The sequence below is a fragment of the Rana temporaria genome, chromosome 2 (genome assembly GCF_905171775.1).
Source record: "Rana temporaria chromosome 2, aRanTem1.1, whole genome shotgun sequence".
NCBI lineage: Eukaryota > Metazoa > Chordata > Amphibia > Anura > Ranidae > Rana > Rana temporaria.
In genome coordinates, this window is record NC_053490.1 from 69,790,562 (window position 1) to 69,934,740 (window position 144,179).

The 144,179-nt window shown below is 44.7% G+C and overlaps 1 protein-coding gene across 2 annotated transcripts; it reads right to left on the minus strand.

Annotated features, from left to right (window-relative positions):
- Nucleotides 1–286: 286 nt before the first annotated feature.
- On the minus strand, nt 287–120,460 carry LOC120929118 (phosphatidylinositol 3,4,5-trisphosphate 3-phosphatase TPTE2-like). 2 transcript variants are annotated; one of them, XM_040340346.1, is made up of 20 exons: nt 120,239–120,460; nt 86,867–86,936; nt 67,767–67,841; nt 65,213–65,260; nt 57,605–57,766; nt 53,444–53,563; nt 46,200–46,299; nt 41,305–41,368; nt 38,089–38,153; nt 33,040–33,100; nt 29,729–29,810; nt 28,232–28,320; nt 28,039–28,100; nt 24,676–24,756; nt 19,692–19,797; nt 9,516–9,610; nt 6,406–6,507; nt 4,020–4,115; nt 3,670–3,740; nt 287–687 (listed from the first exon to the last, which is right to left on the minus strand). In XM_040340346.1, exons 2-20 carry the CDS (start codon nt 86,914–86,916, stop codon nt 588–590), a joined length of 1,629 nt encoding a protein of 542 aa, XP_040196280.1. In that variant the 5' UTR covers nt 86,917–86,936; nt 120,239–120,460; the 3' UTR covers nt 287–587. The 2 variants fall into 2 exon arrangements, with proteins under 2 accessions (XP_040196280.1, XP_040196281.1); XM_040340347.1 differs by lacking the exons at nt 9,516–9,610; nt 120,239–120,460 and adding an exon at nt 120,010–120,185 and having other exon boundaries at nt 6,406–6,503.
- Nucleotides 120,461–144,179: the final 23,719 nt, after the last annotated feature.

The window sequence follows — 144,179 nt, forward strand, 5'->3', positions numbered from 1 at the left end:
CTCGACGGGATCCTCGACAGTTTCCTCGTCGAAAAATGTACACGACATGTTTCTTCTGCAAAAAAAAAATCCCAGCAAGTTTCTTGCTGGTTTTTGCTGAGAAACTCGGTCGTGTGTACGAGGCGTGAGAGTTTTCAATTGTGTATACACCACTGTAACAACACCCATTCACTCCGTGCTCCTCCCAGAGATTACCATGTTATGGAGATGCTCCAACATGCTAACAAACACAGCAGTGATAGAAGTAAATCAATGGGGCACTTCACGGAGGGGGATTTTCACTGAGTGGTAAATGACCCTCAATATTAACCCTCTACCAAAATATAGTATGTTGTACATGAGTTATAAAAAATAGACATCTATAAAATGCTACATAGTCAAAGAATAGCTTTGTTTTGAACCAATTACTGCTGAAAAGAGGACAAGTAGCCTACATCTTTACAGCAGTGATAATATATACATATAAACACTAGTATAAAAGTAATATTACAGTATAAAATATGGCACATTGTGTGTTTTCAGGCTTTTCAGTTCATGTCACAGTGAAGATCAGATATATGAAATGTGCCTGAGGATCAGACATCGCATCATGACTCAAAGTTCAATTCCACTGCAAAGTTTTCACTGTAGATTTTTCCAGACTTCTCTTTGTGAGGATTATCCAACTCATTTTTTGATAAATAAATTCTAAAATAAATGTTAATACAAAAATCTTATTATTATTATGGTTTACATTGGAAAACAAAGTAGAAAACTGAATCTTTCAAAACTTTAAGGATACACGTACTTGTGCACACCTACGACCCATATGCACCACCACCAAGTCTATCCCTATCATAGGTAATAGCTGGTTTGTGCTGCCATGACTATGAGCAGTTTTGAATTTCTGGGTGGTCATGGAGTCTACTTAACTATGCATGCTCAGTGATCTAGTCATAGCGAGTAATGGAACACCTGTCTCTGTTCATAGTGCAGCGCTGACTGCAATTACAGGTGCAGTTATGTACAAATCACCAGAGAATCAAAACTACTCCTGACCACAGAAGAACAAAACACTTATATCCTTTATCAGAAGTATAATCATGTGGGAGGAGGGATATGATCTTCTGCAGTGCAAAATTGCAGTCGTCTTTAACCACTTGAGACCCGGACCTTTAGGCAGCTAAAGGACCTGGCCAGTTTTTGTGATTCGGCACTGCGTCGCTTTAACTGACAATTGCGCGGTCGTGCGACGTGGCTCCCAAACAAAATTGGCGTCCTTTTTATCCCACAAATAGAGCTTTCTTTTGGTGGTATTTGATCACCTCTGCGGTTTTTATTTTTTGCGCTATAAACAAAAATAGAGCGACAATTTTGAAAAAAAAATAATATTTTTTACTTTTTGCTGTAATAAATATCCCCCAAAAATATATAAAAAAAATGTTTTTCCTCAGTTTAGGCCGATACGTATTCTTCTACCTATTTTTGTTTAAAACAATCGCAATAGGCGCTTATCGATTGGTTTGCGCAAAATTTATAGCGTTTACAAAATAGGGGATAGTTTTATTGCATTTTTATAAAAATGTTTTTTTTACTACTAATGGCGGCGATCAGCGATTTTTTTTATGACTGCGACATTATGGCGGACACTTCGGACAATTTTGACACATTTTTGGGACCATTGTCATTTTCACAGCAAAAAATGCATTAAAAATGCATTGTTTACTGTGAAAATGACAATTGCAGTTTGGGAGTTAACCACAAGGGGGCGCTTATAGGGGTTAAGTGTGACCTCATTTGTGTTTCTAACTGTAGGGGGGTGTGGCTGTAGGTGTGACGTCATCGATTGTGTTTCCCTATAAAAGGGAACACACGATCAATGACAACGCCACAGTGAAGAACGGAGAAGCTGTGTTTACACACAGCTTTTCCCGTTCTTCACTCCGGGGACTGATCGCGGGACTCCAGCGGCAATGGGGTCTGCGTGTCCCGCGGTCACGGAGCTTCGGACCAGGTCGCGGGCGCGCGCCCACGACCCACGGCTGGGCACTTAAAGAGGACATACCTGTACGTGCTTGTGCCCAGCCGTGCCATTCTGCCGACGTATATGTGCAGGAGGCGGTCCTTAAGTGGTTAAATGGCGGTGGCTAAAGCAGTACATAGATGGTGCCATTTTCTTTCCTGCAACCACGGGTTACAGGAAAGGAAATCACTCAATTCTGACTGTGCTGATGGGGGATTCCCTTCCACTGATATTGATCTATTGTGTTCCGGTGGGGGGCTCGGGGAGCCCTCCCAGTTGGGAGAACACACAGTGATCATTGCTAGTGGCTATAGCCACTGGCAATAATCACACAAAATACGTCATGTTGGCTGTACCCAAGTTCATCGATCAACTTGGGTATAATCAGCCTGCCCATACATGGTTCGAATCTCAGCCGGTCCCTGCTGAATTGGCCGAGATTCGAATCGTCTATGGTTGGCTTTAGTCACTTGTAGATATTTGTCTACTATACTTGCTAACACATCGTATGGCATCTCCACCTAGTTGTGACTCTTCAGTCTCTAACAAAATATACGCTGGAACAATGCTAGAGGAGAGGAAATAGCTCTAAACTGTTCAGTGCAAGAGGGGTGACTGCAGCAGGGAAGATGAAAATGTTCATGGGGACAGAAGGTCCTCCTGTCCCTTTTAGGCCTTTTGGCAGTTACAAGCCCAATTGCTTTACCACTGGATTCAATCTGAGACCTTAGATCAGGGGTCTCAAACTGGTGGCCCTCCAGCTACTGCGAAACTACAAATCCCACGAGGCATTGCAAGGACAAGCATGACTCCCACAGGCAGAGGCATGATGGGACTTGTAGTTTCGCAACAGCTGGATGGCGGCCAGTTTGAGACCCCAGCCTTAGAACAAAATGATTTATGTAAGTGGTGAGTAGGGGTGTAGCAGAGAATAGAAAAAATGTTGGAAATTAAATTGTCTTTTTTTCAACACTTATGAAATGAATTCAACTGTGTCTGCTCATAAATTTGACCTATCAAGCTAATTTATTTGTAGATCTCCATACGTATTCCATTTTTAAATCTCTTTCTTAGGTATTGGTAATCAAAACCATAAAACAATTTTAAGGAGACCCTATCATGGGCAAACCCCCAAAACTGCAGTTATAGAGTACCTAAGGGTGCATGCATATAGGCGCAGCAAGCTATATAACCTTACTGTTTTTGCGTTCTTGGGTTCTTTCGACAGGCAATGCTCCAATAGTATTGGGTAGTTTCAGACTTTGCTGCTACCTCCTACGTCCTTACATTCCTATTGGCCCATCACAGTGGCAAATTGGAATGTTCAGGAAGGGGTGGGAAGAGTGGTGTTAAGGCTTCAGCTCTACTGGAAAGTTGCTAAAGTTGAGTCACTGATCCAGAATAAGTATGTTAATCAGGAAAGTCAGAGAAAATATTGTTCAGACAAATTGTTCTGGATCAGTGAGTTAGGAGGTATTGAACCAAAAGGATCAACAGTGGCAGGCTCATTTTTACTCACATGTCTGGCTTCTGGTAAGCTCTTGTAAAATTACTGAAATGGGTATTAGTGGGAGCCAAAAGTATTCACTGTCTGGTCCCCAAATGATCAGATGATCTTAACACAGACCAAGCACAACAACCTTCAACATACCAACTTAAAGACTTACCTATTATTTTCTACGAATGAAGTATTAAACCAGAAATAGAATGGACAGTCATCATAGCCCTTGGGTAGACCCTAAGTAAAAAAGATGACAGATAATCTGTAGTATATTGTATTAAAAATATGTCTACCGAAATACAGAACTAAAGTTGCAGGCTAAGTGTATTTAGGTTATAATAGCATGAACATGTTCTAACAGAGTGACTATAAATTGCTCAATCATTTATTGTACAGCATAATTACAGCATGGCAAAGCAGTATGTTAGTCAATAGCATTTATATATTCCCTTTAGTCATTACTCTTTAAAATATTTAAATCAAGGTGAAGCTAAAAACAAATATTAATTCACTTACAGCGCTAGATTCAAATCTTATCTTTACGTCCCCAGAGATAACCGGACAAACATCTAAACTGATGACTGCAGAATTATTCCCAGGATCATAAAACAGCTGTAAGAAAATATTATTATAAGGAAATATAATATAAGAATATAACATAACATAATATATATATATACTGTATAACATAATATAAGAATATAACAGAATATAGGACAGCAAGGGTCTACCACAGACTTAAGATACTTCCATCCCATTTTTATCTTTATGTTTTTGGCACTAGATTATCCTATGGATCGGCGGGTCTACTTAGGCACTCCTTGATATGAATGGGGGAATGAATGCATTATGTTTGTGTCTCAGCTTTGCCTGTTCACTGCTCCTCATCCTTCGGTTTCATCAGCTTGCAATAAAGCGCATGGTTTTTATCATTTACGTATACAGGCAGTCCCCAATTTACGAACGCATTAGGGACTGTAGGTTTGTTCATAAGTGCAATGTTTTCGCAAGTCGGAACACTGCTTGTAAGTGTAACTTTCGCCTGCGCAGGGATGTGGCATGTTCTGGCTCCGCCTGTGCAGGGATGTGGCATGTTCCGGCTCCGCCTGTGCAGGGATGTGGCATGTTCTGGCTCCAGCTGTGCAGGGATGTGGCATGTTTCGGCTCCACCTGTGCAGGGATGTGGCATGTTTCGGCTCCGCCTGTGCAGGGATGTGGCATGTTCCGGCTCCGCCTGTGCAGGGATGTGGCATGTTCCAGTTCCGCCTGTGCAGGGATGTGGCATGTTCCGGCTCCGCCTGTGCAGGGATGTGGCATGTTACGGCTCCTCCCTGTGCAGGGACGTGGCATGTTCTGGCTCCTGCCTGTGCAGGGATGTGGCATGTTCCGGCTCCTGCCTGTGCAGGGATGTGGCATGTTCCAGGTCCGCCAGTGCAGGGATGTGGCATGTTCCGGCTTCCGCCTGTGCAGTGATGTGGCATGTTCCAGGTCCGCCAGTGCAGGGATGTGGCATGTTCCGGCTTCCGCCTGTGCAGGGATGTGGCATGTTCCGGCTCCACCTGTGCAGGGATGTGGCATGTTCCAGGCTCCGCCTGTGCAGGGATGTGGCATGTTCCGGCTTCCGCTTGTGCAGGGATGTTGCATGTTCCGGCTCCGCCTGTGCTGGGATGTGGCATGTTTCGGCTCCACCTGTGCAGGGATGTGGCATGTTTCGACTCCGCCTGTGCACGGATGTGGCATGTTCCGGGAGCTTCTGGGGCTCTTCTGGCCATGCAGTACATGAAGTACTGCAGTGTGAAATGTGGCAAGATAGCTGCTCGGGAGTATCCAGGACCAGCATGGAGCAGAAGCAGAAGGGATTGAGGCCGTTCGTAAGTAGGAGTCGTTCGTAATACGCCTGTAATACGTATATTTTTGGGTGACATCTATAAAAGGGGAATTGTTTTTTACTTTTTTTTTAGGTTTTCTAGCAGAGTTTAGTTTGTTGTCACCCAGATAACAAGGATAACTTGCCAAAAATGTGTGGCAGTGTTAAATTGTAAGTCTTGTTAACTTGCTGCATATTTTCACTGGCAGGTTGTACACTTGCAGAGCATTTGAAGCACAAGTTCTAGTTGACACTTTTTCAATTTTTAGCAAGTTTGCATGGCAATTCTCTAGCAAGAGCAAAGTTGCAGTGGTGTGTCCACAGCAAGAGCCCTGCAAGTCTACAGCCTGACAATTCAGCCACAGTGACCCCTGTGGTCGGATGACTATTGCGCAACATAACTGAACAGAATGTATGCAAGAAAGTTAATCTGGAGTCATGCAATGCGGACTTGCTGCAATTGTGCAATTGTGCAACAAACTTGTGAAGCCTGGCAAGTCTAGCAATAGCTTAGGAAGTCATTTTCAAACTTGCATCACAATCTGGACACCTATTGCTGCCACAGATGATACCTCTACGGGGTAAGCTAAACAGGCCTATGCCTATGGTCTGAAATTAATAGGGATAGTAGCATCTGTTGTCTAAATTGAAGAGCTGTGTGTATACTTATTTGTATATTTCTTTCAAATCTGTGGAGTATTCCAGCAAGAAGCAACTCCTGCACCTTGCCTCTGTACTGGAGCTTCCTGTAATAAGGACCAGTTTGTTGGGGAATTTCTGTAATCCGGTTTTCTTAAGGGACACGTGCATGGACATGGTATTTCACATGCCTCGACCCACTGTTAGTGCTGACTGGTCTTTAGCTGTATCCTGTGCCATAAAGAATCATGTGCTCTGAAATACCCACATCCAATCAAAAATTTGAAAAAAAAAGCAGTCCATTTGGGTAAACAGTAAGGACAGAGGCGTCCCTAGTACCTGCAGTCTTCATGATGGCATACAACGTTTAGTTTAAACATAACTGCCATACTATACCTTACAATTTTCTTGAGTCTCACAGACACACTGGAATACCACTTGTTTGTTGATTATAATCTGTACCTTCAAGTCACTTCCATTGTTTCTTCCTACTCCTGTGTATTATTGAATATTCAACAAAAAATTATTATACTGTTGCAAATTCCTGATGATGGAACATCTATGCTTCTCTATGCACGAAATCACTGGAGATGGGTGTCAACTTTCTTGTTAAAAAAAAAAAATGTAAACCTCAACTGAATGACATTTAACTTGCTAAAGTACTTTTGTGTATCATAAACAACTGCCATTTTTTAAGATTTCTCAGCTGGGAATGGGAGAGTCGTTTTCCTAAAACAGATATTCATTTGATGAAACCAGTAGGTTTTAAAATATATAAAAAAATACTTTAGAAATCGCATTAACATGTTTTTGTTATAAGAGATTATATTTATTGGGTTTACATACAGCATCTCACAAAAGTGAGTACACCCCTCACATTTTTGTAAATATTTTATTATATCTTTTCTTGTGACAACACTGAAGAAATGACACTTTGCTACAATGTAAAGTCGTGAGTGTACAGCTTGTATAACAGTGTAAATTTGCTATCACTTCAAAATAACTCAACACAGCCATTATTGTGTAAACCGCTGGCAACAAAAGTGAGTACACCCCTAAGTGGAAATGTCCAAAATTGGGCCCAAAGTGTCAATATTTTGTGTGGTCACCATTATTTTACAGCACTGCCTTAACCCTCTTGGGCATGGAGTTCACCAGAGCTTCACAGGTTGCAGCTGGAGTCTTTTCCACTCCTCCATGACAACACCTGAGACCTTGTAACACCAACGAGTCGCATGAAACCGAGGAAGGAAATGGCTAATTGGGCCCAATTTGGACATTTTCACTTAGGGGTGTACTCACTTTTGTTGCCAGCAGTTTGGAAATAGTAATGGCTGTGTGTTGAGTTATTTTGAGGGGACAGAAAATGTATACTGTTATACAAGCTGTACACTCATTACTTTACATTGTAGCAAAGTTTAATTTCTTCAGTTGCCACGTAAAAAGATACAATAGAATATTTTCAAAATGTGAGGGGTGTACTCACTTTTGTGAGATACTGTATATTGTAAAGTGGCTGTACATAGTGTAAGGGAGACAGGCTTAAATGGGAGTGTCAGTGGTAAACCATGCATGAGCCAGGGACACCCAGAAACAGTTCAAGTGGGTTTGTGCTGCACTTTATTTTAGCATGGCCATACAAAAAATTTAATTTCATAAAGTGGCGCTTTGTACAGCAATCTATTGCATAAAAACATTCAAAATATCTGCTCATCTGAGCCACTATCTAAACATATGTCAGTTCCTGACTAATGGTGCCACCTAATGAGCTCCCCAATGCAAATAGGCAGCCCATGTCTCTTTTTAGAAAACTGTTGTTAGTCAGCCTTTTCACCCAGCAGCAGGCTCTCACAGTAGAGAAAGCAAAGGTAGATCTACTAAAGAAGAATTCCAGGTATGTATATTTTTGCATAGTTACATTGGTCCAGCTTGGACAAATGGAGCTATGCGCACACCATAGCTGTGGAATCCCTCAAGAAGCTGGAAATCATTGTAGTAGACACCTCTAGTCCAGTGATCTCAACTAGCTTCCAGGTCCTGTGCCGATAGGCTGCACTGCTGCATTCTAAACACAGAAGGTTGGCCGCTCAGCATGGGCCCATTCAGAGATCACCTTCCCTGACTGGACAAGGTTGAGAGGCAAGGCAATAGCGCCACGCTCTCCATGTCGCTCAGAGAATGCTTTGCATTCATTGAGAAGATGCAAAGCTTTCTCTGAATGGCGCAAGTGCCCAGTGCTAAAAAATGCAGCAGGGCAGCCACTTGGCAAGGAACCTCGAAGCTAGCGGAGATCACTGTAGTAGGGGTGCCTACTGCAACGATTTCCGGTTTCTAGAGAGATCCCACAGGTATGGTATATGCATAGCTACATTGGTCCAAGCTGGATTAATGTTACTAAGTAAAAATATCTATCACTGGAATTCCTCTTTAAAGCGGGGGTTCACCCGTACATAAAACTTTTTCCCCCTAGATGGATGCTCGTTTTGTCTAGGGGAATCGGCTAGTTGTTTTAAAATATGAGCTGTACTTACCGTTTACGAGATGCATCTTCTCCGCCGCTTCCGGGTATGGGCTGCGGGACTGGGCGTTCCTATTTTGATTGACAGTCTTCCGAGAGGCTTCCGACGGTCACATCCATCGCGTCACGATTTTCCGAAAGAAGCCGAACGTCGGTGCGCAGGTGCAGTATAGAGCCGCACCGACGTTCGGCTTCTTTCGGCTACTAGTGACGCGATGGATGCGACCGTCGGAAGCCTCTCGGAAGACTGTCAATCATGAAGGAACGCCCGCTCCCGAAGACCCATACCCGGAAGCGACGGAGAAGATGCATCTCGAAAACGGTAAGTACTGCTCATATTTTAAAACAACTAGTCGATTCCCCTAGACAAAACGAGCAGGAATCTAAGGGGAAAAGAGAAAAAAAAAACATCATTGGGTGAACTCCCGCTTTAAAGATCTGAGAAAATAACACATTTGTTTCCTCATAACAGACACAAACCCTGGAGCCCCTCACTATGTATAGGTGAGAAACCTAGGTAACATATATACTCCATCCGCAATCTTGCCAGCCAGTGTCTCGCAATAGGCACATGCCTCACCAAGAGAGACGTCTACCCAACCTTGACAGGGCTACATGCAATTAAGATTTTCCGTAATTTTCTTCTCACATTATCCAGGTGTTAGACACCCTATATAATGAAATTGTTGTACCTAATTATTATAGTCATCTATGAGTCCCAAAGATATCTCCCATTTTGTGTGATAATGAACAAAAACACTGGCACAGTCCTTCACTGACATTGGCTGGGTTGGCTGCCCAATTTATGTTGCATAATTCTAAGTACTGTATAAAGAAAATACAACCTCTACTACTGCCAGAGCATGACTTGAAGATTAGGGCTCCTTACAAATTGAATATTGCAGATCCTGTGTCATTCTTTTCTCCTATATTGGTGATTTTTAAAGCCCAACTTTTTTTAATAAAGAAGGAAAGGATTCAAACTTATCTCTAGATTATATTGTCGTCTGTGTCTCCACTGGGGCCATATCCCTCGCTTTTTTTTCTTGGGACTCCAGGGCAGCAAATGAGGGGAATGGGTCACTAAGACAGGAAGGCATAAACAGCAATAAAAACCTCACAGAAGATCTAAACTTTACTCACTCTACTAAAAATATTTTTTATTGCTACCTCTGTTCCCATTGAAAAGTTATCCCATTATGTTCTCTCCCTTTGACTTTCTGTTAGGCCTCGTACACACGACCGTTTTCCTCGACAGAATCCATCAAGAAACTTGGTGGCAGAGCTTTTTTGCCGAGGAAAAACAGTTGTGTGTTTTTCATCGAGAAAACTGTCGAGGAACTCGATGAGAAAAAAAGAGAACAAGTTCTCTTTTTCCTCGCCGGGAGTCTCAATTTCCTCATCGGGCTGATTTTCGACGAGAAACACTTGTGTGTATGCTTAGAAACCCGCGCATGCTCAGAATAAACTATGAGACGGGAGCGCACCTTCGGTAAAAGTAGCGTTTGTAATGGAGATAGCACATTTGTCTGAAAAGTGCAAATCGTCTCTCACCAAACTTTTACTTAACACGCAGTAACATAATATTAGCAAAAGCAGCCCCAAGGGTTGTGCCAGTGGAATCGAACTTCCCCTGCCGTCGTACGTGTTGAACGTCACCGCGTTTGAGAACAACGAGATTTGGTCTTGACCGTGTGTACGCAAAGAAAGCTTGTCAAGATTCTCGACAAGCCTAAAAAGGAACTCGTCGAGGAAAACGATGTTTCATTTACGACGAGTTCCTCGGTCGTGTGTACGAGGCCTTACTGTGAAAGGAAGTGATGAAATGTCTTCCCAGTGGGGGACAGGCAGTTATAACAACCAGACAGAGGTTCTATTCCTTCCTCTCTTTATCCAAAAGTACAATTTGGCTAAAGTTGGGCTATAACAACTGTCTGGTAGCAAAATTCACATGCAGATTCAAACTTTGAAGGATAAGTTTACCTAAAAACTAAAAATAAAATAAATGCACAACTTTGTTTAAGACTGCAAAGCATTGCACCTGTGATCAGCAGATTCTGGATGCAATGGTGGGTTCTTGAAGGCTGTGGGGCAGATCCTCAATTTTAAATTTCCCGCGTCGTATCTTTGTTTTGTATCCACAAAACAAGATACGACGGCATCTTAGATGCAATTTTTCGGCGGCCGCTAGGTGGCGTTTCCGTCGAAATCCGCGTCGAATATGCAAATTAGCTCTTTACGCCGATCCACGAACGTACGTCCGGCCGGCGCATTTTTTTACGTCGTTTGCATTCGGCTTTTTCCGGCATATAGTTAAAGCTGCTGTTATGAGGCGTACTCAGTGTTAAGTATGGCCGTCGTTCCCGCGTACAATTTTGAATTTTTTACGTAGTTTGCGTAAGTCGTTCGCGAATAGGAATTTGCGTAGAATGACGTCACCGTCGTAAGCATTGGCCTGTTCCGGTTAAATTTCGAGCATACGCACTGGGATACCCCCAGGGACGGCCTATGTGCAGTTAAAAAAAAATGTCGTTTACGTCGGGTCACGACGTATTTACATAAAACACGCCCCCATTACATCCATTTGAATTAGGCGCCATTACGCCGGCAAAGATACACTATGCCGCCGTAACTTACGGCGCGGATTCTTTCAGGATTTGAACAAAAAAAGTAAGTTACGGCGGCGTAGTGTATCTTAGATACGCTACGCCCGGCGCTTTTAAATGCACCGCTGTATGAGGATCTGCCCGCTTGCTGTCAAAACGGGGAAGGGGAGGGGCATCTGTAACATGTAACATTCTGAATATAAGTGTAACATGTTACATGTTAAAAAAGGTGAACTCAAGGCCAGAAAACGGATGGGCAGGAGGGAAGGCTGCCCTGGGCACTGTGGTATTATGTGCGGTGGGGGGCTGCTTGGAGGAAATTGGGGAGGGGAAATTTGTGTTGGGAGGGGGAATTTGGCAGGTGGCAGGTGGTAAGAGTTGATATAGGAGGGAAAATTTGTGCTAGAAGAGGTTATATGGTAGAGGGGGAAAAGGACTTGTACTAGAAGTGGAATCTTTTTTTGGGGGTGGGGGGGTATTTGTGCTGGGGGGATTTGGTGGGGGGGAATTTGTCCTAGGAGGGGAATGGGTGGTGAATTTATGCTTGGATGGGGATGGGATTTATGCTTGGAGGGGAAATTTGGAGTGGGAGGGAGAGGATGTGTACTCGGGGGTTCAATTTGAGGGGTAGAGGATTTGTGCTAGGAAGGGGAAAAAATGTGGGGGGTTATTTCAGCTTGGGGGAGATTTGGAGGGGGGATGTGTGCTTGGAGGGGGAATTTGGAGTGGGAGGGAGAGGATGTCTACTCGGAGGGTCAATTTGAGGGGTAGAGGATTTGTGCTAGGAGGGGAAATGTTTTGGGGGGCAATTGTGCTAGGGGGATTTGGGGGGGAGGAGATTTGTGCAGGGAGGGGGGATTTTTGCTGACATATAATGCTCATACATCTTTGGGGGGCACAGTTTGGCATGTTTTCCCTGGGCTCTAGGTGGCCTTGTCCTGGCACTGGGTGAACTTATCCTTTAATTCTAAAATTTAATTTACGGTATCTATATTTATTTTAAATACTGGGCTCCATTCACAAAACTGTATTTGTTTCTTTAGGATCTGAGATAAAATAGCTCATAGCGTTTTTCAAATTTTTTTTTGCAATTCACAAAAAAATGCTGCTAAAATAAGGCATGCATTATTCCATCGAAATGTGTGGTATTTTTGTCTTGCAATGTGTTATCCAGTCAGATAGATTCAGTGGAGAGGGATTAGAACATCTGTCAGTTTTTATTGCTGTCTGATTTACCCTCTCTATTGTTACTGTTTCTCCCTATCACTAAAAGTGAAAGAAAATAAATTCCCACATTTTGGGTTGATATTGAGCACTAATAGTGAGGAAATCTTCTCAATGGGACACAGATGGCAAACAAACTTACAGGGGTTCTAACCCTCTATTACTCTGTACAAAATGAAAAATATAGTTTTGTTTTTAGTTGCACTTTAAGCAGGTAAAGGACCTGGCCAGTTTTTGTGATTCGGCACTGCGTCGCTTTAACTGCCAATTGCGCGGTCGTGCGATGTGGCTCCCAAACAAAATTGGCGTTCTTTTTCCCCACAAATAGAGCTTTCTTTTGGTGGTATTTGATCACCTCTGCGGTTTTTATTTTTTGCGCTATAAACAAAAATAGAGCGACAATTTTGAAAAAAAAATTAGGGTGATTCAGTAAGAGTTAGGCCGGCGTATCAGTAGATACGCTGACCTAACTCGGAATCTGCGCCGTCCTTGCGCCGTCGTATCTTAGGGTGCAATATTTAGGCTGGCCGCTAGGTGGCGCTTCCATTGAGTTGGCGTAGAATATGTAAATCACTAGATACGCCTATTCACGAAGGTACGCAGTAAAGATATGCCATTTACGTAAGGCATTTTCAGGCGTAAAGTTATTCCATCAAATAGCTGGCCTAGTCAATGTTAAGTATGACTGTCATTCCCGCGTCAAAATTTCAAAATTTCACGTCGTTTGCGTAAGTCGTCCGTGAATAGGGCTGGACCTAATTTACGTCCACGTTAAAACCAATACGTCCTTGCGGCGTACTTTGCCGCAATGCACACTGGGATATGTACACGGACGGCGCATGCGCTGTTCTTAAAAAACGTCAATCACGTCGGGTCACAGTTAATCAACATAAAACACGCCCCCCCACATCCTCTTTTGAATTCGGCATAAGCCTATTCATGCTACACCGCTGTAACTTAGCAGGCAAGTACTTTGTGAATACAGTACTTGCCTGGCTAACTTACGGCAGCGTAGTGTGAATACGCTACGCCGCCGCAAAGATGCACGCCCCTACCTGAATCCAGCTAAATCTTTTTTACTTTTTGCTATAATAATTATCCCCAAAAAAGATATAAAAAACAATTTTTTTCCTCAGTTTAGGTCGATATGTATTCTTCCACCTATTTTTGGTCAAAAAAATCGCAATAAGCGTTTATTGATTGGTTTGGGCAAAATTTATAGCGTTTACAAAATAGGAGATATTTTTATTGCATTTTTATTAATATATATATTTTTACTACTAATGACGGCGATCAGCGATTTTTTCCATGACCGCGACATTATGGCGGACACATCAGACAATTTTGACACATTTTTGGGACCATTGTCAGTTCACAGCAAAAAATGCTATAAAAATGCATTGTTTACTGTGAAAATGACAATTGCAGCTTGTGAGTTAACCACTAGGGGGCGCTGAATGGGTTAAGTGCGACCTCATATGTGTTTCTAACTGTAGGGGGGCTGGGCTTGACGTGTGACGTCATTGATCGTGTTTCCCTAAAACAGGGAACACACGATCAATGACACTGCCACAACGAAGAACAGGGAAGGTTCTTCAGCTCCGGAGGACTGATCGCGGGACACCGGCGGCGATCAGGTCCGTCGTAGTCGATGACCTCACCGTATTCTTGCCATTGAAAAGAACGGCGGTTCTTTTGAATGGCCGTCTGTATGCACGGATTTTCAAGAAAAGCTTGCCAGGAATCCCGTCAGGATAAAACCCAAAATGTTTTTGGTTTTTGAGGTAAATCCCACATCAATGTACAATGACATTTTCAGCATCTGCCTTAGGCCCCTTTCACACTGGGGAGTTTTTCAGGCGGTACAGTGCTAAAAATAGCGCCTAAATACCGCCTGAAAAACTCCTGCCCAGCCTTCTCAATGTGAAAGCCCCACTGAGGCGATGCGCTGGCAGGAGAGAAAAAAATCTCCTGCAAGCAGCATCTTTGGAGCGGTATAAATACCGCTCCTTCCCATTTAAAACAATGGGAAGGCACATTGCAATGCAGAGGCACATTGCGGGCGGTATTAACCCTTTATCGGCCGCTAGCGCAGGTTAATACCACACCGCTAGCGGCCGAATCCCACGGCAATTCTGACGGTATAGCGCCGCTATTTTTAGCGGAGCTATACCGCCACCGCGCCTCCCGCCCCAGTGTGAAAGGGCCCTTAGGCTGGGTTCACACTATACTACACGACTTTCATCCTTCTTTGCTCTGCGACAATGCTCCTACACTGATACTACATTGGTCCTACATTTATCCTACATTGGTCCTACATCCATCCGACTTTCATGAACAGGATACTACTTTGATCCTACTTTGTCCTGGACTTGAAGTCCGACTTTCAATGAGCAGGGATCAGACTTGGATCCCTGCCAATATCAGGCAATGTGTTTTATATGAATCTTGAGGGGGAACTCCACGCCAAATTTTAACAAAAAAAACGGCATGGGTTCCCCTCCAAGAGCATACCAGGCCCATGGGTCTGGTGCAGATTTAAAGGGGAACCCCCTACACCGAAAAAACGGTGTGGGGGTCCCCCCAAAATCCATACCAGACCCGAATCCGAGCAGCAGCCTAGCCGGTCAGGAAAGGGGGTGGGGACGAGCGAGCGCCCCCCCCTCCTTAACCGTGCCAGGCCGCATGCCCTCAACATGGGGAGGTAGGTGCTATGGGGCAGGGGGGCGCACTGCTGCCCCCCCACCCCACAGCACCCTGCCCCCATGTTGATGAGGACAGGGCCTCTTCCCGACAACCCTGGCCGTTGGTTGTCGGGGTCTGCGGGCGGGGGGCTTATGGGAATCTGGGAGCCCACTATAACAAGGGGGCCCCCAGATACCGCCCCCCACCCTAGGTGAATGAGTATGCGGTACATCGTACCCCTACCCATTCACCTGGAAGTAAAGTGTTAAAAATAAATAAACACGCTACACAGGTTTTTAATATATTTTATTAGTCAGCTTCGGGGCCCCCCTCTCTTCTTTAGCTCTTTCACAAGGGGGGGCTTGCTTCTTCTGATGTCTTCTGGGGGGGGTCCCAGTCTTCACCGCCATCTGGTTCTCTTCCGCCGGGTGGGGGCCGCTTTCTTCTTTAGCTCTTTCACAGCGGCCCCCTCCCGATCTTCCTCCGATGTCTTCGGCAGGCGGGGGGGGGGGGGGGGGGGGGGGGGGGGTGGTGGTGTTGTGGTGCCCGGGCTTCTGTCGCCTTCTCCTTCTGCCTTCTCCTTCTGCCTTCTTCTTCGCTGTTGACACGTCGCTTCCTCACGCTGTAATGCTGTGTGCGGCAGGTCGCACCGACTTATATAGGTCTCTTATGACGTCACAGTCCCATCATGCTCCGTGCACCCGGAGCATGATGGGACTGTGACGTCAAAAGAGACCTATAAAAGTCGGTGCGAGCCGCCGCACACGGCATTACAGCGTGAGGAAGCAACGTTTTACCGAGAAGAAGAAGAAGGCAGAAGGAGAAGGCAGAAGGCGCCAGAAGACCGGGCACCACCACACCACCCCACACCCCCCTGCCTGCTAAAGACATCGGAGGAAGACCGGGAGGGGGCCGCTGTGAAAGAGCTAAAGAAGAAAGTGGCCCCCACCCGGTGGAAGAGAACCAGACAGCGGTGAAGACTGGGACCCCCCCAGAAGACGTCGGAAGAAGCAAGCCCCCCCTCGTGAAAGAGCTAAAGAAGAGAGGGGGGGCCCCGGAGCTGACTAATAAAATATTTTAAAAACCGGTGTAGCGTGTTTATTTATTTTTAACACTTTACTTCCAGGTGAATGGGTAGGGGTACCCCATACTCATTCACCTAGGGTGGGGGGCCAGTATCTGGGGGCCCCCTTGTTATAGGGGGCTCCCAGATTCCGATAAGCCCCCCGCAGACCCCGACAACCAACGGCCAGGGTTGTTGGCAAGAGGCCCTGTCCTCATCAACATGGGGGCAGGGTGGGGTGGGGGGGCCGCAGTGCGCCCCCCTGCCCCATAGCACCTACCTCCCCATGTTGAGGGCATGCGGCCTGGCACGGTTAAGGAGGGGGGCCGCTTGCTTGTCCCCACCCCCCTTTCCTGACCGGCCGGGCTGCTGCTCGGATATGGGTCTGGTTTGGATTTTGGGGCATAGGGGTGGTTCCCCTTTAAATCCGCACCAGACCCATGGGCCTGGTATGCTCTTGGAGGGGAACCCATGCCGATTTTTTTGTTAAAATTTGGTGTGGAGTTCCCCCTCAAGATCAGTAGAATACATGTCGCATGCCAAAGTCGGAGCGTGCAAGACTGCGTTCCGATTTTGATCCTACTTCAATGATGTTCAATGGAGTGAAGTAGGATCAAAGTCGGACCAAAGTAGTACAGGGAGCGTTTGCAAAGTCGGACCGACATGTGTCGGACCTGTTAAGACGGCTCCTATAGGGAAACATTGCTTTTCACACGTCATGCGACATGAGCTCCCAATGTCGGAGCGTATGTCGGACTAGTGTGAACCCAGCCTAAAACTAGACTAGAGAGTGGGAAATCTGGTGCAGCTGCATAGTAACCAATCAGCTTGTTCAATGAAGCTTTGACAAGAAAAACCTGGAAGTGGATCGGTTTCTATGCAGAGCTGCACCTGATTTTGTACTATCCTCTCCAGTTTTAGTACATTAACCCCACTGTTCTTAGGCAGTTTTATAACAAGAATAAATATGAAAATAGTACCATAGTGCCCAGAAAGCAATCAAATGTATTGCTCATTAATTTCTTTACTCCATCCTGCTAAACGTGAATTTTGAGTTGTTGCTATTAACCGCTTCTGGACCACCCTATGTACATTTACTGCAGCATGACGGCCCAGCTGCGCAAAATTACATACCTGTACAAGATTTTGTGCACACGGTTTAGGGGGGCGAGCGCTCCGAGCTCCCGCTGTGACTGGACAATGCGGGAGCCTATCAGCATGCCCGGCAGCCGTGATGGCCGCAGCAACCTGCCGATCGTTCACAGGAGAGACGGATCAGCCCTCTGCCTGTGTAAACAAGGCAAACAGCGGATCTGTCAGGAAGGGAAAGAGAGATCTTGCGATTCAGCCAAGCTGAATCACTGGACTCTCTTTTCCTTCAGTGTGAAACTGCCCCACACAGTTAGTAAGCACCTTCCTTGAGAACATTTAACCCTTTGATTGCCCCTGGTGTTACCCCCTTGCCTGCCAGTGCCATTTATACAGTAATCAGTGTATTTTTATAGCACTGATCACTGTATTGGTATCTCTGGTCCACAAAAAGTGTCAGATTTGTCCGCTGCAATGTCGCAGTCCCGATAAAAATCGCAAATTGCTGCCATTACCAGTAAAATAAATCTATTCCACAGTTTGTACACGCTATAACTTTTGCGCAAGCCAATCAATATATGCTTATTAAGTTTTTTTTTTTACCAAAAGATGAATACATATTGGCCTAAATTGATAAAGAAGAAATTCCTTTTTTTTTTACATTTTTGGGGGGGATATGGATTACAACAGAAAGTAAAAAATATTGTTTTTTTCCCCCCAAATTGTCGGTCTTTTTTTGTTTATAGAGCAAAAAATTAAAAGCGCAGAGGAGATCAAATACAACCAAAAGAAAGCTCTAATTGTGGGGAAAAAAGTCATCAATTTTATTTGGGTACACGACTGTGCAATTGTCAGTTAAAGTGACACAGTGCCGTATCACAAAAATAGCTTGGTCAGGAAGTGGGTACATTTTTGCTGATTCTTCTTTGCAAACAGTGTAAAATTTCAAGGGGTATGAATATTTTTTCGAGTCATTGTACTATTTTATTTCGTAGGAGCCTGAAAAGCATTGTGCCCGCAATCAGCAGATCGTGGGTGCCATTCAGGACCCCTAAAGTCAGTCAGTGTAAGCTGTTTGCCCATACATCCTACATCATACAGGCAGGAAGACTCTATGAACAATTTGAGCACTCAACAGCGCCCTGGTAGTTCATTGAGAACTACAAGCGCACAGCTGCAAAGGATCTTATTACTTGTAGTTCATGGATTCACAGGGATCTGTGAGTAAATGACACAGCTTTGTGGGCGGAGCTCTTTTCAGATAGTGACAGCAGGTACAGGGAGAAGATCCCTGGCCTGCTGTCACATGGAAGGGGGTATCGGGGAGCGGCTGCAGGATCAAGAACATGTTACAGGTTCCACCCTAAAAACAGATGAAACATGTCAGGCCCCGTACACACGACCGTGTTTCTCGGCAGAATTCAGACAGAAACTCGATCGGAGCCGTATTCTGCCGAGAAACCCGGTCGTGTGTACACTTTTGGCCGAGGAAACCGACGAGGATCTCGTCGGGTCAAATAGAGAACATGTTCTCTATTTCCTCGTTAGTCAATGAGGATACTTGGCTCGCCGAGATCCTCGGCGGCTTCACAAGGAACTCGACGAGCAAAACGATGTGTTTTGCTCGTCGAGTTTCTCGGACATGTGTACGGGGCCTCACATGTTCTCGAAGGTGAACTTATCCTTTAAGTAGTCATGCTGAATATTGTAGCCAATATTTTCTAGCCATTTCGAAGGCTTCAGCCATATTCCTCGGGCTGCTCATTTATAGCTAACTCTAGATTGGATGAAACCCAACTCCAGACAAAACCATTTTAAAACAGCTGTCGACTTTTTACTGCTGTATTTGGGGGAGGTGGGGCAGCAGTGAGGGGTAATTAACCAACTGATGATAGGCAGCACTAAAAACACACTTTCTAGCAGAGTTGATGAAGGTTTAGAACCTCTGCCATGATTTTATTGCTGTGTCCCCATCCAGACGTTTTACATTTACTCAAGTCATGTCAAGTTCAAGTCATGGTGTCAAATGGAATAAGAAGATAAAATCTCCTTGAGGCTAGGTTCACACTGCTGCGAATTCAAAATCGCGGTAAAATCGCGATTTTACCACGATTTCGCGGCTGCGATTTCGGCCGCGATTTAAGAGACATCAGGGTTCAATGTAAATCGTGGCCCGAAATCGCAAAAAGTAGTACAGGAACTACTTTTTGAAATCGGTGCAGTGCCGCAGATGCGGCGTCGCACCGATTAGGACAGTGCCATTGCTGACAATTGCCGATTTGAGATGCGATTTGACATGTGAAATCGCATCTCAAATCGTACCAAATCGTACCCAGTGTGAACCTGGGCTTATGGTTCTAACCATTCTCTGCTTTATTTAAACTGCCAAATACTGTTCCCGAGCAATGTTTGTCTTTGGGCTCTTGTCTTTAATGTATTATTAGAGAGTGTCCTAATAATGTTTTCATTCTTAGCATACAGTAAGTGCTAAAATTACCTTCGATTGAATGGATTCGTATACTTCGAATTCTGAACTTTTTCTCTGGAGGGAGCTGTAAAGCGTACTTGTTCTTCAGAATTTCATAGTAAGTCACATATCTACTCTGCAAGTAAACACATACACACATAACATTAGTATACTATTCCACAACTTTGCAGTGCTGGGAATCTGGGTCCAATAACCACCAGAAACCTGAGGGTCATTTCTAGATGCTCAGATCTCGAGACAAAAATATGCCAGTAGGCCATCAAGTGCTTATGCAGAAAGTGCGTTTGTCAAAGAAATATTCAACTTTTAGCTTTTTTTGTGGGCAAGGAATAATGTGATTGGTTTAGTGCCCTTTGTAGAGTCAATGGCCCAGATTCACAGAGAGCAAGGCGCACATTACGCCACCGTAGGGCAAACACTGTAAAAAAAAAAAAAATCATAAAAAAAAAAAAGGTAAAATAACTGTCACCAGTCAGTCTCCCTGATCACCACCATACTAGTCATATGACACGGTACTGTACTGGTGACAGTTTGTGAAAAAATATGCGATTCTTTTTTTTTCATTATTTCTTAATTTCCCCAAAAATTATGACAAAAAATTACAACTGCCATGTCTCTTACTAAATAACTTGGACTGTCTACTTTCTAAAAAGGGGTCATTAGGGGGATATCTGTACTGTCCTGACATTTTCAGGCCTCAAGAAATGGGATAGGCTGTCAGTACATCAGGATTGATACATTTACAGATATATACCATAGTCTGTGAACGCTATAATGTTCCTAAAGACTAAATGATATATACACTGATTTGGGATATTTTCACCAAAGAAATGTAGCAGAATGTTGGCCTAAGTTTATGAAGAACAATTATTTATTTGCAAAATTACATAACAGACACAAAGAAAAAACACATTTCGTTTTTTTTTTCAGTCTTTTTTTGTTTATTTAGCAAAAATGGAAAATCCCAGTGGTGAATAAATACCACCAAAAGAAAGCTCTAGTTGTGTGAACAAAATGATAAAAACTTAGTTTAAGTACAGTGTTGCATGACCGCACAATTGTCATTCAACTTGTGACAGCGCTAGCCTATATGCTGAATGCTGCTAGGGCATATATTCCAGATCTATGGAAGTCCACAACCATCCCATCTTTGAAACATTGGTTTTCTAGAATAGATGAAATTAGGATAATGGAAAATATGACAGCCCTATTCCATGGTAGAGAGGAGAAATGTATGGAAACCTGGCGGCCATGGATGACCTTTACTTGTACACTTCAATATGATTGCCTTTCTGCTTAGCATTCAATAATCTTATGTCTGTAAGGCCCCTTTCAGACGTCCGCTCCGCCTGTCCGTTATTACAAGTCCGTTAACGGACTTGTAATACATCCCTATGGGATCGCGTCTGTTAGCGGATGGAGCATCCGCTAGCGTCCGCGTCCGTCGGGATCCGGCTTTCGGACGGAAGAAAACCCTATTTTTCTTCCGTCTGGCGGAGCGGAACTGATGCAGACGGACAGACGGTCCGTCTGCATCAGGTTTCCCATAGGGCAGAGCGGAGCTGAGACAGGGCGGTCCCTGCACTGTGTGCGGGGACCGCCCTATCCGCCGACAGCTCAGCGGGGATCCCCGCTGAGCCGACGGAGACACACGGAGCGGACCCAGAAACGGTCCGCTCCGTGTGAAAGAGCCCTTAGGGGGGGGGTGTTCGTTTTAAGTAAGGTACTGTTTTTTTGTTTTTTGTTATGTTTTAATCAAGAGCCTGGCAGGTAAAATTTAGGAAGAATTTTGGCAGAAATAGGTAGGGAATGTACCTTAGGTTAACATTAGTGGTAATGGGCCTGATTCCCAAAAGAGATACGCAGGCGGAACTGCTGTTCAGTCTGTGCCTAACTTTGGAAACGATCCTCAAAAGGCTTTTTCCAAAGTTAGGCAGAAAATCTGACATGTGTAAGACACTTACACGGTCAGATCTTAGGATGCAGTACCGCATCCGCCACTGGGGGCATTTCTCATTGAAATGCAGCTTTGAGTATGCAAATGAGGACTTAAGCAGATCCACAACGCTTTTCATCAGCTTTTCATCCTTGTGATTTCTGCGTAAGTTCCGATTTGCTTGCGCAAAACTAGGGCTGGTTTTACAATGTGGAAAGTTAGTCACACCTTGTAAAGGCCCATTCAAGCGACGGCATTTGGTATGCATTCCTGAGGGAGAACTCCACGGCAATTTGTAAATTCAAAACCGGCATGGGTTCCCCCCCCAGGAGCATACCAGGCCCTTTGGTCTGGTATGGGTTGTAAGGAGACCCCCCCCCACACCGAAAAATCGACGTAGGGGGTCCCCCTACAATCCATACCAGACCCGTATCCAAAGCACGCTACCCGGCCGGTCAGGAATGGGAGTGGGGACGAGCGAGCGCCCCCCCCTCCTGAGCCGTGCCAGGCCGCATGCCCTCAACATGGGGGGGTTGGGTGCTCTGGGGCAGGGGGGCGCACTGCGGGCCCCCCCACCCCAGAGCACCCTGTCCCCATGTTGATGAGGACAGGACCTCTTCCCGACAACCCTTGCCGTTGGTTGTCGGGGTCTGCGGGCGGGGGCTTATCGGAATCTGGGAGTCCCCTTTAATAAGGGGGCCCCCAGATACCGGCCCCCACCCTAAGTGAATGGATATGGGGTACATCGTACCCCTACCCATTCACCTGGAGGCAAAAAGTTAAAGTTATTAAACACACAACACAAGGGTTTATAAAATAATTTATTATTCTGCTCCGGAGGCACCCCCCTGTCTTCTTTATTAGCTCTAATACCAGGGGGGGCTTCTTCTTCCGCTCTCCGGGGGTCTTCTCCGCTCTCCGGGGGGGGCTTCTTCTTCCGCTCTCCGGGGGGGGCTTCTCCGCTCTCCGGGGGTCTTCTTCTATCTTCGCCGCTCTCCGCTGTTGACTCGGCGAACCCCGGTTCTTCTGCAGCTGTCCGGTGCCTTCTTCTTCAGCGCTGGCTGCCTGCTATCTTCGTGTGTTAGCTCAATTACTAGCAGGCAGCCAACGCGGTCTTCTGTGACGTCAGGTTCTTCTTCTCCCCTCTTCCGATGTTGACTCGTCGCCTCTTGTCACTGCAATGATGGAAGCGCGCCTTGCATCCCATTTATATAGGCATCACCGTCCCATCATGCTCCGACAGGTACCCACGTGGTGGGTGCCTACCCACGTGCACCCACCACGTGGGTACCTACCGGAGCATGATGGGACGGTGATGCCTATATAAATGGGATGCAAGGCGCGCTTCCATCATTGCAGTGACAAGAGGCGACGAGTCAACATCGGAAGAGGGGAGAAGAAGAACCTGACGTCACAGAAGACCGCGTTGGCTGCCTGCTAGTAATTGAGCTAACACACGAAGATAGCAGGCAGCCAGCGCTGAAGAAGAAGGCACCGGACAGCTGCAGAAGAACCGGGGTTCGCCGAGTCAACAGCGGAGAGCGGCGAAGATAGAAGAAGACCCCCGGAGAGCGGAGAAGCCCCCCCCCCCGGAGAGTGGAAGAAGAAGCCCCCCCGGAGAGCGGAGAAGACCCCCGGAGAGCGGAAGAAGAAGCCCCCCCTGGTATTAGAGCTAATAAAGAAGACAGGGGGGTGCCTCCGGAGCAGAATAATACATTATTTTAAAAACCCTTGTGTTGTGTGTTTAATAACTTTAACTTTTTGCCTCCAGGTGAATGGGTAGGGGTACGATGTACCCCATATCCATTCACTTAGGGTGGGGGGCCGGTATCTGGGGGCCCCCTTATTAAAGGGGACTCCCAGATTCCGATAAGCCCCCGCCCGCAGACCCCGACAACCAACGGCAAGGGTTGTCGGGAAGAGGTCCTGTCCTCATCAACATGGGGACAGGGTGCTCTGGGGTGGGGGGGCCCGCAGTGCGCCCCCCTGCCCCAGAGCACCCAACCCCCCCATGTTGAGGGCATGCGGCCTGGCACGGCTCAGGAGGGGGGGGGGGCGCTCGCTCTTCCCCACTCCCATTCCTGACCGGCCGGGTAGCGTGCTATGGATACGGGTCTGGTATGGATTGTAGGGGGACCCCCTACGTCGAATTTTCGGCGTGGGGGGGGTCTCCTTACAACACATACCAGACCTAAGGGCCTGGTATGCTCCTGGGGGGGGAACCCATGCCGGTTTTTTCTTTGAAAATTGGCATGGAGTTCTCCCTCTCAGGAATGCATGCTGAGCGACGCTGTCATTTTTTTTTTATAATTATTTGTTTTCCCGGCGCGTATATTTTTTTTTCACCCGTCGCAACTTTAGTGTCCCGTCGCAATCCACAAAGCCCGGCGTCAATTACGTTCGCGCGCTGCACGTCGGGAAAATTACGTCACACGCATGCGCAGTACGGCCGGCGCGGGAGCACTTAAGTTACACGGCCTGAAATTTCTAGGTAAGTGCTTTGTGGATCAGGCACTTAGGTAGAAACTTTAAGTCAGTGTAACTTAACTGCTGAAAGTTAAGTTAGGCAGCTTTTTTGGGAATCAGGCCCAATATTTTTTACTAGGCACATTTCTTATTTCCCTTGTTTTTCGGGTATATATCCTTACATTTATGAAGTTTTATTTTGATATGTTGCAGGCTCTAATTACTGTTTTTATTTACTTTGGTCGGGTGGCTAGAATTGTTTCTGTATTGTTTTTTTTTATATCGTAACAGATATATTCCTTCTCTTGATACTGTCTATATTGTTTATATCTTTTGTTATAACTGGAAAAAAAAATTGAATAAAGAATTATTTAAAAAAAAAAGAAATTGTGACAGCGCTGATAGCTGAAAATTGTCCTGGGCGGGGAGGGGGTAAAAGTGCCCACTATTGAAGTAGTTAAAAGACAACAAATATTTTTTTTTTTGGGACGTAGCTATTAACAGAAATCTATTTAGTGACACATTACCTTTCCAAAAAGTCATGTGACTGCTCTTAACTTGAAGATGAATCATTTACAAGATAAGACTAACCTGTGAGGGTGTTTCTACCCCTTGAAACTTGGTGCTGACAGATGTATCTGTCCTGCGTTCACCAAAATAATCCAGACTTTCCTAAACAAAAAAGAAAAAAAAAATATATAAGACTCATTACTCCTTCATTTAACAAACTGTTCAGGTCCCGGGAATTGCATTGTCAGGTGCACCCAAGCTACATTACATTACAAGCTTACATTGTAGCAAACAGCTATTCTACACACATTAAATAAATAAATAAATATATATATATATATATATATATATATATATATAACTGCTTACTAACTAATCAGGTTTCAACTATCAATTAAGGGCTATCATCTTAGGTGGCACAATAGCTATTGATCTTGCATAGCTAGCACCATAACAGCAGGACGGGTAGGAAAAGACCAACAGGCAGTGCCGATCCTGACCTCCCTGGGGCCCTAAGCAAAATGACATGTCACATTAAAGTTGAGAAGTGGGGGGGCTGCCGACAGTGACATGTCACATTAAAGATTAAAGTTGAGAAGTGGGGGAGGGGGTGTTCTGCTGTTAGGAATGACATCTTACATTAAATTGAGAAGCAGGGGGTGCTGACTTCTTACCTCTTCTCCCATGCTACCAGCGAGTTGAGAAGCGGGGTGAGGAGCCGAAAATAACTTCTCACCAGGCGGGGCCTCTAATAATTTGGGGGGCCCTCCGCAGCTTTGCAGGGCCCTAAGCTGCTTGCATAGTGAGCCTATAGTGAGCCTATAGGGCGAATCGGCCCTGCCAATAGGTGGATAACAGGTGGATATTTGCCAGTACTCACAGGACCGATGAATCAATCAATTACTCAAAAAGGGGGCAGGGTGGGAATTTAATGGTACCAATGACCATAAAAAAATATTACGTTTATTGACAACGTTTTAAAGTAACCATACATCAATAAATAAGTAACAACGAAAGGCATCAATGGTTATCTGCATCATATATGTGTTCCATCCATCAAGATGTCTTTCAGATGGCAGCTTGAAAACTTCAACGCATTTCCACTCATAAAGAGTCTTCATCAGGAGGAAAGTTGTCACGTACCTGGTTATGGAGCTCAACGTGCAGGGAGCGGCCTCTCGTAAGCCTCCGACTCAGGACCTCCTGGTAGAATAGACAGAGGGTCAAGAGTCCGGAGGGGCACAAGTGCCTGATGGTAAAGCTGAGTAGCGGTCCGGAAGCGATAGCAGGCAGGTGTATGCTGGTCCAGGAGAAGCACCAAGCAGCAGGCAGAGGCGGTGGTATGGCACTTGCAGGTACAGGAATCAGGCAGGTGAGTAAGCTGGACGGAACACCGGTAAGTGGTTCAGGAATCAGGGTAAGTCCAGAGAGTAGTCGAAAGTCCGAGCCGGGTCGGTAACACAGGCGGGCAGAGACAGAGCCAGGGGTTAAGCAGGAGCCGTAGTCAGGTAAAGCCGGGGTCGTAGGCAGGTTGCAGGCAAGGAAGGTCACAGGAAGCCGGGTCAGGTAAACAGGAGATCAACAGGTAACAGGTGCAGATTCTTAGGTAAACGCTGTAGACTGGTCAGCAAGATGGAGAGGCACCAGGCAGTTTAAATAGCGTTTCTTGGCGCCAAACACCGTCACCACGCGTGCTCCCGCTGCGCGCACGCCACGCATGCCGCCGCACGCACCAGGCACATTGATGCGCTGATGCGCACATGCGCGCGCCAACGCGCATGCGTCGGGGCAAAACAGAACGTCTTTCGTGACAAAAGTGTTATATTCCAAAGTTGCATTGATAAAAACAAATAGATGGATGCAGGTCCCAAAAAAGAGGCCCCAGAGCTAAAACCAGGTAAGAAGCAAGAGAGAATAGCCCAGCCACCTCCTTAGATACTATGAAGGTAGGGGAGGTGACCTGGTACAAAATAACAGAATACAGGGCTCATGGGATCATCGCGATGTTACCAAAACAGACCCACAGAAGGGACAGCACAGTGCCATCTGAAAGACATCTTGATGGATGGAACACATATATGATGTAGGTGCAGATAACCATTGATGCATTTGGTTGATACATATTTCCTGATGTATGGTAACTTTTAAACTTTGCCTATAAAGTTCAAACATTTTTAGAACTTTCTTTCATGGTCATTGGTACCGTTTAAGTCCCCCCCTGTGCCCTATTTTAGTAATCTACACTTCAATAGGGATGAGGTACCATGTGTGACCTTGGTTGGGATGTGGCATCAAGTTTATCAGGTTTCAACTATCATTTATGCCAGGGGTGGCCAACCAGTGGCCTACAGAGTCCTCTGATGGGGCCCACGACCTCCTGCTCTGGAATGGCGGGTTGGCAAGCCCAGATCACAGGTTGCCAACCCGCCATACCACAGCATCAGTGTTGTGAATGAAGCTGGTGGTAGAGGAAGAAAGTGGCTGCGGAGCAGAGCCGTCATAAGCCGATGCATCCTCTACAGCGCCGGCTTTTACCACAGGCGGAGTCTATGGCGAAGTTCAGCTAACTCGCAGGATAGACACAGGTGCATTACTCTGAACCTCGGGTTTTACCACCGGGAAACCCGAGGGGAAAGCCGACAACCGGCTTGGTCAGTCTTTCCACCGTAAACACACGAGAGGTTTTCCCAACAGGAAAACTGCAATGGAGCTTTGGTCGGGAATCCCAGCCATGTGTATGCTCCATCGCAGTTTTTCCCATAGGAAAACTGCTAAAAAGCGCCGGGAAAAAGCCTGCTGGTTTTCTTTTTTTGTCCGGCGTTTTTTGGGCAGTTTTCCTGTCGGAAAAACTGCGAGGAGCGTACACACGGCCGGGATTCCCAAGCAAAAGCTCTCCTCGCAGTTTTCCTGTCAGGAAAACCGGACGTGTGTACGAAGCTTTAGGCCCTTTTCACACGATCAGCCAGAGCACATGGGAACCTCAATTCACCTCTACAGGGCGACAGATGTCTGTTTACACCCATCTACCTCCAATCCGAAAAACAGAAGGGAATTCCTCCCCTTCCATCTTGGCGGATCGGAAGGCCAATAGAGTAGCCGTGATCTGTCATCCGCCCGCTCATTGTGGCCCGTGACAGGTTACCAAGTTGCTTAAGTGGCCCTCGTTCTTCAAAAGGTTGGGCACCCCTGGTTTATGCAGTCCCAGTTTGAAAATAAAAAAGGTTTGGATTGGCCAAGGCACGTGTCAAAAGACGTGTTTACATTTCTGCCAAAGTATTAGCAATCTCTTTGCAAATCATTACTAAATAAGGCTGCAAGAGTCTTTTAGGTAGACGTTAGCTGCAAGTAAGCAATGGAGTATATCTGCAATTGTTATATTTTAGCTAAGGGTTATACTTTTATTAGTTCTTCATAAGTTCAATCATTTACACATAAGATCATTACCTCTGCACTCTCAAACTGGTCACAGTCAACAAGATAGGTGCAAACCATAGTTCCAGTTCTGCCTAAAGCACAAAACATATAAACAATTTAATTGTACAATATAATAAGGTGGTAGTCAATCATATTTGCTGTTGTTCCTTATTCCTTTTCCACATGTCCCATTGTAGTTAATTACAAAATCAAATATGAATACCTTTGCCCCCTTTACAGTGAATGGCAATCACATTTTTGGGATCTTCTGCCATCCAGGTACGTACACTCGCTGTAAACTTTAGCATGTCCCTAGGGAGTAAAAATGACATATTTATATGACATCACAATTTCATGAAATGTTTTACAATGAACACAGGACTAAATGCATCAATCTCTTTGCCATCTTAGCTTACATGTTACTGTCCATACTGCAGGTGTGCGCAGCCTATTGTATTAGGGTGTGCACCCAAAAGCTCAAACATACATGCGCAGTAGAGCAGTGTATGGTGTCAGTAGGGATGTGATTGGTGTCAGTATTCTTTTTTTTTTTAATAACTTTTTTTTTTTTATTACAATTTGTTAGAAACCCCATTGAGGGGCGTTGGTGAAATAGCAGCAAAAGGGGCTGAGAAAAGAGATTCCCCAGTCCCTTTATCTGTAGCCTCAGCTGCCATGGGGGTAGGGGCATTCAGCACGAGAAATCTGCATTGCACAGGGTGATCAGGGTGTGCCCAGGCACACCCAGTACACCCTGTGCGCACGCCTATGGCAGTCATACAGACCCTAGGGTAAATTTGATCCAAAACCACCAGTATGCTTTTGGATTGTAGAAGAATCCTAGCACTGTAAGGCAATTTTGAAGGTATTTGGATTAATACAATGGGCTAGATTCAGATAGCCCGCCGTATGTTTGTGCGGGCGTAGCGTATCTCAGATACGCTACGCTGCCATAACTTAGTGAGGCTGGGGCTGGATTCACAAAGAACCTGCGCCCTAAGTTACGGCGGTGTAGCGTAAATCTGCCAGCGTAAGCGCGCCAAAATTAAATTCTGAAGAGGTGGGCGTGTTTTATGTAAATAAAACATGACCCCACGTAAATGACGTCTCTAACGAATGGCGCATGCACCGTCCGTGAACGTATCCTAGTGCGCATGCTCCTAATCACGTCAATGCTTTCAACGCGAACGTAATTTACGCAAAGCCCTATTCGTGAACGACTTACGCAAACGACGTAAACGACGCAAAATTCGACGCTGTCCCGACGTACATACTTAACATTGGTTACTCCTCATATAGCAGGAGTAATCTTACGCCGGAAAAAACCTTACGTAAACGACGTAAAAAAATCCGCCGGGCGCACGTACGTTTCTGAATCGGCGTATCTAGCTCATTTGCATATTCTACGCCAAAATCAACGGGAGCGCCACCTAGCGGCCAGCGTAAATATGCACCCTAAGATACGGCGGCGTAGGAGACTTACGCCGCTCGTATCTTAGCCTAATTTAAGCGTATCTGGTTTCCAGAATACGCTTAAATTTACGACGGCGTAAATTCAGAGTTACGCCGGCGTATCTACTGATACGCCGGCGTAACTCTCTCTGAATCTAGCCCAAAGACTTTTTGAGAGGCTGTCATGAGCAATGCCAAAAGAAGATAAGAGCTTGAATCTTATGAGCCACTGGATGAGGAGCACTGCTAGAGAATAAAAAGTACTTACGCCAGAGCTGGGACATTGTGATCATCTATGAACACTCGCTCCACTCTGTAATGGAAGTATTTGGGATCATATCCCTTTTCACCTGTAAGGATTTACATTATTTTAGAAAAAATCCTCATAACTACTAGCAATTGTCACACCCAAACCATGCTATCTAACAGGACCACTTTACAGGAGGGAATATCATTTTTCAATAAGATAGCGTTCCCCTATACTTTATCAGTACCAAGAAATATACAATCTCCAAAAGTGAGTGCACCCCTCACATTTTTGTAAATATTTTATTATATCTTTTCATGTGACAACACTGAGGAAATTACACTTTGCTACAATGTAAAGTAGTGAGTGTACAGCTTGTATAACCGTGTCAATTTGCTGTCCCCTCAAAATAATTAAACACACAGCCATTCATGTCTAAACCACTGGCAACAAAAGTGAGTACACCCCTAAGTGAAAATTTCCAAATTGGGTCTAATTTGCCATCCCCCCCCCGGTTTCATGTGACTTGTTAGTGTTACAAGGTTTCAGGTGTGAATGGGGAGCAGGTGTGTTAAGTATGGTGTTATCGCTCTCACTCTCTCATACTGGTCATTTGAAGTTTAACATTGCACATCAAGGCAAAAAACTCTCTGAGGATCTGAAAAAAATAAGAAGATTGGCAAGACCCTGAAACTGAGCTGTAGCACGGTGGCCAAGACCGTACAGTGTATAAATTAAAAAGAAAGTGCTGCGCTGACTTATGTTAAAGCGGGGGTTCACCCTAAAAACAAAATTTTAACATTAGAGCCAGCATACTAAGGACATTTACTTTCAGCAGGTCATTTTTTTTTTCTCCGTACATACCTTTATATTCTGATTTTGTCCAGGGCTTCCGCGTTCTGATGACTCCGGGACTGGGCGTTCCTATCCCTGCCTCAGTGTTCCGATGACTGCGGGACTGGGCATTCCTATCCTTCGGTTCGATAATTGACGGCTTGCGTCCCCTGTCGCAAAACGCGCGTCACCAGATTTCCGGAAATAGCCGAGCTGTGATTTGGCACTATACGGCACCTGCGCCCGCCGTGTAGAGCTGACTGCACAGGCGCCGTATAGTGCCGACTCGCAGCTTGGCTATTTCCGGAAATCTGGTGACGCGCGTTGTGCGACAGGGGACCTGTTTCACAAGCCGTCAATCATCGAATTGAAGGATAGGAATGCCCAGTCCCGCAGTCATCGGAAACCGGAAGCCCTGGACAAAATCAGAATCTAAAGGTAGGTACGGAGAAAAAAAAAATGACCTGCCGAAAGTAAATGTCCTTAGTATGCTGGCTCTGCTAGATCTAATGTTAAAAACATATTTTTTTGGGTGAACCCCCGCTTTAAATAATTATTTCCGCTGTGTTTCCATATATGTACACTCTTCAGTGTTGTTATATGAAAAGATATAATAAAATATTTCCAAAAATTTGAGGTGTACTTACTTTTGTGAGATACTGTGTGTGCTACTGTCACAGCTACCTATACAGCGTCTGCATGCAGTTTAATGCATGTCCAATACGACACTCAAGTTGCCCATGTGACACAAAGTGGCAGTGTCTCTACAAAACAGTGTGGGGCAGATCCACAAAAGGATTACGCTGGCGTATCTACTGATACGCCGGCGTAATTTTAAATTTCCTGCGTCGTATCTTTGTTTTGGTATCCACAAAACAAGATACGACGGCATCTGGGCTCGATCCGACAGGCATACGTCTTAGTACGCAGTCGGATCTAAGCTGCAATTTTTCGTCGGCCGCTAGGTGGCGTTCCCGTCAAAATCCGCGTCGAGTATGCAAATTAGCTATTTACGGCGATCCACGAATGTACGTCGGCCCGGCACATTTTTTTCCGTCGTTTGCGTTCGGCTTTTTCCGGCGTATAGTTAAAGCTGCTATATGGTGGTGTACTCAATGTTAAGTATGGCCGTCGTTCCCGTGTACAATTTTCAATTTTTTACGTCGTTTGCGTAAGTCGTTCGCGAATAGGAATTTGCGTAGAATGACGTCATCGTCGTAAACATTGGCTTGTTTCGGTTTTATTTCGAACATGCGCACTGGGATACCCCCAGGGACGGCGCATGCGCAGTTAAAAAAAAACGTTGTTTACGTCGGGTCACAACGTATTTACATAAAACACGCCCCCATTACATCCATTTGAATTTCGCGCCCTTACGCCGCAAGAGATACACTACGCCGCCATAACTTACGGTGCAAATTCATTGAGGATTCAAAGCAAAGCAAAGTAAGCGGCGTAGTGTATCTTAGATACGCTACGCCCGGCACATTAATGCGCCGTTGTACGAGGATCTACCCCTATATGTCTCCCCTGGGACATTAAGAGACAGTAGCTCTAGTATAAAAATGTCACAAAGCTTTATTTAAAATCATTATTAAAACAAATTGAAAAAGACACAACAGGCTGGTATTGAGTACATGCTTGATACAAACGTTAGGTACACCCACAAACAGCCCCATCCCAGGAAGAAATGACAGTAGTATATCATGCATTTAAATTCTCAGATGAAGCAAACAGACACCCCAACGTGTTTCAAGGACAGCGTTTTTCCCTCTTCCTCAGGGATGTATATAGAATCTTAGGTAACCACTGTACCAAAACAAGCTTGACCAGCCAAAAATATATAAATAAAAACAGACAAGGACAGCACTGAAATATCCCACCATACAGAGAGTAGCATATGGAACCAACAATGTGTCAAACAAGAATTCACCAAGGCCACAAAAGAAGCCCAGACTGCCAGTTACATATATGTGATCCTTCACTAAGTGCTTGTGGTGTGTGAAAAAAATATCTTTGTCACACAAAATAAGCATGTGGTGAGGGATCTTATCTATATAAATGGCCCATCCCTCCCCTCAGCATACAGCAGGTGATAGACAGCTTTAGCTGGGCATGTTTCCCTATGAAACTATGTAGAGGAGTGTGTGTCCATTCCCTCCACTCAGGTCTCAGATTACACTGAGCTCTCCTCTCTATGCTGTGCAGTGTGTGATGACAGATCCCAGCATTCTACAGCTGAGAAAAAGCCCCTGATTTGTGTGTTTTAGGAGGCTGTAGAGGAGAGAGTGCCGCAGGTAAACAGGTACAACATACGTAGAAGGATTTGTTTTATCTCTGTGTATCATGAGGCTAGTCACTTCAGTGGTTATATGTGAGGGTTTACAACCACTATAAGGGAAACTATACTGCTGCCAAAAACAATTGTCGGGCAAGCATGCTAATATGAGAGAAATTTCTTTAAACACTTTTTAAGTCGCCTATTGAGAAATACTTACTGCACAGATTGTAGACCTTGTAGTGATCTTTATGCTTAGAATCCAAAAATCTCGCAACCTCCTTCAAATAAAGTAAGAAATAAAAATAACTAAAATCATAATATGAGGATAAAACACAAACATATTCATATGAGTGTCAGAAAGAAAGTAAGAAGGCATGGAAAAATGCATGTATTTATCTATAAAGTACAAAGTGCATCAGCACCATGATTGATAAACTGCATTGGCACTTCACCACTGACTGAGCAACTTAAAGTGGAGTTCCACCCATAAATATAACATTACATCAGTAGTTTTAAAAAAAAATTCATTAGTCCTTTAAGAAAATGTTTTTTTTTTAGATGCCTTCAAAGTGTTGTTGCTGGGCAGAATAGTTAATCTTCCCTCTTCCTGCACCTAGGTGCTTAAGCTTCCTAACCTACACCGCACAGACTCCTGGGAATGTAGTGGGTGTAACTTTCCAGGAGTCTGTGCACTCCCCAGTCTCGAAGAATCATGTGACTTGGACAGTACAGGTGCTGAAACCTATTACACTGCTTGTGCAGCACTGAGCATGTGCGAGATCTGCAAGGCTGAAATCCAGGAAGTCATACAGTCTGGCTTCATGATGCCCACACTTAAGATGGCCCCAGTCAATTTCTATTTTATAAAGTGTCTAAATGCTGTAACAACCTAACAAAACGGACCTTAGTTTACAGACTAACTTTACTAGAATACATTAAGCTTGTGTATTACAGGGGTATTTATATTTAAAAAGTGAAATTGTGGCCGGAACTCCGCTTTAAGTAAATATCATACAAAACTACTGAAATTATTGTAACCAACAAAATAGGCAGTACAGCCATCTGTTGGCTTTAATCTTAGGGGTGTTAAAATTCCATATACTAGCAAAATCAATAGGTATGATATGTTACAAGAAATGACGCTCTTCTTTCCTCTATACAGCTCAAGCAGATATGATGGCTCTTCCAGAAAGCAAGACTTTATACAGCAAGTATATATTTTTATATGATTGATGATATATTGACCACCTCAATACTGGGCACTTTCACCCCTTTCCTGCCCAGACCATTTTTCAGCTTTCAGCGCTGTCACAATTTGAATGACTATTGCGCGGTCATGCTACACTAAAACTATGTGAAATTTTCAAATAGAGCTTTCTTTTGGTGATATTTAATCAATGCTGGGTTTTTTATTTTTTACACAAAAAAAAAAAGACAAAAAACTTTGAAAAGAAAAAGTTTTTCTTATTTTCTGTCAGTAAATTTGTAAATACGTACATTTTCTTCTTCACTGATGCGCGTTGATGAGGCTGCACTGATGGGTACTGATAGGTGGCAATGATATGTGGCACTGCTGGGCACTGATTGGCGGCACTGGTGTGCACTGATTGGCGGCACTGCTGGGCACTGATTGGCGGCACTGCTGGGCACTGATTGGCGGCACTGCTGGGCACTGATAGGGGGCACGGATAGGTGGCACTAATGGGCATTGATGGACAGCACTAATGAGCATTGATGGGCAGCACTGATAGGTGGCACTGATAGGCGGCACTGACTGGCATCACTAATGTGCACTGATTGGTGGCAATGGTGGGCACTGATTTACACACACAGCTCCCGGTTCTCGCTCTGTAACGTGCGATCGCGGGTGCCCGGCGGTGATCGCGACCCCCAGGCACGCGCGTCGGCACCAGGGGCGGGCAGGGGTCGCATGCATGCAGCTCCCTAAATACATACCTGAACCCAAACTCGATCCAGTGATGTGCACAAGAGATTCCCTTGGGTCTCTCGCTCCTCATTGGCTCAGATACAGCCATTGGTTCCCACTGCTGTCAATTAGAGCCAGTGATGACAGAGCAGGGAGCTGAGTCTTACGAGCACGCAAAGCAAGTCTCAAGAGTGAGCACACATGAGTGCCCCTATAGCTAGCAGCTTTCTTTGGGAGCGCTCGTGAGGGGCGCCCAGAGTGCCAGCAGGGGGCTTGAGAAGAGGAGGATCGGGGCTGCTCTGTGCAAATCCATTGCACAGATTAGGTAAGTAGAACATGTTTGTTACATAGTTACATAGTAGGTGAGATTGAAAAAAGACACAAGTCCATCAAGTCTAACCTTGTTATCTTAAAACAAAAAACTCCAAACATTTAATATTACTTTAATGCAGCTCTGTATTCATTAATATAAAATGAAATGTATTTTCTTGTTAAAGAGGTTCTTTACCCTGTAAAAAAAAAAAATGTAAAAGTCAGCAGTAACAAATGCTAACTGTTGGAAAAGACACACTTACCTGTCCCAGGATCCAGTGATGTCCTCACCCGACCCGGCTCTTTGTGGGCAGCCATCTGTGATTCCCTTACGGCTTCATGGCTGACTGCCCGCCGTGCATGGCATAACAAATATTGAAGAGGGGGGAGGACAAGTGAAAGCTAAACAACCCCTTTTTGGGTGAAGTTCTATTTTAAAGGGGTTGTACAGGTTTGTTTTTTATTTTCTAAATAGGTTCCTTTAAGCTAGTGCATTGTTGGTTCACTTACCTTTTCCTTCCATTTCCCTTCTAAATGTTTTTTTTTCTTTGTCTGAATTTCTAACTTCCTGTTTCTCCTCAGTTAGCTTGCCCCCATCTTCCGAGCCATTCTGTGAAGCATCTCCCTGCAGGGATGTAGTCCCAAGCGAGGGGACGAGCACGCTGACTAACCCCCAGCCAGAACGACTCGGATGATGGGGGCAAGCTTACCGAGGAGGTACAGGGAGTGAGAAATTCAGACAAAGAAAACTAATTTTTTTAGAAGGGAAATAGAAGGAAAAGGTAAGTGAACCAACAATGCACTAGCTTAAAGGAACCTATTTAGAAAATAAAAAACAAACCTTTACAACCCCTTTAAGTGCAAGTTTAATATTGCAACCCCCTGCACAGCAGAGCTGTAAGGAAGAGACGGTAAGGGAGAAGCAGCACTCATGTACTAACAAGAGAAAACTTGGCAAAAGGAGAGAATAGACTAAGATGAGCTCAGCTGCTTTTCCTTTCACTGTCCAGTCACAGGCAGGGAGTGTGTCACTGAACTGCAGCAAAATAAGGTCTCCTCCCTTGCCAGACAGAGCTGGGCTCTGCAGTGCCGATTAAACCTCAGGACTGGATGGACAGAAATATAAATACAAATGTTTGGACAGCCAAAAAAGCTGTATTTTGTCTGAGCATTTAGCCTGGAGATCAGCTTCAAGTACTGTATAGAATTTACTCTTAAAGGGGTTGCAAAGGAATTTTTTTCCCCCCCTAAATAGCTTCCTTTACCTTAGTGCAGTTCTCCTTCACTTACCTCATCCTTCCATTTTGCTTTTAAATGTCCTTATTTCTTCTGAGAAATGCTCACTTCCTGTTCTTCTGTCTGTAACTCCACACAGTAATGTGAGGCTCTCTCAGGACACTCTCTACTTTGCAGATAGAGAAAGGAGCTGTGTGTTAGTGGGCGTCCTGACACTCCTGCTCGCCCCCTCAAGAGGCTTTCTCCCCACCAGGGAGAAAGCCTTGCATTACTGTGTGGAGTTAGGCCTCGTACACATGACCGAGGAACTCGTCGTAAAAGAAACATAGTTTTCCTCGACGAGTTTCTTGCCAGGCTTGTCGATAATCTTGTCAAGCTTTCTTTGCGTACACACTGTCAAGACAAAATCTCGTCGTTCTCAAACGCGGTGACGTACAACACGTACGACGGCACTATAAAGGGGAAGTTTGATTTCACTGGCACCACCCTTGGGGCTGCTTTTACTAATCTCATGTTACTGCGTGTTAAGTAAAAGTTTGGTGAGAGACGATTCGTGCTTTTCAGTCTGTTACAGCGCGACGAATGTGCTATCTCCATTACGAACGCTACTTTTACGACGCTCCCGTCTCATACTTTATTCTGAGCATGCGCGGGTTTCTAAGCACACACACAAACTTGCTTCTCGTCGTAAACCAGCCCGACGAGGAACACGACGAGGAAATTGAGACTCCCGACAAGAAAAAAGAGAACTTGTTCTCTTTTTTTCTCGTCGAGTTCCAAAAAACATACACACGACCGTTTTCCTCGGCAAAAAAGCTCTGCCACCAAGTTTCTTGATGGATTCTGTCGAGGAAAACGGTTGTGTGCACAAGGCCTTACAGACAGAAGAACAGGAAGTGAGGATTTCTCAGAAGAAATAAGGACATTTAAAAGCAAAATGGAAAGATGAGGTAAATGAAGGAGGACTGCACTAAGGTAAAGGAAGCTATTTAGGGGAAAAAATGTTTTCCTTTACAACCCCTTTAAGCTGTGTTCACAACAATGTACAGGTAATGTAATACAAATCTAAACAGATTTATATCATTCCCCATTTTGCCAATAAAAGGTACTTTTGCTGTTGATGTCATTGGAGGGATTCCACTCCCTTCCTATTCCAGTGGCCATATGGAAGAGAATCTCTTCAACTGAACAACTAACCAATAAAAGCATACAACATTTTAACCAAATTTTTGATCTAAAAAAAAAAATATGAGCCATATCAGTAACAACTATGATCAACAATGCTCCATAGAAGTCAATCAAACTCTCAAGCCTCGTACACATGACCGGTTTTCCCGGCAGGAAAACTGCCAGGAGAACTTTTGGGCGGGAAAACCAGACGTGTGTATACTTCCTCGCAGTTTTTCCATCAGGAAAACAGCTGTGAATTTGGCGGAAATATAGAGAACCTGCTCTCTATTTTCCCGTCGGGATTCCCAGCGTTTTTTTTTTCCCGCCAGATCTACTACTTACCTATGGGAAACACTGTGAGGCAGTGCCGATGGAAAATACACACGGCCGGGATTCCTGGCCAAAGCTCCATGGCAGTTTTCCTGCCGGGTTCTCGGCTTTCCCCTTCGGTTTTCTCTGAGGACTTTTTACCGCCGAGAAAACCAAGCATGTACAGGGCATCACAGTTAAGTGAATTTTTGACAAATACTTGAAGAATTCTTATTGGGTGCTACAAGGAAACAGTGGCTGTTATTTCAGAATTTGTGGAAAACTGGACATTGGACTTCCCACAGCACCTACCTCTATAGGATTCCTATAAAATGACTGCTTTCCAGAAGATGGGAATGACATGGCAATAATACGCTCTGTTAAAAATAAAATATACATGAATTTATTCATCATATTGGCAATAACTATGCCCAATACATAGGATTGGCACATTATATTAACTATAATAATTATAATATATACAGTGTATACTATATTGCCAAAAGTATTGGGACGCCTGCCTTTACACGCACAAGAATTTTAATGGCATCCCGGTCTTCGTCTGTAGGGTTATATATTGAGTTGGCCCACCCATTGCAGCTATAATAGCTTCAACTCTTCTGGGAAGGCTGTCCACAAGGTTTTGAAGTGTATCTATGGGAATGTTTGATCATTCTTCCGGAAGCGCATTTGTGATTTCAGGCACTGATGTTGGACTAGAAGGCCCGCCTTCCATTCTCCTTTCTGATTCATCCCAAATATGTTCTATCGGGTTGAGGTCAGGACTCTGTGCAGTCCAGTCAAGTACCTCCACCCCAGACTCGCTCATCCATGTCTTTAATGAACTTATTTTGTGCACTGGTGCGCAGTCATATTGGAACAGGAAGAGGCCATCCCCAAACTGTTACCACAAAGTTGGGAGCATGAAATTGTTCAAAATGTCTTGTTATGCTGACGCCTTAAGAGTTCCCTTCACTGGAACTAAGGGGCCAAGCCCAACCCCTGAAAAACAACCCCACACCATAATCCCCCTCCACCAAATGATTTGGACCAGTGTACAAAGCAAGACAAACACACTCCTAAACCTTGTGGACAGCCTTCCCAGAAGAGTTGAAGCTGGTATAGCTACAAAGGTGGGCCAACTCAATATATAACCCTACGGACTAAGACTGGGATGCCATAAAAGTTTATGTGCGTGTAAAGGCAGGCTTCCCAATACTTTTGATAATAAAGTGTATATGTACATATATGAAATACATTTTTCATTCAAAAGGTGGCAACTTTAACCACTTCAGCACCAGAAGGTTTACCCCCCTTCCTGACCAGGACATTTTTTGTGATACTGCACTGCTCTGCTTTAACTGACAATTGCGTGGTCATGCGACATTGCACTCAAATAAAATTGATGTCTTTTTTTCCCCCACAAATAGAGCTTTCTTTTGGTGGTATTTGATCACCTCTGCTTTTTTTCTTTTTTTACTTTTTGCTATAAAACACATCCAATAAAAAAAAAATGGAAAAAAAAAAAAATGTCTTCATCAGTTTAGGCCAATATGTATTATGCTACATGTTTTTGGTAAAATAAAATAAAATTCCAATAAGCGTATATTGATTGGTTTGCGCAAAAGTTATAGGCCTAGTACACACGAGAGGATTTATCCGCGGATACGGTCCAACGGACCGTTTCCGCGGATAAATCCTCTCGAGGATTTCCGCGGATTTGGATCCGATGGAGTGTACTCACCATAGGATCGAAATCCGCGCCGAAATCCCATCGCGATGACGTGTCGCGCCGTCGCCGCGATGATGACGCGGCGACGTGCGCGACGCTGTCATATAAGGAATTCCACGCATGCGTCGAATCATTACGACGCATGCAGGGGATCCATTCGGACGGATTGATCCGGTGAGTCTGTACAGACCAGCGGATCAATCCGTTGGGATGGATTCAAGCGGATAGATTTGAAAGCATGTCTTCAAATTTTTATCCGCTTGAAATCCATCCCAGGGGATAAAAATCCGCGGAAATAGATCCGCTGGATTGTACACACCAGGGGATCTATCCGCTGGAGCCGGTCCGCGGATCAATTCCAGCGGATGGATCCTCTCGTGTGTACGGGGCCATAGCGTCTACAAACTATGGGATAGATTTTTGGACTTTTTATTTTTTACTTATACTTTTTTTACTAGTAATGGCGGCGATCAGCAATTTTTAAGGGGACAGCAACATTGTGGCGGACATATCTGACACTAAGTGACACTTTTTTGGCATCACTGACACCAACATCAGTAGCGATCAAATGGTTAACTGTGTTCCCTGGGAGTGCTTTCTTACTGTGTGGGGGATGGTTTAACTGAAGAAAGACAGGGATCCGTGTTCATGCTTAGCAGAAACACAAGATCTCTGTCTTTCTTATTAACAGAAAGGCGATCTGCCTTGTTTACATAGGCAGACCACCTTTCTGCCTCTCTCAGAACGATCAGTGGACACGCTGATTGGCTCCCAATGTGTTGAATCATAGCGGGAGCAGGGCTCCGGCGGCACGTGTGTGAGCGAGCCCCAAAGCCATAAGAAGGAATCACATACAGGTACTTGATTTTGCACTTAAGGGCCGCCCTGCCGCAGTATATGTACAAGGGGTGGTGCTTAAGCAATTAAAGCTAACTCTAATGCCGCTTACACACAATCAGTTTTCTTGTCGGGAAAACTGTCATGTTTTCTCTTGGACGAGAAAACCGGCCATGTGTAGGCTCTCCAGCAGTTTTTCCGACAAGAAAACCGCAGAGAATCACGGCGAGAAAATTTAGAACATGTTCTAAATTTTCTTGTCGCGAATCGCGGCGTTTTTTTTCTCTGCAGTTTTCCCATAGGGAAACACTGCTAGGGAGCCTACACACGGACGGTTTTCTCGACCAAGAGAAAACCTGTCGGGAAAACGGGCCGTGTGTACACGGGGAAAAGGGACCAAGCCGGTCCTTGGTTTTCCCGAGGAACCGAGAAACCCGATCGTGTGTACGTGGCATAACTCTAACTTTTTATACTGTTTTGGATAGAGTGGAGAAGGGTTAGAGCCTCTGTAAAGTTTTTATTGCCGTCAGTGTCCCTTTGTGTAGAGTTGTACTCACTTCCTGTCAGGAAGACACAGGGGCACAGGAAAAACATGTAATATTGTTACAGTTGTTTACTCAACATATCTTGTAATAACAGATTGAAACACATTCGATTATTTCTTAATTTAGACAAGTTTTCAATCAAATATATTCTGTAGGCAAATTTTCAGATTTTACTCAATATAAGCAATGAGGATACATCAGATCTATAGTATATGTGGTATAAAATCGGGCAAATGTAACAAGACAATAGCAGCATCTATTATCATATGAATACAATAAGCTTTTGGCCACTGATTTCAGATCAGGTTATATAAGTAAAAGTTGGGCTCTACATTATTATTATATATGGTTTGAAGTATTTCAAGTATAATCTACCCAGGAGGAAGATCAGAAATTTTCCTCTGTAACACAAACCTGTAACGTAGGTGAGATCCAAGTCAAATCCATCTTTCTGATACCGCCGCTTGTTTTCAGAAACCTAGAAAAAGAGATTGTTTTCTTAGTTTACATGGATTAAACTTTATAAAAATCAACTAGATTCTGATTATTGAAAGGCAGAAGACAGAGGGCCAGATCCACGTAGGGCGGCGTAATTTTAGGCAGGCGTAGCGTATTGTAGTTATGCTACGCCGCCGCTACTTTGAGAGGCAAAGCACAAAGCACTTGCCTCTAAAGTTACGGCGGTGTATCGTAAATCTCCCGGCGTAAGGGCGCGGAATTCAAATGATGAACAGGGGGGCGTGTTTTATGTAAAATAAGCTTGACCCCACGTAAATGTGTATGCTCAGTATCACGTCGAATTTTTAAACTAAATTACGCCCGCTTAATGCCTAGACGACGTAAACGTAATTTACGCAGAGCCCTATTCGCAAACCTTTTACGCAAACGATGTACACAACAGAAAATTCTACGCTGGCCCGACGTCCATACTTAACATCGCGTACACCTCATAGAGCAGGGGTAACGTTACGCCGAAAAAAGCCTTACGTAAACGACATGCGGACGTACGTTTGTGGATTGGCGTATCTAGCTCATTTGCATACTCGACGCAGAAATCAACGGAAGCGCCACCTAGTGGCCAGCGTAAATATGCACCTTAGATCCGACGGCGTACTAAGACGCACATCAGTCGGATCTAGCCCAGCTTCAGGCATATCTTGTTTTGTGGATACAAAACAAAGATACGCCGGAGTATCCTAGAAGTTACGCGGCGTATCAATAGATACGCCAACGTAACTGCTTTGTGGATCTGGGCCAGAAAGTGCAGCTGTAAATGAGAAGTTAGGTTGGTGAAAGATCAGAGTTCCTTATCTCTTTACTTGTTTTTGGGTTAGTAACTCAAAAGCCCTGTACACACGATCAGTCCATCTGATGAGAACGGACCGATGGACCGTTTTCATCGGTTAATTGATGAGGCTGACTGATGGTCCGTCACGCCTACACACCATCGGTTAAAAAACCGAACGTGTCAGAACGCGGTGACGTAAAACACAACAACGTGCTGAAAAAAACGAAGTTCAATGCTTCCAAGCATGCGTCGACTTGATTCTGAGCATGCGTGGATTTTTAACCGATGCTTGTGCCTACTAATGATCGTTTTTTTCCCATCGGTTAGGAATCCATCGGTTAAATTTAAAACAAGTTGGCTTTTTTTTAACCTACACACGATCGGTTTGGACCGATGAAAACGGTCCATCTGACCATTCTCATTGGTTTAACCGATCGTGTGTACGCGGCCAAAGTAGAGGTGCACTGCCGAAAAATTTGTTCATTTTTGCTTCATTTGTTTTTTTTCCGTGTCCTTCGCTATGATCTCATTTCATACATTTGTAAATTTGAAAATCTGGAAATTCGTAAATTAGAAAATTCGTAAATTTGAAAATCCAAAAATAAGAATGAAAATAGAAAAGAATAACTAACTAAATAATAATAACTAACGATTAAATTATAGGTATTGGAAGTTAGGAGTTATCCAAAATAATGAATGCTGCATCTAAACAAATGGAATAGAACGATTTAATAATAAATAATAATAATAATACCTTTTTATTTTTATTATTATTTGTTATTAATTAGTTACGGTCCATTAGTTTAGATACCGTGTTCGTTATTTCGGATATTTCTTCAGATAAATTCTCGTTCGTTACGGCCACATTTTAAAAGAAATCCCAGTACCTATAATTTAATAGTTAGTCATAGTTATTAGTTAGTTATCATTTCCAATTTTTGCATTTTTGGGTTTTTGAATTTCAGAATGACCGAATTTATGAATTTTATGAATTTTTTAATATTTAAATTTACGAATATTCGAAAAAAAGGTGGGCTTGGAAAATAATGCAAAAGTGGGCAAAGCCTTTTTGTTAACTTACATGAGTTGATAAAAAATGACCCATGTTGGTAGAGTAACTTTTCCTTATTCTATAGTGACTCTTCTTCTTTTTCATTACAGGTGTATTGAGTTCTTATAAAAGAAGGGATGTAGGCTGAGCAATGTGCACAGATGAATGATTAGGTTTAACCGTATAAAGTAAATATACGGCGGCAAAGCGGCTCCCCTGGGCAGGATCACGTACCTGTACATGATCCTGCGCTTCCGGGTCTGGGGCTCCACCGGCAACCCGCTCCCGCTGTGATTGGACACAGCGGAAGGCAAACAGCGAGTCCTGCAGACGCAATGTCTGTCGGGACCCACCAATCATTCGGGACACAGGCAGAACGGCGGTCTGCTTATGTAAACAAGGCAGATCGCCGTTCTGTGAGAATGGAAGGCTGTATGCAATGCAGGAACGCAGATCTCTGCCTTCCCACAGTAAAAACACCTCCCTAGGCACAAATTTAACCCTTTGATCACCCCTGATGGTAAACCCTTCCCAGTCAGTGTCGTTAGTCCAGTGACAGTGCATATTTTTAGCACTGATCACTGTATTAGTGTCATTGGTCCCCAAAAAGTGTCACTTAGTGTCCGATTTGTCTGCCGCAGTCCCACTTTAAATCGCTGATCGCCACCATTACTAGTTAAAAAATCCATAACTCAATCCCATAGTTTGTAGCCGCTATAACTTTTGCGCTAACCAATCAATATACGCTTATTGGGAATTTACCAAAAACATGTAGCAGAATACATATTGGCCTAAACTGAGAAAGAAATTCGATTTTTAACCACTTCAGCCCCGAACCATTTTGCTGGTCAATGACTGGGCCACTTTTTGCGATTCGGCACTGCGTCGCTTTAACTGACAATTGCGCGGTCGTGCAACGTGGTTTTCCAACTGAGCTGTGTGTTTACTGTAACAAGCGGTCGTGGGTGCCCGGCGCGGCACCAGGGGCGAGCAGGGGGCGCCCCTAGTGGCTGAAATGCAAAATCACGTAATATTACGTGATTTGGCGCAGCCGAGCTGACCTGTTTTACGGTGGCTGGTCAGCAAGCGGTTAAAAAAAATGTATTGGGTATGTTTTATAGCAGATATAAGTAACATTTTTGTTTCCGAAATTGTCTGTCTTTTTTTGCTTATAACGCAAAAAATAAAAACCTCAGTGGTAATCAAATAACAGATAGAAAAGGCAATTTACCTTAATCCCATGAGTTTGTGTGATGCATTGGTGTGCACAAAAAAAAGGAGGATATGCACTACTTTTATGCAGCATGTAGTACACCGCACCACAAACCACTGGGGTGAAAAAATATGAAACAGATGTTACCTTGTGTCATAATGCTGCCACTGGTGTAAAGAGCCCTAAAACTGAAATGCAAACAACATAAAAAAAAATGCAAAATAAGGCTTTAGGCACTGTCAAGCAGAGCCGATCCTAGGCAGGGTGCACAGGGTGCTTTGCACCCAGGCACCTGCAGAGGTGGGGGCACCAAAGTGCCAGAGTTCTCCCCTCCCTCCTTCTTTCCTTGTTTATGTCCATCCAGAAGTAGTGTTCTGAGCATAGGTTTGTGTCCGTCCAGAACTGATGTGTGAGCATAGGGCAGCCGTCCAGTCTGGCAGTGCTCGGGGGAGGGGCCGCTCCTCTTCCTGACATGAGGGTTCTAGTTTTCAGTGGCTGCTGAGTGCTGATGTGCAGGAATGAATTCCTCACACTGGGAGTCTTGGATCCTGCACTGTCTCCACCAACTCCAGTTGGAATGCCTCCCCCTCCCATCTCTATCTCGGGCTGCACAGAGATAGAACCGAGGTGAGTCACAGTGTTCGGTGTGCTGTGTGCTGTGTGCAGGAGGATGGCATCCCCAGCATCCCTTTACATGTGCTCTGGGCTGCCCCTGCTCTAGATGTTTTATGGCATGATAGATTGCATATGATACACAGCCCCTGTCCCTTCCTGCGCCTCAGTAGTCCAGCTACAGATGTGATGTATAATGAGATGTACCAAGAGCCCTTTCACACTAACAGTGCTGGGGCGTTGGCGGTAAATGGGGAGGAGTTAGAAAAATTACCACTGTAATGTGGGGTGCCAGAAATATTTGCACCCAGGCGCATGTGACCCTAGGAAGAAAACTGTGTAATAAAATATTGTTGAGGGGGCAGTTTTTTTTAGAGGAAATAATATTAGTGGTGCACAGAAGTTACAGCATTTGTACTGATAGTTTCAGCTGATTATCAGGAGTGGATGAGGCGGTGACATCATTTATGCCCTCATACGCACGACCGTTTTCCTCGACAGAATCCATCAAGAAACTTGGTGGCAGAGCTTTTTTTGCCGGTGAAAACGGTCTTGTGTATGTTTTTCGTCGAGAAAACTGTCGTGCAACTCGACGAGAAAAAAAGAGAACAAGTTCTCTTTTTCCTCGTCGGGAGTCTCAATTTCCTCGTCGTGTTCCTCGTCCGGCTGGTTTACGACGAGAAACACGTTCATGTGTATGTTTAGAAACCCGCGCATGCTCAGAATAAAGTATGAGATGGGAGCGTGCCTTCGGTAAAAGTAGCGTTCGTAATGGAGATAGCACATTCGTCACGCTGTAACAGACTGAAAAGCGCGAATCGTCTCTAACCAAACTTTTACTTAACACGCAGTAACATGAGATTAGCAAAAGCAGCCCCAAGGGTGGCGCCAGTGGAATCGAACTTCCCCTTTTTAGTGCTGTCGTACGTGTTTAACGTCACCGCGTTTGAGAACGACGAGATTTTGTCTTAAAAGTGTGTACGCAAGGAAAGCTTGTCAAGATTCTCGACAAGCCTGACAAGGAACTCGTCGAGGAAAACGGTGTTTCATTTACGACGAGTTCCTCCGTCGTGTGTACAAGGCCTAATACTTTCATGATGTCAGTGTATCTGAGCCGAGGCTTTCTTCCCACTGGTCATTCTTACCATTCGGCGAGTAACCTTCTCCAGCTGTTTCTTCTGAGATGCCAGGCGAAATATTCTCACCAAAATGAGAATTCTCAAAGCTCGGAAAAAGTTTACCAGTCTAGGAGGAGAATTATTAATTGAATTAGTACATGTATATAATGTATGGTTGTGTGTATAATGCGCACATTTAAGGTCCCTGTTGATAAAATAAATGTGAATACTTTATTATCTATTTCCATAAAGAAAGTAAAGCCTTGTATACGTGATCGGATTTTCCGCAGACAAAGCGTCAGACTTTTGTCCAAAGGGCAAGTGATTTTTCTCTTCCTCCCCATTTTTCCCTTTTCTTCTCTTCTCCTTCCCCCCCCCCTCTTTTTCAGTTTTTCTATTCCCCTCACCCCCCCCCCCTCTTATCCCTAATATACCTTTTTTTCTCTTTTTTTTTCTTTTTTCTTTTTCCCCCCTTTCCTTCTTTCCCTCAGTCCCTCTCCATTATATACTCCCTTTTACCACACTTTTCCTTTTTCGTTTATTTGTTTGAGAGTACCCTTCCTCTCTTCTTTCCTCTACTCAAACCCCTTTCCCTTTCCCTCCTTCCTCTCCCTATCTTTCCTTCTGTCCCCCTACCCTTTCTCCCTCTGCACAATCCTTCCCATATCTCAGGCACTGCATGTTTGATCCCAACTCACATCCATCACCTGCAAGCACAGTTAACCCTCCTTTGACATATACCTCTATCAATAGGTCTTTTCTAGGATTTTCCTTCTGTGAACCCCCAATTGTTGGTCGCTCTAGGACTTTGCTGGGAGACCCGGATGCTGTGCCCATAGGTAGGCGACATGATCCTCAATCCCCTTGCTTACTATGTTTTGGCCTACAGAGATGGTCCACCCGACAAATCTCCACTGGCCACAGTTATAATTATATGTGTTTCTTGTTAATGATCTTTTTTCTCTGTACTCCATCTTGTAGACCGTCTCCTGACGAAGCGATTAATAAATCGCGAAACTAGTCGAGACCCGAGACTGTTTGTCTCATGGCGCTTCTGGTTCACCTGTACCCCCTCCTCATCTCTGAAGGCATTGCACATCTGGTGACCTAATCGCTGTATATGTACTGTATTTTAAATGTATTGTCTGTTCTTTTTAAATATATATTTTTTATGTATATTTTGTGAATAAATCTTTTTAAAAATTACTCTTTTGTATCACTCTGGTTGAGTATAAACACTTTACCCCGTACCGGTATAGTCCTCCCCGCCCACTCATTGTCTGTCGGCTTTCAGGGTTTCTGGGGAGTCCCTGAACCCGTCAACTTTATATTCGATACTAGGATGATGGTACACCCCTAACCCCTTTGTACTTTTTTCTTAACCTGAGAAGTTCAAATCTTATCAACATTTTTGTCTGCAGAAAATCCGACAGCAATTGACCGATGGAGCCTACAAACGGTCAGATTTTCAGCCAACAGTCTGTCAACACACAATTCCCATCTGAAAATCCGATCGCCTGTACGAGGCTTCAGATTACAGAATAAGGTCAAAGGTTGTTTCTTTTACCTTAGTGCAGTCCTCCTTCACTTGCCTCATCCTTCCATTTTACTTTTAAATGTTTTTATTTTTTCTGAGAAATCCTCACTTCCTGTTCTTCTGTCTGTAACTCCACACAGTAATGCAAGGCTTTCTCCCTGGTGTGGAGAAAGCCTCTTGAGGTGGGAGGGGGCGAGCAGGAGAGTCAGGACACTCTCTACTTTGCAGATAGAGAAAGGAGCTGTGTGTTAGTGAGCGTCCTGACACTCCTACTCGCCCCCTCAAGAGGCTTTCTCCACACCAGGGAGAAAGCCTTGCATTACTGTGTGGAGTTACAGACAGAAGAACAGGAAGTGAGGATTTCTCAGAAGAAATAAGGACATTTAAAAGCAAAATGGAAGGATGAGGTAAGTGAAGGAGGACTGCACTAAGGTAAAGGAAGCTATTTAGGGAAAACATTTTTGACCTTTACAACACCTTTAAGTGGTCAGCTCTTTTTGAAGGCTTGGGCATTCAAGTGCGAAGTCTATTCTGAGCATTCCAGAGAATCAGTAACTTGACTGAACTTGAAACTCTTAAAAAAGTATGATAGAACCGATCATGCAATTACCAAACTAATGCCCTGTACACACGATCGGAATTTCTGATGGGATAAAATCCGATGGAATTTTTCGTCGGAATTCCGTTCAAGCTGTCTTGCATACACACTGTCAGACTAAATTCCGACCGTCCAAAACGCGGTGACGTAAAACAATACGACGAGCCGAGAAAAATTTAATTCAATGCTTCCGAGCATGCGTCGACTTGATTCTGAGCATGCATGTTTTTCCCTCCGTCGGAGTTCCACACAGACGATCGTAATTTCCGATAGGATTTTTTTCCATCGGAAAAAAATAAAACATGTTCTATTTCTAAACTCCGATGGGGCCCACACACGATCGGAATTTCCGATGAAAAAACTCTGTCTGACTTTTTTCATCGGAAATTCCAATCATGTGTACAAGGCATTAGGGGTGTATTTGTAAAAATAAATCATAGCTATTCAACCAGTGAAACTGCTGGTACATTTTCTCTATGTGAATAGGGCAAAATCCAATGCCCCCCTTTTATTTTTCTACACTAGGGATGAGCTGGAAACACAGCTGGGTTTTCTTCTCAAAGATTTCAGCCAATCATATCAAAAGTTTGGATGCAAACTGTTTAATTCATACCCCTCCACAGTGATCTCTGCCAGGGATAAGCTTGTTCAAATGCGCTATTTATTACTATATTATACCCCACAATGTTTATTTTATATGCGCAAGATGAACTCGTCTTATTGGTTATTTAGTTTGGTCATTACAAGCTGTTCATACATTTTAATAACAGTCAACTGAACACTTTAATGTGTATTAACTGACCTACAGTATATGCAATCTAAACTTGTCTATTGGGTGAAAACAACTGTCAATTCAGTGACAACACATTTCATTTGGGTTATTGCTCTATGCCTGTAAATTAATGCATTTTTCATCAATGTTAACCTGCAAAGCTTTTTAAAAAAAAAAGAAAGAGGAACTCGTCTCTATGCCATAAATTTGCTAAAAAGAATGGTGACTTTCTGCATATGGCGTGGTACTGCGATAGAGTTATGCCGCGTACACACGGTAGTTTTTTGTCTTGTAAAAAAAACGTCGTTTTTTATCATAAAAAAAAAACAAAGTTTTTTAAACTTCATTTTAAAAAACGACGTTGCCCACACACCGTTGTTTTTTCAAAATGCTCTAGCAAAGCGCGGTTACGTACACCACGTACGACGGCACTCTGTTCCATTCAAGCTCCCGTCTCATAACTTGCTTCTGAGCATGCGCGGGTTTAAAACGTTGTTTTAGCCCACACACGATCATTTTTTATAACACAAAAAACGACATTTTGAAAAACGACATAAAAAAGCATGTTCGAATTTTTTTTTGGTCGTTTTTTTTAAGACAAAAAACGATGTGAAGCCCACACACGCTCATTTTAAATGACGTTTTTTAAAAAACGTTGTTTTATTTCATCACAAAAAACGACCGTGTGTACGCGGCATTAGACCGTTTTGGTCAAGTATTACAGCCTTTATAGTTGACACCAAATATCTGCAACCCTAGATGGTGTTTATTAGGCGTGTATGAGGACCTAGACATCTCTGCCACGTCCAAACAGTTCTTGAGGCTCATCTTATATTACACTAGGAAATGAATAGCCCTCCACTGGCTTTCCTCTGAACCTCTGCATATAAGCGAGTGCAAAAAAAGAATTAAGCAAACCTTGCCTCTGTACAAGCTGACATTTGAGGCTAGAGGGCGCCCAGGGAAATCTTATAACATTTGTGGACCCTGGCTAGATACATAGGATACGGTGGACTCTCTTCTTTTCTCGATAGTGGATGCTACACCTTATTTGTGTATTGCCATGATGGCCAAATCTAATGCCGCGTACACACCATCACTTTTTGTGATGTAAAAAAACGAAATCTTTAAAAACGTCATTTAACCACTTAAGCCCCGGACCTTTAGGCAGCTAAATGCCCAGGCCAGGTTTTGCGATTCGGCACTGCGTCGCTTTAACAGACAATTGCACGGTCGTGCGACGTGGCTCCCAAACAAAATTGGCGTCCTTTTTTCCCCACAAATAGAGCTTTCTTTTGGTGGTATTTGATCACCTCTGCGGTTTTTATTTTTTGCGCTATAAACAAAAATAAAGTGACAATTTTTAAAAAAATGCAATATTTTTTACTTTTTGTTATAATAAATATCCCCCAAAAACATATATAATTTTTTTTCCCTCAGTTTAGGCCGATACGTATTCTTCGACCTATTTTTTGTAAAAAAAATTGCAATAAGCGTATATCGATTGGTTTGCGCAAAATTTATAGCGTTTACAAAATAGGAGATAGTTTTATTGCATTTTTATAAAAAAAAAATTTTTACTACTAATGGCGGCGATCAGCGATTTTTTTCGTGACTGCGACATTATGGCGGACACTTCGGACAATTTTGACACATTTTTGGGACCATTGTCATTTTCACAGCAAAAAATGCATTTAAATTGCATTGTTTATTGTGAAAATGACAGTTGCAGTTTGGGAGTTAACCACAGGGGGCGCTGTAGGAGTTAGGGTTCACCTAGTGTGTGTTTACAACTGTAGGGGGGTGTGGCTGTAGGACTGACGTCATCGATCGAGTCTCCCTTATATAAGGGATCACTCGATCGATGCAGCGCCATAGTGAAGCACGGGGAAGCCGTGTTTACGTACGGCTCTCCCCGTTCTTCAGCTCCGGGGAGCGATCGCGACGGAGCGGCTATAAACGAATAGCCGGGCCGTCGTCCCGGATCGCTCCCTGAGGGAATCCGACCGCCGCATGTAGCGGGGGGGTCCCGATCGGACCCCCCACCCGCTAGAAGGCAAGGACGTACATGTACGCCCATTTGCCTGTACGTGCCATTCTGTGGACGTACATATACATGCGGCGGTCGGGAAGTGGTTAAAATGACAGTGTGTGGGGAAAACGTTGTTTTATGTCTTCTAAAAAACAACAAAAAAAAAAATTCAAACATGCTTCAATTTTTTGTGTCGTTTTTCAAAACGTTGTTTTTGGTGTCATTTAAAATGATAGTGTGTGGGCAAAACAAAGTTTAAAACAACGTTTTTAAACCTGCGCATGCTCAGAAGCAAGTTATGAAGCGAGCTTGAATGGAACAGAGTGCCGTCGTACGTGGTGTACGTAACCGCGCTTTGCTAGAGCATTTTGAAAAAACGATGGTGTGTATGCTCCGTCATTTTTTAAAATGAAGTTTCAAAAACGTAGTTTTTTTACATCACATAAAATGTCGTTTTTTTCTATCACAAAAAACGACCGTCTGTACGTGGCATAATATTTGGTCACTGCATGGTTTAATAAGAGCAGACAGGTTCTGATTGATGTTTTTTTTTCTGGTACAGGTCCTCCAATTTCATATGCCTAAGGCCTCGTACACACGGCCGAGGAACTCGACGTGCCAAACACATCGAGTTCCTCGGCCAGTTCAGCCCTGAAGCCGCCGAGGAGCTCGGCGGGGCGAGAGCTCCCATAGAACAACGAGGAAATAGAGAACATGTTCTCTATTTCCTCGTCGAGCTCCTCGTCGGCTTCCTCGGCCGAAAGTGTACACACGACCAGTTTCCTCGGCAGAATTCAGCCAGAAACTCGGTCGGAAGCTGAATTCTGCCGAGGAAACTGGTCGTGTGTACGGGGCCTCAGAACGTGGGTGAGCACAACAATTACCCTTTTTTTTCTAGAGGTCGAGCTACTGTATTATTTCCAGTTTGGTTGCGTGTTAACTGGCATTATGCTATCTGTTCCTTGCCAAGCTTCTGAAGGTATTCACTGTAGATGCATTTGATCCATGTACTTTATTATACTCAGGGGTCAAGTACTGGGGAAAAAAGTGTGGGAACTCCCTCCCAAGATCCACTTCCCAACCAAAAAAAAAAAAAAGATACACTCGTATGCATAATTACTAAACCGCATGTTTTTTTATTTTGTTTTTTTTTTTTCGATCCACTGCACCTTAGTAATCGTTTGTTTTTAAATCCCGACTCGGTTTGCGAGCGTTGTCTCGCAAGACGAGCAGGATTAAAGTCAATGAGGTGTGCAGTACTACATTTGGCCAGAGGTGCAGGGGTGCCAGTGACACGCAGAGACACTCTGACACACTCGGAGCCACTTGGAGACACGAAGGCCTCGTACACACAACCGTTTTCCTCGACAGAATCCATCAAGAAACTTGGTGGCAGAGCCTTTTTGCCGAGGAAAATGGTCGTGTGTATGTTTTTAGTTGAGAAAACTGACGTGGAACTCGACGGGAAAAAAAGAGAACAAGTCTCAATTTCCTCGTCGCGTTCCTCGTCGGGCTGGTTTACGACGAGAAACACGTTCGTGTGTATGCTTAGAAACCCGCGTATGCTCAGAATAAAGTATGAGACGGGAGCACACCTTCGGTAAAAGTAGCGTTCGTAATTGAGATAGCACATTCGTCACGCTGTAACAGACTGAAAAGCGCAAATCGTCTTTTACCAAACTTTTACTTAACACGTGGTAACATGAGATTAGCAAAAGCAGCCCCAAGGGTTGTGCCAGTGGAATCGAACTTCCCCTTTATAGTGCCGTCGTACGTGTTGTACGTCACCACGTTTGAGAACGACAAGATTTTGTCTTGTCAGTGTGTACGCAAAGAAAGCTTGACAAGATTCTCGACAAGCCTGACAAGGAACTTGTCGAGGAAAACGATGTTTCATTAACGACGAGTTCCTCGGTCGTGTGTACAAGGCCTCAGAAATACTTCATCCCGAGTGTCTCTGACTGTCTCCAAGCGGCCTCAAACGGTCTCCGAGTGTTTACGAGTGTCTCCTAACCCCCCCCCCCCCACCTCTTGCCACATGTGGTTCTGCATACAATAGCAGTCACTGTGGAACAAATTACCTGAGTTTTCATTGACTCCTATTGGAAAACTCGCTTTGATATACGGGTGCTTTGGATTACAAGCATTCTTCTGGAACGAATTGTGCTCGTAATCCGAGGTACTACTGTATAAGCATTATGAACAAAACACACAAAAGTAAGCCCTAGACTGAAAAGGTAAAGGACCAGCCACCATATTAACACGTGATACCTTAAAAAAAGTCCTGCCCACCAAGTATTATTAATAACTATCTGGAATGACTATGTCATACCTTGGAATATTGGTGGCTCCACTGAAATCTGTGAATGCGTAGACCACGGTAACAATCAGCGTGATAACAACAATAGCAGCATCACATATATACAACTTCGAACTAAAGTATTTCCGAAATCTGAAAGAGAAACATTGAAAACAGCAAAATGTTATGTTCAATTCATTTACAGAAATAAGATTCCCAAGTGAGATGAACAAAAGAGAAGTGGACAACAGACGTGCTGACATTCCACACAATACAAGACACGTCCTGATATGTGAGCATGGAGGAAATATGAGAAATGGAAAAGTTACTGTATCTGGGGCTCATCCTTTAAATAATTCAACAACCTTCTGTCTGCTCCCTGACAATAAATGAGGTTATCTCTAATTTCTATCTTTAAATACATGACTTATACTGGGAAAAAGTAGTACATTTATATGCAGAGTGAAACATAGTTTATATATGTGTGTACAGAAGTATATATATCTATATAGATATATATATATTTTATAATATATTTTTTATGCACACATAGCTATGAACATACTGTTCATCTATTAAAGCGGAGTTCCGGCCACAATTTCACTTTTTAAATATAAATACCCCTGTAATACACAAGCTTAATGTAAAGTTAGTCTGTAAACTAAGGTCCGTTTTGTTAGGTTGTTACAGCATTTAGACACTTTATAAAATAGAAATTGACTGGGGCCATCTTAAGTGTGGGCATCATGAAGCCAGGCTGTATGACTTCCTGGATTTCAGCCTTGCAGATCTCGCACATGCTCAGTGCTACACAAGCAGTGTCAGATCAGGTTTCAGCACCTGTGCTGTCCAAGTCACATGATTCTTTGAGACTGGGGAATGCACAGACTCCTGGAAAGTTACACCCACTACATTCCCAGGAGTCTGTGCGGTGTAGGTTAGGAAGCATTAAGCACCTAGGTTCAGGAAGTGGGAAGATTAACTATTCTGCCTAGCAACAACACTTTGAAGGCATCTAAAAAAAAAAAAAATTCGTAAAGGACTAATGACATTTTTTTAAAACTACTGATGTAATGTTATATTTATGGGTGGAACTCCACTTTAACATGCATGTCTTTTTGCATTATTGGCATCAGCTAGATGCTAGTACACTAGAGTTGTCACCTGCTCCCTATTAGCAGGACCATCTCCAGTGGTCATTAAAGTGAATCTATGCTAAAGAAAAATGTTATAAATGAAATGAAGAATAAAGTGGATAGCACAACTTGTCAGCACATCGCTCTAGTTGTGTTATGTGAGAGCATCACCCTCCTGATTTTGGCATTGCCACTATTTACAGAAACATACCCCATCTCCCATCCACAGTTATTGGCAGATTTCTAATGCCTCGTCCCCCCTAGCAGTTTTCCCGACGGGAAAACTGTCAGGCCCCGTACACACGTCCGAGGAACTCGACGTGCCAAACACATCGAGTTCCTCGTCGAGTTCAGTGTGGAAGCCGCCGAGATCTCGGCGGGCCGACTTTCCTCATTGAACAACGAGGAAATAGAGAACATGTTCTCTTTTCGGCCCGACGAGTTCCTCGTCGGCTTCCTCGCTGAAAAGTGTACACACGACCGAGTTTCTCGGCAGAATCCAGCTCCGACCGAGTTTCTGGCTGAATTCTGCGGAGAAACTTGGTCGTGTGTACGGGGCCTCATGTTTTCATTCTGTCTGGAAAACCGTCCGTGTGTCTGCTCCCTAGCAGTTTTCCCGACAGAAAATCTGTGGGGAAAAAATTAGAACATGTTCTATTTCCCGTTGCGAATCCTTGTGTTTTTTCCCCCGCAGTTTTCCTATGGGGAAACGCGGCTGTGGAGCATACACACGGCTGGTTTTCCCGACCACAGACAGTTTTCCTGTCGGGAAAACCGGCCGTGTGTACACGGGGAAAAGTGACCGAGCCGATTCTCGGTTTTTCCCTCGGGTTTCACGGCGGTCTTTTGACCACCGAGAAACCCGATCGTGTGTATAAGGCAGGGGCAGACAACATCGACCCTCCAGCTGTGGTGAAACTACAAGTTCCATGAGAAATTGCAAGACTCTGACAATCACAGTCATGACTCCAAGGCCCCATACTCACGAGCAAACATGTCTGCTGAAACTGGCCCGCAGGCCAGTTTCAGCAGACATGTTTGGTCGTGTGTGGGCGCGAGCGGGCCGAATTCCAGCAAACATTTGCCCGCCGGGCCTTTTCCCAGCAGACAAATATTCCTGGACTTGTTTTAAAACAGCCCGCTGGAATTCAGCCCGCTCGGACATGTACGGTCGTCAGTACAGACCTACCGTACATGTCCAGGCGCCCGCCGTCCCTCGCATGCGTCGAATGACTTCGACGCATGCGTGGAAGCATTTTAAAGGCGGGCCGCCCACGTCGCCGCGTCATTGTCGCGGCGACACCGCGTCATCGACGCGGCGACACCGCGGACACGCCCCGCGTATTGTTTACGCGCGGACTTCTGTACGATGGTGTGTACAACCATCGTACAGAAGCCCTCTGGCAGACATGTATGGTGAAAACGGTCCGACGGACCGCTTTCACCATACATGTTTGTCCGTGTGTACCCGGCCCTAGAGGCAGAGGAATGATGGGATTTGTAGTTTCACCACAGCTGGAGAGTCGCATGTAGTCGCACACCTGTTGGTCTTTCCTGTTGGTCTGTCCACCCACGCTTTTGTATTAGTTAGATTATCCAATTGCATGAATTATTAGAGGACAGTGACAGGTGTGTAGTGGTGCCCTCAGAGTGATAAGCCCCTCACATCTCTGGTAAGCCCGTTTTTCCAAAACAGCTATTTACCACTGTCAGGTAGGCAGACCCTGGGGCCCCAAGGCCTCATATTTACATGTGTCGGTATGGCAGCACCTGTCCCCTTTGTCTAGCACTGAGCATTATCTCCAGTCCCCCAGCGTATGATATCTTTGCAAGAACAACTGTGCTGCCACCTTGTTCAGAAGCATCTGACAGGTGAAATGTGTACTGTAGTTCAGCGTCACCTATGTATTACTACATACTGTAGTTCCATGAGTCTATGAAGGCCTGACAGAAAGCAATCAGGAAACCACAGCCTGGCAGGAGAGAGGCTGGGGTCCAATGGTTGAGAACCACTGAATAAAACTGCTAACGTTTACTTAGCCATCTCTGAGGCCCCGTACACACGACCGAGTTTCTCGGCAGAATTCAGCCAGAAACTCCATCAGAGCTGGATTCTGCCGAGAAACTCGGTCGTGTGTACACTTTTCAGCGAGGAAGCCGACGGGCCAAATAGAGAACATGTTCTCTATTTCCTCGTTGTTCAATGAGGAAAGTTGGCCCGCCGAGATCCTCGGCGGCTTCAACACAGAACTCGACGAGGAACTCAATGTGTTTGGCACGTCGAGTTCCACGGACGTGTGTACGGGGCCTGAGCCTTCTTGGAAGAGTTGTTTCTTGTTGGTGGCTTCTTCCAACTTGGTCCTTGTTGAGGGGAAGATCAGATGCAGGGTTCTGCAATCTGAGCTTTGCAGCCTTGAATATCCACTGCTTGAGATCCAACTCAATAGCAATAAGTAGGTAAAGTCCATATTGATAGATGAACTTCAAAGATGAAGCTGTGTGTACCCACGATAATCAAATGGCTTGAATAGATGCCAGTAGTTCTCCAAAGTTCTAACGTAAAAGCTGGGACATCCCACCCAAGTGCTGCTGCATACAGGGCTGCTGTTAGAAATCATGGGGCCCCGTAAAGCCTACCTGACAGGGCCCCCCAAAATATATCAAGACAATATGTGCCGTGGGGGCAGGACAGTGACAGGGGGCACAGAGGGGGGGATCAGAAGAAGGCAGAACAGGGAGGGGGATCGGTGCCAGGAAATAGTTCTGTAATTGCCCCTCCATCTGATCACAATGATTACCTCTGCTGCCTGGGCCCCCTACAGGAGGGCTGGTGGTCCCCCCTATCAGCGGCCCTGGCTGCATATACTACACTTGATCTTATTCAGAGGATGGAGAATCGATGAAATTTACTTACAAATACTGCTTTAGTTTACACTAAACTGTAACAGACAATCGGTCCTTTGCTTTCTTGATGTAGTGTACTCTACCTTGCAATAGTGTTTGCTCTGCTTTAGTGAGAATAGACATGCAATGCCTTGATGCCAGGCCTGTCACTTACCCTTCCACAAAGATGTGCAGCAGAACATCTATGAGAAAGAAGATGGAAATGCTTAAGGAAATTCCTGATATGATTTTTGATGTCTGAACACTTTTATCCATCACTGATAGATCCACGATGAGGAACACAAAATCCACCACGATGAGCAGAACCCCAAAGACTCTGAAACATAAATAAAAATACAGTCATAATAATCTCGCTTTTATTTTCAAACCTGCACAGGACAAATAACAGTTGGATGGTTTCTGGATGAATGGTTTCTCAGTTTACCAGGGTTGCTTTTATAAAAGAGTAAAGACTGTTCACTACACAAAGTGAAAGCGCATGGAGCTTAGTAAATAGGGGACGTTTTATTTTTATCAACCATCCAATCAGGTGCAAGCAAAAATAAAAAAAATGTTGTTTGTTTTATAATTTCCTTACTTACTAAGTTAAGAAAACATTCACTCTACTACTTTAGTAAACCAACCCCAGAGAACAATCCTCTAATGCCGCATACTCACGATCAGAAATTCCGACAAGAAAACCGTGGATTTCTTTCCGACTGAATTCTGGCTCAAACTTGTGTTGCATACACACGGTCAACACAAATGTTGTCTGAAATTCCAACAGTCAAGAACGCGGTGACGTACAACACTACAACAAGCCGAGAAAAATGAAGTTCCGAGCATGCGTCAAATTGATTCAGAGCATGCTTCGTTGTTTGTGTATCGGAATTGCATACAGACGATCGGCATTTCCGACAAGAACTTTTCCCGTCAGGAAATTTTTGCTTTGGGAAATTCCGACAGAAAAAGAAAGATGGGGCCTACACACGCTCGGAATTTCCGACCAAAAGCTCACATCGAACTATTCATGCCGGAAATTCCGACCGTGTGTGTGGGCAGCATAAGGCTTGCCTTAGACAAACAGATGTCTCCAAAAAGTGCAGTGTTTAAAGCGGAGTTCCACCCAAAAGTGAAAGCTCCGCTTATCTGCCTCCTCCCCACCTCTGGTGCCACATTTGGTACCTTTCGGGGTGGGGGGGGAGCGGGTACCTGTTTTTGCTGCTGCGCAGTAGGGAACCGGCTGTGAAGCCAAAAGACTTTCCTGACGGTTTCCCTTACCACAATATGGCGGTGGCAGCACCCTGGATTCCAGGACAGGTGAGTGAGTGGGTGAATGAGGAACTTATATAGCGCAGCACATGCAAACTGAATCGCCTCTGGGCGCTTAGTATCCATTCCCTATTGTATTTTTGCCTTCAGAATAGATGGGTTTTGAGTTCATTCCTGAAGGCCTGGTGATTCACTTCCAATCGGATGCTGGTTGGTAGTGCGTTCCACAGTCTAGGTCCTTAGACTGCAAATCTACGTTCTCCTTTGGACTTAAATCTGGCCTTGGGTATCTGGAGTAGTTTTTGGTTAGTGGAACGGAGAACGTGATGGGTGTTGTGGCATTTTAATTTTTCGCATAAATATTGGGGGGCACTTCCTTGAACACACTTATGTGTCAGACAAAGTGCCTTAAACATAATTCTGTCTTTTACTGGCAACCAGTGAAGGGATCTCAGGGAAGGCGAGATTGATCCCCAGGGTTTTTTGCCAGTCACAAGTCGAGCCGCCGTATTTTGAACGACTTGTAGACGAGCGATTTGGTACTTTGGGAGTCCGATGTAAAGGGCGTTTCCATAGTCGAGTCTGGAGTTGATTATTGGTCCCACCACGACTGCAGTGTCTGCTTTCGGGATGAAGGGAATGAGTCTACGTAGTAGACGTAGCAGATGGTGGGATCCGCTGACTACTGAACTTTTTTGTGCATCCATTGTCATGTTATGCCGCGTACAGACGGTCGTTTTTTGTGATGAAAAAAAACGACGTTTTAAAAAACGTCATTTAAAATGATCGTGTGTGGGAAAAACGTCGTTTTATGTCTTCAAAAAAACGACCAAATTTTTTTCGAACATGCTCGAATTTTTTGTGTCGTTTTTCAAAATGTCGTTTTTGTTTCACAGAAATTGACCGTGTGTAGCAAAAAACGACGTTTAAAACGACAATTTTAAACCCGCGCATGCCCAGAAGCTAGTTATGAAGTGAGCGTCAATGGAAAAAAGTGGTGAAACGTAACCTCGCTTTGCTAGAGCATTGTGAAAAAACGATGGTGTGTAGGCAACATCGTTTTTGAAAATGATGTTTCAAAAACGTTGTTTTATTTCATGATTTAAAACGTCGTTTTTTTTCATCACAAAAAACGACCGTCTGTATGCGGCATTAGAGTCAAAAGTGACTCCAAGACTTTTGACTTTGGTGCTGGGGGTGATGGTTTGTCCCAGAATGGGCGGGGGTGCCCATGTTGTTGCGGGAAGTCTCTTTCGGTTGGCGTTCTGTTCTGTTTTTGAGCCATTGAGTTTAAGGTAACTCTTCGTCATCCAATTTTCTATCAAAGTAAGGTATTTCTCTAGTCCGAGATAATGATCCTTTTTGTTGCTGATGCGAAAATAGAGTTGGGTGTCATCCCCGTAGGAGTGGTAGAGTAACTTCTGGTTACTGATGATTTCAAAAAGAGGGCGGAGATAGATATTGAATAGTACGGGCGACAAGGGGGATCCCTGAGGGACTCCGCATGACACCGTGCAAAATGTACATGCACTTTTACTGGATGAATTGCCTGTAGAAGAACACGTTTTTAATGCTTGTAAAACAATATTGATGTAGCTAATGGACCCGGACAGTTCAGCAATACATTTTCTGGAACACATGGGAGTGCCGTATTCACTTGTCTTTATTTCTCTTGAAGTTAAATAATGTTATATGTGAAATCAAGTGAAAGATCACTGGGCAACAACAATAAGAAATCACTTTCTTTGAAATGTTGTTCTCAAGCACTGCGGATGCAAGTCTACATCTGGTCTTGTTTTGTCAACTGAAATGTTTCCCACACTGGGGCAGTGTTGTCTGGTGCAGCCTGAACAGGATGAGCAAAATTAACTTCTTGGAATTTGTCTGATCTGAACTCACTGTCCTCAAAGTCTGCTGTAATTATTTAACATGTAAGCAGTCATTTTTATTAATTTTACATCAGCCAGACATAAATGTGTACATTTCTATTCTGGTGCAGTTATAGTGTTATCTTTAGCTATTTTTTTTCTGTTCAATATAGTTGTAATATAATTTCATCAAGGTCACATTCAGATAATAAAGAAATTGTAAATCTAGAATTAAACTGAAAGGGCCAAATCCACGAAGCAGTTACGCTGGCGTATCTATTGATACGCCGCGTAACTGCTAGGTTGCTCCGGCGTATCTTTGTTTTGTATCCACAAAACAAGATACGCCTGAAGCTGGGCTAGATCCGACTGGCGTACGTCTTAGTACGCTGTCGGATCTAAGGTGCATATTTATGCTGGCCGCCAGGTGGTGCTTCCGTCGATTTCCGCGTTGAGTATGCAAATTAGCTAGATACACCAATCCACAAACCTACGTCCGGCCGGCGCATTTTTTTTATGTCGTTTCCGTAAGGCTTTTTTCGGTGTAACGTTACCCCTGCTATATGAGGCGTAGCCAATGTTAAGTATGGATGTCGGCCAGTGTCGAATTTTCCGTTGTTTGCATAAAATGTTCGCGAATAGGGCTTTGCGTAGAATGACGTTCACGTCGAAAGCATTGGCTTGTTGCGGGTTAATTTGGAGCATGCGCACTGGGATACCCCCACGGATGGCGCATGCGCCGTTCAGAAAAAGCGTCATTTACGTTGGGTCAAGACGTATTATCATAAAACACGCCAACAACTTAGCCATTTAAATTGCACGCCCTTACGCCGACACATTTACACTACGCTGCCGTAACTTACGGCGCAAATTCTTTGTGGATATGGGAAATACGCTGTAAGTTACGGCGGCGTAGTGTATCTGAGATACGCTACGCCGGACGTAATAAAGCGCCTCGCTACGTGGATCTGGCCCAAAATATTTAGCTTTTTTTATTTTTATTTAATGTGTTATGGGAAAAATAAACATACCGTATATGATGCATTTTTTTGTTGTTGTTTTTTTTAGTCCTCCCTGTAGATTTGTTATGTTTACACTTCTTTTAACAGGGTGACAATCACATTAGCTGTGCCGTGACACCACACAGTTGTGTTGTGACCCAATGGATAGTCAATTTTGACCCAATGAATTGTGTTGTGACCTATGAAGTCTTAAGCTGGCCTTTGACAGATCAAAATTAATTCGGCTCAGCAGGGACCGGAAAAATGTAGATCTGTGTATGGCCGTCCCTGTTTGACACTCAATTGTGAGATCAACATATGTTGATTAGCAGTTGTGGCTGGTGCTGTAGGATTTTGGGGGGGGCGCAGGCGGGCCCCTCCAGGTCCGCACTGACTCTACGGGTGGAGCCCTTCAGCAATCATGGCTCCCCTGGTGCCCAGTGCTGCGGCTTCTGTGTTGACCCGTCTCAGCCTCCTGTCCTGATTGGCCGGGGGGAGAAGCCTGAAGCCAATTCGCTGGTATCTCAGGGTGGGAGGATAACATAAAATAGGCCAATTGGGCCCTCAGGCTGTGGTCACGTGCTTGTGAGGGGGGGGGGGTGGACCTAGTAGGAACCTGTTGATCCGGTGCCACGGACAGTGCACGGCCACACAGATGGTGCGGGTTGTGGGGGTTGAACAGAAAAGTTGGAAAACTTATGTCAATCAGCGGCTTCAGTTCCGCTGTCAGAATACAATGTTCCAGTGGTGGGATTTCTCCATTTGTGGATGGAGGAATCTGTTAATTGTATTTATTATTCCTTTCATTATTCTTTTAATTGTCTAACATTTTCATTATTCAGAGATTCTGATTTATCCAAATTTCTGAATCACAATAGTAATAAATTTCAACAAATCAAACAAATAATTAACCGATGGTGTGTAGGCGCGACGGACCATCAGTCAGCTTCATCGGTTAACCGATGACAGCGGTCCGTCGGACCGTTCTCATCGGATGGACTGATCGTGTGTACAAGGCCTTACTGTGAAGAAACCTTTCCATATTTGGAGATGAAATCTCTTTTCCTCTAGACGTAAATAGTGCCCCTTGTCTTTTGTGTTGACCATAAAGTGAATAACTCAACACCAAGTTCACTATATGGACCCCTTATATATTTGTACATGTTGATCATATACCCCCCTTATTCTCCTCTTCTCCAGAGAGAATAAATTCAGTTCCTCTAATCTTTCCTCATAGCTGAGCTCCTCCATGCCTCTTATCAGTTTGGTTGCCCTTCTCTGCACTTTCTCCAGTTCCCCGATATCCTTTTTGAGAACTGGAGCCCAAAACTGAACTGCATATTCCAGATGAGGTCTTACTAATGATTTGTACAGGGGCAAAATGATATCTCTGTCTCTGGAGTCCATACCTCTCTTAATACAAGAAAGGACTTTGCTCGCTTTGGAAACCGCAGCTTGGCATTGCATGCCATTATTGAGCTTATGATCAACTAAAACCCCCAGATCCTTCTCCACTACAGATCCCCCCAGTTGTACTCCCCCTAGTATGTATGATGCATGCATATTCTTAGCCCCTAAGTGCATAACTTTACATTTATCACATTTTACATTTGTTAAAACAGCAAGGGCAGAATATTTAATAGATGGAAAGTTGAAAAAATGATGGAAGGTCCGCTTTAAGGACAGAATAAAATGTGGTGTGTCATATTTTTCTGTGTTTTGGTAAAACGGTAAGCTGACTCAAAATAAACACATCGTGTGACAGTCATGACCAATGCTTATCACAAGTGCACATCTTCCTTTGACAATATATTATTTTAAACCTTTTTTTTTATTATTTGTTTTTATGTCTTGGATGTTGTTCTATAGCTGAAGCCATTGGCAGGAGCCAATTTATGTTATGGAGCCTGCAGGCATACAACACTTGTCTCCCCAAGCCAGTTTCTTCTAGCCTACTAGTCATCACCAAGAAATATGTCTGTATAAGCACTACTGGTTTACCCTTCTGCTGCAAGTGACTCTGCAGCTACCAAGGAAAAGTCCTAAAGAGCTTAACAGCACAATGTTATAAACTGATATTTCACAATATTATTTTACTGGATGGTAGGTATGGTTGGTGTCCGAAAAATGAGACAGATACTTGGGGTCTATTTATAAAGACTTTGGGGCAGATCCACAAAGATCTGCCCCGGCGCAGCGTATCTGAGATAAGCTACGCCGCCGTAACTTCCTTCAGTTTGCTTCGAATCCATAAAGAATTTGCGTCGTAAGTTACAGCGGCGTAGTCTATCTCTCGCGGCGTAATGGCGCGTAATTCAAATCGGCGAGTAGGGGGCGTGTTTCATTTAAATGAAGCGTGTCCCCGCGCCGAACGAACTGCGCATGCGCCGTCCCTAAAATTTCCCACCGTGCATTGCGCTAAATGACGTCGCCAGGACGTCATTGTTTTGACTTGGACGTCAATTACGTCCATCCCGATTCACAGACGACTTACGCAAACGAAATAAAAAATTTAAAATTATACGCGGGAACGACGGCCATACTTAACATTGAGTACGCCACCAAATAGCAGCTTTAACTATACGCCGAAAAAAGCCGACTAGAGACGACGTAAGAGAATGCGACGGCCGCTCGTACGTTCGTGGATCGTCGGAAATAGCTCATTTGCATACCCGACGCGGAAAACGACGCGAACTCCACCCAGCGGACGCCGAAGTATTGCGTCTACGATCCGAAGGCATACGAAGCCGTACGCCTGTCGGATCAAACCCAGACGCCGTCGTATCTTGGTTTGAGGATTCAAACTAAAGATACGACGCAGGAAATTTGAAAGTACGCCGGCGTATCAGTAGATACTCTCACTGTGGATCTGGCCCACGGGGTCTATTTATAAAGACTTTGTTGAGCGAACATCACAGACATTTACACAGTTGTCATAAAAAGCCCCCTAATTTTAATAAAATGTTTACTTCCTATGATCATCAGCGCCATCTAGTGTCCACAATGCAATATTTTACCCTAATCAAGAACATACCACTAGATGGAGCTAATGATCATAGGAAGTAAACACATTACACAAATTATGGGGATTATTTGTGATGGCTGTGGGGATACTTGAGACATTAGCACAGTTATTTTTATATATATATATATATATATATATATATATATATATATATATATATATATAGACCCCTTGGTTTCCCCATGGTAACAAAAATCTGAACAGCTGCTGCAAAGTATGCAAACAGCTGCCATTAGAGATTGAGCTTAATTTCTCTGCTTTAAATGAAGAAGGAAAAGGGGGTCTCCACTACTGTCTAGGACCCTGGAATGGAGGTCTCACACACGCCTGGCAGGGCTATGACAGGTTGTGAGCTATTGTTGTTACCAACTGACCATTTGCTTCTATGCAGAGTACACATGGACCTTGAGTATTCTCCATAGGAGTATATGGATAACAAACAGGCAGGGACAATGGTAACCCCTGTCATAGCCTTGCCAGAAATGTGCAGGAGGCCATTTCACCAAGTTCAATGAAAACTCTAGGGTTGATCAAGCCCCACTCCAAAAAAAAAAACAAAAACAACAACAAATTGCATGCAGTTACTCTTTATCTAGTTATAATCATATATTTCTTACCTAAATCCAAATGACATTACAAATGGAGCAATAATTTTCCTCAGGTTGCTGGAAAATAAAAAAGAAACGTAATTTTTAATATAATTTTTTTGCTGTTATTTTTTTTACACAATTAATTTTATGGGTAGTCCAGAATTGATCAGAAGCACTTCAGAAAACCAAGACACAAAGGGAAAATGTATTTTTAGCTGTATAACATAATCACATCATGCTTTTTACCTAATCTCAAGGGACGTTATACTGCCTGGGTAACATGTAGCAAAGCAAAATATTTTTTTTTAGATTCCATTGGCAGGGAGCAGCAATTTTAATAATACTTAAAAAACAACATAAAAATTCAAATCTCTTATGTTAGTATGTCTGGGGGATGACAATAACCTGTGAAGTGGTGCATTTGTGTGATGCATACAACCTACTACAGCAAAATTGACATTTACAAAAAAAAATCATTTAAATGGACAGCTCCCAGCTGCTTACCTCTGGTATAGATGTTAATGGGGACCCCACAAGAAAAATGGCATGGGGTTCCCCTAAAAATACATACTGACACCTTGATGAGGGTCTGGTATGGATTTTAAAAGGTGAACCCAACAAAAGAAAAATACAAAAGCGTGAGGTCCAAATTAGGCTCGTTTATGAGAATGCAGGCTGGCAGGCCAAGAAAAGGGGGAGACTAGCATGCCCCCCTTCCCACCTCCTAAACCATATAAGGCCACTGGAAAAGCACATTGGGCCAGATCCTCAAAAGAGATACGCAGGCGGATCTGCTGTTCCGCCGTCGTATCCCTGTTTCTATCTTTGGAACTGATCCACAGAATCAGTTTCCAAGAGATAGACAGAAGATCCGACATGTGTAAGGGACTTACACTGCCGGATCTTAGGATGCAGTACCGCATCCGCCGCTGGGGGCATTTCGAGTAGAAATGCCGCGTCGGGTATGCAAATTAGCACTTACGGAGATCCACGAAGCTTTTCAGCTTCGTTTTTTCTCCGTAAGTATTAGTTTGCAATCGTAAAATTAGGGCTGCTTTTACAAAGTGTAAAGTTAGTACACCATGTAAAAGCAGACCCTTCTTTCCAGCGACGCTGTCTTTTTTTTTTTTTTTCGCCGCAACTCGTTTTTTTTCCCGACGCAACTTTTTTGACCCGGCGCGATTCACAAAGCTCGGCGTAACGTAATTTTGCGCTATGCACGTCGGGAAAATGACGTCACGAGCATGCGCAGTACGTCCGGCGCGGGAGCGCGCCTAATTTAAATGGGACTTGCCCCATTTGAATTGGGAACGCCTTACGCCAGCCGGATTTAAGTTACACAGCCGAAAATTTCTAGGTAAGTGCTTTGTGGATCGGGCACTTAGGTAGAAATTTTCAGCCAGTGTAACTTAAATGGGAATATTGAGGTTACGGCGGCTGGCTGTGGATCTGGCCCATTGTCCCCATGTTGATTAGAAAAGGCTTTGGACCAGGGATTATCGGAATCTGTGCTACAAAGCCATATTTGGTCAGTGATGCCCTCGCTGTACCTGCTTCTTTTGTTTACATGGCAAGGAACTTCTGGCCAGCAAATGTATGGGATTGGATGATGTCATTTGTTGCTAAGGACACGGGCAGTGCCAGCATTTGCTGTTTCCTTAACAACCATTGACTGGAAGCTGTATATAGCAGTGGTAGAAAAATGCTACTATACTGTATACGACTATATTTATCAAACGCTGACTATAATGCCGCGTACAGACGGTCGTTTTTTGTGATGAAAAAAAACAACGTTTTTGAAAACATTTAAAATGATCGTGTGTGGGGGAAAACGTTGTTTTATGTCTTCTGAAAAACGACAAAAAAAATTTGAACATGCTCGAATTTTTTGTGTCGTTTTTCAAAACGTCGTTTTTTGTTTCACAGAAATTGACCGTGTGTAGCAAAAAACGACGTTGAAAACAACGTTTTTAAACACGCTCATGCCCAGAAGCTAGTTATGAAGCGAGCTTCAATGGAAAAAAGTGGTGAAACGTAACCTCACTTTGCTAGAGCATTGTGAAAAAACGATGGTGTGTAGGCAACGTCGTTTTTGAAAATGATGTTTCAAAAACTTCGTTTTATTTCATGATTTAAAACGTCGTTTTTTTTCATCACAAAAAACGACCGTCTGTACGCGGCATTAGTCTGATGAGTTCTTGGACCAGGAATTATTGTATCCATTGTGTTAGACATTGGAAGACTTATGTAAAAATATCCCACTGCCATTCAGTGGCCAACTTCCAAAGTCCTATAACTAGTTACTTGGTAGACAATCCCATGTAAACCAAAAGCCCCAGAATGTGTTCAGCTGAAATATAAAAAAAAATATCTCTAGCAGTATTAATTATTAGTTATAAGCTGTGCAGTAGGAAAGTTTTTGAATTATTTTTGCAGTTTGTGTGTTTTTACTGTTTCAGTGTCTATTATGCATCTGTTCTGAATTAAGCTCTGTTCTCTGAATAAATAAATAATGGGTATCCACCAGTTTATGCCCACTCAGTGCTGCCATCTACTGCAAGGCGTCTTGCACAACACTTACTTGGTCCATGTTGCTGGCTCCTCTGCATCATTCTTCCCATCATCAATTTGAACCTTTACTTCAGACTTAGCAAACCTGTTTAATAAAGAACAAAAATAGTTATCAGCCCTTACTGGACTCAGAAACCTGTTCCATTCCAACTCACCTAGTGAACAAACCTAAACCTCATCATGGACCTCACTACCTCTAGGATGCATTAAGGTGAGAAAATCAACACCCCCCCCCCCCCCCCACCGAGTGACACATTGCTAAGTGCAAGAAAAATCCCAAATTGGTCACAATTGACATGGAGGAGGCAACTGTGTACAATACATTCTTCTTCTCAGTTTATACGAATGAAAAGGAGGGGTATAATAAACAAGGCAGTAATAGTAATTACAATATATGTGCCTGTAGCTGACAGGTACTAGTATTCATAAAAGACTAGAAAAAACTTAATGTGAATAAATCACCAGAGTTTGCTGGTCTACCCCTGAGGCCCCGTACACACGGTCGGACAAAACCGATGAGAATGGTCTGACGGACCGTTTTCATCGGTTCACCGCTGAAGTGGCATGATGTGCGTACACACCATCGTTCCAAAAACCGATCGGGTCAGAACTCGATGACGTCAAACACAGACGTGCTGAATAAAACGAATTTCAATGCAGGTTTTACGATTTTGGACCGAAGGAAAACAGACCGATGGGCTATACACACCGTCGGTTTGGACCAATGAAACTGAACCTTGGTCCATTCTCATCGGTTTTGTCCGACCGTGTGTACGGGGCCTGAGAATTCTCAAAGAACTTAGCCATGTTATAAGCAGGTCATTATTCCTAATTTTAGAGGACAGCTTGTTGAATGGAAAGTTACCAGCTGATTGGTAAGAAGCAAATGTGATACCAATTTTCAAAAAGGGGCGAGAATGCATGAAAGGTAGAAAAAGTCATCCTTTAGAACCACTGTAGGCTTAATATGCTGACATACACGATGGGCCAGATCCACAGACAGAGTACGCCTGCGTATCTACTGATACGCCGGCGTACTTTCAAATTACCCGCGTCGTATCTTTAGTTTGAATCCTCAAACCAAAATACGACAGCATCTGGGTTAGATCGACAGGATCTAAGATGCAATACTTCGGCGTCCGCTGGGTGGCGTTCACGTCGTTTTCCGCGTCGGGTATGCAAATTAGCTATTTCCGACGATCCACGAACATACGCGCGGCCGTCGCATTCTCTTACGTCATCTCTAGTCAGCTTTTTCCGGCGTATATTTAAAGCTGCTATTTTGCGGCGTATAGTTAGACTTGCCATGTTAAGTATGGCCGTCGTTCCCGCGTCGAAATTCGTTTTTTTTTTTTTGCGTAAGTCGTCCCTGAATCGGGATGGACGTAATTCACATCTAAGTTAAAAAAAATTACGTTGTTGCGACGTCATTTAGCGCAATGCACGGCGGGAAATTTAGAAACGAAGCATGCGCAGTTCATTCGGTGCGGGGACGCGCTTCATTTAAATGAAACACGCCCCCTAATCGCCGATTTGAATTCCGCCGCCAGAAATACACTACGCCGCCGTAACTTACGGCGCAAAATCTTTGAGGATTCAAAAGAATGCCAGGTAAGGTACGACTGCGTAGCGTATCTCTGCGCCGATCTATTTCTATGTGGATCTGGCCCGATATTACCAAAGGAATTGGGATGCCTGCCTTTACACGCACATGAGCTGTCTATGTCTATGGGAATGTTTGACCATTCTTTCAGAAGTGCGTTTGTGAGGTCAGGCACTGATGTTGGACAAGAAGACCTGGCTTTGTCTCCATTCGAATTCATCCCAAATGTGTTCTATCGGGTTGAGTTAAGAACTCTGTGCAGGCCAGTCAAGTTTCTCCACCTCAAACTCACTCATCCATCTCTCTATGAACCTTGCTTGGCCCCTTAGTTCCAGTGAAGGAAACTCTTAAAGCGGAGTTCCACCCAAAAGTGAAACTTCCGCTTAATCCACTCCTCGCCCCCTTACATGCCACATTTGGCATGTAATTTTTTTTTTGGGGGGGGGGGAGTGTGGGCTTTAGGAGGACTGGGACTTCCTGTCCCACTTCCTCCTTCCGCCGAAGGGCTGCAAAGGCGAATACTCTAATCGCCTTTTGGCAGCCCCTCCCTGTAGGCGATCGCCTGGGACACGTGACAGGTCCCAGGCGATCGCCTGTCCAATCAAATGGCGCAGCGCTGCTCGCGCATGCGCATTGGGTGCCCGACCGTGAAGCCGAAAGCTGTCACGGCCGGGTGCCCACAGTTGCAGTGGAGGCGCCGGCGGTGAAGGGGGGGACCGGAAAGAAGCTCCCAGCGGCATGTCGCTGGACCGGGGAACAGGTAAGTGTCTGTTTATTAAAAGCCAGCAGCTACACTTTTTGTAGCTGCTGACTTTTAATAAACATAAAAAAAAGCCTGGAACACCCCTTTAAGGCATCAGCATACCAAGACATTTGGGACAATTTCATGCTCCCAACTTTGTGGGAACCGTTTGGCCCCTTTCTGTTCCAACATGACTTCGCACCAGTGCACAAAGCAAGGTTTATAAAGACACAGATGAGTAAGTTTGGGATGAAGGAACGTGACTGGCCTGACCTCAACCATTTGGGATGAATTAGAGTGGAGACTGTGAGCCAGGCCTTCTTGTCCAACATCAGTGCCTGACCTCACAAATGTGCTTCTGGAAGAATGGTCAAACATTCCCATAGACACTCCTAAACATTGTGGACAGCCTTCCTAGAAGAGTTGAAGCTGTTATAGCGGCAAAGGGTGGGCCAACTCAATACTGAACCCTACGGACTTAGACTGGGATGTCATTAAAGTGCAAGTGCGTGCAATGGCCGGCGTCCCAATACTTTTGGTAATACAGGGCTAGATTCAGATAGGTGAGCGGATCTTTAGATCTGCGTAACCTATATGATTTACATTACGCCGCCGCAAGTTTTTCAGGCAAGTGCTTTATTCGCAAAGCACTTGCCTGTAAAGTTGCGGCGGCGTATCGTAAATCCACCGTCGGAATTCAAATTCGGCAGGTAGGGGGCGTGTATCATTTAAATGAAGTGCGCCCCGCGCCGACCGAACTGCGCATGCGCCGTCCCAAAAAAATCCCAGAGTGCATTGCTCTAAAGACGTCGTAAGGACGTCATTGGTATCGATGGGAACGTAAATTACGTCCATCCGTATTCGCGAACGACTTACGCAAACAATGTAAAATTTCAAAACTCGGCGCGGGAACGACGGCCATACTTAACATTAGCTATGCCTCATATAGCAGGGGTAACTATACGCCGGAAAAAGCCGAACGCAAACGACGTAAAAATAAAGCGCCGGGCGGTCCTCTCGTAATAATACGGAAGCGCCACCTAGCGGCCGGCCTGGAATTGCAGCCTAAGATCCGACGGTGTAAGTCACTTACACCTGTCGGATCTTAGGGATATCTATGCGTAACCTGATTCTATGAATCAGGCGCATAGATACGACGGCTGGACTCAGAGATACGACGGCGTATCAGGATATACGCCGTCGTATCTTCTTTCTGAATCCGGGCCATAGTGTATACTATTTGAGACCTTTGACAATAATAAGCAAAACACCTTCAAATAATGGGGCACTATTCCTCCCACTGACACCAACAATGGGACACTATTACTGCCACTGGTACCAATGATGGGGCACTACTACACCCCCTTATACCAATGATGGGGCATTGTTTAATCCCATTAATGCCAGTACATTTTCTTCTCCAACTAGCCACAGTTCTCCTCCCCCCCACTAAAGTTTGAAGGACAGTAAACGGGTCCTTTGTTTTGAAAGTGTCACTAGTCACCTGTGAACGACTCTGGTTTGCATGGAAACGCATTCCAACATTGTAAATGCTGTTTTCTGATACTTCTCCTAAATATACGAAAATGAAATCTCAAAAAAAGAATCTCCAAATCATAATGTAAGGCCCCATACACATCGGTGTATGGATTTGCGCGGACCATCGAATCGAAATCCGCGCCGAAATCCTCTGGCGATGACGTGACGCGCCGTCGCTGCGATTATGACGCGGCGACGTGCGCGACGCTGTCATATAAGGAATTCCACGCATGCGTCGATTCATTACGACGCATGCGGGGGATCCCTTCGGACGGATGGATCCGGTGAGTCTGTACAGACCTGCGGATCCATCCGTTGGGATGGATTCCAGCGGATAGATTTGATAGCATGTCATCAAATATTTATCCGCTGGAAATCCATCCCAGGGGATAAATATCCGCGGAAACAGATCCGCTGGAGTGTACACACCATAGGATCTATCCGCTGAAACCCATTCGCTGGGATTTTTCAGCGGATGGATTCTATCGTGTGTATGGGGCCTAAGAAATAAATCCAAAATGAATTAAGTTCCATGTTTTACTTTAGATGCACCCAACCCCAGTGGATATTGTCCAGTCAGCTCATTCCATTTCTATTTGTGGTTGGAGTAGCAGGGATGACTCAGATTGTAAAAGTAATCTCCCGAAATAACAAATTAACATGTTAAAATGAATAAATAACTTGTGTCCAATTCCAAGGACACTGATGGAGGTTGCAGCACTGGAACAGGAGTAAAGCAGGAGTCACCGGAGGTCAGAGGGGCAACCATGAATTCTTAGATTGCAGGAAATTTTGGATGCAGTATTTTTCCCAAAATGTATCCATTCTAAAATATGATCACATCTGATAATGTGCCACAAAATAGCATTGAGAAGGATAAACAATGGCAGATTATAAAGATAATAACGAGGTGCGATCGGAATAAAATTGCCCCATAAAAAGTGATCAGGGCAACTTGGTCACAGGTTCTGATTTTGTTATGATTTGGAGATTCTGATGGATCCACCTCCATCCAACCCAAGTACAATAAGTAGGAATCATCGTATTTCACTTTCATACCTTACTGCAGGAGCCTCCAAACTTTCTAAACAAAGTACCAGTGTACTGACCTTTAAACTTTAGGGGAGAGTAGAACTGTGGCCAGTGGGAGAAGAAAATGTCCTGGAATTATTGGGATTAAACAGGTAGAAGGCAACTGTATTAACCCCTTGCCGACTTCCGTGGCTGAAGTGGTTAAATACATTCTTCTTCTTCTCAATTTATACAAATAAAAAGAAGGGGTTTGTTGGTCTACTCCTGATTACAATTACAATGTAATTACAATATATTGAATGTAAGCCTGTAGCTGACAGGTACAAGTATTCATAAAAGACAAGAAAAAAATGAATGTGAATAAATCACCAGGGTTTGCTGGTCTACCCCTGAGAGTTCTCAAAGAACTTAGGGCCAGATCCACATCCAATTTCCGAATCCTCAAACCAAGATACGACGGCATCTGGGTTTGATCCGACAGGCGTATGGTTTCGTATGCCTTCGGATCTTAGATGCAATACTTCGGCGTCCGCTGGATGGAGTTCGCGTTGTTTTCCGCGTCGGGTATGCAAATTAGCTATTTCCGACGATCCACGAACGTACGCGCGGCCGTCGCATTCTCTTACGTCGTTTCTAGTCGGCTTTTTCCGGCGTATAGTTAAAGCTGCTTTTTTGCGGCATATAGTTAGATTTGCCATGTTAAGTATGGCCGTCGTTCCCGCGTCGAAATTTGAATTTTTTCTTTTTTTTGCGTAAGTCGTCCGTGAATCGGGATGGATGTAAGTCACGTCTAAGTTTAAATAATGACGTCCTTGCGACGTCATTTCGCGCAATGCACGGTGGGAAATTTCGAAACGGAGCATGCGCAGTTCATTCGGCGCGGGGACGCGCTTCATTTAAATGAAACACGCCCCTTAATCGCCGATTTGAATTCCGCCGCCAGAAATACACTACGCCGCCGTAACTTACGGCGCAAAATCTTTGAGGATTTGAAAGAACGCCAGGTAAGGTACGGCGGCGTAGCGCATCTCTGATACGCTGCGCGGGTGCAGATCTATGTGGATCTGCCCCTTAGTCATGTTATAAGCAAGCCACTATTCCTAATTTTAAAGGACAGCTTGCTGACCAGAAAGGTACCTGCTGATTGGTGAAAAGCAAACGTGATATTCAGTGGCGGTTTGTCCATAGAGGGCGCTGGAGCCCCGCCCCCTCTGGCTCCGCACTGCCACTGACTAATAACATAGATTCATTGCATTGCATGAATCTATGTTATTGTCGCCGCTGCCGCTGGTCTAATTCAGATGGCCGAACCTAGAGCCCCGGCCACCTGAATAACGGCAGCTGGTTGGCTGTACGGAAGTGCCAATCAGAGCCAGCGGCTCTGATAGGCTTTCCGAGTACAGCCCTCAGGCTGTAGTCGGCTTCCGAATGCTTATCCTCGGGACGTACCGGCGGTGCGTTCCTTGGATAAGACTGACAGGCATCTCAGCCAATCAGGTTCACCGGTTCTGGCTATCGGTAACCTGATTGGCTGAAGCGTCATCGAGGGCGGGAGAAGACATCGAGGGACGAGGATGGCTGACTCCAGTAAAGGTAAGTGCCGGGCGGGGGGGGAAGGGGACATTTTACAGGGCACAGCGGCGACGAAGGGCACAGTGACATCAATGGGCACAGTGGCGACAATGGGGTCAATTGGCACAGCGGCATTAATGGGCACAGTGGTGACAATTTGGCACAGTGGGGGGACAATGGGCACAGTGGGGACAATTGGCACAGCGGCATTAATGGGCACAGTGGCGACAATTTGGCACAGTGGCGACAATTAAAGGGCACAGTAACATCAATGGGCACAGTGGCGACAATTAAAGGGCACAGTGGTGACAATTGGCACAGTGGCTGTGTTTGATGTCATGGCACAGTGGCTGCGTTTGATGGCATGGCATAGTGGTGACAATTGATGGCACAGTGGCTGCGTTTGATGGCATGGCACAGTGGCTGCATTTGATGGCATGGCACAGTGGTGCGAATTGATGGCACAGTGGCTGCGTTTGATGGCATGGCACAGTGGCTGCGTTTGATGGCATGGCACAGTGGCTGCATTTGATGGCATGGCACAGTGGTGCGAATTGATGGCACAGTGGCTGCGTTTGATAGCATGGCACAGTGGCTGCGTTTGATGGCATGGCACAGTGGCTGCGTTTGATGGCATGGCACAGTGGCTGCGTTTGATAGCATGGCACAGTGGCTGCGTTTGATGGCATGGCACAGTGGCTGCATTTGATGGCATGGCACAGTGGTGCAAATTGATGGCACAGTGGCTGCATTTGATGGCATGGCACAGTGGTGACAATTGATGGCACAGTGGCTGCGTTTGATGGCATGGCACAGTGGTGACAATTGATGGCACAGTGGCTGCATTTGATGGGCACAGTGAGGCTGCAATTTTTTTCTTTTTCGTTTGCACCCCCCCAAAAAAATCTGAGCACCAGCCGCCACTGGTGATATTCAAAAAGGGCTGAGAATGTAAGAAAAAAATAAAAAAACGTCCTCTTTTAGAACCACTTAAGGCCTGATATGCTGACATATGTTATTTAAAACATTTGACAATGATAAGCAAAACACCTTCAAATAAAATGCAAAATAAGTGGTAAAGAATGTCAACACAAACCAATATTTATAGTCAATATTGAACATTTCATCAGTATTGGTCTAAGGGATCAGCGTCTTATCTGTTTACATACTAAACTTAAGGACTTTTTTAAGATTTCCCTATATAAAGATTCAGACTGGTTAACTGCCAGGCCAGCTAAGCATTTTGTTTTGGAAGTGTTTTGTTTATCAGGTTAAAGTCCTATTCCCAACAAACTCTGCTTTAGGTTTAGAGAGAATGTGGAAATATTAGACCCTCTGCCTTTATTGCTCTCCTAGGGCTCGTTCACACGTGTGTAAATTATTAAAACGCTCCTATGGCCATGCTTAACCGCTTGCTGACCAGCCGCCGTTATTATACTGTAGCAGGTTGGCACGGCTGATACCTCTGGATCGCCGTAGGTGTACGTAGGCCGCTTCAAGAGCTCAAGGGGGCGTGCGCGCCCGCTGCACGGCGCCGGTCACGATGTCCACCGGCGACCTGCGATCACTCCTCAGAGAGCCAGAACAGGGATCTTTCTGTCAGGGAAGTAGAGAAAGATCTGCTGTTCCTAGTGATGTGTAAAGGGTTACTGTATTGTGTAAAGGGGCATTGTGATATGTAAAGGGGTAACTGTCCTGTGTAAAGGGGGGAACTGTAATGTGTAAAGGGGGCACTGAGACGTGTAAAGGTGGCACTGTGAAGTGTAACGGGGGCACTGTAATGTGTGAAGGGGCATTGAGATGTGTAAAGGGGGCACTGTGAAGTGTAAAGGGGGCACTGTGTAAAGGGGACACTGTTTTGTGTAAAGGGCGCATTGTGGTGTGTAAAGGGGGCACTGTGTAAAAGGCACACTGTAATGTGTAAAGGGGATACTGTGCTGTGTAAAGGGCGCACTGTAATGTGTAAAGGAGGCACTGTGTAAAGAAGACACTGTGCTGTGTAAAGGGCGCACTGTGAAGCCTCGTACACACGACCGGTTTCCTCGGCAGAATCCATCAAGAAACTTGGTGGGAGATTTTTTTTGCCGAGGAAATCGGTCCTGTGTACATTTTTCAGCGAGGAAACTGTAGAGGAACTCGACGAGCCAAAAAGAGAGCATGTTCTCTTTTTCCTCGACGGGAATGGAGAAAATTGGCTTGTCGAGTTCCTCGACAAGCCTAACAAGAACTCGACGAGGAAAACAATGTGTTTCGCCCGCCGAGTTCCTCGGTTGTGTGTACGAGGCCTAATGTTTAAAGGGGGCACAGTGCAAAGGGGACACTGTGATGTGTAAAGGGTGCATGGAGTAAAGGGCACAATGTGTAAAGGGGAAACTGTGATGTGTAAAGGGATGCACTGTGTAAAGCAGGGCTGGACTGGGACAAAAATTTGGCACTGGACTTCATCCAGACTGGCCCACTTTGACAGGTCTCTCCCATGGCGGCCGGACAACTCCCAGTCCAGCAGAAGCCCTTACACCAGAGTCCTCCATGGAAAGTCACCTGTGGGCCATAGTCTTCTAGTATGGGTCCCACTAAACTTGTCTGCTATTGGGCCTGTGATCCTAGGGACAGGGACAGGGACAGGGACAATATGCCCCCAAACACTTTGGAAATTACATATCTGAAAATGGTGCATGTAATCACAGACCTAAGCACAATATGACTGATATATAAAATATATTCCACCAAATAACTTTTTTAGCAGCTGTAACAACTAACTGAGCTCACCCCTTTACTTTCCATTCCAACACATAATCTGTAATACAAACCTTGATTAAGTACCTTTGTGAAAGAACCAATATTTGTCTCAGTATTCAGTAATATTCTCCTAGTTGTGGAGACCCCTCTGTGATAGTAATACAAATGTCCCACAACCACATAGCCCAGGTTCACACCAATTTGGAGCATCGCAAATAGAACCAATCTATACCCCCAACTCTATCAGCCATTATGAATGTACACTAAGCAGTAGGTATGCCTTTAGATGACCAATAAACCCAGAAGAATTCCAGGCATGGTATATTTTTACATAGTTACTGTACATTGGTCCAGCTTGGCCAATGTAGCTACTGTATGTACAGTATATACCAGGGGTGCCCAACCTTTTAAAGAGCGAGGGCCACTTAAGCGACTTGGTAATCGGTCATGGGCCACAATATGGGCCCTCCGATTCGCCCATATGGATGGGGACGGATGCTGGATTGGAGGTAGGCGGGTGTAAACGGTCACAAGCCTGTTTACATCTGCTGCTGAGTGAATGGAGGGTCCAATTCGGTCAAACTTATTGTGTAAAAGGGGCCTAAGACTGCTTTAAAACTGATGTGCTGTGGTTCACCCACACCGCAGGTGCAGCTGCACTTTGCTATAGACTTCTATTATATCCTGCAGGTGTGGTGCACTGTTTGAAAGCGCACCAAAAATGCAGGTTAAAACAGAGTGCAGGAGGTCACAGGCCACATTCAGAAGGCTCTGGGGGCCACATGTGGCCCCCAGGCCACTGGTTGGGCACCCCTGGTATATACCATACCTGGCCAATGCCCCTGGAATCTGGAAATGGCTAAAGTAGACATCAATACTTTAGTGATCCCTACTTGCTTCTGGGTCTTCGGCATCACTCCCCTACAGACATCCCAACCTGTAAAAACTAATTTCAGGGAGGTGGACATGGCTTAAGCCGTGCTACATATTGGGCGTGGCTTGAATGGGGTGTGGTTTAATACAGTCTGAGATAACATACATCGGTGAGTAGTATGTGCAGGATGGTGTCAGTAGGGCAGTGGACGGTGTCAGTAGTTCTTTATTTCTATTATCATTTTTTTACAATTGTATTTTTTAAACTATTTTACAATTTACTTTTTTATTTTTTGTTTTTCACAATGATTTGGGGTGGGGTAGTGGACAGTGTCAGTAGAGCAGCGTGTCAGTAGTTTTTTGTTTTTATCATTTTCAATTTTTTTTATAATTGTGTTGTTTATTATTTTCTTTAAATCATTTTTTTAAATATTTTTTTCACAGTGCTCCTGGGGAAGGGGTGGGGAGTATGTGGCTGTGAGTAGGGTAGTGGATGGTGTCAGTAGGGCAGTGGATGGTGTCAGTAGTTTTTATTTTTACATGTTGTAAAACTATACCATGCCTGGAATTCTTCTATCAGCTAAAATGCATTAAGAATTACAACAAAGTATTATCCAGATACTTGTACAAAGTACAATGCCTACTAAGAACAGAGGGCCAGATTCACGTAGAAGTGCGGCGGCGTAACGTATCGTAGATACGTTACACCGCCGCAAGTTTTCATCGCAAGTGCCTGATTCACAAAGCACTTGCAATGAAAACCTACGATGGCAGCCTCCGGCGTAAGCCCGCGTAATTTAAAGGGGCGTGTGCCATTTAAATTAGGCGCGCTCCCGCGCCGGACCTACTGCGCATGCTCTGTTTTGAAATTCCCGCCGTGCTTTGCGCGAACTGACGTCATTTTTTCGAACGGCGACGTGCGTAGCGTACTTCCGTATTCCCGGATGTCTTACGCAAACGACGTGAATTTTTAGATTTCGACGCAGGAACGACGGCCATACTTTATACAGCACATACGTGTGCTGTGTAAAGTTAGGGCACCCAAAACGACGACTAACTTTGCGACAGGAAACTAGACTAGCAGCGACGTAGCGAACGCAAAAAAACGTTGTGGATCGCCGTAACTCCTAATTTGCATACCCGACGCTGGTTTACGACGCGAACTCCCCCCAGCGGCGGCCGCGGTACTGCATCCTAAGATCCGACAGTGTAAAACAATTACACCTGTCGGATCTTAGGGCTATCTATGCGTAACTGATTCTATGAATCAGTCGCATAGATACTCTGAGAGATACGACGGAGTATCTGAGATACTCCATCGTATCTCCTTTGTGAATCTGGCCCAGAGTCCTTGGGATAAAAATACTTGTCATAATTATTGAGTACATGGCTGTGCCCAAAAATCTGCACGTGTGTGGCCTCGTACACACGACCGGTTTCCTCGGCAGAATCCATCAAGAAACTTGGTGGGAGAGCTTTTTTGCCGAGGAAACCGGTCGTGTGTACATTTTTCATCGAGGAAACTGTCGAGGAACTCGACGAGCAAAAAAGAGAACAAGTTCTCTTTTTCCTCGACGGGAGTCTCAATTTGCTCGTCGAGTTCCTCGTCGGGCTGGTTTTCGACGAGAAACTCGAGCGCGTGTATGCGAAGGAACCCGCGCTTACTCAGAATAAAGTATGAGACGGGAGTAAAAGTAGCATTTGTAATGGAGATAATACATTTGTCACGCTGTAACTGACTGAAAAGTGCAAATCGTCTCCGACCAAACTTTTACTTAACACGCAAACACATGAGATTAGCAAAAGCAGCCCCAAGGGTTGTGCAAGTGGAATCAAACTTCCCCTGCTGTTGTATGTGTTGTACTTCACCGGGTTTGAGAACGAGGAGATTTTGTCTTGACAGTGTGTACGCAAAGCAAGCTTGTCGAGTTCCTCGACAAGCCTAACAAGGAACTCAATGAGGAAAACGATGTGTCTCGCCCGACGAGTTCCTCTGTCGTGTGTACGTGGCCTGTATAGTGTAACACATGAACCAGTATATATCAAGATTGCATGTGCCTTTGCAAGTTTTTGCTAATGTGCATGCAAATTTGTGAATTAGGGCATAAATCCAGGACTAGTAAAAACACAGCAGAATTAAGGAGAATAGCTTAGGGGTCGTCAGCTTCTGTGACTCGTGATCACGCCTGTATCCTGTTTCACTCGAATCACCTCCTGACTCTGCTTTATCCTTATCTTTTGTTGCTGACTTCATCCTCTGCCAGCTGTTTTTGTACTTCTCCAGCCCATCTGATATTGACCCAGACCTGGCTTCTTACCCTGCCCCTGCCTTCCGAATTATTACCTCTGCTGCCCGGTTGATGTTGACTCAGGCTTGTCTTGACTACAGCCTTGATTCCTGCATCTGTCGGTTCCTGTGCTTCATCCAGGGTGCTAAAATTCTGCACAAGTTCCAGTCTGGGCCCCCAAAAGCATGTCAGCAGCATCTTTACTGTCATCTTACTGGCCATTGCATTAGGACCTCCCGTCTATATCAACCCTGCATACCTGTGTACTCAGACAAGCTGCCAGGCACTTGAGATTGAAGGTTCTGATCCAAAACGACAGAATCCAGAGAAAACCAAAAAAAAAAGCTATCTCCGCTCAGAAACGATAGTCCAGAACCTCACACATATAGTATATATAGTATATATATCACACATATAGTACATATAGTATATATATGTGTCCCAGCGATAGTTATGTGGTAAACATAACATGGTGTATACCCTTTACAACCACTTTAACCTACAGGTAAGCCTAGATTAAGGCTTTCCTGTAGGTGCAAGAAATATCTCCCAAACCTAAAAGGTTTAGGAGATATTTGAAAAAAATAGTGGCACCGATGTCTATGGCGCATACGCCGTAGACATTGGGTGCAGGCACACTGAGCCTGCCGCTACTAACGGCATCATGCCGTTAGTGGCGGCTCCCGCGCGCATGCGTGGGAGTGACGTCATCACTGCTCCAGCCAGTCACAGCGCTGGAGCATCGATACCCGGAAGTCACTCCGGGTATCATGGCGGCATCGGAGGAGGCGAACGAGGGCCGCTGCGGGGGCTTCGATCTCAGGTGAGTAATTCATAATGAGCTAGTATGCTATGCATACTAGCTCATTATGCCTTTGTCTTGCAGGTTGTTTTTTTTATTTATTTTTTGGACGAGAGGGTTTACTTCCTCTTTAACAATGTTGTCACATAATTATAATTCAGAAATGAACGCATAATTGGAAAGATGACACATGTTTTGTATCAACATGATTATGCACAAATGCCGAGACATATTCTAATTACAGGTAAGTATAACAATGCAACAGATAAAAATGGATATCCATTATCTTGACTCAACAAGCACACATTGTCAGGTCACCTGTGGCCAGGTGACAAGTGCACCCCGTTGGGGCCACGGATGCACCACAGGGTAGTGAGCCCTGTAGCCGACTGCTGCAATCAGAGAGGAAGCGTGAGCCCAAGATTCCCCAGGGCGCGGAGTCTAAGACCCAGCTTTGTGTTCACCAGAGCCTCTAGTGGTGAGGATGGCCTTCGCTGCAGCTGGATCCAGGTCGCGACCCCTGGGATCCCCTAGGTCACGCTCCACAGGGAGAGAGGAGAAGCAGCAACCAGGACAAGTGATAGTGATGGGTAAGCTGAGGTCAGGGCAACAGGCAGACAAGGGTAACCGAGGGACAGGCAAAAGGTCAGAGTCACAGGCAAACAGGAGAAGTCAGGGACGAGCCAAAAACGGTACACAGGAAGGTAAATGAAGCACACTGCAGACAGGAACTTAAGCTAACAACAAGGTTGAACAGCAAAGCAGACCTGCAGTGCAACAGTTAATATAGACTTCTTGGGATGGCCTGGGGTGGGGCCATACAGGAAGGAGAGATGATAAAAAGGCAGCCAGAAGAGGGTCAGGCCTCTAATGGACACATGAGGAGAAGGTAAGCTGCCAGAAATTATTGCATGTCCATGACACACATCTGGTCAGAGTATAAACCATAAATTATCCATTCCTAATCTATCAGCGGACAACAATTGTGTACAGATCGTGAAAAGGAGATCAAGGTTGACAATTTGATAAAGATTGTGAAAGATACTTGCACCAGTCCTTATATGTTCTTCTCTAAAGTCTAAAAACAGAACTGAAACTCCATGATACATAAAGGTGAGACTCATAAGAGTAGAAATGTCTACTTTTGTGTAGAAAAATGAATAAATGTCTACTTTATCTAAAAGTCTGATTATTTAGTCAGGGAACTAGTAGACATCAAAATGTGACATCACATGCCTTGGGGCACTAAACAGGAGAATGGTACATACACGCAAACAGGCCGCTGTCTTGTATACAACAAAAGTACTACCAATGGAGCAATAACACTGCGCACACACGTAGTGATGACCATTCATTATTCTGAGCAACCCTCAATCTCTGATGGGATTCTGAACTGTTGTAGGTGACAGCAGATGTACCCCAACTCTCCCAGATTTTCTCCTGTTGGACGCTATTTTAAGAATTTATTTATTTTTAATTAAGATACAATCAGTTGTAAGAGGAACATTTTTATTAAGATATTGATAAACCTGAAGGAGTCCACATAAAGATGGAGATTCCATAGAAGTTAACTGTACTTTGTGGTACCTAAAGCGGTTGTAAAGTGTGAGTGTCGGGCGATGGAATCCAACACTGCCCCTAAATGGGAAGTTAGATGGGGGGGTAAAGATAAAAGGGTGGGTAAAATACTAGAGGGAGGAGGGGGGGGGGGGGAGTGTGTACACATAAGGGGGAGGGGAACAGGAATAGTTAGGGTGAATGACAAATGGGTGTAATGGGGTATCACGATAGGTGGAAAAGGGGTAATATGGCTCTAGAAGCCTTGTATTTTATATAAATCCCCCCCCTTTTTTGGAGTGGTGTGAATGGGCTCTTAGAAACCCTCACATTTTTTCACTTATAATCAAGAGGGGTTTATTGTCGAGTAGGGGGTGTTTAAAAATATTTTTGTTCTTTGTTTTTTTTGTATTAGGGAGTTTAGGTTCACCAATGTAGGGGCAGTGCTGAAAAAGGTTCAGCACACACAATGTTACATCGGTGCATATTTATGCCGCCGTAGCGTATCTCTTTTACACTACGCCGGCGCAGCGCACAGAAGCAAGCACTGGATTCACAAAGCACTTGCTCCCACTCGCTGTTAAAGATACGCTGGGTTTCCTCTGCGTAAGCCAGCGTAGGTGGAAGTGGGCTTGAGCCATGCTAATGAGGCGTGACCCCATGCAAATGATGGGCCAAGCGTCATAAAAGTACTTAAAATTAACGGCGCATGCTCCATCCCGTGGCCGCATCACTGTGCGCAAGCTCAGAATCACGTCGGAACTAAGATACGACGGATCACTGCCTACGACGTGAACGTAACCTACGCCTAGTCATATTCATGTACAACGTAAACGACAAAAGATACGACGGCTTGTGTTCCCTGGTCCATACCTTTGCATGAGTTGCGCCTCCTATATGGGGAATAACTTTACGCCGGACGTACGACTTAAGCAAACCGTGTATATTATGCGCCGGGCGCAACTACGTTCGTGAATCGGCGTATCTCCCTCATTTGCATATGTGCATAGAAAATCAATGGGAGCGGCAAATGCGCACAGCGTAAATATGCGCCCACGATACGACGGCGTAGGAAAGTTACGTCGGTCGGATGAAGCCTATTTTCAGGCCTATCTCAGTTTATGGGCACGGTGCATAGATATGACGGCGCATACTTACACTTACGCGGCGTATCTGGAGATACGTCGGCGTAAGTGCTTTGTGAATCTGGGCCATAATGTGCATCGCATACTAGCATATTATGTTAAACTTACCTTAAAACTAAGCTCTTCCAGCACAGAGATGTCAGCGCTGCAGGACATCTGATCTTCACCCGTCTTGCTTCTAGGTTCGTGGACTCCGGCTCTGTCATTGCCCGGAGCTGCGATGACATCACTTGCGCACGTGAGGGTGGGAACTGCCATTCACGGCACGTGGCTCTGAAGAATAGGCACAGGTGGCCGTTCATTTAGAGAACATGCGCCAGTGATGTCACTGGCTACATGTACAATAAATATCTCCTAAACGGTTGAGGAGATATTTGCATTACCTATAGGTAGGCCTTAGTATAGGCTTATCTATAGGTAAAAGAAAAAGATGGAAGTTGTAATTCATTGTAGGACATATCAAACCTGTATTCTATAGAAGAAATGCAACTCATATTTAAAGATGATATCTAAACATGTAGTAGCACATTTTGTTCTTGGTGCAGAAACTGCAAAATATATACCTATGATTTAATCATCATAACCAAACCTATCATTATATAAATCACACATATTCATGTCATCATTATAGATGCATACTGGAAGAATACTCAAATTGCAAGTCTTTACATGATTCTAACGGATGTCAATGCGAAAATAAAGTAGAGGATAAGGATCTAATTTAGAAAAAAGCTAATATTTGAACCATAGGCGTGCGCACAGGGTGTGCCAGGTGTGCCCAGGCACACCCTAATCACCCTGTGAAGCACAGATTCCCCCTGCTGCCCTGGTTCCCCTCTCCTTCCCCCCTTCTGGCTTCCCTACTCTCCTCTCCCTCCAGCTGTTGCTGTGGGTATGTTTTAGGATGAGTGTGGGAAGGGGTCGGTAAATATGTAACTTACCTCCCCCTTCTCTTTCATTGTGAGTGATCGCTACGATGTGTTTGATCTTTGGGGTGCACACCCTAATGCCATAGGCTGCGCACACCTATGATTTGAACGTTTCAGGCATTCTTAACATTGAATATTTAGAGAAGAAACAGCTTGAAAGGTTCCAATCAGCTTTTAAGACCTGGGAGAAGATGTGCATTGGTGTAAACCTAGAAAAATAAACTATTCATGGCTCTACATTTACTGCATCTGTAATATGATGTTGTCATCTTTCTGACCAACAATGCAGTCTTTGAGTATTCATACTGCCATATCCATAGGTATTTCTATACATGGGAATATTCTCTGATTCTGTCTGCAGCGGGCCTTATAGCCATAGCTGCCAACTGTCCCAAATTTTGAGGGACTGTCCTTGATTGGAACAAAGTCCCTCTTTCCTCCTCATTCCTCATTAATTTTGATCTGATCTATATAATTGTAAATAAAATGCACTTTTTAGCTTTCAAAAAGTGTTTCCCGGTACTAAACCTTTCATCCAATTTCTAAATGGCTGTATTTGTAATTTTCAAAAGTCAGTATAAAGGAATAGTAGTGGTAAAAAAGCACTTGTGGGTTTAACTAATATTTTTTTGTATAATTCTCCTTTAATGGGGCGTAGGAGAAGGTGTGCCCTATGCCTATATACTTTTGCTAATAGGTGTCCCCCGCAGGCCCGTCGGAACAGGACAGGCAAAACAAGCAACTGCTTGGGGCCCCGAGCTGGCCTGGGGCCCCAACAGAGCGCCGCCACGCCGCCGCTTCCTATAAATGCTGCAGCCTGTAGCGTGGCCAAGCTCCTTTCCTAATTCCTCCTGCAGTCCGGCCTGGGTACCGTAACCGCGTGGTACAGGAGATTCAGGTTCTTAAAGGTGACGTACCTGTACATGCCTTTGCCCAGCCGTGCCGCCTTGCCAAAGTAAATATATAGGTGGCGGTCCTTAAAATGGTTGTATGCCCAGAAAAAAAAGGCAAGCTAGCTCATTATAAAATACTTACCTTAGAACGATCAACGCTGAAAGGGCCGACATTTTCGTGAGCTCCGGCGCTGTGAGTGACCAGAGCCGTGTGCGGGACCCTACGGTTTTGACAAGAATATCTCCTAAACTATGAAAGTTTAGAAGATATTTATTTTACCTACAGGCAGGGCCGCCATCAGGAATTATGGGGCCCCTTACACAGCTTCAGGCATGGGCCCCCTGGAGCAGAGAACCGGGGGGGGGGGTGCTGCCGTCTGAAATTAAGAAGCGGGGGGGGGGGGGGGCCTTTACAAAAAAAAAGAAGAAATAAAGAAAAATATATATATAAAAAAAAAGGGGGGTAGTTAATAAAAAAAAAAATATATATATATACACAAAATATTTTATTTTTTTATAAAAAGAAATTACAAAAAAAGGGGGGGGGGGTTGCCATCTGGGACCTCTGGGCCCTTTAATAATAATAAAAATAAAATAAATAAACATTTATAAAAAAACAAAAAAAAGGTGGTTGCCACATGGGGCCCTGGCGACCTCTGAGCCCTTTAATAAAAAATATATATATATAAAAAAAAGAAATAAAAAAGAAATAAAATGAAATAAAATAATATAAAAAAAATTATATTTTTTTTATAAAAAAAGGGGGGTTGCCATCCGGGGGCCCTGGGGACCTCTTGGTCATATATATATATATATATATATATATATATATATATATATATATATATATAAATAAATAAAAGAAATAAAAAAATATATAAAAAAAAAAAAATTTTATAAAAAGAGGGGGGTTGTCATCCGGGGCCCTGGGGATCTCCGGGACCTTGGGGACCCCCAAAAAAAATATATATATAAAGAATTTTTTTTTTTTTTTATAAAAAATAAATTAAAAAAAGGGAGGGTTGCCATCCTCCGGACCCCTAAAAAAAGGCGGTTGCCATCCGGGCCCCTGGGGACCCCTGGGCCCCTTACAGGTGTACTGCCTGTACCCCCCTGATGGCGGCCCTGCCTACAGGTGAGCCTTATTAAAGGCTTACATGTAGGTAAAAATCACAAAGCGAGGTATACAATCGCTTTAAGCCATTTTAATGGGCTAATTTTTGAAAAACAATCTTGATTTTATTGTGTATATTTTGTACTTATTTCATACATGTAATAGACTTTTTGACCTTATGTGATTGTAATGCTTTTGATGGTACCAGGAAAATCATTCTCGCCGCTCTCTCCCCCCCTTTTTTGATTTATGGTTCAAAAATTACCCTAGATTATCACTCACCCGTTGACACCATTGCCCTCTGCCTTGGGATCAAATCTCACACTTGACATCTTGTCAATGATTTCAGGAGCTGAAACAAAATACAGACAAACTTTAACTAAAACCACCGAAAAAATTCAGTCTACAAAGTACTTTACCAATCAATGATAAACTTTTAAAACACTCAAATTTTATACTAGCATTAACAAATGCATGATTGGGATTGTTTTATATATGAGGGAAGGCCATCTGGGCCCACGTAAAATGATTATGGTACAAATTTCAAGATGTTTTTTGCTTTTTCAGATTTTGGAACTAATGTGTACAGTTTTTGCTTATATTTCTTTGGTAAAGCATAACGCCTAGTTAACTACCGTATTTATCGCGGTATAACGTGCTCCCGCGTATACCGCGCACCCCTAAAGTTGCCTGAATCCTGTGGAAAAAATGTTTTTTTGTACTTTGTACTAGTTTTGGTGTCTTGCGCGGCGTCCATCGGCGGCCTCGTCGGGTCCGGCGTCCGTCTGTGGCTTCGGGTGTCCTCTTCGTTGGGTCCGGCGTCCTTCTGCGGCTTCGGGTGTCCTCTTCGTCGGGTCCGGGGTCCGTCTGCGGCTTCGGGTGTCCTCTTCGTCAGGTCCGGCGTCCTTCTGCGGCATCCTCGCGTCCTCCCCGCTCGAATACTGCGCCGACATATACAGAGCGCAGTACACTCGTGTATTGTCGGGCAGGCTTGGCAACTCTCGCGCTGACGTCCTGTACGTCCAGGACGTGAGCGCGGAAGGAGCCGAGACTGGCCGACTATACCCGAGTGTACTGCGCTCGGTATATGTCGGCGCAGTATTCAAACTCGGCGCAGGAAAGCGGGTATCGGCGTATACCGCGCACCCACGATTTTGCCCTGATTTTCAGGGCAAAAAAGTGCGTGGTATACGCCGATAAATATGGTATATTATTGACCACATATATTTAATTCCACCTATGTTATGTTTGTCTTGTGCCTTCTTTTATTTTTTGCCATTGTTCAAAATGGGGAATTCAATGTCAATAAAATTGACCTTTTTTGACCGCTATGAGACTTGCGCAAAGATTGGACAATTTAGGGATACGCTAGGGGTGGCAATGACTGTGCCCACTAGAACAGCTCATTAAGAGCCACAGAGATCACTCAACTTGGTAGAAAACTTTAGTTTGATGGGGCTGTTTCTTGTTTATTCTCATGGCGTGAGCCCCTTTTGTTTATCTGGCACAAGGGTCTCAAAAGTGCAGCCCGAGGTCCAAATGTGGCCCTTTGCCAGCCTTTATCCTTATAAGAGGCACTATTGCTTCCGTTGACACCAACAATAGGGCACCATTTCTTCCACCAATCCCAATCACGGGGTACTATTCCTCCTACCAATAGGGGCACTACTCCTCAATTTATATTTACTACCAACCCTGAGGCCATGTATATCCTCACTGATGCTGGACCTGGGACATTTTCTACCCCCGTTGGCCACAATCCGGCCCTCCTAAAGTCTAGAGGACAATAAACTGGCCCTTTGTTTGAAAAGTTTGGAGACCCCTGACCTGGCAGATACAATGGTGGGTTCCATGGCTACATTGGAAGGACAAATATATTTATGCCTAATGTTCTTATGGAGGCCTCTGATCATCTATGGCTAGTCTATTTGATGCTAGTATTCTTGGAAGGCTACCTGTTATTTCAAATTCCTGACTGTAACTAATCTGCCATTCCGCCATAACATACAGAAAAAAAGGTCATCACAATGTTTGTGTTACTTTGTTACAGTTATATGGCTGGTTTGAAAAATTACAAGCAAAAGTAAATATAAGAAAAAATCAATAAAATGAATCATAAAAATACTACTATAATAGAATACAGCCTATGACATTGTTTTTAAAAAGATGAGGGATGGACAGCCGCACTCCAAACCAAACAGGTTGTCTTTATTCAAATCAACAGCAAGAACACAGCAGATCACAGCAATAGGAACAGGAGAATACCGACGTTTCGCACTGGCTTCAGTGCTTATTCATTCAGCCATGAATAAGCACTGAAGCCAGTGCGAAACGTCGGTTTGAATAAAGACTACCTGTTTGGTTTGGAGTGCGGCTGTCCATCCCTCATTTTTTTACCAATATTTGCCTTAGTGCATTGCCTGCACCCTAGGTGTCCTATATTTTTGAAACGACCCTACAATAGACCTACCTTGAGCGGTGATCTTCTCTCCGACATTGTTTTTAAAAGTAATACTGCTCGGAAGCATTACGTTAATGGTAACAATTGGGTGAAATATAATATCTGATTACATTAATTGGACTATTTTTGGAAACATTGAGAACTGACAATTGGGAAAATTTGTGGCATTTATATCCAATCGCCTGGCTTACATCACTCTATTATTAACCTTACATTGACCCCCCTACTTCCGGATAATTCCTCAGTTTACACTTATTAGTATCATCTTTGTTATTCCTTCATCTTGGTTTGGCCTTTGAAACTGACTTATGTCCCGTACACACGATCAGGCTTTTGCCTGGCCAAATCGGAATTTCGACAGAATTCCATCGGAAAAAAATAGAACATGTTCTATATCTAAAGTCCGATGGAATTCATCAGAATTTCCGATGAAAAAACTCAGATGGGGCTACACACGGAGGGAAAATCCGATGGAAAAGGTCCATCTGACTTTTTCCATCGGAAATTCCGATCGTGTGCATTGGACATACAAACCTATGAAACTATGTCTACTCATAATTATTACATAGAGAAACATAATCACTACGTCTAATGACCCCTGACACACATGGATAGAAAGTATAGATGTTGAAGGATGTTCATTAAATAGTTTATTCAAACATTTGGATGAATCACCACCATTGATCACACCTGTTAGCAGACTACATGATGATTAAAGAATTGATGTAACCTTGTGTTTTGTTCCCAGTGGTAAAAGAGCTGATGTCATAATTGACATGCACCACATACTGTACCTAAGGCAACCAAGTCAGAATGTTCTTGAATCAGCATCCAGTTGACAGGAAACTAGGTCATATAAACACCCTGTAGTAAAGATGGTTCCTAATACAAGCTAAAAGCTCCCGCCTGGCAATAGAAAAGTGCAGTAGCCCAAACATGCTAAAAACAAAACACTCCCGAGGCACTAATTGTGTTGATATTCAGATTTGGTTCAAACTCAAATTGACCCAAATTATGTTAATTCCCTTCTCCTCAGGGAACAACTAGCATACTAGCATACTGGCATACTGGTGATCTGCCGATATGGTTCCGGCTATCGTGAAAGTTCCTGCGCAGGCGCAATCTGATCTGCCGAGATGGTTCCGGCTAACGGGAAAGTTCCTTCAAGGACTGCGCAGGCGCAAACTTGCCGACGGAAATCTCCGAACCTCGGCCGGCATCCAGGGCGACGTGGATTTCGAGGAAAGTGGCCAGTCGGCCTCACGTCCTTGCTTCGCTCGGACGGCTCGCTCCGCTCGCTCGGCCTCCTGTCTCTTTTTTTAACATCCTCCAATCCACGGGGATGTTAAAGAATGAGCCTGGATGCCGGGCGAGGTTCGGAGATTTCCGTCAGCAAGTTTGCGCCTGCGCAGTCAGTGAAGGAACTTTCCCTTTATGGGAACCTTAAGGACAAGTCACCGGCATAGGAAGGATTTGACCTCATTTGGCAGCCTTGGTTGGGCTTAACTAATATTTTTTTGTATAATTTTCCTTTAACTGCTTGCCGACCAGCGGACGACTATTTACGTCGATAGCATGGCACGGACAGGCAGAAGGACGTATATATATGTCCCCTTTAAAAAGCCGGCATTGTGGGCGTGGCGCCCGCCAGGAGCTCCGTGACTCCGACCGCGGGTCCCGCAGACTCGATGTCTGCGGGCATACCCGCGATCGTGTCACAGTGAGGAAGAAGGGGGAAATGCTTATGTAAACAAGCATTTCCCAAGTCTTCCTAGTGACAGGACAGTGTACACAGCTTACTGTAATCGGAAGCTGTGATCACTCTCGTGTCACAGTAAGCCCATCCCCCCTACAGTTAGAACACATTCCTAGGCACACTTAACCCCTTCAGCGCCACCTAGTGGTTAAACCCTTCACTGCCAGTGTCATTTTCACAGTAATCAGTGCATTTTTATAGCACTGATCGCTGTAAAAATGACAATGGTTCCAAAAATGTGTCAAAAGTGTCCGATGTGTCCGCCATAAAGTCGCAGTCATGATAAAAGTTGTTGATCGCCGCCATTACTAGTAAAAAAAATAATAATAAAAATGCCATAATTCTATCCCCTATTTTGCGCAAACCAATTAATATACACTTATTGCGATTTTTTTTTTACCAAAAATATGTAGAAGAATGTGTATCGGCCTAAACTGATGAAAACAAATGTTTTTTATATATTTTTGGGGGATATTTATTATAGCAAAAAGTTAAAAATATTGAATTTTTTTTCAAAATTGTCGCTTTCAAAAAACCGCAGAGGTGATCAAATACCACCAAAAGAAAGCTCTATTTGTGGGAAAAAAGGACGTCAATCTTGTTTGGGAGCCACGTCGCACGAGCGCGCAATTGTTAGTTAAAGCGACGTAGTGCCAAATCGCAAAAAGTGGCCCGGTCATTGACCAGCAAAATGGTCCGGGGCTTAAGTAGTTAAGGGGGCAAACTCAAATTGACCCAAATTATGTTAATTCCCTTCTCCTCGGGGAACAACTAGCAAAGCGGCATAGGAAGAATTTGAACTAATCGGGCAGCCTTGGCTGGATAACTCTAGTCTCGTCCCACCGCAGTTAGTGATGAATAGGCTATTACGACTTTAACCCATCAAGAGTCACAAATAGAGCAGAGAAGGAAAAGAAAGGAGATTATTATATTTTTTCCCCAACATCCGGATACTGTACCGTGTGCTAGTTATGTTACAGTAGTTGTTTGTCTAGCATAAATTGTATTTCATATAATGTGACTTGCTGAAGTTTAATCCATCTGTATGACTGATGTAACTCACCATTGTATGTCTGTATGGCTGTATAGTCACTTTGTGCAATAGCAATAAAAAACTTTTTGATTTAGAAAAAAAAAATGACCCGGAATTCAAGTTCCATTTTTAATTAGAGTTTTTGAATCAAAGTCAAAAGTGGACTCTTTGTGAAGGTACTTTGAAGAAATGCTAGACAATCTATTTTATCACACATGGAATGGGAACCCCCTAAAGCAGTGATTCCCAACCTTCTAGCGCCCTGACCCCTTGATAAAATTTCCCAAGTTGTGGGGACCCCAACAGTAAAATTATTTGCGTGGCAAGACAAGTAATTTGCACCCCTAACCCACAGACTTATAGCGCTCACTCGTACAGTGTTAAAACCCCTTATGGTACATTTTAGGATGTACCACTCTTTCTCTTTGTTCTCCTTTTCTTTCCCTTGTATCTCTCTCTATCCTAATTTCTTTTTTTTTCTTTTTTTCCCTATCCCTCTCTCTAGCCGTCTTTCTTGTTATTTCTCTTATTCTTTCTCTCCCTTTTTCTTGGTTCCTCCCCCTTTCCCTCTCCCTTCCGTGTATTCTCTATTTTTATTCCTTCACTTACTCCTTGGTGGGGGGCCACAGAAACATACCAGCTGGGCAGCCACAGGCTCCAAGGACAGCCCTACTGGGGGGCCGAAAAAGGCTGGGAGAGCAGTGTGGGCTTCAGGAACAGCCCAGGATTCGGTGACCCCTGGCAAATCATCATTTGACCCCCGAGGGGGCCCCGACTCCAGGTTGAGAACCACTGCCCTAAAGCCTCAAGTCTGTTTTTTTGTTAGTTTTAAATTAAGTGAATGCGCCAAAAGAAAAAAAAGAAAAAATTTTTCGGTAAAATACATACAATACAAAACACAGTAAAACAGTAAAAAACAATGCCAAAAACATTATATTTTTCAATATTCCTTTTCAAACCTTTTACCTAAAACACCTCAAGTAATTACAAACTGCACCCAAAACAAAAAAGGAACTGTGGATGGCTTTAGGGTTTCCCATACTGTTTGGATTTCAGTAGCTTGCCTGGCAACCCTCCAAAGGACCATAAAATGTTATTCAGATTTTTCTTGGATTAAAAATATTTGGGTCACACTGAATCGCTTATCACTACAACATCAAATATAACATGGATATTTGAAACAAAAGCTGTAAATCTAGTTGTGGAATTAAAGGACAGTCAGCCATGCAGGTATGATCCAACTACCCCAAGGCATTATGTGTCTTCTATGGTCCCTAAACACAAACATTTTCAGTTCCAGATGATCAAGAATCCAATTATAGCAATCAGAGTCTGTTCTCTAACTTGTCTGGTGGTAACTATTCCTTCACAAGAAATCTAAGCTGATGGTGCCTGTGGGTTGGTCATAGGCAACAGATTGCCTCTGGATAGGCAGACTATTATGTCACCTAGGGGTTGATGTACTAAAACTAGAGAGTGAAAAATCTGGTGCAGCTCTGCATAGAAACCAATCAGCTATCTGGGGTCACAGAAGTCTCTTACCAATACCTAGTTATGCTACCCATTTATCCGACACAGTTTGCTCCCTTTACGGGGTGTCGGATGAGACTCTGTACGGAAAGCGTTGATTGGGTTCCCCGCCCCTCTTTAGCCCAGCCTACATATAGTTGAGTAGGGGATCTCCTACGGGGACATCGATTTATATTTTAATTGCTTCCCCTTTATGGTGCTAGATTAATCTAAAATGAAAATTGAAGTTTGTATTGTATCTTCACTATTTATTTGTCGTTGACTTTTTGACATGGAATGTACTGGGAGCTTTATGTTGTACATTGTATTCATTTATTTCTTTATCAATAAAATAAAACATTAAAGTGAAAGAAACCAATCAGCTTCCAGGTTTTCTTGTCAAAGCTTAATTGAAGAAGCTGAAGTTAGAAGCTGATTTGCTACTATGTACAGCTGTACTAGATTTGGCACTCTTCAGTTTTAGTAAATCAAGCAGCTAATGTCTAATAGTCACCTCCAGGGGCGTACCTAGAGCATTTGGCACCCAGGGCGGATCCAATATCTGGCACCCCCCACGTTAACATGTAAAAACACCCCACTGTGCCACCTGCATACCTCTGCATCCTTCAATATCTTTGTGTTACTACTGTGTACCCCTCTCCACAACCGCACCTCTGGACCACTTTACATTGCACAGCACCCTGCATCACTGTACCCCTTTACATTACACAGCACCCTGCACCTCTGGACCTCTTTACATTACACAGCCCCCTGCATCACTGGATCCCTTTAAAATTACACAGTACCCTGCATCACTGGACCCCTTTACATCTCACAGCCCCCTTCACCTCTGGACCCTTTTACATTACACAGCACCCTGCACCTCTGGGCCCCTTTACATTACACAACACCCTGCACCTCTTTACATTACACAGCCCCTGCACCACTGGACCCCTTTACATCACATAGCCCCCTGCACCTCTGGACCCCTTTACATTACACAGCACCGTGCACCTCTTGACCCCTTTATATTACACAGCACCCTGCATCACTGGACCCCTTTACATTACACAGCACCCTGCATCACTGGACCCCTTTACATTACACAGCACCCTGCATCACTGGACCCCTTTACATTACACAGCACCCTGCATCACTGGACCCCTTTATATCTCATAGCACCCTGCATCTCTGGACCCTTTTACATTGCACAGCACCCTGCATCACTGCACCCCTTTTACATTACACAGCCGCCTGCACCTCTGCACCCCTTTACATCACATAGCCCCCTGCACCTCTGGACCCTTTTACACTACACAGCCCTCTGCACCCCTTTACATTACACAGCACCCTGCATCACTGGACCCCTTTACATTACACAGCACCCTGCATCACTGGACCCCTTTACATTACACAGCACCCTGCATCACTGGACCCCTTTACATCTCATAGCACCCTTCATCTCTGGACCCTTTTACATTGCACAGCACCCTGCATCACTGCACCCCTTTTACATTACACAGCCGCCTGCACCTCTGCACCCCTTTACATCACATAGCCCCCTGCACCTCTGGACCCTTTTACACTACACAGCCCTCTGCACCCCTTTACATTACACAGCACCCTGCATCACTGCACCCCTTTTACATTACACAGCCGCCTGCACCTCTGCACCCCTTTACATCATATAGCCCCCTGCACCTCTGGACCCTTTTACACTACACAGCCCTCTGCACCCCTTTACATTACACAGCACCCTGCATCACTGGACCCCTTTACATTACACAGCACCCTGCATCACTGGACCCCTTTACATCTCACAGCACCCTGCATCACTGGACCCCTTTACATTACACAGCACCCTGCACCTCTGGACCTCTTTACATTACACAGCCCCTTGCATCACTGGACCCCTTTAAAATTACACAGATTCTTTTGGAAACTCTAACAGGATTTCTTGTAAAATTCCCCTAAATTTGGCTTCATCATCTTCCCATTAACTCTGACCAGCTTCCCTGTCCCTGCTGAAGAAAAGCATCCTCACATCATGATACTGCCACCACCATGTTTCACAGTGGGGATGGTGTGTTTGGGATGATGTGCAGTGCTAGTTTTCCACCACACACAGCCCTTTGCTTTTAGACCAAAAAGTACAATTTTGGTCTCATCTGACCAGAGCACCTTCTTCCACATGTTTGCTGTGTCCCCCACATGGCTTCTTGCAAACTGCAAACTGACTTTTTATGGCTTTCTTTCAACAATGACTTTCTTCTTGCCACTCTTTAATAAAGGTGAGATTTGTGGAGGGCACGACTAATAGTTGTCCTGTGGACAGATTCTCCCACCTGAGCTGTGGATCTCCATGGGTGTCTTGGCTGCTTGGGGAAAGGGAATAGCCGCTCCAGGTCGGAACCCAGATGAATATCCTCCATTGCAGACAGCTCAGGTGCAGGCAATGCACTTAGCAAAGCAGGAACAAAGATTGTCTCTGGACAGCCGCACTCTGAACAAATTGTAGCCTTTTATTAAAAGAAGGACAGCACTACAAGTCGCAGCAAAATAAAATAAAACCTGACCTCTGACGCGTTTCGCACTGAAACAGTTGTTTGGTCTCATTAAGGTTGTATATATATTTGATATCATTTGTATTTTTTAGCTATGACTAAGCACTAGTTTCAGTGCGAAACGTGTCAGATGGTCAGGTTTTATTTTATTTTGCTGTGACTTGTAGTGCTGTCCTTTTAATAAAAGGCTGCAATTTGTTCAGAGTGCAGCTGTCCAGAGACAATCTTTGTTACTGCTCTGTCTTGGCTGCTTCTCTGTTTAATGCTCTCCTTGTCCGGCCTGTCAGTGTAGGTGGACGGCCATGTCTTGGTAGGTTTGCAGTTGTGCCATACTCTCCATTTTCGGATGATGGATTGAACAGTGCTCCGTGAGATGTTCAAAGCTTGGGGTTTTTTTTTTTATAACCTATCCCTGCTTTAACCACTTGAGATCCGCGCTATAGACGAAATACGTCCGCAGCGCGGCTCTCAAGTGCCAAGTGGCCGTTTAAAAACGGCCTTTATGTGCATTACCCGCGCGCGCCACTGGGTGGCGCGCGGCGGGTAAAAACTGTCCCGACGCATCGCCGAAGACCCGATGCGTGTACCTGGCGGCCGCGATGTCCGCCGGGTACACGCGATCGTCGGTGACACAGCAGGTGACAGCAGGGACGTGGAGCTCTGTGTGTAAACACAGAGCTCCACGTGCTGTCAGAGGAGAGGAGACCGATCTGTGTCTCTTGTACATAGAGACACAGCATCGGTCCCCTCCCCCAGTCACCCCCCTCCCCCCACACAGTTATAACACACCCAGGCTACACATTTAACCCCTTCCTCACCCCCTAGTGTTAACCCCTTCACTGCCAGTCACATTTATACAGTAATTCGTGCATTTTTATAGCACTGATCGCCGTATAAATGTGAATGGCGCCAAATTTGTGTCAAAAGTGTCCGATACGTCCGCCGCAATATCCCAGTCCCAATAAAAATCGCAGATCGCCACCATTACTAGTAAAAAAAAAAAATAATAAAAAAAATCATAATTCTGTTCCCCATTTTGTAGGCGCTATAACTTTTGCGCAAACCAGTCGCTTATTGCGATTTTTTTTTTTTTTTTTACAAAAATACGTCGAAAAATACGTATCGGCCTTAACTGAGAAAAAAAATAGTTTTTTAAAAAAAAATTGGGATATTTATTATAGCAACAAGTAAAAAAAAAATATATTTTTTTTAAATTGTTGCTCTTTTTTTGTTTATAGCGCAAAAAATAAAAACCGCAGAGGTGATCAAATACCACCAAAAGAAAGCTCTATTTGTGGGGAAAAAAGGACGCCAATTTTGTTTGGGAGCCACGTCGCACGACCGCACAATTGTCAGTTAAAGCGACGCAGTGCCGGACGCTGAGATTTCGCCTGGGAACGAAGGGGGTTTATGTGCCCAGTAAGCAAGTGGTTAAACATCACCACAACTTTATCCCTAGCCTGTCTGGTGTGTTTATTGGTCTTCATGATGTTGTTTGCTCACTAAGGCCTCATACACACGATAGGTTAACCAGAGGACAGCGGTCTGAAAGACCGTTTTCATCAGTCCAAACCGATCGTGTGTGGGCCCCATAGGTTATTTAACCTTAGGTTAATAAAATGAGAACTTGCTTTAAAATTTAACGTATGGATGGTAACCGATAGGTCAAAACCGATCGTTAGTATGCAAAACCATCGGTTAAAAACCCACGCATGCTCAGAATCAAGTCGACGCATGCTTGGAAGCATTGAACTTCGTTTTTTTCAGCACGTCTTTGTGTTTAACGTCACCGCGTTCTGACACGATAGTTTTTTTAACTGATGGTGTGTAGGCACGACTGACCATCAGTCAGCTTCATAGGTTAACCTAAGACAACGGTCCTTCAGACCGTTGTCCTCTGGTTAACCTATCGTGTGTACAAGGCCTTAGGTTCTCTAACAAACCTCTGATGGCTTCACAGAACAGCTGTATTGATACTGAGATTAAATTACACACAAGTGGACTTTATTTACTAATTAGGTGACTTCTGAAGGCAATTGGTTTCACTAGATTTTAGTTAGGGGTATCAGAGTAAAGGGGGCTGAATACAAATGCACGCCACACTTTTCACATATTTATTTGTTTACAAATTTTGATAACCTTTATTCACTTTCCTTCCACTTCACAATTATGTGCCACTTTGTGTTGGTCTATCACATGGATCTTCAAACTACGGCCCTCCAGCTGTTTTGCGGAACTACAAGCCCCATGAGGAATTGTAAAACTCTGACATTCACAGACATGACTAGGCACAGGGCTTTTTTTCAGGGGGAACTTGGGGGAACTCAGTTCCACCACCTCTGGCTCAGACCCTTTGGTGCCCGCTCACCACAATCACTTGTAAACACAGAAGTCTGGTTTCTGTGTTTACAAGTGACAGCTCTGCACTCTGTGTGTAACCCCATGAACTCTACACTCTGTATGTAATGCAATCCTGGTATTTAATGCCACTTTAATACCCTTCTACTGTTTGTGAAATTTGAATGGGGTCGTGGTTGAGTTCCTGCACCTATTTTCTGAGAAAAAAAGCTCTGACTAGGCATGATGGGAATTGTAGTTCCTGAACAACTGGAGGGCCGTAGTTTGAGGACCCCTGGTCTATCACATAAAATCCCAATAAAATACATTTACGTTTTTGGTTGTAACATGACAAAATGTGTCAAATTTCAGGGGGTATGAATACTTTTTCAAGCCACTGTAAACAAAATTCTTTGGTCCAGTTTTTCATTATCCATCAGACAACTGTGCTACAACTTCATAAACACTGACGTCAGTACTAAGGAAATTTATACTATTTTGTTTGGAAACTGAACTTGCTATGTTGGTGTGTATCTTATCACACAATCTATGTTGCATTAAGCAACAAACATCTCCCTTTTGTTCTAGGTCACAGGTTGCAGTCATTTCTAGTACTGATGTGTGTACAATGGACAGGGAGCTCCGATATAATAATGGTTCTTGTAACCATTTCTGTGCCAAGTATATGTTATTAATAATACAATTAGAACTCTAGCTTGTCATAAGCCTAATGGAGAGACTTGCATTGTGCAGGAATGTAATTAATGTAACTTAATCCTATTGTGTCAGGGTAAATAAACACTTGCATGTCATGGTGAATACAGAATATGAAGACAGAAGCATTGCATGGCCTACAAACAATCATGTGTCCCCCAACAAGTCTGAAGTGGGAAAAAAAATTAAAAAAAAAATGTGTCCCCCGACAAAGGATGAAAAAAGATCAGCTTGGACGTGCCACTGGTGCCCCTATGGTCAGAACTACATGTATTTGTATATGTCATGTGCAGTCGCAATATAAAGAATACAGGTAGGATGCATTCACACTGTAAAAGTATATCAACAAGTTGTCATAAAGACTACAAAAGAAATCTGCCATTCTGGAAAATGTTTTCTATTTGGGTTTCAAGTTACTGTGAGGCACAGTGCAGAGCATATAAATAGATTCACAAAGAGTTGCCTAAACTTGCGGCGGCGTAGCTTAGCGTGTTTAGGCTACGCCGCCGTAAGTTAGCTAGGCAAGTACATGATTCACAATGTACTTGCCTGCTATGTTACGGCGGCGTAGCCTAAAGCGGGCGGGCGCAAGGGCGCCAAATTCAAATGTGTGTAAGGGGGGCGTGTTTTAGGACAATAAGGCTTGACTTTACGTTTTTGACGTTTTTTTATTACTGCGCATGCGCCGGGCACCTACATTTCCCAGTGTGCATTGCGGCTAAGTACGCCGCACGGGCCTATTGATTTTGACGTGGACGTAAACGACGTAAATTCTGATTCACGGACGACTTACGCAAACAACGTAAAAAAATTCGAATTTTGACACGGGAACGGCGGCCATACTTGACATTACTATTCCAACTAGGGCCTAGCTCTAACTTTACGCGGCCTATCTCTTATGTAAACGGCGTAAAAGTACTGCGTCGGCCGGGCGTACGTTCGTGAATCGGCGTATCTCCTCATTTACATATTCTACGCCGACCGCAATGGAAGCGCCACCTAGCGACCATCCAAAATATTGCAATCTAAGATAGGACGGCGCAAGCCGTCGTATCTTAGATATGTTTAAGCGTATCTCTGTTTGAGCATACGCTTAAACATAAGTCGGCGTAGATTCTGAGTTAGGTCGGCTTATCTACTGATAAGCCGGCCTAACTCTTTCTGAATCTACCTAAAAGTATTCAAAGCACAGAGTACACTCAGCACAAAGCATTGAGTGTAAACTGTGCTCAGGGTACCTCAATTTCTCAATCAGGGATTTACCGCATTATGGCCACTAGATGGAGCTGACAATCATAGGAAATAAATGTATTAGGCAAATTATGGGGTTTATTCTTGATGGCCGAGCGAATGCTGGAGAAATTCACACAGCAATATTCATACAAAGAATAGCAAACACACAATGTGCATAGGACAATGTTGCATATGGTGTACACAGCACATAACTAACCCAAGTTCCATATCACAAAAAGTTCACAGAATACTCATCATATAGGGGGTTATTTACAAAAGGCAAATCCAGTGAAAAGTGCACGTTAAATTGCACTGAAAGTGTACTTGGAAGTGCAGTCACTGTAGATCGGAGGGTAACATGCAAGGAAAATAAAAAAACAGCATTTTAGCTTACACATGATTGGATAATAAAATCAGCAGAGCTTCCTCTCAATTCAGATCTATCCCTCAGATTTACAGTGACTGCACTTCCAAGTGCACTTTCTGTGCAATTTCAAGTACACTTTGCACTTGTAGTTTGCACTTGTAGTGCAAAGTGAATTTGCCTTTCGTAAATAACCCCCATTGTGTACAAAGCATACACAACACAGAGCACACACAAAATACAATTCATACAATATATACTACACAAAGGGCTAGATTCAGTAAGCAATTGCGCCTGCCTAACCATAGTTACGCAGCGCAATTGCTTAGTTGCGTCGGCGTAACGACTTTTCTGTATTCAGAAAGCTCGTTACGCCGACTGCAGCCTAACATATGACTGGCATAAGGCTCTTATGCCGTCGTATCTTAGGCTGCATTCTTACGATGGCTGCTAGGTGGCGTTCCCGTAGTGGTCAGCGTAGAGTATGCAAATTGCATACTAACGCCGATTCACAACCGTACGCGCGCCCTACGTACGCATTTTACGTCGTTTACGTTCGTCGGGTTCCGCGTAAGGCTGCTTCTGCTATTAGCAGGGGCAGCCAATGCTAAGTATACCCGTCGTTCCCGCGTCGCGATGTTTGAAAATTACGTCGTTTGCGTAAAAGAATTGTGAATGGCGCTGGACGCCATTTACGTTCACGTTGAAGCAAATGACGTCCTTGTGACGTCATTTGCCGCAATGCACGTCGGGAAAGTTTCACGACGGAGCATGCGTACTACGTTCGGCGCGGGAACGCGCCTAATTTAAATGATCCACGCCCCCTACGGGATCATTTAAATTACGCACCCTTACGCCGGGCAGTTTTAAGGAGCGCCTGCACAAATTACATGAATGAAGCGTAGCGCAGGCAAATTATGGAGGCGCAGCGTTAAAACGGTACGCTGCGCTTCCGTAAGAGGGCGCAAATCGTACCTGAATCCACCCTAAAGTGTACAAACTAGAGAGCATATAAAGCACAAAATATGTGTAGCGCCTGGTTACTTCAAAGTACCGGTGCTATTTAAACTTAGAGGGAGATCAGAGTGTAGTTAAACTCTGATCCGGTTGATATGTTCAAATTGGGTCTCTGTCTCAGCTTGCTTGTGCTGTGGGCTCATTCTGTTGTGCTGGGGTGTTCTTCCCACCCCAGGGCAGTAGATGGCAGCAGTGGAGTCAAGGTTTGGGTGCTCTTCCCCAGCAGCTAATCAGGTGGGTTGAGCATCGCTGTGCATGCTGGGGGAGGGTATTTATGGGCAGGCGCCATTAGTTCTGGGTCTTCTTCACGTGCGGCATCCACCTTTAGGGTGTCTGCACCACGGCGCCCCGGCGTGCATGCCACGTGGAGTTCCTGGTTCCGGAACATTTGAGCTGTGGCAGGGAGCCCAGTGGTCGACTGGGTCCCCAATTCTGAAGATCCCAAGCGGTATTGCTGTTTGGTGGGGAGTCCATCTGAGGAGAGCCAATGAGAGGATGGCGATCCAATAGGGTCTCGACAATCCACCGGGGATCGAGGTACCTGGACACTGGAAGGCTGGTCACCTCTCAGTCGGTACCTGAAAGAAGTTGAAGGAGATCCAGGTGTAATTCCACCAAGGAGGGTTATCTCTGTAATCACAATCAGGAGGGCCTGTGGCAAAGGTTTCCCACTGAGTTCATTCCAGGAGGGTCTGTGGCAGAGACTTTTCCTCAAAGGTTCGAGCGATACTCTGGCTGCCCGGTCAGTGAGAGAGGCCTGTCCGGGTATGCTAATCCCACTCAGGCAGGAGTGGCGCAAGAAGTGTTACACGTGGGAGCAGGACTGTTTCCCTATTGCTACGCCTGAATTTGCTATTCTCCTTCTTTCAACTCTACATTCTTCACCACAAGTTTTATTGTTTTTACCCAGCTGGGTAATAAAGAGCACAGCAAAAGACACCTGTTGCAGACATTCCTTTACTTCTGCTATATGCACCATACAACCCTAGGAATTCGGAGAGCCACGAGGTAAATGTGCCACCCAAAACAAACCAGCAGGTCCTCCGGGGGGTAGTGCTACATATGCATAACACAGAACATACACAGTAGACATAGTACAGAGAGTGTACAAACTTGAGAATATATAAAACACAAACTATACAAAGCACATAGCATACAAAATATACATAACACAAGAAACATACAATTTCTGTGTGAATGTCTCTAGTTTCCATAAGGCTGTATTTTCCTGAAATACCTCAAACAAGAAAATACAGCATTATGGCCACTAGATGGAGCTGACAATTGTAGGAAATGACTGTATTAAAGTGGAGTTCCACCCATTTAAAAGTCAGCAGCTACGAAAAGTGAAGCTGCTGACTTTTAATAATTGGACACTCACCTGTCCCACGGTCCAGCAATGCGGGCTATGGAAGCCCCGCTCCTCTCCCCCTCCTCTCTGCAGCGCCAGCCTCACTACCATGGCTTCACAGCCAGGCGTGAGTCAGGCTGCGCGCTGTGATTGGCCAGGCAATCTTCTGTGACCTGTGAAGTGTCACAGAAGATTGCAGGGAGGGTGGAGAGGTGAACTTCCTTCCAGCGACGCGGAGCCCGGGGAGGCCTCTAAAAAGAGACTATTCACTCCCCCCCCAAATAAATTACATGCCAGGTGTGGCATGTCAGGGGGTCACCTTCACTTAAAGCGGAAGTTCCATTTTTGGGTGGAACTCTGCTTTAAGCAAAATATGGTCAGAATTTGACAGCTAAGCAAATTCTTGTGACATTTGGCCTTTTTATAAATAGGCCCAAAACTGTACAAAGCACAGAGTGCACAAAAAGATACTTGTTGGCTCACATAGCAGTGGAAGCCATTGGCTCCTCATGCTGTCAATCACAGCCAGTGAGCCAATAAGGAGAAAATGGGGGTGGGGCCAAGTCACATTCTGTGTGTGAATAGACAATGTCTATTCACATGAGCAAGGCTCAGGAGCGAGCCAGCTTGAGCGCCTCCATAACAAGAGGGTTGCTGTTGCTGGCACTCGACAGGAGAGAGGAGCCAGGACTGCCGGCAGAAGACCGAGAAAGAAGAGGATTGGGGCAGCTCTGTGCAAAACCATTGCACAGAGCAGGTAAGCATAACATGTTTGTCATTTTAAAAAAAATCACTTTAAATTTGTTTACATTAGGTGTAATACAACTCTACATTAGCTGTATGACTAATGAATCTCTAGGCAAAACCTTTTATTGTTTTTTTGTGTTTTTGATAGAGTGGGAGAGAATTACATCCTCCGATATTTTCTATTGCTGTCTGTGTCCCTATTGGTTGGATTTTGCCCTCTGTTCTGGCGAACAATTGTCAGATAGTGAGGGGAAGATAGATGGGGCTAGAGGGGATGTCAGGGTTGTCACCAAAAGAAGAGGTGAGGGGAAATCTTCCAAAGGGCACATTTCAGGGACTCTGGGACAGGAAGTGAAGGAAAATTTCCCCAACGGTACACAGATAGCAATGAATAAAATGAATAAACTGGTGTTTTCTTCAGATTTGGTGACCCGTCAGAATTGACGTTCCGCGCCGCCATCTTGCTACACCCAACACTTCTCCATAGCAAGGATACTCTGAGAAGGGGAAAACGGACATCTTGTTACACCCACCGAAGTTTTCCATTATACTCAGGAAAGTGAGTTTACATACTGCTGTTACTTCGTCGTATCCCTGGTCCAAACTATGGAACTGATCCACAGAATCAGTTTCCCATAGTTAGGACGAAGATCCGACATGTGTAATTGAATTACACTGTCGGATCTTAAGGATGCAATTGTAGGCCGGCCGCTAGGTGGCGAGGCCATTGCGGCCGGCCTAGAATATGCAAATGACCAGTTACGGCGATCCACGAACGCTCCGACGGGCCCGTCGCTCTAAATCTACGTCGTTTACGTCGAGTTCCGCTGCGTAAAACTAGGGCTGAGCCCTAGTTGTCTTAAGCCATGTTAAGTATGGCCGTCGTTCCCGCGTCGAATTTTTAATTCTACGTCGTTTGCGTAAGACGTCCGTGAATGGCGCTGGACGCCATTTACGTTAACGTCTAAGCAAATGACGTCGAAGCGACGTCAGTTAGCGCAATGCACGTCGGGTAAGTTACCCGACGGAGCATGCGCAGTACGTCCGGCGCGGGAGCGCGCCTAATTTAAATGGGGCGAGTGCCATTTGAATAGGAACTCCTTAAGGATTTAAGTTACAGCGCCGCAAATTTTCAGGTAAGTGCTTTGTGGATCGGCACCTAACGTGGAAATTTTGCGGCAGTGTAACTTAAATCCGAAAAGTTACGTTGCGCCGCTTCTTTGTGGATTACCCCCACAGTACTTAGAAGTCTGACTGACTGGTTAGATTTTGAATTTTAAAAGCAGCAAACTTCTGTCAGATTAGCAAACCTGCGAGATGGGCAGGCTCGCCGCTGCTTTTAAAATTCAACATCATAACAGTCAGACGGAGACCGAAGTACTGGATTTCACTATATAAACTCACTTTACTGTTAAAGGGGAGTTCCAGTCATTTTTTATGTTTATTAAAAGTCAGCAGCTACAAAAAGTGTAGCTGCTGGCTTTTAATAAACATACACTCACCTGCTCCACGGTCCAGCGATGCAACGGCCGGGGCTCCGCTCCTCTCCCCCCCCCCTCTCCGGCCGGCGTCTTCATGCCAAGTGTGGGCACCCGGCCGTGATAGCTTTCGGCTTCACGGCCAGGCACCCACTGCGCATCTGCAAGCGTCACTGCGCCATTCAATTGGACAGACGATCGCCTGGGACCTGTCACGTGTCCCAGGCGATCGCCTACATAGTTACATAGTTACATAGTTAGTCAGGTTGAAAAAAGACACAAGTCCATCCAGTTCAACCACAAAAAAAAAAAACAGGGAGGGACTGCAGAAAGGCGATTAGACTATTCGCCTTAGCAGCCCCTCGGCGGAAGGAGGAAGTGGGACAGGAAGTCCCACTCCTCCTGAAGCCCCCACTCCCCCCCCCCAAAAAAAATTACATGCCAAATGTGGCATGTAAGGGGGCGAGGAGTGGATTAAGCGGAGGTTCCACTTTTGGGTGGAACTCCGCTATAAACATAACTGTAAAATGTAAAACTCTGGTGGGTGTAACAAGATGTCCGCTTTCCCCTTCTCAGAGCATCCTTACTATGGAGGAGTGCGGGGTGTAGCAAGATGGCGGCCACGGAATGTCACTTCCGTTATCAATTCTGACGGGTCGCCATATTTGGGCCATGCATAGACTCCTAATAAACAGTATTTTGAATAAACTTTTCAAGCCATAGGCATATACTAGTTTAAATATGTTGCAAAACAGACCTTTACTTTACAGTAGTAAAAGGAATGAGGAATATGTATTGTACTATTATACTGTATTAGCTTTATATACATACTTATGTATTGTACTATTATACTGTATTAGCTTTATATACATACTTATAAACTATAAGGATTGCTTTCAGTTTGCTTTATCAGTATCAGCAATAGAAGATTGTTCTCCTATGGTTTATTGCACTTAGCATGTTGCTGAAACAAGCAAACTAGTGGCTCCAGACTCGTTCAAACTCCTTACAGCCAATAAACTGGTGTAAATAAAGTCTGGTTTTAATAGTAGGCCATTAGTTATGTTTTCTTTCCTGCAGGATGTAGGTTGCTTCTATTCAGAAAGGCAAGTGTAATAAAAACACTTCTACAGAAAAATCAGTTTCCTCCACAAAGGTAGAGCTGACAGAGAGCAACCTCAGCACCAATTACGAGGCCTTTTTCACATGGTCGTAAAAGTCAAAAGGTATGTGTGACTACGCGTTTCCTCCACAAAGGTAGAGCTGATGGGCTAGATTCACAAAGAGATACGACGGTGTATCTCCTGATACGCCGTCGTATCTCTGACTTAGGCCGTCGTATCTATGCGACTGATTCATAGAATCAGTTACGCATAGATATGCCTAAGATCCGACAGGTGTAACTGTATTACACCGTCGGATCTTAACTGCAATTTAAAAATGGCCGCTGGGGGCGTTCTCGCTGATTTACGCCGAGAATATGTAAATCAGCGAGATACGCCAATTCACGAACGTACGCGGGCCCAACGTCATTTACGTAAGCGTTTTCCCGGCGTATACTTACCCCTGCTTCTATGAGGCTCAGCCAATGTTAAGTATGGCCGTCAAATTTTTTTTTTTCACGTCGTTTGCGTACGTCGATTCACAAAACCGCTCGTCGCAAGTTACGCTCACGCCGAAACCACTGACGTCCTAGCGACGTCATTGGGAGCAATGCACGCCGGGAAAATTCGCTGACGGCGCATGCGCACTTACATCGGCGCGGGGACGCGCCTGATTTAAATAGTACACTCCCCCTAGCCGCGGAATTTGAATTCCGCCGGGGGATTTACGATCCGCCGCCGCAAGTTTGGAGGTAAGTGTTTTGTGAATTACCCACTTGCCTCTCAAACTTGCGGCGGCGGATCTTAAATCACATAGGTTACGCGGATCTAAAGATCCACTGATCTATGTGAATCTAGCCCGATGTCTTAGGAACACGAGTTCCAACTGGAGGATTTACTCTCATTTCTGGCCCTGGGGACATCATTTTTTGATTTCCAATAACTTTTTATCTCAGAGACAATGATCACCAGGACAAATAGAGGGGGTCAATCTTCTCAATGGGGACAGCAGTAAAAACCCAAGGAAAGATCTAACCCTAAGATCCCCCCAGAAAAAGCTTTAAAGTTTACCTTTACATTTTTTTTTTGCAGTTTAGCAGATTGTAGGTGCAATGACTGGCTCCTGCAGACTCTGGATATCTGTCTGCCCATACCTCCGATATCTGAAGGCAGCTACTTGAGAGAAATTAGATCAATGAACTACGAGAGCGCTCACCAGTGCCCTCACAGTTCATTGAGGGCACTCAATATGGCTGATGGTACTTGTAGTGTATTTGATAACAGGAAACTGTGAATGAATGACACAGCCATGTGGGTGGTACATGGCTGTGCTCTACCTGAATTACTGTCACAGGGATGGGGGGATCGGGATGGGGGGATCGGGAGGGGGGGGGGGGAGTTACAGATGCTGGAACATGTTACATATTCAAAAAACAAGTGTAACATGTTCCAAAGGTGACCTGATCGTTTAATACAATGGTTCTCAACCCTGTCCTCAAGTATCCCTAACAGGCCATATTTGCTGGTTTTCCTTTATCTTGCTAGCAGAGGTCCCACCAAAAAAAAACAATATTAAAAGCCAGCAGCTACAAGCCAGCAGCTGCCCCCGCCGTCATCCTCGGTTAGGAAATTAGGAAATTAAGCATTGTGGCTTCACTTCCCGGTTCCCTACTGCGCATGTGCGAGTCACCCTGCGCATCTTCACTGGTGCCCACTGTTTTCTGGGAGCTGTGTGTCTCCCAGAAGACAGCAGGGGTACAGAGTAGGCCCTGGAAGTGGCATAGATTGCCATGGTGATCTATGCCAGGAAGTGGGAGCAAATACCTGTGTTAGACAGGTATCTGCTCTCCCCATTCCCCTGAAAGGTGCCAAATGTGACACCGGAGGGGGGGGGGGTTCCAAAAAGTGGAAGTTCCATTTTTGGGTGGAACTCCACTTTAACCACTTGCTTACTGGGCACATAAACCCCCTTTGTGCCCAGGCGAAATTTCAGCTTCCGGCACTGCGCCGCTTTAACTGATATTTGCACGGTCGTGCGACGTGGCTCCCAAACAAAATTGACGTCCTTTTTTTCCCACAAATAGAGCTTTATTTTGGTGGTATTTGATCACCTCTGCGGTTTTTATTTTTTGCGCTATAAACAAAAAAAGAGCGACAATTTAAAAAAAATATATATATTTTTTACTTGTTGCTATAATAAATATCCCAATTTTTCTTAAAAAAAACAATTTTTTTTCTCAGTTAAGGCCGATACGTATTTTTCGTGTATTTTTGTAAAAAAAAAAAATCGCAATAAGCGACTGGTTTGCGCAAAAGGTATAGCGCCTACAAAATGGGGAACAGAATTATGATTTTTTTTTATGATTTTTTTTTTTACTAGTAATGGCGGCGATCTGCGATTTTTATTGAGACTGCGATATTGCGGCGGACGTATCGGACACTTTTGACACAAATTTGGGACCATTCACATTTATACAACGATCAGTGCTATAACAATGCACTAATTACTGTATAAATGTGACTGGCAGGGAAGGGGTTAACACTAGGGGGTGAGGAAGGGGTTAAATGTGTATCCTGGGTGTGTTCTAACTGTGTGGGGGAGGGGGGTGACTGGGGGAGGTGACCGATGCTGTGTCCCTATGTACAAGGGACACAGATCGGTCTCCTCTCCTCTGACAGCACGTGGAGCTCTGTGTTTACACACAGAGCTCCACGCCCCTGCTGTGTTCCCGACGATCGCGTGTACCCGGCGGACATCGCGGCCGCCAGGTACACGCACCGGCTCTTTGGCGATGCGCCGGGAGAGTGTTTACTCGCTGCGCGCCCCCCAGTGGCGTGCGCGGGTAATGCACATAAAAGGACGTCTAAAGACGTCCACTCGGCACTTGAGAGCCGCGCTGTGGACGTCTTTTATCTATAGCGCGGGTCTCAAGTGGTTAAATCAGAGTTAATGGCTTGGTGTTTTGGACAGCTATTTTATCTAAGAGAAATTCTGAAAACATGGCCTGTTGGGGGTACTTGAGGACAGGGTTGAGAACCACTTCTTTATTACACACTAATTATTCTAAAAAAAGAATAAATCAGCTTAAAAAAATTGAAAAACTCTAACCTCTTGGTGCCCAGAGGCTACATATTTGCGGTCATATTTGTGAATTGCGGTCAATATAGCTGTGCTGAGAGAGCGTTCCCTGCGTGCTCCCAGCACAGTTACCGGCACCTAATCAAAAGCAGCGATTGGGAGTTTTCAGATCAGGTGGCTGCCGTGACACAGTCACGTGATCTTAAGCCCCGCCCTGCCTCCCAGCAACCTAAACCTCTTAAAGGGCCTGGACGTGATGGCGTGAAGAGGTTAAATAATGTAAAATAAAAACTGGCCCTAAACGTTTATATTATCCCTGTAAGTTAACTAGAAGATTGTATACATTATACATTTCACATGTGCCTGTAACTGACACTTTCATAATATTTGGCATGGTTGCATGCATGTGATTTAGGTGTGTACGTTTTTCAGCAGAAACAATCTTTACTGCCAACAATGCAATAATGTTGCATACAAAGTATCATTTACTAATCAGGAGAACAGAGTCATATCTGTCGCCATAGAGGTCATAGACATTCCATAATTATACACGATGCTCCCAGTTTCCCAGTCATTATGTTCTTTCCCAACATAAAATACAGAAGTTGCTATAACCAGCTGCCCCCTTAAAGTGTACAAACACAAATTTTCAAGAAAATGCAAAAGAAGTACAGTATATACTTGAGTATAAGCCGACCCGAATATAAGCCGAGGCACCTAATTTTACCACAAAAAAATGGGAAAACGTATTGACTCGAGTATAAGCCTAGGGTGTCCACCTGCATGCCTCACTGTGCCTCACTTTGCCTCACCATGTCCATGTGCATGCCTCACTGTGTCAATGCCTCAATGTGTATGCCTCACTGTGCCCAAGCCTCACTGTGCCCATGCCTCACTATGCCCATGCCTCACTGTGTCCATGACTAGACTGACGTTTAACATGGGAGTCTATGGAAGGGGTGCCCGGCTTTGAAAAATTGGTGTTCCCCAGCCGTAGGTCCTCCAGACCATAAACTTTGCACACCTGTAGAGGTGAAATGGGGCTACTTGTGTGCAAAATTTCCGGGTCTAGGGGACCTATGACCGGCTGATACCGGGTCCCCAAAATCACAGGAGAAATTACTGTTTAACATAGGAGTCTATGGAAGGGGTGCCCGGCTTTGAAAAATCTTTGCACACTTGTAGAGGAAGAGTGGGGCTACATGTGTGGCAAGTTTGGGGTCCAGGGGACCGGGTCCCCAAAGTCAGATCAGGCGCAAAATGGTGACTCGAGTATAAGCCGAGGGGGGCATTTTCAGCACAAAAAGATGTGCTGAAAAACTCAGCTTATACTTGAGTATATATGGTAGGTGCTTAGTTACTCACTGTACATATACAAAACCAAAATCTATCACTATCTACACCCAGTAGATACCATTTAGATATGCTATATTGCAACAGGATTATTATGATATGAGTCCAAAGATAGTGAATCACTAAAATGAAATATAAGGTATGGCAAATCGCTAGGAAAAAGTCCCAATCCACCACTAAATCCACTGTGTGAGACTGCTTGTGATAGCGATCTCTTCTTAGTAGAGTGAATAAGCGCTCTCTTCACACCCCAGGTGAATTTTGCACTTAGTATAAACAGAAAAGTCAGTGCTACTGCCCATACAACACATAGATAGCAGAGCTCCCGGGACTCGATCCACAGTCGCTGGAAGAGTAAAGTAATGTAGAAAAAATGATCTCTATGAACTCTAGTTGTTGCTCTTCAAAAAATCTTTGTTTTTATTGACAAGCCACAGTGAACAAACGCAGATGAAAACAGTTGACGTGTTTCAGCCTATAAGGCCTTAGTCATAACCACCATTAGGGTTATGACTAAGGCCTTATAGGCTGAAACGCGTCAACTGTTTTCATCTGCGTTTGTTCACTGTGGCTTGTCAATAAAAACAAAGTTTGCACTTACCAGAAGTACTGTAAGTAGCTGACAAAGCAGCCTATGTGCTGTACAGCACACAAGTCCTCTGTATTAATCCACTCCTCTCCAGCAAGGTACTATAGTACCCCACACTTGAAAACCTTGCAATATAAGCTCTTAATCCATCATACATGAAGTGAAAGATTCCAAGGGGTAGGGTCTCTGTGAGTGTCTGTGGGTGGGTGCCTGTGGATGTCTCTACAGACACCCACAGAATGTGAGTACTGATTTTACCATAACTTTGTCTGCACTTTATTTTAATAAATATACTACACATGGAAATGAATACGCCCTTCAAGTGAACCTGTACTTTTCTAACACAGCCTTAGGTTTCTTGTATTGCATTATGGGCCATTTCAAATGAATGGGAACGTCAACATGCACTCACAATAACGTTCCACATAACACATGCTAACACACTGTACAAGTGTGAATGGCCCTTTAACTGGATTGACACCTTTTCATGCGTGTTTTCACACAAGTTTTCTATAACAGGGCTCGAAAAAATCACGGTCGCCAGGTCGCCATGGCGACTAGAAATAGGGTCCTGGCTTGGAAGGGGGGGCAAAAAAATAAATAAAAATTTTGTGAGCTGGCGCCATCTGGTGGTGAGCCGTTGGTATTACAAGTTATTACCACCAGATGTGTAAGCTGGCGCCATCTGGTGGTGGCCGTTGGTATTACAAGTTAAGCATTACAAGTTAAACAGCAATTCTAATGTAATTTTTCAATATTTTCACTGCCATCTTCTTCCCTCTAATTAGAACCCCCAAACATTATATATATTTTTTATCCTAACACCCTAGAGAATAAAATGGCGATCGTTGCAATACTTTCTGTCACGCCGTATTTGCGCAGCGGTCTTACAAGCGCACTTTTTTGGGGAAAAAAATTACACTTTTTTTAATTAAAAAATAAGACAACAGTAAAGTTATCCCCATTTGTTTAAATATTATGAAAGATAATGTTACGCCGAGTAAATTGATACCCAACATGTCGCGCTTCAAAATTACGTCCGCTCATGGAATGGCAACAAACTTTTACCCTTTAAAATCTCCATAGGCGACGTTTAAAAACCCTACAGGTTGCATGTTTTGAGTTACAGAGGAGGTCTAGGGCTAGAATTATTGCTCTCACTCTACCAATCGCGGCGATTGAACACCGTTTACATATGCAGGCGCTGCTCACGTATGTGTTCGGTTCTGCCCGCAAGCTCGTCGGGACGGGGCGCGTTTTCTGGCTCCTAACTTTTTTAGCTGGCTCCTAGATTCCAAGCAAATTTGTCAACCCCTGTTTTATGCCTTTTTATGTCTTGCAATTGTCTTTTATAGACATGTGGACACACAAAACAAAAAAAAAGACAACCAATGTCTATGCAAAATAAATTTGTAATCTAACACCATTTAGAGCATTGGCTAACTAACCTGTGTACTTGCATTGACATGCTTTATAAACCATAAGAGCCCTTTCACACCGAGGGGCTTGAAAACAGCCCAAAAAATGCAGCGCTTTTCAGGTGCTTTGGAGGCCTTATCGGTGCGCTTTTTTAAAGGTCACATAACTCAAAAACTGCTTCTAGAACCATTTTGAGGCTCTTTTGAGGCACTTTTCAGGCGGATCCCATTCATTTCAATGAAGAGGGGTGCTTTTGAGGTGCTCCAAAGATGTTGTTTGCAGGAGTTTTTTCACCTCCCCGCCAGCGTACCGCCACAGTGTGAAAGCATTCATTGATTTTAATGGAAATAGGTTTCCGTGAGATTTTCAGGTGCTTTTTTTAGCGCCAACGCACTTGAAAAGCACCTCAGTGTGAAAGGGCTCTAAGTGTAAATAGGCCGTAAATGTTTCGTTCCCTGTACTGGTTTAGGCTACATTCGCACTGAGGCACTTTTCGGGTGTTTTAGCGCTAAAAATAGTGCCTGAAAAGCGCCTCTCATGCCTCCTCAGTGTGAACTAGCGGTGCTATACCGCTAACACACCCCCGCCCCAGTGTGAATGTAGCCTTACTGAATAAGCCTGGAAATATCTCAGGGTTGTGACAAAGTACATTATGTAATAACTTTTATATGTAGCCATCTTCGCATTTTTCTGGAGATTGGAGCAAAGCGAACAAAGTTTTCGCTGAGTGCTGAAACAAATGCGCAACTGTTTATCACAATATGAGTCACACAGCCTATATCATTATGGTAATAAACTGAGTTAGGGGTCTCATGACTGTTGCTGGACTCATCCCACAATGACATCCTGAACATGTTGTCTGATACTTGCTGAGTAAGAAGAAAAGTAAGGCGTACGTGCAATACACAACCTACAATGGTGGATGATACACAGATGAGACCCCGCAATGAAATATCGCCATCTTCAGCAAATAACAATTGTAATCATTCTTTACACTCATGCTGTTGTATACGTTGTATGTGCATATTCACTGTATACGCTAAAAACGATACATGACAGATCCAGAGGTGATATATAAATATGCATTTTGTTAGATATCAACTGGGACTTGCAGTTCCACAAACGTATCATGATCTACTTCTACAGGGGTTTCATCTACCCATATGTATGAAGGGCAATAGCAAGCAAATTCTGGTCTCCTGGCTTTTGTTAACCTACAAGAACCAGTGTTTCCTTCTAGTGTCCACTGCCTGCTGGGATTTGTAGTTCCACAAAAGTATCACAAACTACTTGTACAGGAATTTCATCTACCCATATGTATGAATGGTAATTAATTGCAAATTCTGGTCTCCTGCCTTTTGTTGACCTACAAGAACCAGCCCTTCTCATGAACCAGCTATGTAGGGGTTTCATCTACCAATATGTAGAAATGGTAATAGCTGCCAGAATCTGGTCACCTGGCTTTTGTAGTTCTACAAGAACCAGTGTGTCTTTCTAGTGTCCACTGCCCTCTGGGGTTTGTAGCAGGGCTGTCTTAATGAGAGGGCACACCTGGGCACTGCCCAGGGGCCCCAGCTGCATGGTGTAGAGGGGTCAGAGTGCAGGGGCGATATCTCGGGTGTAGAGGGATCAGGGTGCTGGGGGGGATATCTGGGATGTAGAGGGGTCAGAGTGCTGGGGGGATATCTGGGATGTAGAGGGGTCAGAGTGCTGGGGGGATATCTGGGATGTAGAGGGATCAGAGTGCAGGGGGGATATCTGGGGTGTAGAGGGGTCAGAGTGCTGGGGGGATATCTGGGATGTAGAGGGGTCAGAGTGCTTGGGGGGGTTTCTGGGATGTAGAGGGGTCAGAGTGCTGGGGGGATATCTGGGGTGTAGAGGGGTCAGAGTCGAGGGGGGATATCTGGGGTGTAGAGGGGTCAGAGTGCTGGGGGGGGATATCTGGGATGTAGAGGGGTCAGAGTGCTGGGGGGGATATCTGGGGTGTAGAGGGATCAGGGTGCTGGGGGGGATATCTGGGGTGTAGAGGGGTCAGAGTGCTGGGGGGGATATCTGGGATGTAGAGGGGTCAGAGTGCTGGGGGGGATATCTGGGGTGTAGAGGGGTCAGAGTGCTGGGGGGGATATCTGGGGTGTAGAGGGGTCAGAGTGCTGGGGGGGATATCTGGGATGTAGAGGGGTCAGAGTGCTGGGGGGTTATCTGGGGTGTAGAGGGATCAGAGTGCATGGGGGGATATCTGGGGTGTAGAGGGGTCAGAGTGCTGGGGGGATATCTGGGGTGTAGAGGGATCAGAGTGCATGGGGGGATATCTGGGGTGTACAGGGGTCAGAGTGCTGGGGGGATATCTGGGGTGTAGAGGGGTCAGAGTGCTGGGGGGATATCTGGGGTATAGAGGGATCAGAGTCGAGGGGGGATATCTGGGGTGTAGAGGGGCCAGAGTGCAGGGGGGATATCTGGGATGTAGAGGGGTCAGAGTGCTGGGGGGATATCTGGGGTGTAGAGGGGTCAGAGTGCAGGGGGGATATCTGGGATGTAGAGGGGTCAGAGTGCTGGGGGGATATCTGGGGTGTAGAGGGGTCAGAGTCGAGGGGGGATATCTGGGGTGTAGAGGGGTCAGAGCGCTGGGGGGGGATATCTGGGATGTAGAGGGGTCAGAGTGCTGGGGGGGATATCTGGGGTGTAGAGGGATCAGGGTGCTGGGGGGGATATCTGGGGTGTAGAGGGGTCAGAGTGCTGGGGGGGATATCTGGGATGTAGAGGGGTCAGAGTGCTGGGGGGGATATCTGGGGTGTAGAGGGGTCAGAGTGCTGGGGGGATATCTGGGGTGTAGAGGGATCAGAGTGCAGGGGGGATATCTGGGATGTAGAGGGGTCAGAGTGCTGGGGGGGATATCTGGGGTGTAGAGGGGTCAGAGTGCTGGGGGGATATCTGGGGTGTAGAGGGGTCAGAGTGCTGGGGGGATATCTGGGGTGTAGAGGGATCAGAGTGCAGGGGGGATATCTGGTCTGTTTACCTGCACTGTCTCCATTGTAGGGGCCCCAGAGCATTACTTTGCCCAGGGGTCCATGATGCTATTAAGACGGCCATGGTTTGTAGTATTAGTTTAACTATCTATAAAGGGGTTTTATCTACCCGTATTTCTTAAAAGTAATACCTTGCAAATTCTGGTCTTCTACCTTTTATTGACCTACAAGAACCAGTGTGTCCTTCTAGTGTCCACTGCCCGCTGGGACTTGTAGTTCCACAACTGCAGAAAAGTACATTAAAACTCAACACGACCCTCCAAAAGATACTTTACTCTCTCTTTTAAGATTTGGTTTCAGTGCAAAGATACAAAGATTTTGGAAGATGTCTGTCACTGTACTCCATGTAAAGTGAACCTATGCCTCTGCTTGCATTTAGAGTCGCATAGCACAGCATCTAACTTGCCCAATTGCTGAACAGCACACTAAAATGAAACGCAACACTCCAGAAGACACTTTACTCTCTTTCCATACTTCAAAAGTTTTTTACGTTTTTAAGAATTTGGTTTCAGTACAAAAATACGAAGATTTCGGAAGATGCCTGTCACTGCGCTCTATATAAAGTGAACCTACGCCTTTGCATGCAGGGGGTTATAGTTGTAGTTCTATAAAAGTATCATGAACTATCTATATAGGGGTTGCATCTTCATATATATGAATGGTAATAGACAGCAAATTCTGGTCTTCTGCCTTTTGTTGACCTACAAGAACCAATGTCCACTGCCTGCTGGGACTTGTAGTTCCACAATTGCAGAACAGCACATAAAAGCTCCCAACACTCCAGAAGGCACTTTACTCCTTCTTCATGCCTCAAAAAGACTAACTATTTATTTTTTCTTTTATTTGGTTTCAGTACAATTGGGGGATGTCCGCCATTGCACTCCATGTAAAGTGAACCCATGCCTCTGCATGTAGGCAGTCATAGTCATCTAGCACAGCAAGTAACCGCTGGGAATTGTAGTTCCATAATTGCTGAACAGCACATTAAAACGCAACACAACACTCCAGAAGATGCTTTACTTTCTTGTCATACCACAAAAAGACCAATTTTTCTTTTTAAATGTGGTTTCAGTGCAAAGATACACAGGGCTAGATTCAGGTAGGTGCACGCATTGTTACGGCGGCGCAGTGTATCGTATTTATGCTACGCCGCCGTAAGTTAGAGAGGCAAGTGCTGTATTCACAAAGCACTTGCCTTCTAAGTTACGGCGGTGTAGCGTAAATGGGGCCGGTGTAAGCGTGTAATTCAAATGAGGATGAGGGGGCGTGTTTTATGTTAATTCTTGGTGACCCGACGTGATTGACGTTTTTCCCGAACGGCACATGCGCCGTCCGTGGAATTTCCCAGTGTGCATTGCTCCAAAGTACGCTGCAAGGACGTCATTGGTTTCGACGTGAGCGTAAATTACGTCCAGCCCTATTCGCGATAGACTTACGCAAACGACGTAAAAAATTCAAAATTCGACGCGGCAACGACATCCATACTTAACATTGCGTACGCCTCCTAATAGCAGGAGCAACCTTACGCCGAAAAAGCCTAACGTAAACGACGTAAAAAAATAGCGCCGGGCGTACGTAAATTTGTCAATCGGCGTATCTAGGTCATTTGCATATTCCGCGCCGAAAACGACAGAAGCGCCACCTAGCGGCCAGCGTAAATATGCACCCTAAGATACGACGGTGTAAGAGACTTACGCCAGTCGCATCTTAGGCTAATGTCGGCGTATCTTTCTTTCTGAATACAGAAAGAAGATACGCCGGCGCAGCTTTGAGTTTACGCGGCGTATCTATAGATACGCCGGCGTAAATCAATGCTGAATCTAGCCCAAAGATTTTGGAGGATGCCTGCCACTGCACTCCAAATAAAGTGAGCATGTCACATAACACAGCATGTAACCAAAAATATCTGATCTGAGCCATCAAATAAAATAATCCAGATATCATGCTGCCTGACTCTTCGCTTTACTGTGTGAACAAGCCCTTAAAATGCATGTTTTTAAACACAAAAGTGTAAAGGCCAGTTCACACCACATGCAGTCCAGTGCGTTTTTTTCTGTATTAAAAATGCATGGAAAGTAGTTTATATGGTTTTCAATGGCATAGTTCACACCAGTGTGGTTAGTTCCAGTGTGTTTCAGTTCCCGAAAAAAAGTAGAACATGCTGCACTTTTTCTGCACTGAACTGTACTGGAATGTGGTAAAACACATCAAAAACGCACTGGAACGCACCTAAATGCACCAAAAACGCACTGAAACACACATATCTTTATTTAAGGTGAAGAAGAAAAGTGGGGGGATGCACAGGAACGCATCAGAAACACATCAAAAACACACATGCAGAAAAACACCAGGAAACCATCCGGACTCCGTTTCTATGGTGTGAATTGGCCCTAAAAGCATGAACCAAATCTAAAATACAAAGCGATCTTTACTTGCTATTGATTTTGTACACATCTGATGGTATTTGATCCATCCCTGATGTGTGTCACTTCCCCAAACAGGTTTAAATGGCTCCCATCTAAATTGTCCAAGGTATGTGTATGTATGTGAGATGAGGACTTTATTATGTGAGATTAGGACCTAATTCCGCGTACACACGATCATTTTTCGGCATGAAAAAAAAACGTCGTTTTAAAAAAACATGTCATTTAAAATGATCGTGTGTGGGCTACACATAATTTTTCGGCTTCTGAAAAACGACAAAAAAAAAAAATTCGAACATGCTGCATTTTTTAACGATGTTGTTTTTCGGGTTGTAAAAAATGATCGTGTGTGGGCTAAAATGACATTAAAAACCCGCGCATGCTCAGAAGCAAGTTATGAGACGGGAGCGCTCGTTCTGGTAAAACTACCGTTCATAATGGAGTAAGCACATTCATCACGCTGTAACAGACAGAAAAGCGCAAATCGTCTTTTACTAACACGAAATCAGCTAAAGCAGCCCCAAGGGTGGCGCCATCCGCATGGAACTTCCCCTTTAGAGTGCCGTCGTACGTGTTGTACGTCACCGCGCTTTGCTAGAGCATTTTTTAAAAACGATGGTGTGTGGGCAACGTCGTTTTAATGATGAAGTTGGAAAAACTTTGTTTTTTCTACATGCCGAAAAACGTTGGGCTAGATTCACGTAGCTGCGCCCCTTCTTACGGCGGCGCAGCGTATCATATTTACGCTGCGCCGCCGTAAGTTTGAGAGGCAAGTGCTGTATTCACAAAGCACTTGCCTCGTAACTTACGGCGGCGTAGCGTAAATGGGGCCGGCGTAAGCGCGCGTAATTCAAAAGATGATGAGGGGGCGTGTTTTATTTAAATTGGTGACCCCGCGTTTTCGACGTATTTTTACGAACGGCGCATTCGCCGTTCGTGAAAGAATCCCAGTGCACATGCTCGAAATTCCGATGCAAATCGTCATTGCTTTCGACGTGAATGTAAACTACGTCCAGCCCTATTCGCGAACGACTTACGCAAACGACGTAAAAAATTCTAATTTCGAAGCGGGAACAACGTCCATACTTAACATTGGCTGCGCCACCTAATAGCAGGAGCAACGTTACGCCGAAAAAGCCTTACGCAAACGACGTAAAAAACTACCGCCGGGTGCACGTACGTTTGTGAATCGGCGTAACTAGGTAATTTGCATACTCTACGCCGAAAACAACGGAAGCGCCCCTAACGGCCAGCGTAAGAATGCACACAATTGTACGCCGCCGCATTCAAGTTACGTCGGTGGAGGAAGCCTATTTTTTAGACGTATCTGCCTTGAAGAATCGGCGTAACGATACGCCGACGCAGATTTTAAATTACGGCGGCGTGTAAAAGCTTGCTGAATCTAGCCCATTGTTTTTTTTGTCATGCCGAAAAATGATTGTATGTACGCGGCATTAGATTGTAAGCTCCTTGAGCGCAGGGATTGATGTGAATGCATAATACTGTATGTAAAGCACTACATAAATTATCGCTGCTATATAAATAGTAGTAATAAAAAATAAATAAATAATAATTCCTACTAGCATTTATTTTTATCAAATCTAAGGTTTACCATTCCGAAAAAATGTTAATGTGTGGGTATAGGATTGTGTATATGGAGGTTTTCTATTATTTATTTTTATTGTTTTACTATTGGTTGAACTAGATGGACTTGTGTCTTTTTTTCAACCTAACTATGCGACTATGTAATTTTTGGACTTTAATGACCAGCTTTGCCCCCAAAGCTGATTTGAAGTTTTTTTTTTACGGGTACAGCTCCCCCCCCCCCAGTTACAATAAAACACAACGTTTGTGGGTGACGCGTAATCTTACCTTTGTGATCTGCCTTACCACTATCCATGGGCGCCTGTGTGCTGGTTGTCTCCAGATCATCTATGAAGTGTAGTACGGGAAAGCTGCACCCAGTCCTTTCCAGCTCTTTGTCACCTCCTTCGATTTCTTGAATGAACTCGATCAGGGAGGAAAGGCGAAGGACCAGAGAGGCGAGGAAGGGAGGGCGGCTGTGGGTATAAACAATACACTAGTACAACTTGTAGCTCACCTCTTTTTATGAAGCTTGTTCCTTCCCAGCCTTCTCCTTCATCTGCTCTTTTCCATGGCAGGGACTCTTCCTGTGTGCGCTTTTCCTTGTTTCACTGATAAATCTGTTTTTTTTTTCCTGAAATCTTCCCCACCGGCCTCCCCTTCCTCTAAGTTATCCCCCTCTGCTCAGCCAGCACTTTCCACTTCCTCTGCTCCCTGACTTATGCTGTGTAATGTTTTTTCTGCTCATACTTCTCCCTGGCTCTCCTCTTGTCAGCATGGAACAGGGCTGTACTTACTATGTAGATGGAGATCACTATCATTGTCCAAGGACTTTAACCCCTTTAAAGTTGACACTAAACAATATCCTTATATCCAATATCCTCAATATTCTTGTACAACTTTCCTTTAAATTTACCAAAACCATATTACCAAAAACGAGGTCAAACCTAAACACTTTCCATTTGTATGCAATCAGGCAGACCCTTAAGCCCCATACACACTATGGGGTAGATTCACATAGACTTACGACGGGCGTATCAGTAGATACGCCGTCGTAAGTCCGAATCCCCGCCGTCGCAACTTTAAGCATATGCTCAAACTGAGATACGCTTAAATGTTGTTAAGATACGACCGGCGTAAGTCTCCTACGCCGTCGTATCGTAACTGCATATTTACGCTGGCCGCTAGGGGCGTGTACGCTAATTTACGCCTAGAATATGTAAATCAGCTAGATACGCCGATTCACGAACGTACGCCCGGCCGTCGCAGTAAAGATACGCCGTTTACGTAAGGGGTTTTCAGGCGTAAAGTTATTCCACCAAATATATGGCGCAGCCAATGTTAAAGCGGTGGTTCACCCTCCATAGCAACATTTTAGCATAAAATTAGGCATAGTAGCGCGAGCTACAGTATGCCTGTCTTGATTTTTTTAGCCCGGTACTCACAGTGCAATCGTACATCGAAGATTCCGACTCCCCGCGGAGAATGGCCGTTCCTATCCAGACGGAGGATGATTGACAGCCGGCTCTGGCACGTCACGCTCCCCGAAGACAGCCGGAGTAGGTCTCGGCTCTTCACGGCGCTATACAGCGCCTGCGCACAGACTATGCGCAGGCGCCGTGAAGAGCCAAGCCTATTTCGGCTATTTCCAGAGAAGCGTGACGTGCCAGAGCCGGCCGTCAATCATCCTCCGTCTGGATAGGAACGTGAGCACCGGGCTAAAAAAATCAAGACAGGCATACTGTAGCTCGCGCTACTATGCCTAATTGTATGCTAGAAGAAAAAAAAATTTTTTTTTTTGTTTACAGGGTGAACCCCCGCTTTAAGTATGGCTGTCGTTCCCGCGTCGAAATTTGAGAATTTTTTATGTCGTTTGCGTAACTCGTCCATGAATGGGGCTGGCCGTAATTTACGTTCACGTCGAAAGCATGATGATTTGCCGACGTCATTTGAAGCATGCGCACTGGGATACGTCCACGGACGGCGCATGCGCCGTTCATTAAAAAGGTCAAATACGTGGGGTCATCAGATTTTACATAGAACACGCCCCCAACCAGCCTATTTTGAATTGGGCGGGCTTACGCCGGCCCAGTTACACTGCGCCGCCGTAAGTTTCAGCGCAAGCTCTTTGTGAATACAGGACTTGCTGCTCAAACTTACGGCGCCCGCCTAATTCTACCTGAATCTAGCCCTATCAGTTTTCCTGCAGGTTTTTCTCTTCAGGTTTACCAAAACCATCTAATATGAGGTCAAACCTTTATGCCGCGTACACACAACCGTTTTTCAGCATGAAAAAAACTTAATTTCAGGTTCTGAAAAACAACATTTTTTTTTTCCGAACATGCTGCATTTTTTTAACGTCGTTTTAAACGATGTCGTTTTTCGGGTTGTAAAAAATTATCGTGTGTGGGCTAAAACGACGTAAAAAACCTGCGCATGCTCAGAAGCAAGTTATGAGACAGGAGCGCTTGTTCTGGTAAAACTACCGTTCATAATGGAGTAAGCACATTCATCACGCTGTAACAGACAGAAAAGCACGAATCGTTTTTTACTAACACGGAATCAGCTAAAGCAGCCCAAAGGCGAATAGAACTTCCCCTTTAAAGTGCCGTCGTACGTGTTGTACGTTTTTTAAAAACGATGGTGTGTAGGCAACATCGTTTTAATGATGAAGTTGGGAAAACGCCGTTTTTTCGACATGCTGAAAAACTACGTTTTCTTTCATGCTGAAAAATGATCGTGTGTACGCGGCATTAGGCCTCGTACACACGACCGTTTTCCTTGACAAAATACATCAAGAAACTTGGTGGCAGAGCTTTTTTGCCTAGGAAAACGGTCGTGTGTATGTTTTTCGTTGAGAAAACAGTTGAGAAAACGGTCAAGTTCTCTTTTTTCTCGTCGGGAGTCTCAATTTCCTCGTCATAGATCTTGTCGGGCTGGTTTACGACGAGAAAAACGTTTGTGTGTATGCTTAGAAACCAGCGCATGCTCAGAATAAAGTATGAGACGGGAGCGCACCTTCGGTAAAAGTAGCGTTCGTAATGGAGATAGCACATTCGTCACGCTGCAAAAATTATTCCATTGTTTAAATGCTGCGCATTTAAATCATCTTTAAAATGGTACAAAAATGAACAGGAACGCACTGTAAAACAAATACGACCTGACCGCACGCCCTGAAAGACAAGATACAAACCCACAAGCACAAACTGAACTGCAGAAAACGATCTGAAAGCACGAAGACTGAAAAGCGCGAATCGTCACTCACCAAACTTTTACTAACATGCGGCAACACGAGATTAGCAAAAGCAGACCCAAGGGTGGCGCCAATGGAATAGAACTTCCCCTTTATAGTGCCGGCGTACGTGTTGCAAGTCACCGCGTATGAGAACGATGAGATTTGGTCTTGACAGTGTGTATGCAAAGAAAGCTTGAAAAGATTCTCGACAAGCCTGACAAGGAACTCGTCGAGGAAAACGATGTTTCTTTTACGACGAGTTTCTCGGTCGTGTGTACAAGGCCTTACACTACATAGTTGAAGGTAAATCTAAAGGAGGTTCAATAAGAAAATTGTATAATGTATGGCCAGCTTTATTTTCCAAAAATAATCTATCCACTACTTAAAGCGGGAGTTCACCCATTTCTAAAAAAAAAAATTTTCTCCCCTTAGATTCCTGCTCGTTCGGTCTAGGGGAATCGGCTATTTGTATTAAAATATGAGCAGTACTTACCCGTTTTCGAGCTGCATCTTCTTCCGTCGCTTCCGGGTATGGGTCTTCGGGAGCGGGCGTTCCTTCTTGATTGACAGGCTTCCGACGGTCGCATCCATCGCATCAATCGTAGCCGAAAGAAGCCGAACGTCGGTGCGGCTGTATACTGCGCCTGCGCACCGACGTTCGGCTTCTTTCGGAAAATCGTGACGCGATGGATGCGACCGTCGGAAGCCTCTCGGAAGACTGTCAATCAAGAAGGAACGCCCATTCCCGCAGCCCATACCCGGAAGCGACGGAGAGGATGCATCTCGTAAACGGGTAAGTACTGCACATATTTTAAAACAAATTGCCGATTCCCCTAGAGAAAACGAGCATGAATCTAAGGGGAAAAAGTGCCCTCTAAGGGTGAACCCCCGCTTTAAAGGGGTTCTAAAGGTTCGTTTTTTTTATTTTCTAAATAGTTTCCTTTATGCTAGTGTATTGTTGCTTTACTTACGTTTTCCTTAAATTTCCTTCTAAATGTTTTTTTTCTTTGTCTGAATTTCTCACTTCCTGTTCCTCCTCAGTAAGCTTGCCCCCATCATCCGAGCCATTCTGGCTGGGGGATAGTCAGCGTGTTCGTCCCCTTGTGAACACATCGTCTCCCCGCAGGTGATTGGACACTGACAACCTTAACCCTCCTAGCGGTATTCCCGAGTCTGACTCGGGGTGAGATTTTCATACCAAAAGCGGTAACCCCGAGCCAGACTCGGAATCGCCTCGCTGCAGCAGCAGACAAAGTTACTTACCTTGTCCCTGGATCCAGCGATGCCACTGCGCTGTGTGAGCGAGCGGGTGCTCGCTCAATTCACACAGCGTCCTCCTGTGCCGCCGATCTCCGTTCCCTGCAACGTTACGACGCAAGGGAGCGGAGATTCAAAAACGTAAACAAACACATTACATACAGTATACTGTAATCTTATAGATTACAGTACTGTATGTAAAAAATACACACACCCCTTGTCCCTAGTGGTCTGCCCAGTGTCCTGCATGTTCTTTTATATAATAAAAACCTCTCTTTCTCCCTGCAAACTGTAGATTGTCCATAGCAACCAAAAGTGTCCCTTTATGTCAAAAATGGTTTTAGAGCAGCTAGAAAACAGCGATAATAAATTATAATCACTTGCAGAATTGTGCGATAGCGATTTGTGGGGAAATTCGTCGTAAAAAAAATAAAATAAATAATGACAGCAACAATTCTGCAACTGAGCAAATTTCAGTGATTTTGAGTTGATTACATTATTGAATAATTTTTATTTGAATTATATTATTATTTGTTATAATTATTTATAATTATTTATTACATTATAATTTATCATTTTGTTTTTAAAAAAATGTCATACCCGGGATGCATTGCCTATTAGACTCTTGTTTGGTCAGATTTAAAGCGGGGGTTCACCATAGCCAGAGCCGGCCGTCAATCATCCTCCCTCTCCATAGGCACGCCCATTCCCCGCGGGAGTCGGAAACGTCAATGATCGATAGCACAGTGAGTACGGGGATTAAAAATTTAAGACCGGCATACCGTAGCTCGCGCTACGATGCCGAATGTAATGGTATAATGATGTCAAGGAGGGTGAACCACCGCTTTAAGTTTAAGAGTTATTCCTAATAATTACAGGCCTACAGTATAAAACGCCAAATTTCCTTGCAAATAATGGTACCGCTTTCAGCACCTTTTTTCTGAAATAATCATACCGCCAGGGAGGTTAATTACAAGGCAAATTCCTCCCCTATATAACCCCTATAGAGTACCCCAGTTTTGTAGCAAAGCAATAAGTGTCTCAATGAGCTCTGTGTCCCGTGATGTATTCCAAGAAAATTATTTTACAGGTGAGCTGTATTAAAAAATCCTTTTTTCTTGTTTATACATCACGGGACACAGAGCCATTGATAATCACTTAGTGGGATGTCCCAAAGCAATGCTTAAATTGAGGGAAGGGAGACACAGATCAGGAACATAGACTGCCATTGGGCCAGAGGATCTATACTGCTGCCTGCAGTACACTATGCCCGAAGGCGGCATCCTCATGCCCTCTCACATCTACCTGGTAGAATTTTGTGAATGTATGGACCGAAGACCAAGTAGCAGCCTTGCATATCTGAGCCATGGAGGCCTTGTGATGCACTGCCCATGAAGCACCCACTGCTCTAGTCGAGTGTGCTTTCACCTGAAAAGAAGGAATTTTATTTCCCAAAGCAGAGGCCTGAATAATGACTTGTTGAATCCAACTTGCAATAGTGGATTTTGACACTGCCTGGCCCTTCCTTGGCCCCTGTGGCAGAATAAACAGACAATCAGTCTTTCGTATCTGAGCCGTAGCTTGCAGATACATTTTTACCGCTCTTACAACATCTAGAGAATGTCGATTCCCTTCCTCTGCAGACTGCAGATCTGGAAAAAAGGACGGTAGGGCTATATCTTGGTTCAGATGAAATCCTGAAACCACTTTAGGTAAAAAAAGCTGGATGAGGACACAGGACCACCCTGTCCTCATGAATAATCATATATGGATCCTTAAATGAGCGAGCCGCCAATTCCGATACCCTCCTTGCCGAGGATATTGCTACAAGAAAAATGTATTTCTTTGTCAAAAGAACCAAAGAAGCATGGTGCAATGGTTCAAAAGGTTGCTTCTACAACACAGACAAAACCAAATTTAAGTCCCATGGGCACACGAAAGACCTAACCAGCAGATTCAAGCGCAGCACTCCCTGGATAAAGGCCCGGACCAGGGAATGAGAGGCAAGCGGTCATTTGAAAGAATACCGACAAAGCCGAGATCTGGCCCTTGATAGTGCTTAAGGCCAACTTAATTTCTACGCCTAACTGAAAAAAGGCAAGAATCCTGCTAATGGCATACTTTCTAGGATGCCACCCCCATGGTTCACACCAGGAAACATGCCTTCCAGATTCTATAGTAGATGAGCCTGGAGGCTGGCTTCCTAGCATTAACCAAAGTGGATAGGACTGGACCTGAGAGCCCACGTCTCCTCAGAATGTGGGTCTCAATAGCCAAACCGTCAAATTTAGACGGTTTGGCAGGATGGAATATTGGATCCTGTGAGAATAGGTATAAGCGTAGAGGGAGAACCCAAGGCTTCCCCTCTGCCATCTTTAATAGGAAACCAGGTAAGACATGCCTACTTACAGAAGATAACATTTTAAAACAAAATTATCTTCACTTACTTTGCTAGAAATAGCAGATCCAGTCTTCACCCATCACGCCAGGTAGCGTTGTGCCAACCTTAAGGTTCATGGGTTCCCTCTTACAGGATCCTCTTACCTGGACCTGTAGAAGACTCTGCCAGAACTTTTCGTGCCACCGTTGTATTAGTACACCAAAGCCTGGATCCCAGAACTTCGAAGAGAGACATTACAGGCAAACCTTGTTTCTTCTTTACACAAGGCCTGGGTACCATCCATCTTAGGCGTTTTAGTATTAGCCCGAGGTATGGATCGTGTTGTATAGCTCCTATGTCTCCACAGAAAACCATCAACAGAGCTTTTTTCTTAGCACATGTTCAACGTGACCAACCACCTTAGACACTGGCAAAAAAACTGAGGTACTCTCCGTCTTGTAACTAGGGTTGCCAGTGTCCAATCACCTATGGTGACTATCTAACCCACTAAGTAATTATCAATGGCTCTGTGTCCCATGATGTATAAACAAGAAAGGTAAGTGAACAAACAATGCACTAGCTTAAAGGAACCTATTTAGAAAATAAAAAACAAACCTTTACAACCCCTCTAATGATTGTAATCTATGCATAGCTCCCTGATTTCGAGGGACTGTCCCTGATTTGGAACAAAGTCCCTATGTCCCCCTTTCATCGTTCTTTGTCTCTCATTTCGGTCTGATCTATATAGTTGTATAACAAAATTCACTTTTTATCTTTAAAAAAGTGTTTCCCAGTGCTAAACCTTTCATCCATGTAAATAGTAGAGTGAAGCAGGCTATATACTAAAACAGTGTAAAGTGCTATATATGAAATAAAGTGCAAATTCAATAAACAAATCATATGTCAATGTGCTGTGAGGGATTAGCTCGTGGGGATCACCTTTTCTGAAATCACAGTCTGTAAGCAGGCACTTTCTTTTAAGTCTGGCGGATGCCAGATTTTATTTATAAACGGTTTGCAGATTAAAATAAACAAAACAGTAAATTAAATCCTTGCCGTCCGGCGCTAAACTAAACAAACAGGATCTCCTCTCTATACAGTGTGGGGCTAGTCCCTGACACCCACAAAACATGCAGTAAAGCAAACCTTTTCAGTCCAGCACTCAGCGCTCCCCTCACTCAGGTCCCTTCCTGAGTTTCAAGCCAGAGCCCTGTTGTGCTCTCTTCCTAGACATTTAAAGCCCAGCTGATTGTGGACTCCAGTGGACCCAAACATCCGGACCGGAACCCTAGCCAGGCCCAGAGGCTGTAAAACCCGGAATGGATTCCGGTTCAGTCTCTCATGATAGAACGTATGCGAGGTGAAATGTACCTATGATCATGTATCGCACCTCGCATAGCGTCACATATCCTCCCCCTCTGCTCAAGCCCCTGCGGCTGAGCACTTGACCCAACCATACAGTGCACACGGGAGAGGGCATCTGCATTATTTTGGAGCTTCCCTGGCCTGTGCTCCACCGTAAATTTAAAAGGCTGTAGAGCCAGGAACCACCTTGTCACACGAGCATTTTTCTCCGTTATCACACATCCACTTCAGGGGAGCATGGTCTGTGACCAGCTTAAATGACCTCCCCAGTAGGTAATACCTCAGGGAGTCTAAGGCCCACTTAATGGCGAGACACTCCTTTTCTACGATGGCATAATTTTTCTCGTGCTTGTTCAGATTCCTGCTCAGGTATACCACTGGGTGCTCCTCACCATCCCTGATCTGTGACAGTACGGCCCCTAGTCCCACCTCAGAGGCGTCCGTCTGTATAACAAACTCCTGGCTAAAATCCGGGGTTACTAGTACGGGTACCATACAAAGAGCCTGTTTTAACTTCTGAAATGCCCCCTCGGCTTCGGGGTTCCATTTGACCATGACCGACCCCTTACCCTTCGTTAGATCGGTCAAGGGGGCGGCAATGGTGGCAAAATTGGGTATGAAACGCCTGTAATACCCCGTAATGCCCAGGAAGGCCCTCACTTGTTTTTTATTGACTGGTTGGGGCCATTTTTGAATTGCCTCAATCTTATTGGTCTGCGGCTTGACCATCCCCCGGCCAATAACGTACCCAAGGTATTTGGCCTCCTCCAGGCCTATGGCACATTTCTTTGGATTGGCCGTGAGACGTGCTTCCCTAAGGGAATCTACGACCGCTTGTACACGGAGCAGGTGCGATTCCCAATCTGGGCTGTGGATGACCACATCGTCCAAGTACGCCGCTGCATACGAGCGATGTGGTCTCAAAATTTTGTCCATCATTCGCTGGAATGATGCAGGGGCTCCGTGCAGACCAAACGGCATCCGCTTATACTGAAACGAGCCCTCAGGAGTGGAAAAGGCAGTCTTCTCCTTGGCCGATTCAGTAAGCGGTATCTGCCAATAACCTTTCGTTAGGTCTAGGGTCGTTATGTAGCGAGCCTGTCCCAACCTGTCCACAAGTTCGTCGACCCGGGGCATCGGGTAGGCGTCAAATTTGGACACACTGTTAAGTTTTCTAAAATCATTACAAAACCTAATACTGCCATCAGGTTTTGGGACCAGCACTATGGGACTTGACCACTCACTGTGAGACTCCTCGATCACATCCAACTCTAACATATTTTTTATTTCTTCCGCAACTGCCTCTCGCCGGGCCTCTGGAATTCTCTATGGTTTTACATTTACCCGAACCCCTGGTTCCGTCACTATGTCATGTTGGATCGTGTTGGTCAGTCCGGGTAAGGGGGAGAAAAAGTCTCTATTTTTCTGCACGAATGCCCTAACGTCACTTTGCTGTGCTACGGACAGAGAATCTGTGATGGGAACGTCAGGTATCACGGGTAACCGGTCTGTTGGAGGCGGGGACGTGGCCAGTAAAGTCTCTCGGTCCTTCCAGGGCTTTAAGAGATTTACATGGTAAATTTGGTGTGGTTTCCTTTTCCCTGGTTGGTAGACTTTGTAGTTTACCTCCCCCACCCTTTGGACAACCTCAAAGGGACCCTGCCACTTGGCTAAAAACTTACTTTCTACCGTGGGAACCAGTACCAACACTCTGTCCCCCGGGTTGAAAGTACGGACCTTGGCACCCCGGTTATAGACCCTCCTTTGGGCCTCCTGGGCTCGCTCCATATGTTCCCGTACTAGGGGCAGAATGGTTGCGATTCGGTCCTGCATCAAGGAGACATGCTCTAACCTCTCCTTCCCACGTTTCTTTAGCAATATCTAGCAGGCCCCTGGGATGCCTACCATACAAAAGCTCAAAGGGGGAATAGCCTGTGGAGGCCTGTGGAACCTCTCGTATGGCAAACATGAGATATGGTAGCAAAAAATCCCAGTCTCTCCCATCCTTGTCGACCACCTTTTTCAACATACTCTTCAATGTTTTATTAAACCTTTCGACCAGACCATCTGTCTGGGGGTGGTAGACAGAAGTACGGAGATGGGAGATTTTGTACAATCTACACAATTCCTTGGTAACCCTTGACATAAAAGGGGTGCCTTGATCGGTCAAGATCTCTTTTGGGATCCCCACTCGACTAAACACCTGGACTAATTCCTTGGCAATAACCTTGGCGGAGGTGTTACGCAAGGGTATGGCCTCAGGATAGCGAGTCGCATAGTCCAGGATCACCAGAATATGCTGGTGACCCCGGGCAGATTTCACGACCGGCCCCACCAGGTCCATGCCAATCCTTTCAAAGGGGACCTCAATTATTGGTAGAGGAACAAGGGGGCTGCGAAAATGGGGCGATGGTGCTGACATTTGGCACTCGGGGCACGATTCGCAGTACTCCTTGACCTCTGCATGCAAACCGGGCCAGAAGAATCTTTGGGTGATTCTCTCCCTGGTTTTTTCGACCCCGAGATGTCCCCCCATAACATGACCATGGGCCAGGTCTAGCACCACCCTGCGAAAGGGTTTGGGAACCAGTAGCTGTTCTACCTCTTCCTCTCCATGTTTTATCACTCGATATAACAAATTGTTTTTAATTGCCATGTAGGGAAAGGACACCACCCAATTAGGATCCACTGGTTCCCCATCCAACACCTTAACATTTTCCCTGGCATTTATGAGGGTGGGCTCTCGCAGCTGCTCGGTACAGAAATCCTCCCTCCTGACCTCCAAGTCGGGTACCACATTTTGGCTACTCTCCATGTCAGGGTCAGGCAAGGTTTCCTGTTCATTACCCTCAAGCTGGGTGCTAGCTTCTAAGTCCTCCGGTTCCCCAGCCATGGCAGGGAAAGGAAGAGGATCTCCGGCTTCCTCGATCCCACCAACAGCATGCCCTTCCCTTTGGCAAAACGGGTCTGGTGAGAGTTCTCGAGTTTCCCCAGTAGGGGTAACGCTATCTACTGGCCTCCCTTCACTCTCCCATAACTTCCAAAAATGAGGAAAGTCTCTCCCCACTAAGGCTTCATGGAGCAGTGAAGGTACCACCCCCACTGAATGTGTTACACAGCCCCAGGGGGTATCAACCTCAACCACCGCTGTCTGGTAGTCCCGAGTGTCCCCATGGATGCATATTACCCCAATACAACTGGGGTGTAGTTTTGCGGGGTCTACACACGCACTCCTGACTAAGGTCACCACACTACCAGAGTCTAGCAGGGCTGTAAGAGGCTTGCCATCTATTGAAATAACGCACATTTGTTTTTAAAGGCGACTCTGACTTGTCGCAACACATGCGACCTGTGCAAACAGAGAAATGCGTCTTACCCTATCAACATAATCACATTGCATAGGTTCATCATTTAGAGGGCAATCTGCAGCAATATGGCCTAATGCATGGCAACGAAAACACCGTATTTGCCCTACCCCCAGTCCTTTTAACGGTCCCAAAAACCTTCCTGGCTTCTTTGGCCAGTCTCTAGGTCTAGGACCTACAGTCTCATCTGCTGTAACAACAGTCTTATCCACTCTCCCCAAACTCTTGAACCCCGGAACAGTCTTACCCGAACCGTTGGGAGATCTTGCACCCCGAGACACACCGAAGTGGGGCGTAGGTGGGTTTATCAAGTCCTCAGTAGCACTGTACCTCTCCACTAGGTCCACCATTTGGGCTGCAGTGTTGGGGTCCCCCTGTCCGACCCACTTTCTCAGGGTAGCAGGGAGCGCACGCAGGTACCGGTCCATTACCACACGCTCCACAATCTGAGGGCTGGTCAGAGTCTCTGGCTGCAACCACTTCCTGGTGAGGTGGACCAGGTCAAACATTTGTGACCGGGGTGGCTTGTTGCTGGAATAGGACCACTGATGCACGCGCTGGGCCCGAACTGCCATGGTGACACCCAAGCGTGCGAGTATTTCTGTCTTTAGAGTCTCATAGTCCTGGGCCTTATCTGGTTCTAGGTCAAAATAGGCCTTTTGGGGTTCTCCTGTTAGGAATGGGGCCAATAGTCCCGCCCACTGCTCTTTTGGCCATCCTTCGCGGTCAGCGACTCTCTCGAAAGTCGCCATGTACGCCTCAACATCATCCGCCGGTGTCATCTTTTGCAGGTGGTAGGAAGCACGTACAATCTTTGGTTCCGCTAACACCGGAGGTGCGGACCCCTTTTTCAGTTCCACCAGAGCTTCGGTGAACTGTCGGTTCATCTCCTGCTGGGCAGCGTGTTGTGCTGCAACGGCCTCTGCGACTTGGCGGTGTTGTGCTGCAACGGCCTCTGCGACTTGGCGGTGTTGTGCTGCAGCGGCCTCTGCGACTTGGCGGTTTATCTCCTGCTGGGCAGCCTGTTGTGCTGCAGCGGCCTCTCGTTGTGCTGCAGCGGCCTCTGCGACTTGGCGGTTGGTTTCCCGCTGGGCTGCATTGGCCTGTAGCAGGGCCTTTAACATTTCTTCCATTTTCAGAAAAGTGCCCGCTGAATCCACCACGTGTGAGGGATTAGCTTGTGGGGATCACCTTTTCTGAAATCACAGTCTGTAAGCAGGCACTTTCTTTTAAGTCTGGCGGATGCCAGATTTTATTTATTAACGGTTTGCAGATTAAAATAAACAAAACAGTAAATTAAATCCTTGCCGTCCGGCGCTAAACTAAACAAACAGGATCTCCTCTCTATACAGTGTGGGGCTAGTCCCTGACACCCACAAAACATGCAGTAAAGCAAACCTTTTCAGTCCAGCACTCAGCGCTCCCCTCACTCAGGTCCCTTCCTGAGTTTCAAGCCAGAGCCCTGTTGTGCTCTCTTCCTGGACATTTAAAGTCCAGCTGATTGTGGACTCCAGTGGACCCAAACATCCGGACCGGAAGCCTAGCCAGGCCCAGAGGCTGTAAAACCCGGAATGGATTCCGGTTCAGTCTCTCATGATAGAACGTATGCGAGGTGAAATGTACCTATGATCATGTATCGCACCTCGCATAGCGTCACAGTGCAAATGCGCAATCATATATCCTCAAAAAACTATATAAAGGAATAGTAGTGATTAAAAAAAATTCTAATCATTCATTTTATACAATTCTCTTTTAAGGGGGTGTGGCAGGGGGGTATGTCCAGGGCCGTCTTTAATATGGTTTGGGCCCTGGGCAAACATTTGTTTTGGGCCCCCCTCCAGCTTATTTTAGGCCTGGCTGGTTCACATGTATGTTTTGGCGGCCCTCATTTGTGCAGGCACAGCAGCCCATTGATTTGAATGGGCTGCCATGCCTTTGTTTCCTGCAGAAAAAAGGTGCATTCAGCATTTTAAAAATACAGTTGCCTTGAAATCCATTCTGCTTTTGCACCATGCTACTTACCTGCAGTTCTTGCACACACAAACGCACTGTGTTTTTAAAAGTGTGACCTAAACGTCTAAAAATGCAGCAAGTTTGACAGTGCGGGAACTGCAGATAAGTCACAGCAGACAGCAGAATGGACAGACAGTGCTGTATTTCAGTGCTTGATGGGCATAGGTGTGCCGTGTGCGCAGCCTATTACATGAGGCATGCGCTTTTCTTTGCAGGAAACGCAGGCATGGCGGCCCATTCAAATGAATGTGGGCCGCCAAAACACATACATGTGAACCAGCCGGGCCCAAAATAAGCCCATCAAGCAGTTAAATACAGACAGTAATGCCATGTGCTCTGAGGCCTTACTCAGCCTGGACTGCAGGTCTGGTCTGTGATTTCAAGAGTTCCTCTATTTTACACATGGCATGGCATGGTGTCCCATGGTGCTAAAGCAGAATGGACAGACGGTGCTGTGACCCCCATGCCATGCCATGTGTAAAATAGAGGAACTTTTTAAAACACTGACCAGACCTGCAGTGAATCATCAAATATTATAAAGACTTTGGGCACACTCTACAGAAAACTTCTATTTACAATATAGATTAGCAAACAGTGACATACCTTGAGGAGCAGGACATGAAGAAGTCAGCCTCGGGAAGAGCAAACTGGGGATGTTATAAAATCCCACTCTAATTCACTTTTATATACAAGCAGCACCCAGTGGCAGGAAGGGAGAAGTGCACATCTAAAGGGAAGCCAGGGGTGCTGTACATTTTAAAACACTGGGAAGGGAAGCTGTACTGTCACTGGCTGCGTGCCGCTGATGATTTTCAGCCTGATTTGTGGGCAGCACAGGGGCTTAACGGGTGGCAGGGATCCGGAATTATGGGGCCACTTACACAGCTTCAGGCATGGGCCCCCTGGAGCAGAGAACCGGGGGGGGGTGCTGGGGCCCTGGGGACCTCTGAGTCCTTTAATAAAAAGAAAAAAATAAATAAAAAATATATATATATATTTTTTAAAAAGAGGGTTGCCATCTGGGGCCCTGGGGACCTCTGGGCCCTTTAATAATTGTTTTTATAAAAATAAATTACAAAAAAAGGGGGTTGCCATCCGGGACCTCTGGGCCCTTTAATAAAAAATAAAAAATATATATAAAAAAAAGAAACATTTATAAAAAAAAAGGGGGGTTGCCTTCCAGGGCCCTGGGGACCTCTGGGCCCTTTAATAAAAAAAATATATAACAAAAATAAAAAAATAAACATTTATAAAAAAAAAAAAAAAGGGTGTTTGCCACATGGGGCCCTGAGGACCTCTGAGCCCTTTAATAAAATATATATATATATATATATATATATATATATATGGGGACCTCTGGGTCCTTTAATAATAATAATAATAATAATAATGATATATTATATATATATATATATATATATATATATATATATATATATATATATATATATATATATATATATAAAAGAAATAAAGAAATATATAAAAAAATATGTTTTTTATAAAAAAAGGGGGGTTGTCATCAGGGGCCCTGGGGAACTACGGGCCCCTGGGGACCCCCAGACCTCTAAAAAAAAATTGGCCCTTTAATAAAAAGTAAAATAAAAATATATTAAAAAAATATATTTTTTTTATTTAAAAATAAATAAAAAAGGGGGGTTGCCATCTGGGGCCCTGGGGGCCTCCGGGCCCCTGGGGACCTCCGGACCCCTAAAAAAATAAATAAAAAAAAATGTTTTTTGTTTTTTTTTAAAGGGGGTTGCTTTGGGCCCCCAACAGTGACAGGGCCCTGGGCAGCTTCCTCATTTGCCCTGTGGTAAAGACGGCCCTGGGTATGTCCTATACCTGTATACATTTGCTAAAAGGTGTCCCTCGGTCCCATCTCAAAATGTTGGGAGGTATGTCTATGTTTCATGAAATTGTTTCTTCCTGTATTTTTCTGCCTCCTTGTAACATCCTCCATGAGCTCCCAGACCTTTATGTTGTCCCCTCACTTCTGTTTGTTTGGAATAAGCAGTAGAGATTAGTTGCAGTCATGTGCACTCTATGCACACTACAAATCCCATAGTCTCAAGTCCACCTCAGGAGTCAGCAGAAGAGGGTGGCTACATTCCTACATAGAGTGGGACCATGGAGAACGAACGTAGCCACCCTTTAACAGGAAGTTGGATGACATCAGATAAAGGGGAGGCTGAAAGCAATAGACCAGTGATGGCGAACCTATGGCAAGCAGGGTCCTCTCTGCGGGTACGCAGAAGCCCCGGGCACACAAAGGCTCCTCACACTTCACTAGGGGGACAAAGCGCCCAGTGTCCTCGCACTACCTACCTCCTCTGGATCACACACGACACTTTGACTCAGGAGACAACTCATTGGAGAAAGTGCTGTGGGACAGACTCACAGACTGGTCAATCACCTCCCTCGCCCGGGGAATGAACAGCCAATTGCCTGGCATTGAAGGAGGGGTGTTGTTTTTTTACTCACTTTTGACTCAATTTTGTTGAGAAGTACAAGTCAGGGTTAGGTTATAAAAAAATATCCAAATCTTTGATGATCGCTAGGGGCACCATCAAATCTATCTTAACCAAATGGAAAGAACATGGCACAACAGCAAAGCTGCCAAGAGACGGCCACACACCAAAACTCATGGACCGGGCAAGGAGGGCATTAATCAGAGAGGCAGCACAGAGACCTAAGGTAACTCTGAAGGAGTTCCACAGCAGAGACTGGAATATGTGTACATAGACCGACAATAAGTCAAATGCTCCATAGAGTTGGGCTTTATGGCAGAGTGGCCAGAAGAAAGCCATTACTTTCAGCAAAAAACTAAATGGCACATTTTTAGTTTGCGAAAGGCATGTGGGAGACTCCCAAAATGTATGGAGGAAGGTGCTCTGGTCTGATGAGACTAAAATTAAACTTTTTGGCCATCAAAGAAGATGCTATATCTGGGGCAAGCCCAACACATCACATCACCCAAAGAACACCATCCCCACTGTGAAACATGGTGGTGGCAGCATCATGCTGTGGGGATGTTTTTCAGCAGTTGGGACTGCAAAACTGGTCAGAGTTGAAAGAAAGATGGATAGTCGTAAATACAGGGATATTCTTGAGCAAAACCTGTACCACTCTGTGTGTGATTTGAGGCTAGGACAGAGGTTCATCTTCCAGCAGGACAATGACCCAAAACACACTGCTAAAGCAACACTTAAGTGGTTTAACGAGAAACATGTAAATGTGTTGGAATGGTTTAGTCAAAGCCCAGACCTCAATCCAATAGAAAATCTGTGGTCAGACTTAAAGATTGCTGTCCACAAGCGCAAACCATCCAACTTGAAGGAACTGGAGCAGTTTTGCAAGGAGGAATGGGCAAAAACCCCAGTGGTAAGATGTGGCAAGCTCATAGAGACTTATCCAAAGCGACTTGGAGCTGTGATAGCCACAAAAGGTGACTCTACAAAGTATTGACTTTAGGGGGGTGAATAGTTATGCACATTGGCCCAGATTCAAGTAGAATTGCGCGATATTTGCGGGGGAGCAGGGCAACGATTTTGCCCTGCGCCCCCGCAAATATTTTGCGCTGCCCTCGATTCACGGAGCAGTAGTTCCGTGAATTGCGAGGACGCGCCGGCAAATTTGCCCGGCGTAAGCGCGTGCAAGTTAAATGATCCCGCCGGGGGCGGGAATCATTTAAATTAGGCGCGCTCCCGCGCCGAGCATACAGCGCATGCTCCGTCGGGAAACTTTCCTGACGTGCATTGCGGCAAATGACGTCGCAAGGACGTCATTTGCTTCTAAGTGAACGTGAATGGCGTCCAGCGCCATTCACGTTTCACTTATGCAAACGCCGTGAAATTCAAATTTCACGGCGCGGGAAGGCCGGCTATACTTTAGCATTGGCTGCCCCTACTATTAGAAGGGGCAGCCTTGCGCTAAAAGTAGCCGTACGGAAACTCCGTACCTGGCTTGCGCGGGGCCCGCGCAAGCTTGTGAATCAGTGGTAGTATGCAATTTGCATACTACACGCTGATACACAATGGGAGCGCCCCCTAGCGGCCCCCGCAAGAATGCAGCCTAAAATCTGCGAGGCATAAGAGCCTTATGCCGCGCAGATTTTAGCCTGCAGTCGGTGTAACGAGGTTCCTGAATCAGGAGCACTCGTTACACCGGAGCAAGTAAGCACTTGCGCTGCGTAACCTATGGTTGCGCGGGCGCAAGTGCTTCTTGAATCTGGGCCATTGACTTTTTCTGTTATTTTGTCCTATTTGTTGTTTGCTTCACAATAATAATAATATAAAAAAAATCTTCAAAGTTGTGGGCATGTTCTGTAAATTAAATGATGCAAATCCTCAAACAATCAATGTTAATTCCAGGTTGTGAGGCAACAAAACACGGAAAAAAGGCCAAGGGGGGGGGGGTGAATACTTTTGCAAGGCACTGTATATTTACAAAATATACACAGAACACCCAGAAATAGGGTTTTTAACACAGCAGTGTTTTTCCTTCAGGCAGAAGGCAATGTCTTCCTTAATGTCAGGCTTACATAACTGTTGTGTAATGTGAGGAGTATCTCCTACTCATTATTGTACAATGAACTTCTTTCTGAAGGTGCCATGTCCTGATAAGGTTAAGGGCTCCCCCTAGTGTATTTTAGTATGAAGTACATCAGCTCAAACTGCAGGTTGTAAAGGTACAATTTTTGTTCCCTAAATAGCTTCCTTTACCTTAGTGCAGTCCTCCTTCACTTACCTCATCCTTCCATATTCTTTTCAAATGTCCTTATTTCTTCTGAGAAATCCTCACTTCCTGTTCTTCTGTCTGTAACTCCACACAGTAATGCAAGGCTTTCTCCCTGGTGTGGAGTGTCGTGCTCGCCCCCTCCCTTGGACTACTGGAGAGTCAGGATGCCCACTAACACACAGCTCCTTTCTCTATCTGCAACGTAGAGAGCGTCCTGACTCTCCTGTAGTCCAAGGGAGGGGGCGAGCACGACACTCCACACCAGGGAGAAAGCTTTGCATTACTGTGTGGAGTTACAGACAGAAGAACAGGAAGTGAGGATTTCTCAGAAGAAATAAGGACATTTAAAAGCAAAATGGAAGGATGAGGTAAGTGAAGGAGGACTGCACTAAGGTAAAGGAAGCTATTTAGGGAAAACATTTTTTACCTTTACAACCCCTTTAACCACTTCCTGACTTTATACGGCCGCAGTGTGGATCTTAATTTCCGGGAGGCCGTCTATATACGGCCTCCAGCCACTGTTGGGTGCGCGTGCCCGCCGCATCACTGAGATGCCAATGCGCGTGCCTGGCAGCCGCGATGTCCGCCAGTCACCCGCGATCGGCGATTACACAGACAAGGACGTGGATCCGTGTGTGTAAACACACAGATCCACGTGCTGTCAGGGAGAGAGGAGACCGATCTGTGTCCTTTGTACATAGGGACACAGATTGTTCACCTCCCCCAGTCAGTCCCCTTCCCCCACAGTTAGAAACACTATGCAGGGCACACATTTAACCCCTTCCTCACACCCTAGTGTTAACCCCTTCAATGCCAGTCACATTTATACAGTAATCAGTGCCTATTTATAGCACTGATCGCAGTATAAATGTGAATGGTGACAAAAATGTGTCAAAAGTGTCCGATGTGTCCGCCATAATGTCGCAGTGCCGATAAAAATTGCAGATCGCCGCCATTACTAGTAAAAAAAAATAATAAAAAATAATAAGTCTGTCCCCTATTTTGTAGGCGCTATAACTTTTGCGCAAACCATTCGCTTATTGCGATTTTTAATATTTTTTTACCAAAAATATGTAGAAGAATACTTATCGGCCTAGACTGAGAACATTTTTTTTTTTTTTTTTTTAATTGGGCTATTTATTATAGCAACAAGTAAAAAATATTGTTTTTTTTTTTCAAAAATTACGCTTTTTTTTGTTTATAGCGCAAAAAATAAAAACCACAGAGGTGATCAAATACCACCAAAAGAAAGCTCTACTTGTGGGGAAAAAAGGACGCCAATTTTGTTTGGGAGCCACGTCGCACGACCGCGCAATTGTCAGTTAAATCGACGCAGTGCCGGAAGCTGAAATTTCACCTGGGCAGGAGGGGGTATATGTGTCCAGTAAGCAAGTGGTTAAGGTATATTTTTGTATTTGCAGCATGTTTAGGTCCTCATGAACACGGGCGGTCTTGACTAGTAACAATTAACTGGTGGTGTTTTTGGGCGCCCGGGTGGCACAGGTGCAGAGTCCAGACCCACTGCCAGCAGCCTGTAAAAATCTATGACTGGCTGAAAAAGTTGTTGGCTGGACTCAAGCGGTACTGGGGACTGGATTAGGAATTCCTGAATTTGGGGTATATGGCTCCAGACACATGCGGCCCTAAATGCGAACCTTGCTGGGTACAGTACAGTGTCCAACTGTCATTTATTTTAGTTTCTTAGTAGATTTTGACATTGATAATCGTTTTTTTATAAGAGGTGTACTATATACTTCTTTTTTTTTTTTTCTTGTTATTTTGCTTTGACATAAGCTTTCACTTCCAGATAAATAAGTGACAATTCTATAAAATGTAGCATAAAACATTCTTTTTTGGAGACCAATTTTATTGAAACATGTTTTTGAAACAGCAATATCAGATCTCTGCTGATAAAGTGCATAGTAAACAATACAAAAATACATCGCGTTGAACTCTTCAACATCCAGTCAATTTTTAGACATTTTCCTTGGAGTGTTTCTAAAACTTTCACAAACATTGTAAAATACAGTTATCTGGAGCATATTATATTTTTAAAATCTACGTTGTACATACAAAAATAACAGTACGCCATTTTAACGGAAGTACAATTTTGGTAAAATGCAATGCCTGTGCCCGTAGCTAAAGCAGATCAGCGACAGAGATTCTACCTACAAGTAAACAACCGATATTTACAGAGTGATAATTTAGCTTACCGTTGTTTTTATATTTTCATATTTCATGGATTGGAAGTTTATAGCAAACATACCAATCATTAACCCATAAAGGAAAATAAAAGCATTAAAGTGGAACATTGGATTACGAGCATAATCCGTTCCAGGAGAATGCTTGTAATCCAAAGCACTCGCATATCAAAGCAAGTTTTCCCATAAAAATCAATGGAAACAAAGATAGTTCGTTCCACATTGACGTCTATGGCATGCAATACCGCATGTTGCCAGAGGTGAAGGGGCGCCGGAAAAGACTCAGAAATACTCAGTGATCGTTCGGCTGCCCTCTGAAACGGCTCGAAAAAACCCGGGAATTGAGTATTTCCGAAACGGCTCCGATCGGCTCTGGCGCCCCCACACCTCTGGCCAAATGAGGTACTGCACACCGTAGAGGCTTGAATCCTGCTCGTTTTGTGAGACAACACTTGCAAACCGAGTCAGGATTTAAAAAAAATATTGCTTGTATTGCGAAACGCTCGTTAACCGCGTTACTCGCAATCTGAGGTTGCACTGTATATATATATATATATATATAAAAGAGGGAATGGTTTTCTGACTCTATAGAGCCATGGGTGTCCAACCTGCCGCGTTTCAGCTGTTGCGGGACTACAAGTCCCATCCTGCTTCCCTTTGGGAATCAAGTTCCATCATGCCTCTGCCTTTGGGCCCTTTCACACAGGCTGATCAATCAGGTCCCCCTGTCAGTTTTTCAGGCAGACCTGATCGGACCTTGCAGTCTCCCCTATGGATCGGTGGATGTCAGCGGACACTGAAATTTGCCGCTATCCAATCTGATCCTGCCTGCAGAATACAGACGGCGGTGGTCCTATTTTTCATCCGTCTGGTGGATCGGATTGGTTAAAAATGGACAGGTGGTCTGTTTCTGTCCGATTTCCCCATAAAGGAGAGCAGGACTGGGTCCGCGTCCATTTTGCACAGCAGAGCAGACAGGACCTGTCATCTGCCTGCTCAGCAAGGAATCAGTTAAGCGATCCAACGCTGAGCAAGCGGATTCCGTTGCATGGAGACGCCCATGTGAAAGTGGCCTGTGGGAGTCATGCTTGTGCCCGTCAGCCTTACAATGCCTTGTGGGACTTGTAGTTCTGCAACAGCTGTAGGGCCGCAGGGCTTATTCAGTAAGGCAAAGAGAAATATGCACAGTGAGAAAGCCCATAGCAAATCAGAGTTCATCTTTGGTGTGACTACAATAAACCGAAACCTGATTGGTTTGCAGGTCACTGCAATTTACTCACCACCACTGCTCTTTAAAATGCCATATTTCATAAGCTCCCTTTATAAGGAGTGCTGTAATTATTTAGGTGACAAAATGTTTCTTCTCGTTCTGAAAAGGAAATTCTTCCATAAATTCTTTAACGTAAAACTGAAAGGGAAAACGTATTTTTCCCCCCATTTTGTGAGGGTCTTTCTTTTTTGCCACCTGCCTCCTATTGGGGACATTTCCCCTCACTTCCTGTCCAATAGCCAAAACAGGAAATGAGAAATCCTTCTAAGATGAGGGTATCCCTAGATGAGGGTATCACCAGAACTATTATCCCCATTTGAAGATTTCCCTTCTATTCCTGTTCTGGTGACAATGTAAACAGAACAAATGTAGGAGATGAATCCCCCTAACGGGATCACAGATGGCAGTAAAAACCTGATAGGTGTTTAAATCCTCCTCCAATCTATACAAACCTAAAAAAAAAAAAAGGTTTTGTCTTTAGTTATACTTTATTTTTGGCTATAATGGACAATTTTGCTAAAAGTTAAATATTAATTTTGAAATTGGTAACAGTCAGGTTATTACCAGCTTGCCAATAAAGAAGGTAGAAGACACCCAATATGTAGGAAGACTGAGAGAAAAATGGCAGCGTTGGTGACAAAGGGGAGTGTAGATGGCTCATCACAGGAGGAGGGCACTTTAGGAGGCAAGTCCGCTATAATGTCCATATATGTTTTACAAACTTGGATATTATGGCAAGAGCTCATGGGGGCCCCAAATAGTAAAATTATTTTAAGTAAATATCTTAATCCCTGAGTGCAGCATGCCTGATACAATTATTTACTGGCCACCCTGTTCCCATTCTCGTCACTGTGTGGCCATGGTGTCTTTGCTGGCTGGCTCTGGGTCCTCTTCCTACCGCCCATGTGTGCTGCAGCCCTATTCAAAGGTGAACTAACCCATTAAAGTGTTTGTAAAACCCATTACAACCACTTTAACCTACAGGTAAGCCTAGATTAACCACTTAAGGACCGCCTCCTGCACATTTACGTCGGCAGAATGGCACGGCTGGGCACAAGCACGTACAGGTACGTCCTCTTTAAGTGCCCAGCCGTGGGTCGTGGGCGCGCGCCCCAGTCCCAAGCTCCGTGACCATGACCGCAGGACCCGTGGACCCGATCGCCGCTGGAGTCCCGCGATCGGTCCCCGGAGCTGAAGAACGGGGAAAGCTGTGTGTAAACACAGCTTCCCCGTTCTTCACTGTGGCGCCGTGATCGATCGTGTGTTTCCTTTTATAGGGAAACACAATCGATGATGTCACACCTACAGCCACACCCCCCTACAGTTAGAAACAGACATGAGGTCACACATAACCCCTTCAGTGCCCCCTTGTGGTAACTCCCAAACTGCAATTGTCATTTTCACAATAAACAATGCATTTTTAATGCATTTTTTGCTGTGAAAATGACAATGGTCCCAAAAATTTGTCAAAATTGTCCGAAGTGTCCGCCATAATGTCGCAGTCACGAAAAAAATCGCTGATCGCCGCCATTAGTAGTAAAAAAAAAAAAAATAAAAAAAAAATGCAATAAAACTATCCCCTATTTTGTAAATGCTATAAATTTTGCGCAAACCAACCGATAAACGCTTATTGCGATTTTTTTTTACCAAAAATAGGTAGAAGAATACGTATCGGCCTAAACTGAGGAAATTTATTTTTTTATATATATTTTTGGGGATATTTATTATAGCAAAAAGTAAAAAATATTGCATTTTTTTCAAAATTGTCGCTCTATTTTTGTTTATAGCGCAAAAAATAAAAACCGCAGAGGTGATCAAATACCACCAAAAGAAAGCTCTATTTGTGGGGAAAAAAGGACGTCAATTTTGTTTGGGAGCCACGTCGCACGACCGCGCAATTGTCAGTTAAAGCGACGCAGTGCCGAATCGCAAAAACTGGCCGGGTCTTAAAGGGACAATAAAGGCAGAATTTTTTTTTTAAATAACAAATATGTTATACTTACCTCCACTGTGTAGCTCGTTTTGCACAGAGTGGCCTCGAATCCTGTCTTCTGGGGTCCCTCGGCGGCTGTCTCGGCTCCTCCTCGCAAAAGCTTTCCACGTTCATGAGAGCTCCCTCGCATGGTGGAAAGCTTTTGCGAGCACGGTTTAGGAGATATTTGCAGAAAAGACTGCACCGATGCATGCCGTAGACAACGGCGCAGGTGCACTGAGCGTGCCGTTAGTGAGGGTGACCGTGCGGTCACTGACGGCTCCCGCACGCATGCTACACATATTTACGGAAGTAACTCGGGTATCAATGGCGGTGGCGGAGGTGAGGAACGAGTAGCTTCAGGGGCTTTGATCTCAGATAAGTAATTAATAATAAGCTAGTGTTGCTATGCATACTTGCTCATTATGCCTTTCTCTTGCAGGGTTTTTTTTTAAGATATGCTTCAGAGGGTTTACTTCCTCTTTAATTCTTACAAACAAATAGAGCCATTCCTGATATAAGAGCAGGAGGAAAATATGTCCGGGGGCGCCCTCTAGGGGAGGTACAGGAAAACCTTCTCATAGGAAAAAGCAAATGACCCATTCATCTCAATGGGTGAACCATACTAATAGAGGCCTCTAACCATTGAGCAGAATATGG

Coding starts and splice junctions, on each gene's coding strand:
- LOC120929118 (XM_040340346.1), bottom strand. CDS start 86,916: ATGTCAAGTGTGAGATTTGATCCCAAGGCAGAGGGCAATGGTGTCAAC. Junction 46,300..53,443: donor GGAGCCACCAATATTCCAAG/GTATGACATAGT, acceptor TTCTCCTCCTAG/ACTGGTAAACTTTTTCCGAG. Junction 38,154..41,304: donor GGATCTCACCTACGTTACAG/GTTTGTGTTACA, acceptor TATTTTTAACAG/AGCGTATTATTGCCATGTCA.